Raw genomic sequence first — 133059 nt, forward strand, 5'->3', positions numbered from 1 at the left:
CCAAAATGTGCTATGTATAATTTTGTTCTCTATTTTCATAGTTAAATTTAGTTTTACGTTGATCAAAACTCGTTCTTTTTTCTAAATCAAATTAACATATTATAGTAGTACTATGTTGTCGTTGTTGTTCATATTTGCACACGTTATGATATACATGGCATATCAGTATAATATGAATAATTGGTTCCTTTTTATTTTTTTAAGTATTTTCTTACTCTCTCCGTCCCAGAGAAGATGTCACACTTGAGAAATGGCACGGGATTTTAGGAGATATTATTTTGTGTGTTAAGTGGTGAGAGAAAATATAATTTTATAATTGATGTGAGAAGGAACTTTTTTCAAAAGAGGAAATGTGACATCTTTTGTGGGACAAACTAAAAAGGAAAGTGTGACATCTTTTATGGGACGGAGGGAGTATAATACATTATTGGTTCCTTTTTTTTTAGTATTTTCTTATAATACAGTCCAGCTGTTAATATTTTCTTACAACACAATCCAGTTGTCCGTAAATAAAAATCTCATTTCTTTTTGGCATCGATTTAAGAAATATTAAAAAAAGTTAGTGGAATAAGGATCCGACTTATATACATTAGTTTTAAATGATACTTACACCGTATTAAAATAAAATAGGAACATTTGAAACGGTACGAGTTTTAATGCACAATTGGTTAAGTAATGAGAAGAATTGGTAAAGTAAGCGAGAGAGGAAAGGAAAAATGAGTAAAGTAAGAGAGAAAAATGGGAAAAAATAGTGAAAGTAGAGTTAGTGGACTGTGGGGTCCATGTCCTAAAATAGAATGATTCTAAAATTTTATTTTTAAGGAACGACCCAAAATGGAAATAGTTGCTATTTTTAAAAAATGGAGGGAGTAGATGTTAGTGGAATGGGTTATAGGATGGTGTGACCTCTTTACCATTTATAGTAATTTTGAACTAGACTTTTAATCGCGGACGAATTAAAATGAAAAAATGGGACACTTATTCGCGAATAGAGGGAATAGATGATATTAATATTTACTAGACTAGTACTACACATCAAATAATGGTCCAAATTGAATTTTAATTATTATTTTTTAAAATGTGTTAGTATGTAGTAATGAAAAGAATCTCCATACTCAAACTGTTGGGAGTAATGAAAAATACTTATATGAAATTGAGTTTGGTTAATATCACTGGGACATTATTTTCATACATATTAATTTCTTCATTAATGTGGGGGGATTAGTTGTTGAATTAAACAAATTCGTGTTAAATTGAATTGAATATCATATGATAAACTTGATATTTGTAGAGAGGAGGACGGTTGACCACATTCAATAGAAAATAGTATGGATAAATATCCTATACACAAAATATCAAAAATCCTTATATTAGAGAGATTATATCTCAAAATCATAATCCATAATTTTAATACAGAGAAATAATACAGCTATATAAGAAGATAAGGCAAGTTCAGATAATGAAAGAAGGGGTAAACCGTAAAAGCATAAGAGCATCCGCAATGGCCGGCTAGCGACCGGCTAGCCGATTCGTCGCGTTAGCCGATCGGCTAGCCGAACCATTGCAATCGGCGAGGGCGATTTCGGCGAGCGGATCGGCGTGGGCTGGCCGATTGCTCGTCGCTGGCCGATCGGCTAGCCGACATTGTGGCGGCCCGATCGGCCAGCGATCGGGCAGCGCTGATTTTCGATTTTTTTTTTTTAAATCATATATAAACGCGATTTTCGTTTCATTTTCATTTGCACCACTTGTTTTAACGAGTTTTCTCTCTCTCTAACTTTCTGTACAAGAGCATCATCGAGCGATGGATCACAACAACGAGTCCAGTCCAGCGACGAGTGGATCTCAGACTCCCACGGTATCTGTGGGATCTGGATGGGGGCATATGGGCCCGGGGTTTAACATCCCTTGGAATCAGATGATGGGGATGATGGCTGGTGCGCCGGGGGGGGGGGGGGGGCGGGGGGGGGGGGGGGGGCGGGGGGGGGGGGGGCGGGGGGGTATGCCGTGGGGATGCCGGGTGGGGGGGTATGCCCCAGCTGCAGCAGCAGATGATAGGGATGACTATGGCTGGTGCGCCGGGGGCGGGGGTGGGGGGGGGGGGCGATGGGGGGAACCGGGGGGTATGCCGTGGGGGATGCTGGGCGGCGGGCAGTCAGCGCCAGGGTGGGGGGTATGCCCCAGCTGCAGCAGCAGATGATGCTGCAGCAGATGATGGGGATGATGTGGCCGGGGGGGGATGCCGGTGGGTATGCCGGGCGGCGGGCAGTCAGCGCCCGGGTGGGGGGGTATTCCCCAGCTGCTGATGGGGATGATGTGGCGGGGGGGATGCCGCACGGTATGGATGCCCGGCGGGGTGGGGGGGGGGGGGGGGGTCACCAGGAGGGGACGCGGTATATCGGCCCTCGCTTGATTTTTTGACGGCTTCGTCTCACACGTCGACCCCGGTGGAGACGCAGTTCTCTGGCGATGACCTTCTGTCATTGCATGATATGGGGATCGATCTCGGGGACGATGATACTCCCGTTCCAGCGACGCCGGCCGCGCCGAAGAAGAAGACGAGGGGGAGGGGGAGGGGCAAGGCGGTCGGCGAGTCATCGCAGCCCGCTGCCACTGGCCGGAGGAAGTGGACGGAGGATGAGTACGCCGGGGTGGCCAAGGGGTGGTTGGAGGTGTGCGACGATCCGCTGGTTGCGAACAACCAGCGGGTCGTCAACATGTGGGCGAAGATCAGAGCTGCCTATAAGAGGCACTGCCCGCACGGGAAGGACTTCAGCAACGAGGAGGTCCGGAAGGGGTGGGAGCGCACCAGGGCAGCGGTGGGCCGTTTTGCGAATTTGTACGCCAACGCCCTCCGTCAGCTCAGAAGTGGGCAGACTGAGGACGACGCCCTGAGGATAGCCGCGAGTCAGTTCCCCTTGGAGGGGAAGTATAAGGAGTTCACCTTCTGGGAGTGCTTCTTGTTGTTGAAGGACTCCGAGAAGTTCCGGGCGGGGTGCGACGCTGGGTGGCCAAAGAAGCAGCGACTGAACTATAGCGGCAGCAGCGGCGGATCCCACAACCTCCCCCCGGATGCTGAGGAGTTTCCATCCCCTCCTTCATTTACTGGTCGCCCCCGCCCGGTTGGACAGAAGCGGGCGCAGCGGGCTGCGAGGGGCGGATCCCCCCTATCGCCCCGCGAGGTCCAGTCCTCCGCCCTCCCAGCCGCCCCACTCGAGTACACTCTCCATTCGCGTAACCAAACGCGGGCTCAGATGTTACAGGTCTTCCGAGAGTGGAAGAACGCCACTGACCCCACGGAGAAGAGGTTTCTTTACGAGATGCTCGAGAGCATGCGTGCTGATTTAGAGATCGCAAGGTCACGGCTGGGGGGTTCCGACGTGGGCTCAGATACCACGGGTGGCGGCAGCGGCGGCGGCGGCGGCGACGAGGACGACGGCGACGGTGATGAGGAGTAGAGAGTGGCGGGGCTCGTGTGTTGAAGCCCTTTTTTTTTAAAAAAAAATCATGTACGTTTTTTTTAAAATCTTTGTACTTTTTTTAATGGAATGGATTATTTTTCCCGTATATGTGTCGTAAATTTAATTCCGTATTTTAATCGTAATTTTAATTCCGTAAATGTAGTATATTTTGAATTATTTTTATTGCAGCTGGCCTATGACTAGCCTATGACTGGCCTAAATCTGATGTGGCAGGTGGTTTTTTTAGTGTTGCTGACGTGGCAGGGGAGAGAATGGTTGGCCTAAGCACCATTGCGGATGCTCTAATCTCGTCCGGGAAACAGTAAAAAAAAGAAACAAAAAAAGAGAGAGAGTGCCACGTGTCAACCCCTGATTACTTAATAATCCACAGATTTTTACTGCCCGTCCCTGATTTCTTCTCCACTATAAAATCCCTTATCCATCGCTCACAATCTCTCGTGCACTTTTTCTGCTACTCGAAATCATCAAAATTATATTCAATCAAAAACAGTAATCCCAATTCCTTCAATTTTGAAATCACAGCAATCAATGAATCAAGAGCAGCCTCCTCCTCCTCAGGCGATGGACGAAAGGGATTGGAGTGAGCTGATTCCGGGTCTACCGGAAGAAATCGGGCTGGAGTGCCTGACCCGGATGCACTACTCGGGGCACCGGATGGCTTCCCGCGTGTGCAGACGGTGGCGGCACCTCTTCCAGAGCAAGGATTTCTACTACCACAGGAAGCAGACGGGGTTCACCCACAAGGCGGCGTGCTTGGTGCAGGCCCTCTCGGCGCAATCGGGGTCCAAACCGACGGGCCAGGCCCGGTACGGGATATCGCTATTCGACCCGGCGACGCAGGGGTGGGACCGGGTGGAGGCGGTGCCCAAGTACCCGGAGGGGTTGCCGATGTTCTGCCAGCTGGCGAGCACGGAGGGGAAGCTGGTCCTGATGGGCGGGTGGGACCCGTCGAGGTGGGAGCCCGTGAGGGACGTGTTCGTCTACGAGTTCACGACTCGGAGGTGGACTCAGTGCGCCGACATGCCCTCAACTCGGTCGTTCTTCGCGATGGGGGCGGCGGAGGGGAAGGTGTTTGTGGCGGGGGGCCACGACGAGAGCAAGAACGCGCTGCGGTCGGCGTGGGCGTTGGATGTGAAGGAGGGGGCGTGGTCGGAGTTGAGCGGGATGAGCGAGGAGAGAGACGAGTGCGAGGGGGTGGTGGTGGGGTCGGAGTTCTGGGTGGTGAGCGGGTACGGGACGGAGACGCAGGGGGTGTTCAAGAGCAGCGCGGAGGTGTATGATATGAGGAAGGGGGAGTGGAGGCGGGTGGAGGGGGCGTGGCCGGTCAGCCGCTGCCCGAGGTCGTGTGTGGGGGCGGGGGGGAATTCGCTCATCTGCTGGGCGGAGGCGGAGGTGCCGGTGCCGGTGCAGGTGGGGGTGGACCTTGGGGACTGGACGCTGGTGGCAGGGGCGGCCTATCAGGGGGCGCCGCACGGATTCTATGTCAGGGAGAAAGGGCAAGGGCAAAAGGGTAAATTCACTAAGGTGAGTGTGTGCGATGACTACTCTGGGTATGTGCAATCTGGGTGCTGCGTTGAAGTTTAGTAAAATTAATTAATCAAAGTCAGGTGTGGTGACTTTGATCTGCAACTGCAAGCGATGTGATTTTGAATTTTGAATGTGTATACAAAATCAATACTCCTACTACTCATCCTTTTACCTATCACCGTCTTTTTTGGGGTTTTAGCTTATCCCTTCTCCTATGTTAAAAAAGGTTTGGCAGCTGCGGCATCATCATTTATTAGCATGGCCCCAGCTCTTGACTTTTTCACCTTTATTTTCATGCGTGTTTAGCATTCAAATTCTCCTTTATTACTTGTCTTATTAATCTACATAGCCACTGCTTTGGAGTGATGTTTGATCAGAAAATCATCTCAATGAGAGCTGAGATAATTAGCCAAACCGAATTCCAACTCAACTCTGTGTGAACGTGAATTTTGTTATGGATCCCAAAAGCTAATTTTCTAATAAAAAAGGAGGGAACTGGAAGATTGCCTTGTGCTTCGAGAAATGGCTACCTTGGATATTTTCCTTGATGTAATAAGCAACCATACATTCTTAGCCTCTGCATCCTTTGCGGCAACAGCTACTTGAGTTGCTCTTCAGTTGAAGCCACCATTGTAAGATGTAGTAATGTTTCAGTGCCACTGATCCAAATTCACAAGACAGAAAGAACTATTGTTGCAAGGACCAGTACTTTAATTTCCTCCAGTAGTCCACAATTGGTAAATCAAAATCCATCCATGTTTCTATCTTCTCATTTATATGGGCACCAACACTGGGAATAAGTGTTTGTATATTACTCCAGTGGCCAAAACAGAATGACGTAGGGAATACTACTTATTTATAGTAGTTGGTTACTTAGCGCCGGCCAACTGTGACAGGGGGGCATAAAATACAAACGTAGCTGCTGTCATTCTCTGTGGGCCGGCTGAGCATACGCAACACTCAACCCCCATCATGCATATCTGACATGTTCTATACTAGAACTACATTTTGTAAGCAAGATTCTGTTAGCATGCCTCATTGTGTTGGAGACCGTCATATATCATCTCATTAATCTTCACTCAAATGTACTCCATATTTCATTACTTGGATGAAAAAACAAATCAAATTTTGGAATCTTAATATACAACTGGAACCCTCCTCTATAACGCTTTACAATCTTGTCGAAAGAGCAACTATTACTATGACAAAATTGTACATGCTATGTATGGTATTATACAACAGAGGATGCATCGTTACCCAAATTTGGACCGCGAAGCACCCAAAGATGATCATACGGTGTTGGAAGTGGAAATGGGAGGAATTAGTTTAAGGCATAATGAACTCGCTCAAGCAGGCGAACAACCTGATTAACCATTACTGGAGTGGGAGGTTTATGGCTTAGGTTTGCAGGTAATGCCAAAACACCCTCTTGTTGCATACTTGTAAGCTCTAAGAATTGAGCCAGAATGTCCCCATCCAGTATCTTAGGCACCCCACCCTGTCCGTTTCATTACCAAAATCAAAACAAACTGTTAGATCTCTCTCTCTACACACATACACACGGAGGACACAGCCACAATGTAATCACTATGACAGATTGATAAAAAAAATAACAAATAAGTCATTAAATACTCACCCGACATTCGCGGCTGCGGAACTCATTGTGATCATTTCCCAAGATTGGAGTAGTAAGAGGATCAATGACCAACCTAGCCTGAACGTCTTTTAATAGCTCGTATTCCTCCCTGCAAACATAGATTCCATGCATTCTTACACAACTTTTCAATGCTTAATCTAAGAGAACCCAATTTGAAATAATAGAAAATTGATAATATCATTGGAACACCAACAAAATTAAGCTTCAGAATTTCAATTGATGGGAGCATTCACAACCTAGCAAACTTAGCAGTATATATATTAAGTCATAAACACAGAACTATCTGGCAGGATTATTTACATAAGGCGTGTTATCTCTAGTTCAATCACAAAGGACTAAATAGAAGAAACACGACAGGTGTACCTTGTCATAGGAATGAAGATTATTATGCTTCCCAACAGCGTCGATGCCATGACACAGTTTCTTGACAAATTATTGGTAGTACTACCAGCATCACAGTCCCTTAGCACATCATCTGCTGGAAGTTTGTATGAGAATGATCCCTGGAAGACGATGCATACAAATCAAGCCATTTAAGGAAACTGCTTAAAAAGGTATCCTTGTTAGGAAATTACCTTCCTCATGCTCATGGCAATTTCACCCATATAATACGAACAACTTAGAGTCAAGTTCCGTTCTGGACTAACATTGTCTGTAACACAAGTTGAGCAATCATATTAATGATTATTGCAGGTTAGTAATGAGTTCTTAACAAATGGCTTCATAGTCCAGGTAAATTCACCTTCTAAATGATTTGCAGACGATAAGACAACAACACTCCCCTTCCGGTCTGAAACAAAGGCAGTGTCATCATCCATCAGGACACAATCAGCAACCAGTCTCTGGACAGGATCACAATATATTTGCTCCAATTTTCTGGAATCCTGGACATTAAGTGACAGTGTCTCAATCTTACACCAATGTTATTAACACATCATTAACCTAGTAATAGATTTTTTTCCTTATTTATTGTTCTTTTAATTATTAAATGAATTCATCCCACATCCTGTTTTGCACACACCCATTCACAAGGATAAAGTAAGACAGATAAGGACTATAGTAAGCCCTAAAGCCATCCACTGACCTCATGGTATGAATAGAAAAGAACACCATCTCGGCAATCACCAACAGCTATCCTGGTGAAATGTGCAGTCAGAGTCATTATCGTAAAACGTGTTCTTCCAACTGCCAGCCTTCTCACCCTTTGAGAGTTATCATTCGGAAAACCACACACATAAAACTGAAAAAGAATAATCTCTCTTTAGAAACTCCACAACAATAATCTTAAAAGCAAGCAGTGGCTGTAAGCAGGTGATATTTCACGACTTACAGAATTACCAGCGGAAGCCAAGAAGTAGCGGTCAAGGTAAGGGCAGACAGCGGTAACCAACCCTGGCCAGACAGCTGAATAGGCCAAGCGTAAGTGCCAGGCTTCAGTTTCTTCAAGTTTGACACCATCAGAACTATTATCATCTGGACTGCTGCAGATACTACTGCACGAAAGCTGTTCTGCAGCATGACTACCAATAGGTGAACTTCTCTGGGTCATAGAACCAGTGTCTGAATTTTGCAAGTGTTCAAGGCAAAGAACCACCAAGCGGCCTTTTGTACTGTAAGATTCACAACATACAATTTTTAAATGAATACAAATAATAAATTTTGACCCAAAATCAGACAAATTAGTACACTTTTAAATACAAGGATCAAGCCCATTGCAACTCTAAGACTATTATTTTATTAAAGGCAGCTTTCTACAAATACAAACCTCTCAGCTTCACCACTTGGCATAATAGCTGGTCCAGCAGATGAGCTAGTTCCAATCACCAACACGTTCTCATTCCCAACCTTTACAAACTCCATGCATTTCCCTGTCTCCCCAGGTTCAAATTTGAAAGATGCCAAAACTGAGCCACTCAAAGAATCCACACAACAAACATCTGAGGAGCATGAATCATTATCCAACTCTGTCCTCATGACAAGCAATAGCCTGCTTTCGTTGTGATATAAAACTTTCCTTGGGGTGCCGCCAAGATGAAATTTCTGCACATTAAGCCTCTTACTCGGCACCATTTCCACCTATACAAATTAGAGAAAAAAAAATGTTATGCCAAGTGCTCTTCGCATGAAAGTTATTTCACCTTAATCATACGAGTAACAAGATAAAAGACCCAAAAGCTAATATGCAGCTCTAATTTTGTCAACAAAGAAATGATGGCAGGTAACATACGTGTATAATGCAGTCGATGTAGAACACTAATTTGGCTTAATCATGATTGCCTCTACTTATGTAGTGCTTCAATATATGATACTATATGAAAATGTTATGGACAAGGATAAAAGAATGAAGGGACTTAATATGGATCAACAAATGTAAGAACCGACAACTTACCAAGTGGAGACTATTTTCCGCAACAAACAAGATTCCTCTGGGGCATTCAGTCGAACATACAGGAGTGACATGAGTAGAAGGTTGAAATGATATGGATGTATAAGATAGGCTGTGTCTTGCAGTCTGCAATAGCCAAGGCCTATCACTGAGAGCAATCATATCAGCATCAATGGAATCACTTAATGAAACCAAGAAAACAGGTGTGATACCAATACGGCGTACAGCAATCAGCTGAAGATCAACAGGTAAGTCTCCTTCAGTACTATAGGATGTACTGGACATAGACATTGGTACTTCATTCTTAGAAGAGACCGAGTTTGATGAGACCTGGAAGTCAATTGTAGAGGTACCAACAAAATTCTGCTGAGCAGGTGGCCTAATTGGAAAGGGTGTTGAGGTACTAGGCCACTCAAACCTAAGTAGCATTCCGTTCCTTAATCCCGAAAGAACATACGCGCGGTCAACTATAACAAGCCTCACATCTTGTGGAACACACCCACTAACAGAAGTCCCCATAGTGTTTGTTAGTGATATGGTCCCTGTGGCAAGAACTTGTAGCCCCTTCGCATGTGTAAAGGACACAACTTCTACTGAAGGCTTATGAGTACCAATAACAAATATATTATCAACATGATTTCCAGACAGAGAGGTTGCCACAAGATTATTGACTGAAAAATCCATCAAAACTTTATTCAGATCAGGGTGCTTCTGAGGTATTGAAATACAAGATAACTCATTCTGCAAGTTTACACACTGCATTTGATAAATATTGTAATGATATGCCGACAAAGCTCTAATACCAAGGATGAATAAGAAGGATGGACTGGATGTCGCTACAACTATTATGCTCTGCCCAACAGCTCCGAGACTTATAGTCATATTTTCAGGGAACCATGATGTGCATACTGGAGATGACATAGGAATACCATCAGGAGGCACTGCTGCTCCAACGGGCAAACACAGTCTAACTCCAGATTGGTAAATTTGAATTAATACACCATCAGCCACAACACCACAAGCCAAAGTACAAACATCAGGCCTAAAACCTACCGAGTCAGTTACATCAGAAAAGCTGACACCAACTGAAAGAACTCTGGTCTCTTCCACAAATGACAGTACTAGAAAAGAATGATAAGGATCCGAAACTTTCAATTTAACAGTCCATGTACCAGTTACACCTTGATAAATTGGAGCAGTTTTCAGTAATTTCTCCACACTGATACCACTCCGAATGATCCTTAAGGATCCCTCAGATGCTATCCCAGAGCAGGCAAACATTTGATCATGTTTTTCATCAGGATAATCAACAATACACATGTCCAAGATTGGTGCGATGTTTTGAATTGAACTTCTGTACTGTAGAAATCCCTCTTCAAATTTTAAAATCATCCCATCAGCCATATCAACAATAGCTGCCAGAAATCCACCATCAAGCCATAACAGAGCATTGCATGGTAGACCTTTATAAAGACAATCAGATAAACTTACTCTGGGGCCATCCGACTCAAAAAGGACTTCAATTGCATAGAGATCCCCAGAGTCAGCACTAAATAATATTCTAGGAGCATTAGTTATAATAGGTTCCCAACTCCATGAGCACACATAATTAGAACCAGGTAGTACATTACTATAGTCATCGATATTCATTGGATCATCACTTTTATTTATGTCACCGAGCTCCAGTAAAGCAGAGGCAGCGACACTATAAATACCTTCTTCATCCATAATATCTGGTATTCTAATAATGTTTTTGAATTTCGTTTCCTCCACCGGTGTGAAATTTAAGCTTGTCCTGTAGACACAAGAAGGGCTCTGAACATTCCTGAAATCCATTAGGACAATATCACCGGCCCTAAAGAGGAAGGCAAACCCATGAGATTGAGGGACTTCAACGATATGATAAGCTAATGGTCCAGCTTCTGCAAATTGATATACCACATGTATAGCTTGTTCCGCAATGTCCCATTCTAGCAACATAAGCTCATTCCGATAAAAAGATCCGCGCCTGTAGATCCCGAAGTAGAGCTTTTTAACAATGGGAATAAATTCATAATATTATAGTAATTGCTAAATACAATAGAGCAAAGATCAAGATAGTTGAAGGGGACTTTATAAGTAAAAGGTAAAGTAGCCATTGTTCTCCGTGAACAGGCAGATAGCAACCTATTAAGAAGAATGGCCAGCAAAGGATTCTGTTCTTGTCCAGTTTGATTGTAATCTCGCGAGATGAAGCACATGCTCCATATAGTACCAGAAATATTAGTAAAACCTTTTGCAGATTCCAAGTGTCCATCTTTTCCAGGAGGAACAAAGATTTTCTGAAATGAAAGAACAGTTTCGGCATCCAGTTAACTAGTAAAACTGCAAACAGGAACCAGAGAAGGGTGAAATCACATAAACCTTTGGAGTACTGTACCAGCATGGACTAACCTTCTCAATGATATCACCACTTTCAGACATTGAGACCGAAAAAATAGCCAACTGATCCTCATATGCACTAACAGCAACATAACAACCACTGTAGAGAGCAAAGCAATTAGCTACCTACATGAATAGCCACTCTACAAGCCCTGAGAGGCAGCCACATGACTGTCTACTGATGCACGGGAAGTCTAGAAAGCACAATCTTAAAACAGGAAGCAATTAACCTGGAATCAACCGCCAGCATCCTTCCAACTTGATGCCTTGAATTTCCAGGATCAGAAAGTTGAACATGGCTCAAAGGGAAAAACCTATACCCAGAAAAGGCGGAAAACATAAGGTTTTGGGCTCCAAGCTAGCAAAACTAAAGTCAGTGAGATATAAAGTTACATATTGCAGAAAATGAACCTGTGCATTTCATTGCAAAAGGTCAGAAACGAAAGCTTTCCGGAATCAGAAACCACAAGTAAAATGTCCTTCCCCAGTATCTGGAAAACAATTTTTTTTGTCTCATTAGTGTATAGAAAATAATCAAGCAGGTGACATTCAATTCAATATGAACGCCAAACATGATCTTGCACAAACTAATGAGCAACACAAACCTTAGGATTCTGCACATGAAACTTATTGTTCCAGGGAAGGACTGCTAGATCTTTTATAGTGCCAAACACAGGTTGCTCAGAAATAGATTGAACAATCCCATCTTGATCAATTATCACCAGTTCTATTGATGATTCCTGGAACAAGCATCTACGGTTACGAGATATTTGTATATGTTGTATAAATTACAAGCTATTCGTATCTAAAAGACATACACACAAAGGCAAAAATACGCTAGGAATGGACCATGAAGCTATCTAGTTGAGCTTATACGAAGCAATTGTACGATGAATCGCAAGGAATGGAGCAGCTTTGAAATAATGAACATCTAGATACTACGAAAAGATAAAATTGAGTGTTTTACTGATATAATTTTAAAAAACCTGATATTCAGCAAGAAAAAAAGGAGGTGAGATGGTGCGGCAATTGGTCCTATGTGATCGATGGTAGATGCCCTAAATCATACCTTTCCGAAGACGACGTCGTAGGAAGATGAGGAGCGGAAGTGGCCGGAGACAGCTTGAAGAACAACGCTGCCTCTGAGGACAGTTTTGGCCAAGTAAAATGCATCGGAAGGTGATCGAAGGGTAGATGCATTTGGGCGCGATGACGACGACGATGCAGATTGTTCTTCTGAAACCGCCATAGATTAGGGTTTTAGAATTTAACAGAAGAAGGGAAGAAATCCAATCAGTTGAGTGGAAAAGCTGTGGATTTGAGACGGGGTTATCGAAGCTTTGATTGCGCAGTCATGTGCTGCTGCTGTTGCCTGTTGCCTGTTGCTGCTCCTACTCCATTCCGCTTATTCTATTTCAATCATGCCACACCGATTTCTCACGCACCCCATTCAAATGACAACATTGCCCCAACTCATGTATTATTTGCATATTAAATTTCACTCAACTTTGCCGATTGGTAATGATTTCACATAATTTATCAAATTAAGGTTAAATTGCTGAATTTGAGAGATTGGTTAAATATACATGTTTTTTTTTTGCAACATCTGTTTTTTTCCCAGTAAGAGGCGCACTGCCCGAAGGTGGGCAGCGCGGCGTCCATTGCCGGGAAGGGTGAGTAGAGGTGCCCACGGTTCCGGAACCGGCGGTTCCAATTTTGGAAATTGCCGAACCGGAACCGAACCGCGAGGGTGTTTCGCGGTTACGATTCTGGTTCCAAAACCGCCGGTTTCGATTTCAGTTCCGAACCGGCAGTTTTTTACGGTTTTTCATGATTTCGAACGTCGGATTTTTGCAGTTCCGGCTTGAGTTTCACGGTTCCGGTTTGGAACCCCCCGGAACCGGTTGTTCCAGCATGGTTTCGGTTCGAAAAGTTTTGAACCTGAACTGAACCACAGTTCAAAAATCGACGGTTTCGATTCGGGTAAATTCTCACAGTTTCGGTTCAAACCCGTAAATGCCGGTTACGATTTCGGTTTTAACCGTCGGTTCGATAAACCTTGGGCAGGTCTAGGAGAGGGGAGCGATGTGTGTGGCCAGCTGAGCAGGTATAAGCGTGCGTCGCCAGTTGCATGCGTGTTGCCACACCGCTGATGGGGATGGGTGAGTGAGCAACTTTTTTTGTTTCATATTCAAAACTCTATAAATACAATATAATTTAATTCTATTTCATTTCATTTATTTTCTTAATCTATATTCACATATTCACTTGCTAAAAATGGATTCGAACGGGGGGCGCTTTCCCTTGCAATCAGAATGAGCAACAATAGAGAGATGAGTTTGTCGTTCAAAGGTTTGGGATCCAACGATGGTGGGGACTGAGAAATCCAACTGGATACTACCCCCTTATCCGTTGATAGGGTCGAACGACAATCATTTCCAACTATCGGCGATGAATACTAACGGCTATGAGGTAATCGATACGAAGCCGATAACAAGCCTGGGAATGAGCAAGGGCAATAACCAGCGTATGCATATGGGCTCAAGAGGTACACAATGAAGGAATCGTTACATTTGGCTCGCATCTATGTTCACATGTCGGAAAACCTCATCCTTGACAATAACCAAAAGTTCATGATGTTTTTTTTGGACCGGATTATCGAGAAGTACAACACGAGCCGGCTGAAAGGAACACCTACGTGATTACGATATGCTATGGAAGCATTGGTCTCGGGTGCAAAAGAATGTGACCCACTTTGCTAAGATTATGGTCAATATCTAGGAGACATGGCCTACTAGCCATAGTTTTGTTATTTTTATCGACATTGTCCAGAAATTGAAGGATCTCTTCTTCGGAGGAGAAAAGGATTTTCAAGTTCCATGAATTTTGAGCACTCCTCTAGAGAAGCCCCAAATTCAATGGTAGGCCAGATGCTGAATTTGGCGCGTCAAAGAACCAAAGTCTCAGTCGATGCAAGTACTCCATGAGCGAAGGAGTTTCAACCATCGACCTGAACACGAATGGATACAAACCCGCCAACTACGCCCCTCTCCCAGCACCCAAAGTCGTTCTATGGGGGCTAAAACGACGAATTGGAGGGGTTTGGCGGGTCCGAGCACTAAACCACCCCCATCTGGACCGACCTCGACTCTATATAGGGTTGATTTTGCTATGAGAGCATTTCAACAAACTCTCAAGTTCCGACAGTTGGACAGGTTGATCGAGACACATACGTCATCGACTCTCGATTGGCTCCGGAGGTATACAATTCATGATTATTGAACTCCGCACCAACCTAAAGTCGAAGAAATTCGATGGAATGCAATTTAAATTTTTTAATTTTTGTAGGACTCGTCATTTTCAATTTTTTTACTTAGTGCTTTAATGATTTTTTTAATGAAGCAAATTAGTAGTAGTAATTTATTGTGTTATGTAAGTATTTACTATGAACCATAATAAGGAATCAGACTTGCCAATTGCTAATTGATAAATCATCTTTATGATCTTGTTTAGTATTGACCTTAACTTCATTCTAGTAGTAGTACTTCTTTATTTCCTTAAAAATACTTCATTTGATTATTTTAATACATATACAAAAATGAATTTAGTCTAATCTATAAACACTAACATACAATTTTATTAATCATAGTGCATCAACAGTTTTCATTGCTGGATGAGATTAACAATTAGGAAAATAAACGCCGGGTAGCATGAAATCAATTGTAAAACAATCCATATAAATAGTACTACGAGCCTACAAATCAACCGTTGACGAACGCAGACGGTTAGAAGCAACAGCAATCCATCAGCTCCCAGAGAAGACGCATTCGAGCCAGAACTTTTTTTATCTTAGGTGAAACAATTTCTGCTCAAAATTCCGTGACGTTTTAAAATTCTTTCCGCTTCTTTTTTTTTTTAAATTTTGTGCCGTCACTTTGAGATCGTCAAATGCATTACCAGTTTTATGATTTCATTTCTCCGTAATTCGATAAAATTGGCCTTTTCTTCGTCGGATCTTCCTGCTATTTTGTTCTCTGTTTTTCTCTGATAGAATTGATTAAGGAGAGATTGATGCGATTAGATGGATATATGCAAATGCAGCTTGATTTTCTTTTGTTATTTTCTTTATTGTAACGGTGTACAAATTTTGTTGGGCGTTGGTTCATCACTCTGATTTAGCTAGGTTTATTTGTGATTTACAATCTAGTCAACGTTTTTTTTTTTTTTTTTGTGATTTGATAGGATGCAAGTCTATCTGATAATTCGTATCATTTGTTGTATGTTTGACATCCATTACATCGTATCTTAAACCATCTAATGTTACTCTTCTTTATAGTGATAGGAAGATAGCACAAAAGGTTGATTCGCTTGAAAAAACTATTTTTTGTTACAAATAAGAGATCATGTTTGGCTAGGATTAATTTTATTGAGGAGAAGGAATAGCGATCTAGTGCTGCATTTTTCAGTAGCTGGAGGATTAATTTATTGATTTTGCAGTGGCAGTATCTGATTTGATTTTACAGTTGTCTTCTTAGACATGGATCCACCTACTGAAGGTATTGAGCTTAAACCCGAGAAACTCGAAGAAGAAAAGGAGGGTGGGCCTTTGCTTCATTGTGATTTTTGTGATGCTGACGTAGTTGATAAAATAGCTCAATCATTTCTTCCTGGTTTGGCTTCGGCATGCATTGACAACACTACTGGTGGTGTCTTTAAGACCCTTGCTACTGTGGCTGTTGACATCAGAAAGGAAATGATTGATTACCTTATCCAAAGAAGTGAAAATTTTGTAGCTGAATCAGTTGTCCTAGAAGGTGGTGGGGATGTGGCAGTATCTGCAGACCCTTATGATATTATATCTGATTTTGTTGATGATTTTGTCCATTCAAAAAGAAATTTCTTCAGTCGAGTTTCAGGATGGCTACTTAGTGAGAAAAGAGAAGACTGGATAGACGATCTTGTGCAGGAGATGGAGATAAATGGTTTTTGGTTGCTAAACCGGAGGAGCACAGTTGCACAAACGCTCTTGAAAAATCTTGATTTCAAAAATACATATCATTGCAACATGAACTTCAAGTCTCCGGAAGATTTAGAAAAGCACAAGTTGAACTGCGATTTTAGGACATTGTCCTGTGGAAATGAGGGATGTGATTCTTCATTTAGTGCGGCTCAGATGGACCATCATGATTCTACCTGTCCTTTTAAAATGCTTCCATGCGAGCAGAAGTGCCCAGATATCATAATGAGACGTGAGATGGACAGACATTGCATCACTACATGTCCAATGAAGCTTGTCAAATGCCCTTTTCACTCAGTAGGGTGTCAATCCACTGTTCCTCAGCGCACAATCGAGCAGCACAGGTCTGATAATCTCCCTGTCCACTTGCTCTATATCCTCCAGGTTTCTCACAAGGAAGCATCACCAGAAGCTCTGAAGCAAAGGGTACAAGAACTGGAAAAGGTAAGCTATAAAAACTGGTTGGCATCTGCTAATGTATAACTGCTATATGCAACTTACAAAAAAATTGGAGATGTGAAGAGGTCTAGTGTGTTTTGTAGCTAATGGGGCCTTTAATAAGTTCTAGTAAACTGATGCTGACATATCAGTCTAGTTGAAATACAATAAACATACTATGTAATACCGAATACTATAAATTTAGCATGTTCTGGTAGTTCCTTTGGATGTCTGCAACCTCTTTGGCTTCTCAAGAAAATTATATGGTCGTAATATCTTCCTAAGATTTTCAAAAGTAGATGTGTTTTGTTATACTTGAGAAAACAAAATAGTTCAAGCAAAAATGAGTATTGATTTCTTTCTAACCTGTTTTTATTTTCATGAACAGTTAGCATCTCCTGGACGATTAGCATCAGCTCGTGATGCTAGATCTTTGACGCATGTGGTCAAGGATCTTGAAGCAAAGCTTGGGCCTATAAAGGTAAAGACAGATAAAGGAAGTGATGAAGAGGTTAAAGATTTGATTGATCTACAGGAGGAGAAGGTAGATACAGAGGCTAAGATGAACGTGGCCGCTAAACCAGTGAAGTTTGATGGGGTTCCTGCTGTAAAGGAAGCAACTGCTAACTCACACTCGGAAGTCAGTGATCATGGAAAGAAAGAATCGATGGAGTCATCAGGTGATGCCTCACAGAGAAACGTGGATCAGGTGATAGCATCAGATTCTGTGCCAGAAAAGAAAAAAGATTCATCATCTCAGAGCGAACATTCATCCAAAGAAGTGGCCAACCCCATTAAAGAAGTGGCTTCCACACCAGCCATCCAACATGAGTTATCCCCAAATGAATGAATCAACCATTGTCAACTATGACTCGCCTCGTGGGGAAGTAGATGTAATGTATAGATAAAATACACACAACATTAATTGAGATCGTATAAGTTAAGGCATCAGGACACACAGAGGAGTTGCAGATGAGTTCAGTTTTGTCACTGTACCATTTTTTTCCCACCTCTTGATCATATTTATATCAACTCGTTTCTTTCATTAAAACCAATGGTTCGCAGAGTTATTGGTTTGTTTGCCGATACAGAGTCTATATTGGCATACAAACCAATGGTTCCTGTGAAATATAATTTGAGTGCAGACTATGCAGTGAAGTTTATTTAATAATTGGATTGTTGTATCAACATCTAGTTTTTCTGTGTACTGCATGCAAACATAGATATTCAGATATTAAAAGGTTTGGGAATGAAAGTTGCAAATGATCTGAGTAAAATGCTTTTGATTGGATTGGCATTTGTAGTTTGCTTTGCTACTTTCTGTGGTGGGAATCTATGCAAATAAAGAGGCTGGAAAGGAATTGAAACTATTAGTCAGAAATATATGTGGCTGTTAATTTGGTTTTGTAGTGAGACAAAGAAACTAGTGGTTTAGTTCTTGAAATTGTACTGAAACATCCCCCACCAACTTCAAGCAACTGCTGCACCGAAACTTCCCCCCACTGAAAGCTGTTGTTTTTGATAAAAAAAAAAATGGGGTTATAAGCTAATTTAAGATTATGTACATATGTTTTGGAGTAATTATCAATAAGTGTTGCGATAAAGCTGATTCCCAGCTTTTATAAGAAAAAGAAAAAGAAAAAGTAGTTTGTGTTTGCAAAGAGTATATGCACATGGATCGTGGCTATTTTGAAGAATGGACGATGCTTCCTCATGTGTGCTATACCACATGCACATGTGTTTTGAATTTGGAAAAAGATCTCTAGGTTCCACCCTCCTCATTTCACCTATACTATATATAGATTGTTTTCGTTGCCAGTTGAGGTACAATTTGAGAGAGAGACACACACAAGCAGAGGAAAATCTATGTTTCTGTTTCACTATTTTAAGAAACTATCAGATTAACATTATTACTACAAATACATTATCAGGAGGTCCTCTCTCCGTTTGGTTTTCAGCTTCTATCTCATTGAATCCGTACATCATTTATTTGTATCAATCACATTGCGTTTCTGTTCAAAATTCTTGCATTAATCGGAGGTAACATATCATAAAGATCCCATCTTTTTTTGTTAAAATTTGTTTACCGTTTTCTCTGTTTAAAGAGCACATTGTTTTGGGTTATGGAATCCATGATCATGCATTTCCTTCTTTATTGTATTGTCCATGTTGTATATTGCTTCACATATTATTTATTCAATGCGCAAATCATTTATTCGTTCTCGCCAATAAAAATTGGTAGCCCTAAAAGGGATTGTCTAAGATGGCGATCATATTCTCCGCAGTCTGCTCTACGATACATATATATATCCCGTTGGAATGGGAGTGACTTTTTCGTGCCAATTTGCCGATTTTGACGATTTGGATGCTCAGTTAGAGTGTGTCTTATTTAGCGGCAAGGTTATCCCGGATGCAAAAGCTATTGAATTTGAGACCATTGATTGTGGAAAGGTGATCCTTGAGGGGTCTCTTAGCATTGGAGGAAGGGACTTGGACCCTGTAGTCTCTCCAAAGGAGCATATGATGCCTCAAGCTCTGCCCAAATCTGACGATCTTAGACATGAAGCAGCCTTAAGATTGCAGAAGACGTACAAAAGTTTTAGGACTCGAAGGCAGCTTGCTGACTGTGCAGTCATAGCCGAGCAAAGATGGTACCAATCTGCAGATAATGATTATGTGTTTGTTCTGTTCTGTTCTGAGTACAATTCTTCGGTCTTGTCAAGGTGGAAGCTGTTAGATTTTGCTGAGCTCAAACGTACTTCTGTGTCCTTCTTTGATATTGAGAAACCAGAAACCGCTGTTCAGCGTTGGTCTAGAGCAACGACCAGAGCTGCAAAGGTGTGTAAGAGCATAGGAATGATTCTTTACTGCCATTGGTTATTGGATTTTTAAGTTCAACTTCTTCATTAGGTAGGGAAAGGTCTGTCAAAGGATGAGAAGGCGCGTAAACTTGCCTTGCAGCATTGGCTCGAGGCTGTAAGCTTGCAAATTGTTCTTTCTCCTCGATTTACTAATGGATTTACCTCTAACAGTAATCATCTCCATTCTCGTACGTAGATTGACCCTAGACATCGATATGGTCACAACCTGCAATTCTATTACATTCGTTGGCTCCAATGTGAGAGCAGGCAGCCCTTCTTTTACTGGTAAGGCAAAATTTGCAAGACTCTTAAATCTCAATGATTTAAGAATTTGATGATTGAAGTTTGATTTGCAGGCTAGATGTTGGAGAAGGTTGGAATGTGAATCTAGAGAGATGCCCTAGATCGAAACTTCAACAGCAATGCATAAAGTATCTTGGGCCGGTAAGATCTCAGAGAAATTCGTATGAATATGTAATGGAAGCTTGTGTGATCCTTGGTGGTTGCAGGCAGAGAGAAGCTCGTACGAAGTGATGATATCGGATGGGAAGTTTGTGTACAAGGAGAGCGGGAAGCTTCTAGACACCAAGGAAGCAGGGGAAGATGTGAAATGGATCTTTGTTCTAAGCGCGTTGAAGGTGCTATACGTGGGGAAGAAGAGAAAAGGCGGGTTTCAACATTCCAGTTTCTTGGCTGGTGGAGCTACACTATCAGCTGGACGTTTGGTTGTACAAAATGGTATCCTCAAGGTAAAATGTGTGTTCTTATCACGTTTTATTTATTTATCTTCCTTGCCAAACTGCCCCTTAGCGTTTTTACTGACTGACTGACTTACTGATACTGATACGTAGGCGGTTTGGCCTTACAGTGGACACTATCTCCCAACAGAAGAAAATTTTGAGGCACTAATGACATTTCTTTTGGTACACAATGTTGATCTCAGTGGTGTGCAGGTTAGATTACATATATGTATATGGGAACATCAGCTGTTATGATTGTAAGCAAATTGATTAATTTTTTGGCGCAGAAAGCTCCGGATAATGAAGAGGAAGCAGCTGGTATTCCGCTTCGTAGAATCAAATCGGTACCTGCAGAGGTGGGCAAGCAGGATGACGAGAATATGCGTATATCGAGGTGGTCCCGGAGACTACAGTCCAAAATCAGTCTGCTTAATATTCAGACAAGAACAGAGGAATTCTTCTCTCCAAGATATGTGGAGAGCCCGACGGATGGATACGAGACAGCAGATGACTCTCTATCAGAGTCAGACTCAGACTCAGATACGGAGTTCCTGATCTCAAAGGAGAATCTGTTCGAGGAGGAAAAAGAGGAAGAGAAGGCGGTCTCAGAAGAGAAGATAATGAAGAGGATAAACTCGCATAAAGGGATAAGATCATATGGATTGGCACAGAGCCTGTGCTGCAAATGGACATCGGGAGCGGGTCCTCGGATAGGATGCGTGAGGGATTATCCAGTGGAGCTGCAGCTGCGTGCGCTCCAGGAGATCTGCTTCTCTCCCACTCCCAGACACACTCTCCCTCGCATAACCACTCCAAAAACCTAAAGCTTTTACCTATTCAACTTTGCCAACATCTCAGTACAAGTGTAAAACAGTTAAACAGTAGTGAAATCAAGATTTTTGATTCATGTTTTATGTATATTAAATAGATGAGAACAATCTACATATATTTGTCACCTGTTTTTTACCAATCAAATCTCAACTTATATACAGTTAAAAAGGTGCATGGTGTGGCCGAACAACATACATACATAATGCTGCAAACGAAACAGCTTCCTCTCTTCTACAAACAACATTGCATATTCCCACCGGATGGATGCTCTGCTCTGTCTCATAGAATTGCAACTTCTCTGGCTAGATAAAAGGAAATAAAGCGTACTCCGCATAAAACAGATTCCATATGAACCGGTAAAAATTAGAGATAGCTTCCTGCAAGATTCAACTATTTGAATTAACTTGACATAATTGGTAGAATATGTAGAGTCGAGACATATAAATTATTGCTCAAGTCTTTTCAGAAACTTCCATGTGGATGAGAAATCAGAATCTGCTAGTTACTAGTTACTTCGATAGGAGGCAAAACCAACCTTGGTTTGCTTAAATCATGCCATTCAAACAGTATATAAGCAAAAAATAACACATCCATTAGATTTACCTTTGTGTAGTTTGCCCTTTCCAGTACCCAAGCCTGCAATACACAGCAGTTTCAAATAATTAGTTTACACTAATCATCTCGACACTTTGGAATTTATGCCTTGCGATGTTGCAGAATAATTAGCTGAAATTAAAATTAGTCACGCCTCTAGAGTGGAGAAGATCATGTATTTGAAAAGGAATTCATGGCTCCATACTGGAGTTACAGCTTTGCATGGTAGTGCAGGAACTTTTCTATTTGCAGCTGAAGCTCCATAAAGCAATTTGTTAACCAGAGTGCGATATATGTTCAGATTTGCCATAGTAGTTTTTTATTAACTTGAAGAGGAAATATGTAAAGGCGTCAAGCTAGAGTAACAAAAATCATGAAATAATCTGATCTAAAGAGCAAACTAATTTGGGGATTGTGCATAACGGCATACACAATAATAAAAAAACATACCTGGAAAAGTAAACATAAGGCCAACGTAACATGTGTAGGTATCATCAAGCTTCTCTTGAAGGCCTGCAATATGTTACCATCAAGTGTTACAATTTGAATCGTTTCACAGTGAGTGTATGATAAACTGTGGAGCTACCTGAGGCAAGTAAACTGCTGCTGCTACAGAACCAATGTAATTTATCAACAGGAGCCCAGATCCAAGCAAAGCAATATTTCTCACACCAAGCTTTGTTGCCAAAGTATCAATCTGAAACCTATCAATTTATACTGAAATGTGAGATTTAAGTCATCAGATAAGCCTCTTATATCAGAAAGGACTTAATCTGGAAATTTAAAGCAAGAACAAGAAAAGCAACAGTCTATTACCAGCAAAAGTTGGTTCAGGACTTACTTGCGATCACCTTCAACGTCTGGAAGATCTTTAGTTATGGCAATAACAAGAGCAAATAATGTTACGAATGAGGTGATGAAGGCAACTGGATAGCTGCAGATGGAAACTCGTCATAAAACTTCAATCAGGAAAGCAAGCAGAGAAGCATAATTGGGAATTGGCATAAAAATCTATTTCAAAATTTATTGAGGATTTCAGTTTTTTACCTTCTGTTACTTCTGAGCTATGTGTAGATGAAAGTGAGTAAGATATTGTTCAACAATTTACCTCCATTCAAATGTCAGACCAAGGGCAGCTCTTGTGGCATAGTAGACACCGTAATTTAGGAGGAATCCTCGAACCTGCAAAACAGTTCCATGCACATTAATGTCGAAAATACTAAAATACTCCATAACCTAACTACTGAATTTGATAGGTTAGTTTGACCTTGCAGAAAATCACATACAAGGAGACACAAAAATTGAAATTTAATCGTAGCTACAGCTTCACTAATTAGTGGGTGCTTCTTACAAAAATCTCCATCCTGTTGGTGTTCTGAGGGAGTAATTCATGTTTCTGATATCATTTATTTCAAGACTCTTATTTTATGTTACAGATGTTTCAAAAGCAATTACACCCCAATTTCTTTCTGGGTTGCTGTGTCAATGACACCTTCTGCCAACCATGACAATGGCTACTTGGAAAATTTGATGCTAACAAAGAGCATTAAAAAGAACAAGAGATCATCAACCTAGAAGCTATAGTACAGGTATGCTAAAAAAAATACAGGCATTGAGTAAAATCATACCGTAGCTATTATAAGAAATGCCACAACAGGAAATCTCTTCATCCGAAGTGGGGGCACAGAATATATGGTTCCAAGGAAAAGACCAAAACAATAAAGTTTAGTAATGAAAGGACCAAAGTTGAGCCCAACTAATGCAACACCAGCAGCAGCAAGAAATAACACTAATATCCACGCAGACTGTTCTGAGAGATCTCCTGCAGCTATAGGCAAGTAAGGTTTGTTCACCCTGCAAAAGAGAGTGTAATGTGTAAGACAAACTAAAACCAATATCTGTTTAAAAAATGCAAGCATTCAAACAAAAGTAAAAGTTCGATGCCAACCCTTACTTGTCAATACCAACATCATATATCTGATTTATGCCGACTATATAACCATTTCCGCAAATGAGTGCTAGAAGGCCGGATAATGCTTTCAGCAATAATGACCACCTTATCAGATTTGGGTTCTCGATCAAAGCTCTGGTTACTAAAGAACTGGAAAAGAAAAGACACAAGTTGAGCAGATTAAACCTTAAGTTGAAGACGTTAGGGGGAAAAGAATGGCGATGAATTTCTCACAAAGATCCTAAGGTAGTTCCACGTATCGTATGGGGTCTCAGAAATCTCCAAAATGCATCCCTGAATTGGAGGACTTTATTCAGCTGTGGACCAGTTCCCGCTGCATCAACTTTAGAGCAGGCCTGAGAAATTAAAGCTCCATGTGAACTCCATCACTAACTACTTTCACTTTGACCATTTAAATTAACATGATCTACATATTTTTTTCCCCCTTTTTAATCTCATACAGAGGACATATAGCTTGAACTGAAAAATTCAATCAGCAATTACCAGGAGCAGTTCTGAAATGGCACACTATATCTATAAGTGACTTGGATACTGTCAAATCATTTGACAAATCAAAATGATGAGCCTTCAGCATTATGTGAAGCTTAAGTTTCAGTAAGTGTTAATACGAGTTTCAGTGTGAGCATGTTAATCAAAGTAAGCATTGATGCATTTTGACCAGGCAACAAAGTTGAAATTGAGGAAGCATTGGCATTCAAGGTGGAATTTTGAATATGAGAAAAGGGAAAAGAAAATAAAAGGTCGAATGGAACATACCAAGATGAAATGGCGGCGGCGGCGGATTGCGGCGGAGGGGAATTTGAGAGAGGCGTTGGAGAAGTGGAGGTAGGAAGGGGCAGCGGTGGAAGCGGGAATCTTGAGTCTGCAGCCAGAATTGGATAAGGGGGCAATCTTGAGAGCGGAGCAACATGGAATTGAGAGCTCCATCTCCGTCAGTCACGACAGCTCTGCCAAAATTCTCTCTAAAAGAGATTTGTGGTCGCGACGACGCTGACGTCATTTCCTTCTACCTCAATTGATCTTGGGCTTGTGGAAGAAGCCCAACTTTTAATTCCTGAAAAAAACATAGTTTGGGCTTTTGTGGAAGCCCATCTCCAACAACACTAACAAAAATTGGCATCTTGGTTAGGCTATAATATGTGACGATGGGTTTGATATCTAACCATATACTAAAAGGAAATTAACGCAAAGTTTTACAATGTCATTTTCTCACTTATCCAGTTGCAACAATCTCTACCGATTTTGCTGAATACTGGGGTACTCCATATAAGAGAGAGTTGTATACACCACACCTTTCTCAATCTGTATATAGTTTAATGCGCGATTGGTTGCACTGTTAGGAATGCATAAGATTGCATAGTTTTACACCAATTTGTATGATTTAATTCATATATAAGATTGCATAGTGTATCATAACTGTTGTTTGGTTCACCAAAGGCATGGCCATGTCAGAACTATATTGTCGTTTGGTTTGAGGTGAATAAATTAGCATACATAAATGAACTGCCAAAATTAACCTCAATTCATTTTGGGTATTCCGAAAATATCCCTGGAACCCTATTTTGTGGCGCTTATTTTTCATCCCCTCTCCCGCTCAATTCACTTCATCCTCTAACATCTTTCGCTCTGAAGTTCTGCGACTAAACCCTAGTAATCTCAATCCAAGGAACATCGGCGCTAGCCGATACCCAGGTATGAAACGACTCCTTCATGATTGCTAATTTATAGTAATGTTGGTGTATGATGAGAAATTAGGAAGACGTTTGAAAGACGATAGATCTAAGGTTATGACAGAGTTAAATTCATTCAACCTTCCAATTTTGTTTTATATGTTTTAGTGAATATTCATTCCAGTATACTTACTTCACGATCGTGCTTGTGTGCTGCAAAATATGACATTGCTTACATGGTTGTTGTGGATTCTATTTTACTAATGGCAATACTCCTTATTTCCTTCGATGTTTTCCCATGTTCGGAACTTCATACATTATACACATTTTGTGGTTTAACCCTAATTTTGTGTGGTACTTGCTCGTATCCCTTCTAGTGTTGGCAATGGTCAGTGGACAAGGGAATAGTCATGAGAACGACGACAATGCATACCTAGAGGGTGGTAACTTATTCAACACCGCTGCCATATTTCCCTTTTTTTAATCCCGATTTTTACACACATACTTGCTTCTTAGACAATTGCTACCTTGTTTCAGATGGTACTCCTGTTGGCAACAGACGTGCAGTGAAGGGTGATCGGTCAAGGTGTTGTTGGTCAGCTCGTGAGGAGGCCGCACTTCTCTCTGCATTGAAAGAACTGAATGCGAACAGGTGGAAGGCGGACAATGGCTGCCGAGCAGGGTATTTAACTCGCTTAGCGGAGACGATCCGTCGTGACATACCAACAACTGATATTCTTCCACATCCACATGTTTACTCGAAGCTCTCAACTTGGAAAAGGAATTACTCCTCGCTTGTGGCGATGCTGAATCGAAGTGGCGTTGGTTTCAACGAGCACGGTGACTTCAAGATAGATTGTAGTGATGAACAGTGGGCACATATTGTCGCGGTATAATGCTAATACCATCTGCAATATAGAATGATGTTCTTTGTTTCATCTCACATTTACTTTGGCACACCTTTCATAACAGTATATTATGTGGGGAATAATTGTCTTGATTAATGTTTGCTTTGTTGGGTGAAATCTATTCCACAGAAAGATTCCAATGCTAGATATATGAGGAACAAATCGTGGCATTTGTGGAACGAATGGCAAGAGGTCTTCGGGAAGGATCACGCAGCTGGTGTTCGCGTGTGTGATACCCCAGATGCAGTCAACAAGATCTATGGTAAAACATCTTCATCCAACGCCACTTCTGGACCATCTACGCACATGATATTAGAGGAGTTGTTCCTAGACGAAATGTATGGTGATGGTGTCCTTCCTGAAATGGTCGATGAGAGTCGGCCCACTACTGAAATACCTGCTCTAACTATTGTGAACAAGGTCCTAAAAAAAGAAAGACATAGGATAAGATGAACGGAGTCCTTCGATTGATGAATCAGATTCATGAGGATACCAACGAGCGTCTGAAAGAAATCTCCACTAGAATTGGTTATGAGTTTGATTTAAGTACGAAGCGGACGGAAGTGTTCGACCAGCTGAAAGCTATCCCAGGTATGACTGAAACAACAATTCTACATTTCGAGGAAGCTTGTAAAAGGAACCGGAGCTTATGGACCTGTTTCGGAGTTTACCCGAAGTGTCTCGGCCAGCCTTTGTCCTAGACCTCCTGGAGATTGATCAGATGCTCTGATCAGTAGCGCTTCGTTATCCTCCGGTGTGGTTGCATTTTGTCTTCTATAAACACTCTATTGTTCTGGAGTGCTAGCATATCTATATTTTGATCAACTAAACTCCGCCTATTTGTGCATCTAGCTATGATCTTTTGGGTTGTATTATTTGTTGGAACATATATACTAAAAAACATTTTTCGAGTTTATTTTTGAATTTGATAAATTGCTTGTATATTGTAAACACTCTTCATTTAACGAGAATAATAAATGTTTTCTTCATACTGTGTATTTTACTTTAATGGGTATTGACCGTATTTAATTATATATTAAATTATATAATTAAAACGCCGGAAAGTAAAATCAGTCTAAGTCTTCTACATTGAAGGTTGGGTCGTGGAACAGGTCATCACAGTAGGTGGCCCAACCAGTACCTTGTAGAAGTAAAACTTTTTCGCAACCTAGATAGACTTTGGCTACCTATCGTGAAAGGTTGCAGTGTCCATCCGAAAGTCGTCTTTACCTTGAGAATGACTAGTGACACTGGTGTGGTATAGCATTGAATGGATCTAAAGTATAGACACGTCTTTGTTGCTATCTACTGTAAGACGATGTCTTGGAGATTTAATATTTCCTAATCTTTGTAATAATATAGGACATGCGTTATTTAATCATACGCTACTTTGACTTATCAATAGGTGCGGGTTTTTCGCAACCCAATATTCCTGATATCTTGGGTAGTAGTAATTAATAACTAGTATGGTGTCAGTTTTATTATTACATTGAATCGTGTGCCTGCGTGGTTTGACTATATCCCCAAGAGGTGTTCGAGAGAAGTTTTATTATTCGGAAACCCGGCTGGTTTGGATTTAATCCAAGAATAAATAGAAAAGGAAAAGTATATTTTGATATACACCTCGTACTAGACAAACTCTTGGAAATAAAAGATATTAATTAATTTTAAGTCTATAGCAGACTACAAATTAATTAATGGATATAGAAAGTCTTAGACACGGAAAATAATATATTAAAGAGGTTAACCCGGATTGCTTGTAATCACGGATTGGATGGGCGGTCAATATTTCTTCTATAGTGGCACAAGAAATATTCCATTGGCCTTATATTAAATTATGGATTATAATTTAATTAGTAAAGAAGGTCCAATGGGGGAGGCCCAATCCAAGCCCCATAGATCCCTAACCTAGCCCATCATAAACTCTATAAATAAGAATGTAAGGAGATGAGACAAAATATGTTATCACAAACCCTAGCCTCCACACTTGGCTTTCTTGTCTTCTCCTTTAAGATTCTTATAATTTCTAAGAGATTCCTCCCACAAGGAATTTAGATCTATAGAGTTAAGGGTCATAGGTTAGAAGATCTTTGGTCTTGCATTCACAATCAAGCTTCAAGATCTACACGTGGAGAAGTAGCAAGCCACTTCGATTCTTTGGAGAATCATTGTTGTAAGTATTCAATAACATAATTTAATTTAAATTATGTGATTAATTGCGCAATTATATGTTTCTACATGTTCAAGCATGAAATTGAATCGACCCACATAATCACCTAAATAGATTCTTTTGTGGATTTATTTAATTTGCAATTTCCGCTGCGATTATCCCCAACATTATTTTGTTTGTCATACACTAGCACTTGACAATGTTTATGTGGAAAAAACTTATGTTCTGTGGTTTACAACACATGTGATTTATGATGATGTTATCCCATTATTTTGAACCATTTCCTACATTAGTTAATAATTGGAGTGTTAATAATTTAGCTCAAGAATTTGTTGCTCGCATTGTTGAATCATTTTTGGGGGGCTTGATTACCATCACACAATTATCCCACACACATGCAAATAACAATGAGATCATACATTAGTGCAATAAGGACTAGACCCGATATGTGATCAGAACAAAAAGACATTTGTAGAAACACAAAGTTCAAACCTAAATGCAACCACCATTATTGAAACTTAAACCATAAGCCCTAACTAAAATATTACTAAAGGTGGCAAAACATATGGGGGCTGGCGGGGCAACAACTAGACAGTTAGAGGGCTGCTTTACGCGCTGGTGCAGCCGGACTCCACGACGCACACGATGAGACTTTGGGCGACGAGTACAATGCCATCACCGGGAATCGTTTTGGAGCCTTGCTTCCAACCACTCCACCAGCCATAGTTGGCGACATTGGTTCAGTATAAGTCGACATCTCGTCAAAAAGCTTGCGGCGGATCCGTGTAGATGGATCGAGGAAGGGCGAGTTCACTTCATCCAGGTCAGCTGGTAAAGCAACATGGAACTCATAAGAAGCAGCTTTCGGTACGGGGGAATCCGTTATGACGATCAGCTCCGTTGTGTCGGATATGGTTATCACCTCGAGCGAGGGCTCCACATTCTCAGCCTCATTACCGAACATGGTAGATAAACGGCTATATTCGGGCTCGTCCCGGTAATAGTATGATCCCGCAAGGGGGTTGGTCTAACAAGAAATGGAAACATCTGTTAAACATGATATCAAAAAACTAAGGACTAAAGATGCCACACGACGATGACATACCCGAAAGATAAACTTCCATGTTGCGTCGTCTGCTACGATGATCTTTTCATCAAGGTCCCAACGCACTCCCAGTGTACCCACAACCTCATTGAAAGTCTAGAAGCGAACTCGGAGTAGTTCCAAGCGAATGACAATATCGGCACAAGTAATGTCATTACCCAATCGAAGGTTAATGACCTTACTAGCCTCGTTCAGCGCCACATCAGTCACTGCGTCACCGTTCGAACCTTTCACAGGACGCAACTTGATCAACGTTGAAAGTAGCAACGTATCCATCGCTTCATTCCATTTTCCCCGGTAGAAGAACGTCGCTTGAGTAGGTATTTGTGGGTTCATTGCGTCGATCTGCTGTGAAGTGAGATATAAAGGTTGAACGAGTAGAAATCAACACCCTCGCCTTATATAATGGAAGATAACACAACCACTACTCTAACCTCATAAATGGTTATTGCTTGACCTATTAAATCAAAGTAGATAAAGGTCTAATCTCACAAAATTTTCGTTTCTTCATCCGCCGAGCTCGAACGAGTAGCCTCTTAGCCATCCATCTACCTCATTAATTGAGTTTACCGTTCGATATCATGAAGTATTGGTTATTTGAATATAAAAATCTAAATTAATCTTCACATAAGTAGTAATATTCTAAAAAATATGTTAGTCTTTTTATTTATATCTGTTACTATTTTCTCTATCCTTTATTTTGTTTGCTACAATATTTATATTTTTGCAAAAAATACTCTCCATTGCATATAGTATTTTTTATTTGGCAAATAAATTAGCATTTTCTTAGTAATGTCTTATTTTAAACTTCATTCCAAAAAATACTCTCCATTTTATAGTATTTTTTAGTTGGCAAATACATGTTGCGTGTTCTTAGTAATGTCTTATTTTAATATTCATTCAAAAAATACTCTCCATTGCATTTAGTATTTTTTATTTGGCAAATAAATTAGCATTTTCTTAGTAATGTCTTATTTTTTTAAACACCTAATCCGAAATGTATATATAAAAAATGTTATAAAAAATTACAACCAAATGAGTAGCCTACATTAGTGGAAATTATGTTTTTCCCCAAAGCTATTCCTCATTTTTTAAGTAACCAAAGTCAAAACAATGGGCGGTATTACCGCCTATTCAATATATTTTATTTAACAAAAAAGGTGAGCATTACACATGTCTCAGGAGGTGTTTATCATGTAGACACAATTTCTCATAAATGAGGGAGTCTTTGCGTATGGGTATACTCATCTTCTTTAATGAATGCATCAAATACAAGCCAACCCATACACTTTTTCGCAGCTATCATGCAGGGACAACTCTTGTCAAAATTTAATGGGGTGTTGATAGGGGAAGATGATCAATAAATATCAAGATGGAAGAGCGCTCATTATGTGTACAATCCTAAGAAACATTTCTACGGCGGACGATGATGCGTACGCTGCTTATCATAGGCTTCCATCTTTCATGAAAGTTTTTTCCGGAGCTCGCAACAAAGATGAGATTGTATGATTGTTTTCTGAATACTTTTCACGTTCTCAGCTTGTGTAAATCGAATTGCCTTACTGACTCTATACTGTGCATAGCGACTACCTCCGCAATGGGTTGCAGAGCATGGGGATGACCTGCCCTTCGACTGTCGGCTCATCATGCCAAATGGAAACCGATGGCCAGTTCGTTTGCTAAAAATTGCTAGTGGCTGTCATTTCTGCGTCTGGTGATCTGAATTTCGGCGCGATACTAATCTCTATGACGGTGAGAAACTTTCATTCACCCTCGTCAATGTGGGGATTTTCCATATTAAAAGATACAAGTCGGGTAGCGGCTGCCCACCAAGGGGTGATCTCGAAAGTTAGTCTCTTATGTACTTGACTCCATTGTCGTTGTTTTCAAAAAAAAATATTCAATCGTCTCCTTCCTCTAATATGTGTATAATGTTTATAGTGTTGACTGAGGAATAGGAGGACGAATAGGTCTACACTCCCGACATCGATTCGTCGGACGATTACACCCCATCCGAAGTTGATTCTGAATCGGCGGATGACAGTGATTATGCCGATGATAGGGGTGTGCTTGATGACGATCACTATCCGACGTGGACGTTGAAGCTAACCAAGGAACATATCAAGCCCACCATCGAAATACCGAATGAGTTTTGGCAAAGCCACATCCATGACGTAGCAGTGCAGAACGTAGTGCACTTTCTTGTTGACGGGCAGACATAGCGTATGTTGCTCAAACATAATTCGGGCAGGATTTGGATCAAGCACGGCTTGCGTCGCTTCAAAGATGCCAACGCTTTGTTCCCGGGTGTTCGTTGCCATTTTAAGCTCGTCGATGCTCGAGACATCCAGTTCTACGTATGGTTTGATCGACCCTGGGGATGTTGTGTGTTTGTATGATATCTCTGCCATGTTGTTAGTAGTTTCGTGTTGATTTGTGCGCCGATTTTAACCTTTGTGTAATAATGGTAGCACTTGTGTTTGTTAAGTGAGGATCGGCTTTGGAATACACTTCGAAGTCATCCGTGTTGTGGTTGCATATTCGCACTATCTTTTGATCAATGTTATGGTTCATGGCAGTTTGTGTAAGTGAGATCCATGTGTAGTGTTGCTCTGTCGTTAAACGATCATCATAAAGCAACATAACCAACAAATATAATAATGGCTTACAAGAACTTAAATCAATTACATCTCGGTGGTCATTAAAACGTACATAATAAACTCCACAGTTTAGATAAAACAAAGCACTACACATAGGTCAAATCCTCATTTGCTCGTCCCACATTGCTTGAGATAGGTCGTCCCTCATCTTAATCCATGAAGCAGATGGTTCGATACTGCAAATGTAATCAGTCACCGCATCCTCGGCTTCAACCCCCGTGTCATCACTTGTTTAAGATTCCAATTCCTCCTCAATGGGGTCCACCTCCATTTGACTACGAATGAAATTATGAAGTAAGAAACAAGCGATAATCAACCCTGTTTGAACTTCTATTGGGTAGAAACTGGCACTTTGGAGTATGCCCCACCGCATTTTAAGCACTGTGAATGAACGCTCGATGATATTCATCGCCTTCGTGTGCTTGAGATTAAATAACTCCTTGGGTGATTGCGGGGCTGCATTCCCCGGTCCCCACTCTTTCAAATGGTTTCGAACACCTTTGTACGGTGTCACAAATCCCTCACAATTGGAGTAAGCATTATCACATAGATAATAACAACCTGAATAACATAGCATCAGCAGCCAAAACCTATTGCAATTGATCAATTGTCTGACATAATTGATAAGACTAATTTCATGCATCGGTTATATGGTGAAAAACACTATATTTTACTGGGTCTAACACAGTTTTTAAGCCAGGTGTGTGGCGGAATCACTAGATCCAGGAAGAGCAGGAGGAAATGGACTAGCGAAGGAAAATAAAGGAAAGTGAGCGGAATTGAAGAGAAAGGAATGGCTAGACGAAGGAAGTTAATAGCTGAGGGCAACAAAGACTATTCATACCTCGCTGGACCCACTTCGACGCCCATAAATAAAGGAGCATGCAGCACACGCCAGATATATGATTTTGCTCTGAAGCTCACACACACACACACACACACACTTGGGAAAAAATGGGAATTCTGGGGTAGTAGTAGGTTTCTAGGGGTTCATCTTCAGTGAAAATCAGTCGTAACACCGTCCTTGCGAAGGGCGAAGATACAATCTATTTACATTCTATTTTGCACTTTAATTCCGTCGAACTTCACGTTTTGGAAGTCGATTTGGTTGTTGCTACTTACCGATTTATCTATGCATTGAGTTTCTGTCATGATGGTGTTTATCTTGTTCTGTGTTGTTTGAAGTTTAATTTCGGCAGTTACATGTTAATCTCTATTTTGGACAATTCTGTGCTTGATCTGGGAAATACGGCTGTGGATCTAAATTGTTGTTGCTGATTGGTGGTTGTTTGTTGAATCTGAAGCTATGGATTTACTTTCGGTCGGAGTTTGTGTCGGATGCTTGGATCCGGAGTGGATTTAGCATTCGAGGTTGGATCTGAACAAGGGAATCAAGTTGTGCATGGATTTCGGACTCTTTTGCTCTCTTTGCAGTTTACTCCGTCTAGTAGCCGTAGATCTGTTTAGTTTTTAATTGTTCTTCGTTAAATTGTTTAAATCCAGTCTGTTTCGGTTCCGATTCGTGTTCTATCTCTGTTTCTACTGAGTTTTTTATGCAATTTGATTTGAAGAAGATGATGTCGCTGTTAGTTAGTACTTTAGTTAGTTGTTTTCCAGCTTTTCGTCTGTACTCTGCTTTTTCAGCAAATGGTCCCCACCGTCAGTTTATTTCCCAGGTCTAGGTAATTTAGAATAGTTTCTTAGATCTAGTGATTGTCTTGTTTTCCAGTTTACATGCAAGATTTCTGTTCTCCCTAGATCTAGCTGTTAGCGTAGCAAATTTCAGTTCCAAGTTTAGTTTAATTTCCTCAACCCAAAAATGCGTGGCAGCAACCAACCCAAAAATAGTCCCGAATCCTTGAGCATGTCTAATTTCGCATCCATCTCTGTGGGATCGATCCCTACTTCCCTGTGCTAATTTTAGTATACGTGGTTGAGGGTTTTTGAAGAGGTATTCTGTGTGTCCAACAACTGAGATCTTCCGAGATCCGTGAGTTCCTAGACCCTGTGATCTAGTGAATTTGCTGGACCTAGGAAGCTTGTTATTTCTTACTGTGCACACAGTCTAAACCCAGAAGCTTCAATAATATACAAATATTTCGCAGCAGTTTACACAGTAGAGTCATACCTTTTGGCACTTGTAGCCCAAGTGATCTGGTCACTGCGTCACGTAAAATTCTTGCATCCCCGGCCGATCCTTCCCAGCCCGGCAACAAGTACACGAAACGTAGTCGCTGATCACAGATGGCGAGCGTGTTTGTTGTTATTTGGCCTTTCCTGTTACGGTACCTAGAAATATCTGCAAGGGGGACACAGACATTGATGTGCATCCCATCTAAAGCTCCAAGGCAGCCCTGCAATGTTAAGGAGGTTATCATATTGATGACAAAGAGGTCAATATGTAACAAAACATAAACAGACGTCATCTTAGTAATCATACCTTAAAGTCTTAAACCACTTCCATCTAGAATCGGTACACTCATCATCAATAGGAGTAGGTTGAACTAAAAAATGTTGCGTGCGGGGAGAGCACACCTCGAAGCACAAGATGAATGTATCGTGACACAGTTTGTGAAGAGCTCATAAAATCATAGCCAACAATTCGTGTATTCTTGTGGTGAGATAGAACACATAGAAACATCGCTACTTGCTCCTCTACGGTGATGAATTTTTGGTCAATTAGACCACTCTTATCCCTAAGAACACGACATAATCGACCAAATGTATTTATGTCCATCCGTAAGTTGTCAATACAAGATCGATCGGTGAGACGGACGAGCCTGCAGAGCTCAGATCAACCATTTCACCCGCTAATTCTCTACTCGTCCGTTTTCTTTTACGACCGGTAGTTCCAATTAGTGATAGAATCATTTGTACCAGGAGCATGTTCATTTGATGGTTCCTTAAAATTTCTTCTATCAAAAGCATTATGGTGGTCAATTCTTCCAATTTTCTTGACTGTATGGAGGAAGACGATTTTACAATACCCATTCCATACAAAACAAAACAATTCTAATGTGTGTGGGTGTGTGTGTAGCTTGAATGTTAGCTATCCTCTACAGACCATCCAAAACACTCATGAGAACAATAATATCGTGAACCAATCCAAACAAACTATGCTATCAACGAAATCCAAAATCATACACGATTTACAATTCGAATAATAAGAACGAAAATTTGGTAACATACAACAGCCAAGGTTACAACACAGTAGACATATGAAGCACATAACCTGGCAAACTTTGTCAATAATTCAGAATTTGAAACGCTCTTGTACATAGAAACCTATATGTAGCTGAAATTGTGGAAAACGGCAAATACCTTGCGAATTATGTGTTCGTCGGCCATGGCGATTTCCGTCAATAGTGCAGATATGTTCTGATTCAGATCCCCTTTGGCATCTACCAACAGAGTTGCCCCTTGCTCGATTGATTCTCGGTTGAGGGGAAAAAAACCATTTTAAAAGATGCAAAATATGGGCAATTATGCAATTGAGATCAACACGAGGGCATACCGTATACAGATCTGTGTTTCGACGGCGGTGATAACCCGTCACAGTCGACAAATTGAAGGTCGTCGTCTCCAATTTCTAGCGATTGAAGAGTGATGTAGAGGGGCATAAAGGTCTAATTTGGATGGAGAAGTGTATCGGAGATTTCTCAATTTCTTATGTCGGCCGAATTTTGGGGTATAGCATAATATGGATGGATCGCATTGTTGTATGAGTTTCTACCAGGTCACAATTTTTGTACCGGATCCTAGCTGTAGTCTAACATGGAAACCAAACACCAGGATAGGGGTAGATAAAGCCTTCTATACATGGCTAACGGGCCAATCAAACGTGCCCTTAGGGCTTGATTGATTGGTAGTAATACGTCCGATAGAGATAGTTATATAGGCTTTTCTAGCTGATTGATTGGAATGTTAGTCTACCCACTTGACCCGGGTTTGTTTTCTTGACCCGCTAAAATTTAGTTTATTATCTACTCCCTCCGTTCCATAGTAATAGAGTCATTTTGCCATTTTGGTACGTTCCATAGTAATAGAGTCATTGCCTTTTTTAGTAAAAGTTGACACATTTTCCACACCTACTTTACTCTCTCTTACTTTTTTATTTCTTCATCTCTCTACCTTTTTCATTTTCCACTTTATTCTCGCTTTACTTAACTCACCTAATACAATTTTTCTTAATCTCCGTGCCGAAAAGAAACGCCTCCATTACTATGGAACGGAGGGAGTACAATTCACAGAATAAACAATATCACCAACACCCCTCCAATAGTGTGAAACCCAAATTTCCACATAGAATTTAGGGCACTTTGCAGACCATTTTGCCCTTCAATTCCTCTTCTTCTTCTTCTTCTTCTTCTTCTTCTTCTTCTTCTTCTTCTTCGTTGTGGCCTCACCCCAAATTGAAGTGAGAGCTCCAACACTTGAGTTTCTCCAGCTGTGGCCATAAACGGACGATCAATTTAGAGGAGAAGAGAGTTTGCGTAGAAATGACGGGCGAACAAACTCAGACTAAGGTTTGTCTATTTCCCCTCAATTGGCTTCCCTCTGTTACCCTTTTTGATTGAATTCACAAATCGATCTTGCTGATATGTTTCTGATATGGCGTCGAAGGGTTAGGGTTCCTTTTGTTACCATTTTTTGTCGAATTCAGAAACCGATTTTGCATTTCTGGTTCTGATATTGTGTCGAAGGGTTTGGATTCCCCTCTGTTACCATTTTTGCTCGAATTCACAAATCGATTTTGCATTTACAGTTCTGTTATTGCATTGAAGGGAGAGGGTTCCCTCTGTAACCATTTTCTGTCGAATTTCACAAATGGATTTCGCACTTAGAGCATCTCCAGTGGGCGGATGTCCCCCACGGACATCCACTAAGGACTTCCCAAAAACATTTCTTGCCATGTCACTGGGACTTCCCATCCCACTGCCACATCACTAGGACTTCCCCTGCACAATCCGCCCTTCCCATCGCCCTTCCCGCGCGGATTTCCCGCAATAAAAAAAATCACAATTATTTAATTACGTTACAGAATTAAAATTTTGACACGGAATACGGGGAAATGAAGTTCAACGAGCCGTATATATAGAGTTTAAAAAAAAAATTAAACTCGGACGTCCGCGGTGGACGTCCGACCGACGCCACAATGGCGGACGTCCACCCGCCCGTCGCCAGGATATCCGAGGACGTCTGATGTCCGACTTATTTTGTTCCAATGGCGGACGTCCCGGTCGCCCGTCGCGGAAGTCCGACCGGACGTCCGCCGTTGGAGATGCTCTTAGAGGTTCTGATATTGCATCGAAAGTTAGATATAATGTTTTTTGTTGACCACTTGTTCCACAAATTTCCACTATTATTTCTTTAATTCTAAAGAGTACTTTTCAATAGAAATATTTCTGTAATTTGAATAAATTGATATCCTAATATTCCTGCAGTTTGGATTGAGCATCTTAGAACCTATGTTGATACCAAAATTCTACATTTTATTTCAGCGAATGACATAAATTACCAACTATGTATATATATTCTGGATGAAGAAACAACAGACATATGAAATCAATCAAGCTCGCCACATAATGTCATGAATAAAAACTTGATGAGTAATTCCCCGATTGAGAGCCAACACAAATCAACTGCCCCAAATTTGTAGAAAAAGAAAGGTACAGATAAAGCATAGCAAATTAACAAACATATAGTGAGCACAATACAGACTGCAGTCGACGATTTACAAAACAAAAATATGCTGTTCTAAAACCAGAAACCCTTCAACATAGACTAAGTTCCGGGAATTATCATAACATTATAGAGAGTAAATACGTGAATCGAAACCATGTCTGATTATACGCAGTGGAGCGTCGAGCGTCAATCTACGCCTCTTCCCCCATCCACAAGCCACCGAGAGTCTCTCTCAATTGAGGTATGTATATGATTTCTAAAAGGCAATGCTGAAATTGGAAGGAAGAAAATTTCAAAAAAATTTGATTCCCGCTAAGCTAAAAAACAAGGGTAATTTGGGGAATGCAAATTGGGAACAATGACTGCTATATCACCTATCAAACACCAGTTAGTCAAACCTAAGTTAACAATGTCGATAATCAAATACTGATATGGGATTACAAACTCTGCCCCAAAATTATGGAAAAGCATATTACTAACTTATCTGAGATTTTCCTTTTCTCGACAATCAATCGAACCCTTAGTTTTTCAATTGGCAAATTAAAATAATGAAATTTAAAGCGTTAGAAAAGTATGGATTTATATAGTAAGATACAATAGAGGCGTGAAAGTCCAAAAACCATTTAAGTAATGACGAATGAGAAGGTTTGGGAGAAGAAAAAAAATTGTGTGCGCTTACGCATATGAATGGCGACTCCTCCTTGTTTCTCCCTCTCGCAGCCACCAATGACGTAAAATATTCTTCCAAACCAATAATGATAAGCACGCCTTCTCATATAGCGGAGTATATTATGTTTCACAAGTCAAAAGTAGTCGAATACTGCCAAATGAGCTCTTTTTGGGATAGAAAGGGACAACTAACCTCAATTAGCATCTTGCTTAGCCTTATTCTTAGATGCTCATTTCCCATTAAACCCACTATAAATTATTACAACCCCTTTTTATCAAAATTAAAATCAATATGAGAATCAAGAACATATCTTCCACAATTAGTGTCTAATTAATGAAGAGAAGAAAAGATGTAGACTTATATAAATTGATTGTATTTTTCGTATAAGGATGTGTTCTATAAATAGTTGATGTAGCAGAGGCAGAAGAAGACCCCTTTTTGTTTTCGCCATACTTCAGTTTCTATCACTTCCAGCTTTTATCGGTCACCAAATAAGAGCATCTGCTTTTCATACTCAAATCAAACTAATTGAACAAGCAGCAGTAGCATAGACTGCATAGTACTACTAATAAATTAATACTAGTTTTGTTGTTGGTTTGTAATTATGAATAGTAATTAGTCTTTGGAGGAGGAGGGTGTCTAGTTTTGCTCCAAGTGGCAAGCTCTCGTGCATCGGGACTAGAAGACAAACATACCCAGCCAAACAACAAATAACCAAATACCCCTCTAAGAAATTGTAATAATAATTCTTTGTTGACCCGGCCCGCCCCACACAACATCTTTTATATTACCATTCCTCTCCTAACGTTGTTGCTTTACAAGTAAAACGTATGTCGCCTTCATCTACTAATTAAAATAGCTATAAATAGGTGCTACACAAACAAATGATGGCATAAACAAAGTGTTAACCTTGTCAATTCCAATGGAAATTAAGTTCCAACAGCAACAGCAGGAGAAAGTGAAGCTCCCCCCAACCAAAACCACCAAAATGAAAGCAGGCAGCCGCAGAAACAGCAACAAATTCATCGGAGTTAGACAAAGGCCTTCCGGGAGATGGGTGGCAGAGATCAAAGACACAACGCAGAAGATAAGAATGTGGCTGGGAACCTTCGAGAGCGCTGAAGAAGCTGCTCGTGCCTACGACGAGGCCGCCTGCCTCCTCCGCGGCTCCAACACTCGCACCAATTTCGTCACTCAGGTTTCCTCCAACTCCCCTCTTGCATCCCGCATCAACATGCTTCTCAACAACAACAAAATCAATAGCGCAAATGCAAATGCAAATCCAAATCCAAAACCAAAGAAGAAGCACCTGCAGCCTCAGCCAACGTCTAGTCAAGACGTGGAATCATCGACGAGCACTAGTCCCTTGTTTGAAGATGATGTCTATAAGCCTGATTTGGGTCAATTAGTCGATGATGCAGCGGAGGGATGGGGTTTTGGTAGAGGTTTTCTGTTGCCTCAGGCTCAGGAGATGATGATGTTGGAGCTGCCAGATGAGAATTCGGAGCTGTTCGAATTCGAGCGCATCAAAGTTGAGAGGCAGATTTCAGCTTCGCTTTATGCCATAAATGGTCTTCACGACTATATGGAGACTGTCTACGATCCAAGCGATGCTTTCTGGGATCTTCCTCCTCTATCTAATCTAAATCTCCCTTCTTAACCTCATTATTTCCTCAGTCTTAACTTACTTTTCTAGCTCTATCAACAAACCACCACAATATTCAATCTGTGATGCCGATTGCAAGAAATCCTCTGTAACTTCTTTTGTGCTCTATTGATAAAAGGCAGAGAGCTGGAACAATACTAGCTCCGCCTAATATATAGATATATAGAGCTTACACCAATTCCATGTAATACATTGTAATTCGATTTTGCAGTATTACCATCATTCAAGAAGCCAATAAATAATCAGACAACGGATCTAGGTTGTTGGGAACGTTTCTCTCAATAAGACGTAAGTGCATGTTTAAAACAAAATATTTGACTTATACATGAAAATCCAAATCATGTGGATTAGTTGAACATCAACATTGAAACCGTATCACCTCTCTCTTAGTTTAGGAGAGCCTCTCAAGCAGAAGCATTCTTCCAGTATGAGTAGGGCAATTCCTATCCTCTCAACCATGTGTTTCGATATGAGGAGTTGTCACGTAGTGAAGCATCGTGGGGCTTGTATTCCATCACATAGCTGTGGGGAAGCTTTAGATGCCGCTTGATCGAGTCCCTCAGAGCCATCACAGCCTGATCGTACCAAAAAAAAGAAAACATGTTCACCATACAAGGAAAGACGAGGATTATAAGAATACGTTTGTATTACAAGAAAAGCACCCAACCTGATGATCAGATGCATTGCGGTTCCAAACACTCAATATATCCTCATTAAAACGGATACTCAGTACTGCACCACAAATATTATCGCCATAATCAAGTTGATCTCCTACCAACGCTAGAACCTGGAGGTCAACAGCTATGCAACAATTAGTAGGTAGCTTTTCAGATTAAAAATCAGTGCATATTATAAGTAGCTTACATAATTAAATAAGATACATGCACCAACACACACACATATAAAAAAAACAATCCACCTAGTAATCACAAGACCAGATTAATATACTACTTAGCTCCGATAGATGATATCTGTTCAGAAAGTACTATATTATCAAAGCCAACTGAACATAGACAAGGACACCAGAAAGGTTGCTAAAATGACAGCTCTGCAAGTTGTTTTAAATTACACCATGGGTGTGTGGACTTATATAGGTGGGGGTTAAGATTAAGATATTTACTCCAGCAGGAAAAAGAGGATCGTTTTTATTGGGTAGTTAGTTTCCATACCAGGTCCTCCCAGAAACGGCCTGACACAGCCTTCTTAAGTCGGATAATCCATTTCCCACCATTGCGGTTAGCAAAATCCTGATAAAAGAATATAAACTTGAGAGATTACAATCCATGAAAATAAAAGAAGCAAAAATTTAAAAGCTACTGGAATAACCCTATGTACCTCCCATAGCGGACGGATACCGTCCTTGAATAGATGCAAATCTGTTGGGCTTGGCAAAGTTGAAGGGCGGGCTAGGTGACAATAGCATACCCAAAAGGCTTCAACCTGAACCAGTCATGATGGATTCGAGAATACAAACTTTAGTTGAGGTGAAGGCCAAATCTTCACTGCCTCCAAAAATCATTCATGCAGCAAAAGAACTTACCGTACTGAAATCCACTATCTTCTTAATATTATCCTCGTACGATGTTTGAGTTCTGACTCCAGGAGTTCGACGAGTGTACCAAAATACAAATTTGTTCTGAAGGTGATATATTTTGCATAGATTAGAACCAGGAGAGTGGATTTGTAGCAATACATTAGCAATAGTTTATTCATTATGCAACTTCCATCTAGCTAGCTTCGGTCTCAAGGAATAATGTACTATCAATGAAAAACATATAACCATGCTTCGATCGAACGGATTCTGGAATGGTCTATACTAATAAACCCACTGGTGGTAATCTAAATTGGAGATGGAAGAGTTTTAAAATTGGAGAATTATATATTAGTGAAGAAGACACTAATCTAATCCACCCTCATTTAGAATCGAATGAAATGAGACATGACTATGTAGATATAAGATTTCATCACTGTACCACTGCTCACTACATATGTCATGATTTTCAAACTGAACTTCCAAACATGAATATATGTCAAAATGTAAGTAACCGAATCAGTCTTGTTTGTTAATTGGATCTTTTAGCCTTGTCAAGATATAGTATTGGCTCATTTAATCAAATCGAAATAACGTTCGGAATTGATTGTGCAAGGCATCCCCGATTGATTTAGGGGAAATGGTCCATGAACACAATAGACCAAAAACAAAAATGAAATAAGTGAAAATAAAGTAAGAGGGCAAAGAAAAACAACCGAGGGTTGTTTCAATTCGATGGTGAATTTGTTGGTTAGCAAACAAGCGCTTGCCACGAGAAAGATTAATGCTTGAATAGCATAACAGGAAAAGCGGAATATTGCAGTAAGAAAATAAAGATGATGTAAAACTGAGAAAAAAGGGGGGAAACGAACTCTGAGGGGATGCAGACCGGCCTTGAGATCGAGGACAAGGCGTTCTCTATCTTCGTCGGAGGATGTCTGGTTGTTATTGTTGGCGTCGTTTTCGTTTTTCACCGATACCGATTCCATTTTTAATCCCTAACTCTCTCTCTCTCTCTGATAAACCTAAGTCGGAAATTGATTTTATTTACAGTCGTTGAATGAGGAAACAGGAAAGGTGCTTATGTGTCGTAACTTTATACCTGATATTTGGGCTTGTTTGTTGTGGGCTTATTTGACGACCCATTTAGCTGGGCTGAAACCATATATACCACCATATAAGTGGGCACCCTAATGAAAGTTAATACTATCATCTAAATTTTTAAAAATGGAATTGCTTCTAAAATTAATCGAATAGTATGACATTTTAGACTCATTGATTATTTAATTACCCCGAGTTAATTGATTCACTATTTATTTTGCAAAATCATATGCAAAAAACGTATAGATTCATATGCAACAAAATTTTCTGCTCGATTTTTCATCCTACTTCACTTTCTAATTCACATAATCATACGAGTAAGCTCTCCCCTCCTTCTCTCTCTTTCTAAGTATGCTTGTATATATACACGTGCGAGGGTGTGTTTGTATTTGTGTTGTGCGTGAAGTAGAGCATTGATAAAATTCTTAAATTTGGTGTGTTTGAAAAATGGTGTCCACAAATGAGGCACTTTTTTTAATAAGATAAAAAAAAAAGGAGTATATGAAAAAGATTAAGGAGATTTGTCCAAACCGTGATTAGCCTGAATTTTATGCATTTAAGTTATAATATTATAGTTTGGACTGGGTTGTCAAAATAAATATCGGATATAAGATACTCAATATCTGATATTGTTTGTGTTAAAATGACAACACCTCCTAAAGTAACACCATACCACCATTTTTAGTCAATCATTTATATACATGGACGAATAATCAACTGTCATGTGACAATCATAAAAAATGTTCAAGGGCAAATTTTCACAGGCTGCAATATCCAATACGCTAGACTACAATTTTTTCCACTTGCAATATCCAATAGGTTGGACTGCAATCTATAGATTGCAGTCTAGATTGCAGTCTAGTGTATTGGATAGGTTGCAATCTAGCTAGTGTATTGGATATTGCAATGTAGCATTTATAATATTGCAGTGTAGCATGGTGTCACGGTGTCATTTTAAGAGGTGTTGTCATTTTAACGCAACCCTACCTGCTATAAAGAAACAGAAACCATATTTGTTATAGTTTTGAATAAAAAAATCTCATATTTTCTCCTCCTATAATCCTTATTCTTTGATACAATTTCATATTGTTTAGTTTCCTTTGTTGCTAACCATGGAGGATGAATCCCTTCGGGCACATTCGATAAAATTGGAACGAAACTATGGAGGATGATGAGAATAATATATTCTCTGATTCCCCAAATTTCTATCCTTCCCAAAATTCAGAAATGTACAACAATGATGAGGGTGTTGGCATACGGGACAACAGCCAACTTACACGACGAATATTTGAGAATGAGCGTACAACTTATTCGCAAATCTCTCATCAAGTTCGTTGAAGGTGTAATTTCTAACTTTGGCGACGAGTACTTGCGAAGGTCCACCGGGAATGGAAGAATTGTCCCACTTCATGGGCCGGACAATATGCTGAAAGAAGCAAGAATCCGACAATCATCTTAGAAGCAGTAGCATCTTAAGATCCATGGATCTGACACGCTTTTTTTTTTGGAACTCCGAGTTCGAGAAATGATATTAATGTGCTTGACCAATCTCTTGTTTTTGATGATATTTTGGAAGGTCAAGTACTGAAGGTCATGATATAGTAAATGGTCACGAAAAAAATATGAGATATTATATCACTGAAGACATATATCCTTAATGGTCGGCATTTGTCAAATCTATTCCAAGTCCACAAATGATGAAGTACAAGTTGTTTACCACCAAGTGCCCGCGCGAAAAAATATTGATCAAGCTTTTAGTGATATTATGGAAAAAATAATGATTGTTTTTATCAAATGTCCATTGTGATATTAGAGGAAAATAATAATTGTTTGCATAATCTTGCACAATATGATAGTGGAAGACAGAAGAAACATGTAGCTGAACTATTGTTATCCTGCAGAGTTCATTCAAGATAAACTTGGACAAAGCAGTCGTGAAAATGAAGATGAAGACGAGAATAATGATTTCATACAAACTACGAATGAGATTGCAAGTCTAGCTTCTTATATGAAAAATAAAGCACGACTTCTTAATAGAGAAGCTCACAAAGCTCAGTCTAAACGATTTGGTTGAGGACAAAATTTACCGAATCACAACTTAATGTCTAATTTTCATCTTATGTTTTAAGCATCAATTATGTATTTTCAATTATCGTAATTTATGTTTTTGTTTGTTGTTTTCATAATTTTTAGTTTGTTATTTAATTGTGTTTTTTATAAATTTTATTGTGTAATATTAAAAAAATTATATAATAATATTATTAAAAAATAATAATATAAATAATAAATATACAATAGCGTAGTTGGATGGTCAGGAATCTGAACAAATGAAAACTTTAAATATTGTACAAACTCAAAACTATAATCTAAATCATTGAAAAATATAACAGATCACAAAAAAACATTTAACAAGAAAATGTTAAAATTTCAACGGTAGTCAATGATTGATGTTGTGTTGATATTGTGTGTTGAGAAGTTTTGAATTTGTATAATATAGAAATTTGAATTTTATCACTACCCTGTATGGTCATTGATAAATCTAGAAAATGCGTCATTGGAATTGGACTTGAATGAATATTGATAATGTGAAAAATGACATAAAAAAATACTATAAATTAACTAAATATTGTTAAAGTGGATAATTGAGTTGGATGGTAGCTAAACATAATTTATAGTAGAACAATTATAATTAAGCTTTCGGGTCAGGGGTCGACCACCCCTTATCCCTGAATCCGCCCACTGAAGTGAGAGATTAGTATATATAGGAATTGATAAATTCAAGATATAATTTGAACCTGAAAACTTGAAATAAAAATGAGACAGGGCATCAGTTTTAAAAAGCTCGATTTTGCAGCTTCACGGTTTGATAAGCACAAAATACAAATAACTCATCATCTGCCCAGAAAAATCAAAATGCGTACATATACAACAGTAGGCCAAAGAAAAGAATCAAGCAAACCTAAATCGATACGATTCTTCATAAACAATTGGCACCAGTAAATAATTTGTCACCGTTTGACACGAGTTAAAACAATGGTAATGGAGTAGTACAAACTACAAACCAATAACTTTTCAACATCGAAATCAAATAGCGACGTGTATGAAGCAGAATAAGGAACAAGACAAAAGGTGTGATGTTCCTAGCACTCAATTACTGTTTCAACTCATTATGCGCCTCCGTCTGAACCTAAATGGTAACTAATTTGCACATTTCACGCACCACCAATAGATTATTCAAGAGGCAGTGCATCAAATTTTCCTAAATACGTAAAAAAATGATTCCTAATTTACAAGTGGAAGATAGAAGATGTCAAAGGATTATTTATGTAGCTAAAATCACAGTAGCCTGTCATAAAAGGCCTAAATTTTAGTGTTGGCCTCCTAACTAAACCAAAACTGAGACGAGTCAATACGATTAATCGTAGATCCTCAACAGGAAACTCAAAGAGGCACAAAAGAATCACAAAATTTATAAACGGAAGGAGAGTAACAGTTTGAGTTTATAGCAGCAGATCTAGGGTTTTCATATTTCTCTCTCTAAGTGGGCCGTGCAAAAATATGTTTACTGTTGGGCTCAGATTTATATTCAAATACTATCAACATTTACTTTTGGATCTTCGTAAATCGGAGCGGATTCGCTCATTCATATAATACACCATTTTATACTACACTAATAAAATAATGACACGTGGATATTTTTTAAATTAATAAAATAAAATACTAAATGATTAGTTATCATCATACGTTTAATCATACACCAATATAATAGCTCACGTATTCTTCAAAAAGGAAATAACAAACTAAAACCTAAAATCTAAACCCTAGACATTTCATTTATTCAATTCCCATTAAAAATCATAAAAAGAGCTTAGCGCCGAAAAGTGTCTGCATTCTTATTCTAAGTTCAAATAAAGAAGATTTCCAAGTTTTCATTTATTCTAAGTTTCTTCCTTCTAATTCTCTAAGTTAAGTGCAAACAGAGAAATCTAGTCTCAGAGTTAGCTCGTAGCGTTTTGGCACTGCAAAATGTGGAGGTCTTGATTGCCCTTCAAATTGCCAGATTGATTCCTCTTGAATTTCCATTTTAGCACTATCTGCTGTCAATTCTTTTGATTCTTTGTGTTTTTATATGAATTAATTGACTTTAAATGGGTGGATTAGCTGTAGTGGTTGGCTAGATATTCCATTAATGTGAAAAATATCCATTACTTAAACAAATCAAGGAGCAATAGAAAATGGGGAAAAAACAAAAGAATGATAAATAACAAAGTGAAGTGGAATTTCAAGAAGTGGTGTTTGTGTTCTGGTTGATCAGAAAATGAGCAGCTCGAAAATTTGCATCCATGACTTGTAGTAAAATGGTGTTTCTCCTCCAACAAAATGGAATTGGAAGTGTGATTATCTGTTTATTAATTGGTTTGATTAAATAAAATGTTGGTGTATGATTACACGTATGATGATAACTAATCATTTAGTCTATTATTTTATTAACTTAAAAAATATCCATGTGTCATTATTTTATTAGTGTAGTATAAAATGATGTATTATATGAATGAGCAGATTCGCTCCGTTTTTCGATATAGTTCATAGCACTTTTTAGTTTTTTACTAATCTATTTTGAAAATCATTAATAGCAAGTGTACGTTAGTTGGCAAAACGGTAGAAAGATTAATATTAAAAGTCAAGCAGATGTACCGCGGCCTTTAAAATTTAAATTCATTTACATATAAAAAAGGAGAAGAGTAATAGTATTTATATGTGTGAGATGGTCAAACAGTAAAAACTAATGCCTTAGACAAAAGATATAGGGTTCTTGTCATTGGTGACATGACCTTTAAATTTAAGCTCATTTACCAATAAAAAAGGAAATCATTAATAACTATTTATTCCTTATATTCTCCCAAAAAAAAACATGTTTAAACTTTAAAGTCGTTCTTTTTGGAAATGGAATAGAACAAAGCCACATACTACATACGACTTGAAGCTAAATAAACCATAGAACAAAATTACATACTACATACGACTTGAAGCAAAATAAGCCCTAACAAATCAATTGCATTGATCTTACAATTGAACACATGTATAAAAGAAATCAGCATATGTAGTTATATTGTCGGACTATTCAATTAGGAGATATTCAGGTTGAAAGTTAATCCAACAAGTCAATTTGTCTTAAAACTTTCGAGTTTTGAGTTAACTCAACGAGTCAATTAAGCTAAAAGTTTACGAATAAACTAAGTTATATACTTTCTTTGTAACAGCCCGACATTTTAGGGTATAATAAATACGACGACTGCTACCTAGGCGCACTTAAATGCAACAAGAGCGTAGGCTAGGGTTTCATTTAAAGAGATTTGACCAGAGTAATCAATTAACTATTTAAGCAATAAGACAACGGCTTAATCAAGAAAAACCAATGAAGGATAGAATACCACAATCAATGCTCAAAATGACAAAGGTTTGATAAATTCCAAAACGCATCATGTCTCGATATTCTAAACAATAATGAAATAGTTCAATTCAAACAAACGGAAAGAGTTCATGTTTTCAGCGAAGCAACCAAGAGAAAAGTAAAGTCATGTATGAAGACACAACCCCACTCAATGTTTCAAAACGATCATATTATCATTCAATTTATTTGCTCAACACCGCAAACCGCTCGTCGCTGCTCAACCTGCACATATGGAAAACACATGCAGGGCTGAGTATTTTAAACATACTCAGCGAACTCATGCCAAAACATCTTAATAGATATGTCATCCTTACCATAGTGAACTCGAGTTTGCATTTATAAAAGTATATCATCGAGTATCACAAAATAATTTCATAGACTGGCCAGTCAAACAATTCCTCTCATTTTCTCAACAACCAACAATTCCATAGTGCGACGAAAGTGTGGCCACACTATTCGCCCACGAGACCGGCCGACTAGCAAGGACGGCTCCCGATCTCAACTGTGTACACTAGTCTGATAGGGTTTGCGGCCCTACTCAGACCCGAATTCGTTTTTATAGCCTATAGCCTAATGGAGCGGACTCACAAACTAGGCATCAGACACACAACATAATCAAAACAATCACAGGCATGTCATAACATTTTAATCCACCCTTATAACACCATAATCATTATTTTGGTAATAAAAGAGTTTAGTGAATAAAGCCCACATCGATTCCTTAGATGATCACAAGTATGTTCTTCCTCTTGCTATCACACCGAGAGCGCGAGTTAACACCTTTAATTTATGTGTATCACAAGTAAGTCTCAATCATTGATTCAAAATCATGCATGTTCCTAACGTTTCCCTTTCTCCCGTCGATTAGTTTTATATTACCACTCGAAAATCAAGATATTATTATCCTATTACTTTCTATTCACACCACAACAACTCCAGATCTATCATCAAAACGTGCCACACATGAGTGTTTTTCAACACACATCACACGCACACACACAACACACATGCACGCACACCGAGGCATGCACATGCACACACACACACGATTCACACACACACACATGCATCTCATATTCATCAATTGTTTCCCCTTTCACTCAATCTATATGCATGAGGGTTCAAGAACTCCGATTAATCGGTTAGATGAAGAAAGATTAATATAAAAATACCTTTTCTTGATAGAACGAAAGGTAGAAACAAAGTAATAGCCTTGATTCTTCAAAGATTCCTGAGTTTCAACTTCAATTCTTCTCAAAAGATGAAGAAATATTGAAGAATAGTAGAAGAAAAATTGAGAGAGAGAGGGGAGACGTGATTTTGGGGGAGTGGGGGCGGTTTTTCTTTGATTTAGGTTTAGGGTTTTCACTCTTATTTATAGAGTTCAAGAATATAATCCCACAATTAAATAAATAAAGATTTGGAAAGATATGGGGGAGTGATTGACGTTAATATTGGTGAGAAATAAGGGGATTTCGATTTCTTAGGCTATTTAATTAGCCTATGATTTAATTTAGATATTTCACGGAGTAGAATAAAATATCACGGAGCAGAATAAAATAATAATTCTCCCACTAAGAATATGAAATAGGCGTTAATATTGATTCCTCCATAAGGAATCAATTTTTAAATACTCCCTCCGTCCCAAGGAAGATGACCCCTTTCTTGGATGGCACGGGATTTTATGCAACTTTATTTTGTGTGTTAAGTGGAGAGAGTAAAGTAAGAGAGAGGGAATAAAGTAGAGATAAATGGGTTTCCATTTTAAGCAATGGGTCATCTTGATTGGGACAAATCAAAACGGAAAGTGGGTCATCTTCAATGGGACGGAGGAAGTATTAATTAAAATAAGATATGGCAAGATCTCCTTAGATATGGTAAGATATGTTAGGATATTTGAATTTATTATATGTATAACTGGATTATTATTTGCATAGTTGCATAATTAGGTTTGTCATAAATAATTTTTAGGATTTTCATAAATGACAAAAATAAACTATCAAAGGTTCGGGGTGGAACCGGTCATGTATTGTCAATATCATGTATATGTGTATTACTGCATAACATGATAATTGTGAAGGACCTATAACAACTATTTGGGGAGAAGAAGCTGAACCGAGCTCGGGAGAAGCTCGTGCTCACGACATCCCATGCCATGGAGCGCGGCCAAAATTCCAGAAGTATATTGCCCAACAACATATCATTCACAAGGCTCGGGCTATAGCCAACTCCAAAAAGATCTAGTAAGTGAAATTGGTAACACTCGAGTCGATGTAGTACTTTTGGTACTTTTCAATATTTTTCTGTTTTTTTCGGTATTGCTTGGTATTTATTATTTGTATTTTTTGTCTTTGGAATTAATACATTTTCCTATTAATTTCTCATTTAATATCTAATGTAATTATAATTCAACTATTTAAATGCTGAAAAGTTAGGGCTGTAGTTGGGGCTGATTACATTGGGGTTTTGGAGCTGGAATTTTAAAAAGAGTGAACTATATAAATGGTACCTGATCTTTCACTTTCGCACGCAAATGGTACATGATCTTTATTTTATATCGTTTTTGATACCTAGTAACAAAAATAACCCTAGGTACCAAACTTGTGATTATTTTGTTGTGGAGGATATTTTTGGAAATTTTCATTAAATAGTATACCAAACATGTGATTATGTTTTTCCTCATTTCTTATTTCTTTTTTTCTTCTTTAGTTTCCCATTCTTTCTTTTTTTCTTCTTTAGTTTCTCCTTCTTTCTTTTTTCTTCATTTTCTTCTTTCTTTTTAGTATTTTATCTTCCTTTCTTCTTTCTTTTTCTCATTATTATATGTTTCCTCTTTTTTCTTTTCTCTTCTTTTTCTTCTTTCTTTTTAGTGTTTTATTTATACGTACATCTAATTGCATTCATAATATAAATCAAGAACAAAACACTTAATTAAATTAATTATTTAAAATATTTAAATCAATTAAATATTTTGTATTGAATTGTTTTATACTCATTTTATGGTTGAAACACCTAACTAAAAATATTCAACTCTTAATATCATTATGGATATAATTCACAATTTTAAATTTTTATTAAAATTATATTGATTATTTATTAGTATAATGTAAAATATTAATAATAATAATAATAATAATAATAATAATTGTTTTTATATAATATTATGTGATTCATAATTTAAATAATTATATTATTATTTATTTATTACAACTAGTTTTTAGTTTTTAGTATTATGACAATAATATTACTACAATAATTAAATATAATTATAACTATAACAATAATTAAGTATATTTGAATGATATTAAAAAATAAATTAATTATTAATTTATAATATCAAAATAATAAGTTTAATATTGATTAATAATAATACTATAAGAGTGAGAAGAATGAGTGAAGAAATTATAATATCACTTTTGGTACTTAGTTTTGTATGCCCAAAATAACCTTAATGATACAAATGGAAATATGTATTTGTTTAGAGGGGCATTTTGGGGTCAAAATTGCATCAGGTACCAAAAATGTGATTTATAGGTACCAAAAACGATATAAAATAAAGATCAGGTACCATTTATGTAGTTTACTATTTTAAAGAAACTGATGTGGGAGTTGAAAAAGGAGTTTGTGGCTGAATTTTAAAAACCTGCACTATAGAGTCTAAGGTGATGACCACATTCACATTTATATGATTATTTGTTTCTCTCTTCATCTCAAAAGCTAAGAGCATCTCCAATGCCGGCTAGCCAACTGACTAGCCGATTCGCGTCGCTAGCCGGTCGGCTAGCCGAACCATTGGAGGCGGCCAGCGGAAAATCGGCCAAATTTTCGGCGTGGGCTAGCCGAAGCGCTGGCCGCCATTGTGGCGGCCCGATCGGCCAGGGACGATTTTTGATTTTTTTTTTAAACCTATATAAACGCGATTTTAGTTTCATTTTCATTTGCACCACTTGTTTTAACGAATTTTCTCTCACTCTAACTTTCTATACAAGAGCATCATCGAGCGATGGATCACAACAACGAGTCTAGTCCAGCGACGAGTGGATCTCAGACTCCCACGGTACCCGTGGGATCTGGATGGGCCAGATGGGCGGGCAGATGGGTCCAGGGTTTAACGTCCCTTGGAATCAGCTGATGGGGATGATGGCCGGAGCGCCAGGGGGTGGGAACATGCCGTGGGGTATGCCGGCGGACAGGCTATCGGCGGGCAGGGGTGGGGAGGTATGCACCAGATGCAGCAGCAGATGATGCAACAGATGATGGGTATGCATCCCGAGATGCAGGGGTCACCCGGGGGGGACACGGTCTATCGTCCCTCTCTGGATTTTTTGACGGCTCCGTCTCACATGTCGACTCAGTGGAGACGCAGTTCACTGGCGATGACCTTTTGTCATTGCATGACATGGGGATCGATCTCGGCGATCCGGACACTCCCGTTCCAGCGGGGCGGGCCACAACGAAGAAGAAGAAGACGAGGAGGAAGGCCAAGGCGGTCGGCGAGTCGTTGCAGCCCGTTGGTGACGACACCCCCGACCTGAGGAAGTGGGCGGAGGATGAGTACGCCGGGGTGGCCAGGGGGTGGTTGGAGGTGTGCGACGATCCGCTGGTTGCGAACAACCAGCGGGTCGTCAACATGTGGGCGAAGATTAGAGTTGCCTACAGGAGGCACTGCCCGCACAGGAAGGACTTCAGCGGGGAGGAGGTCCGAAAGGGGTGGGAACGCATCAGGGCTGCGGTCGGCCGTTTTTCGGCGCTGTACGCCAACGCCCTCCGTCAGCTCACTAGTGGGCAGAATGAGGAGGACGCCCGGGGGATAGCCGAGAGTCAGTTCCCCTTGGCGGGGAAGTACAAGGATTTCCACTTCTGGGAATGCTTTGAGTTGCTGAAGGACTCCGAGAAGTTCCGTGCGGGGTGCGACGCTGGGTGGCCGAAGAAGCAGAGGCTGAACTATACCGGCGACTACAGCGGCAGCAGCGGCGGATCCCACGACCTCCCCCCGGATGCTGAGGAGTTTCCATCCCCTCCTTCATTTGCTGGTCGCCCTTGCCCGGTTGGACAGAAGCGGGCGCAACGGGCTGCGAGGGGAGGATCCCCCCTATCGCCCCATGAGGTCCAGTCCGCCGCCCTCCCACCCGCCCCACTCGAGTACACTCTCTATTCGCGTAACAAAACGCGGGAGCAGATGTACAAGTTCTTCCAAGATTGGAAGAACGCCACTGACCCCACGGAGAAGATGTTTCTTCACTCGATGCTCGAGAGCATGCGGGTTGATTTGGATACCGCGAGGGCACAGATGGGGGGTTCCGACGTGGGGTCAGATACCCCGGGTAGCGGCAGCGGCGGTGGCGACGGCGGCGACGGCGGCGACGGCGACGAGGAGTAGAAAGTGGCGGGGCTCGTGTGTGGAAGCCCTTTTTTTAAAAAAAAATCTTTGTACTTTTTTGAATGAAATGAATTAATTTTCCCGTATCTGTGTCGTAAATTTAATCCGTAATTTAATCGTAATTTTAATTCCGTAAATATAGTATATTTTGAATTATTTTTATTGCGGCTAACCTATGGCTGGCCTAAATCTGATGTAGCAGATGGATTTTTAGTACTACAGACATAGCAGAGAGAGAGTGACTGAACTATGGCTGGCCTATTTGCATTGGAGATGCTCTAACAGTGAAAGAATAATTCATATCGACGATAATTGTACTACTTGCACATTTTGAAAGACTGTACTCTGTCCTATCAATTTTATAGTATCATCTATCTATAATAAGGCGGTGATCACATTTATAAGATTATTAGTTTCATCTATCTATAATTAGGCGGTGACCACATTTATAAAATTATTAGTTTTTATCTCAAAGTTGACAATAATTCAAAGCGTGCTTCTCTTTATGTAATACACTCCCCGTCCCGCTTTAGCAGTCTCATTAACTTTTCTGCCCTTTTTTTTGTAAAAATGATAAAAAATAGTTAAAATGGAGAAATGATAAAGTAAAAGAGACAATAATGTAGATAAGACTCTTCTCTATATTATTCTCTCTCTTAATTTACCATTTCTCTTCTTTAACTATTTTTTATCATTTTTACAAAAAGATGGCAGAAAAGTCAATGAGACTGCTAAAGCGGGACGGAGGGAGTATAAGAGTAATAATCTTACTTTTTCCTGTAAGAAAGAAAGAATAATTCAAATTGACGATAATTGTACTACTTTCACATCTTTATTATTTTGTAAAGTACGTATTTAGTTTTTCAAACTTTGGTTCTTGCAATTTTCAACCTGTTTTTATCATTTGAAATTTCTATCAAATTTATTAGAATAAATTACAACCAGTTTTTGTATGTATTAAAAGCTGACAAAATAGAAGAAAATGAAACTTTTGTTGTTGCAATTTTCAACCTGTTTTCATCATTTACATAATTTGTGGAGTGGTGGAAAATCTTTGTCGGCTGGGTGTGGACCATGAGCCCATGTGCCGCTGATCCAGCGCAACCTCATTCTCCTCGCACTTGTGTGTGCGTTTTTTTTGGTCTCAATCCTCCTCCATTAACTAACTATTCCGCAGATTAATTTTAAATGCCAGAATTGGTATTCAAGTTTAGCATTGCCAGAATTGGTGATGATCTTTAGTTTGCCAATCATGTTCATATTTAGCAGTCATTTCAATCCATATACAAATGACGAAATTGAATAGATAAAAAACAATAGATTAATATAAATTGAATCGAAACAGATGTTCCGTACAATATGATGAGAAGAAAGAATATGGAAAAAAGGTAAAAGAAGAAGAAGCCTCAAGCGGCGGCTCCTGTATGTAGAGAAGAAATTAAAGAGTCGGAAACAACTGTATACAAAATAATATAATGAAGAAGCAAATGGGCATTTAGATAAAGAGTTGGAGTGCGAGAGCGGCCACGGAAGCCAAGGCAGCTGGTAAGAAAGCTGCGGCGTCGGATGCAGGGCTCGGGGCCGGGGCCTCCTGCGCTGCCACGCTCGACACACCGATCAATGCCACGGCGGTGGCCACCAACATCATCTTCTTCATCATCGCTGTTGAGTGAGAGAGAGGTGGGCTGCTGTGTGAAATGAGAATGAGATGGAGTGAAGGGGAGAGATGGGAGTGCTTTATATTTGAGGCGGGCAGAAGAGACCGTTGGCCTAACGGCAACATAACGTGGGGGCCAGCCCTCTTTCTCTGTTTTAAATTTTTAAAATACCCTGCCCGGGCTGCCCGTCTTGGTGCCATACAGCTGTCATCATTAGTGGAGCACCTGCAACACACACATTTTTCCTTTGCCTGTTTTACCCCCATATTTTCCATGTTCTGCGGTCATTTTCTTACTTATTCTAGACTATACTCGACATTTCACTTAGATACTTTTTCAGCTGAATATTAGAGGACAATACTCAGTATTTTCATGATTTACAAGTGCGGGAACATTTAATCTAACATAGGTTATTCATTCATGTCTTTAAAGTTTAAAGGTTGCGAGTGACAAGAATTTCATTTGAAATAATCGAGCACATTGGTCTAAGAACTCCATATGCAAAACCATTTCACTCAAATTTCAATCATACCATATACCATAACATCTGTGTTGAATATTGTGTGGATTATTTGTGTTTTGGACCTGTATATTAATTGTGTTGGGCTTGCTCATTTAATTAATATGTGGCCCAATACTGATAATAAGTCCAGCCCGATTTTGCAGGCCTGTTACTTATTTGATGGCACATATGCATGCCACGTAGCAGCTCCACAAGGATCGTGCTTCTGAGCCGTTGGATTAATGTGTGTGTTTGTTGTGAGTCTACTGACTCTTCGGTTACACCATTCATTCAAACCAGAACTCTCTCTCTCTCTTGTGCCTTTGCTCTGCCTTCTCTCTAACCTCTCTCTTGATTCCGGCCTTGTTCGCCGGCTATCTTTTCCAGTCTTTTGTTCTATACTTGGTTCTAAAGCTGTTCATCGGTTCAGATCTTGAGTGAAGTGAGACTCAGTGTATTCCTTCTCAGATCTAGGGTTTCGTCCAACTTCTGTGTTGGATTTGGTGGTGACTGAAGGTTTCTTCGAGGTTCTTGTGTTGCTGAGTTGTGATTCAAGAGTTTGGTGTTGATCCTTGTGTGAGGAGGCTACGTCGGTTGTGTACTCAGTGAAACTGAGGTTTCTGGTCCCTGAGTTCTTTCGACTAATTCTCTCTTTGTGACTTGTGGTAGAAGTGAGTGGGGAGGTCCTTGGCCTAGTGAAGTCACCGTTGTGACCTGAGCCATATTCCTACTGTTTCTTTCTTAGTTTCTTAGTTCCGTTCTGAATATTAGATCCTACGGGATCGTTTCTTGTGTTACTAATAACTCTACTTAAGTATGCAGGATTATTGAAGAAGATGAAGACTCAAGTTCTGTGTGATACTTGAACTTAGTCTAGGGTTCTTCCAATTGTAACTTCTTGTACTAGTGTAGAGTGTAACCTCAGTATCACTCTTGTACTGGCTTGTATCTCTGAGATTAGCCATCTCGGACTCAATCAATAAAAGAGGTCCCGGTAATTAGCAAATCCCGAGTGGTCTGATCCCTACAATATGCAATTGATACCCTATTTTATACACCAAATCATACCATACTTTTTTTTGTTAATTCTAAAATAAAAATAAATAGCTTTAATATTAAACATATTTAATTAGAATTCCTAACATTACAGTAAATTTTATAATTGCATAATTAAATTTCTAAATCACTATAATTTAAAAACACAATTCAAAACCCTATTATACTTTAGAAATACTGTAGTTTGTTTGCAACTACTCATTTATAAATATTTGGTCTCTCATTTTGTCCAATATATCAAAGTACTCAACGGGCTGAGTGTCTAAGGCGAATTCAGTGTTCAGAGAGTCAAAGTGCCATATCCTTTTTTTCTTCCGCCAGGGCATTTAGATCGATGGACTCTTTGCCCATGCTCGTAGTGTATGAAGGGAAATGTTGATGAGAAACACTCCAACATTAGAAATTATTCCATTATATTGTAGAGATAATTGATTTGGAATTAAATAAAAGAAATTATATTCGCTAGATGCACAATTAACAAGCCATAAAAGAGATCATAAACTAAGTGATGTAGGTATGTTTGTAATGTGCCGATGGCTAGCACATTCAATTTGAGTCCGTTCCTTTTATTCAACCTTTGATCTTCAAACTTATTCTGGAATATATTACTTTGATCCTTGTGTGGACAAACGCTAACAAAGTAAAGTAAAAGAGAAGAAGTGGAGAAGTACTTGCAAAACAGAACTAAAATGTGGATTTTTACTTTGGAAAACTAAAGCATGTGCAATCTTCTCTCACGAAAGCCAAATACATTTCAAGAATAACATGACATCTAATTTTATGGTGGGAATAAGTGGTTCAAAACTGCCACTTTCACCCCTCTCAACCCCCCTCCAGCACACCGCCGAACCTCGCCTTTCACACTGCTGTGCCAATCCAGACGTAGCCTCCTGCCCTTTCCGGTCTCCGCCAATGATGCAGGACATGACTGCATCACCATTCCACGCGGTCCAGTCCCAATTCCTGTGCTTAGTGATGCTTTAATGCTAACACAATTAAATGCATCAAATCCGGTTGAGTTTTGGAATCAAACTAAACTTGCAAATGAGGATTAGGCTTAAAGTTGGAAGAATGTAACAAGATTGAATGAGTTATTCTTAGGCCTCCTCCAACTGAATTTCCAGTGTTAAATTCAACTCCGAGTTTAATGGTAAAGACATAAGACAAGATGATCAACTTATAAGCCGAAATGTCAACCAAACCCCTGACCAGATGAGAAATGATGAAGTTAAAGAGAGTAAAAACTCTCTTTCTTTACAACATAATTAAGTTCACAAAATAGGACTAATAAATCAATATTACTATAAAAGGTTTGTCTCAATTGATCTGTTGTTTGGCTGCTTGCAGCATTTCTATAATAAGAGTCTTCACGTCCCTACAAAATGTCATTACAAAGAATCAGAGTGGTGAACAATAACACTTGCCAAAATTATTTTGCAGAAGATGCACTAAGCCACCCCATCTCTCTTAAAATTGTGGAAGCATATGTGACACCAAAATCTACTTTCACTGCCTCAAGGTCTAACAGAAAATCCTATTTATGGATGAATTCATGAGATAATTTTCTAGCTTATTTAGACCAATGCAAGTAAATAACAGCAGAATTACTCACTTTCTCTCTGTTGCACGCCTAGTAAAAGGGATTCGAAGCTTGAATGTTTTGCCTTCATAGCCAGCCTAAAGAGAAAATGGGCAGAGCAGAAGAAATTATACCAAGTTATATTACAAAGCCAAACACCTAGAAAAAACTAGCTTGAAACTGAAGACATATAAAGTAGACAAGTCAAGCTTCATGGAAGTGAAAGATACAAGAAACATGAGAATTCAGATGTTGATTCAACCTTCACAGTGAAACCAAGACTGTCTACGTCCAACATGGTTGCAAATTCCACCTGAAAAAAAGTAATTTCAGAATTCTTCAATGCAAGTTTGATTGTCAGCTTATTGTAAAAGAGATGGCAACTCCCTTTGATTGAATAAGTATGTATGCAAATCATAAAGAGAATAACAAACATGGATATTACAACATGCTCGTGGATAATGTATATAAGCTATGATGTAAAAAGGAATTACAAAAACATATTTTAATTCTCTTTCTTGCTTGCAACTACTGAAACATTTTTCACATGTGAGTTAAAAGCAAGCTTGCATTCTCTTTTTTGTTCTCACTACTTACAAAAACAATCTATGTCTACTCAGTGAACACGTTAGAACAGCCAACATTTCCCATGTCAGAATGGAGCATGATACTCAAATACAAAAATGAACAACAAATACCGGTATGGACGTAGAGTGCTGCACAATCAGCTTTGTGTCATCTGCATGATCCTTATTCATGTGAGACTGGAAGCAAAACAAGATTAACATAGTTTAGAGGTGATAACCACCAAGAACAGTATATATCTATCTATAAATAGCAAATTACTGATATGCAGTAGACCATACTGTTATAGGCTTTGAAAATTGATATATAGGATCCACTTTTGCAGTTCTAAACTCCTCGTTGCTGAATTCTGAAAGCATGGGAAGAGACAAAGGAAATTAAAAAAAAAAAATCATTTTGCAATCATCACGAAATGAAGAGACTGAATGGATCTTTCCATCATAAACATTACGTCGTAAAGGAATACAAACCTCCAGATGCTTGTGAAACTGTCGCGACACCTGCGACATATTGTACAACTTTAGGTTCAATGCGCAAGAACTGGAAGTCGCTGAAGTCCACCTTCAAAGTAGTTAGTTATCTCAGCATACATGACAAAATATTACTATCACATAGGGCACAATAAACACAAGAGATAATCGAGCTAAAAGTTACCCAGAATGCATCTGGATGCTTAGTCATGTATGCAGTCCGAATAGCTTCCATATTGCTGTGATCAACCTATGTGATTTATATGGAGGGTGTCAGCCTGAACTGTCTTAAGAGATTGACTGCCAAGCTATAGTTTGACGTATTCGGCCAAATAAAGAAAATTGTAGTGAAAGGAATGAATCTTACTGGGAGAGCATCTCCCTGAATCGTAACAATAAGGTCAGACCTGTCATCGGGATCTTTTGCCACAAGCAATGAGCATTTTGGATTGGCTACAAGGTTCTGAACCAATAATAGAAGTTTGAATTCCTCCAAGTAGAAGTTATTAAGTGACTCTCAAACTACAAAAAACAGAGAACGGTGCTCTACCTTTGTATGAGCTGCTAAGTTACTAACAGCAACTATGGGAGATCCGTAAGCATCACAAGCAAAGTCAACCATGGACCCGAATGGATAACCATGGTGCTCCTGCATAAGATAATGCCAATCAATAACACAAACTTAGACACGCACAGCTGAAGAGGTATTGGAATAACGCCCTTGGAAGCTGAGAGCAACAGTAAATATGGTCAATTTTATAGTACCTGAGACAAGGAGGAGAGAAATCCCCGGACACTGTGATGAAGGAGTGTCCTAACCTCCTCGATAGGGGGAAGCCTGGTTGCCTTTAACTGAGGAAAAATAACAAAAGATCAACAACATCTGGCAACTACTAGAAATACAGGTATAGCCTCAACGCGTACCTGATGATCATGGAAGAGTTGAGAAAGATTGACTTCTTCGTTATGATGCGAAACCTGTGAAGAATTAGTAAAAGGGGATGCAAACTATGAGTGATCAACCCCACAATTCATAACGAGGATCATGGAAAGAAAGAGGTGTAAGAAAATTAAACAAGAAAAGATGGGAGTGTTACCTGGGATTGGTCGGCCATGGCGATGGTGCCAATGAGAGATTGATGAGGGGTGAAGGTAGAGGAAAAGAGGGTGGGTGAGTGAGTGATTAATCTAGAACACTCTTCTTCCCATATATTGACTTAGTTAGATTAATTAAATGAAATTGATGATGTGTTGAAAAAGCAAGGCTTCGCTGCCCTCCTCTGTCAGTTATTGATTGATTAATAATCATAGCGATTCTAGTAGTAAAAACCAGGCTATTTTTCTCTACAGTATTTCCAGTTATGTATTTGCATTTCTCTTAATCAACTCAGTCATTCAGCAACACAATTTTACCATCTTTGAAAGTGGGATTGAACCTAAGGAATGACAATCACAAGCTACAAGCAGCAAATTTCATTTACATCCGACATCACAAAATGGCCCAACTCCATTATCTAGGTATGGGAATTATGGAGCTTTAAAAAAGGGAACTCCACTCCACATGGTTGCTGATGAATGTTCACAACAGAGTCCCATTTCAATTAAGTACTAACAACAGACGGTATAAATATAAATTGAGTAACATATAATTTGATCAAGGATTACAAAATGTGAATTCAGTGGTTCTAATAAACACCAGTGCGTGTTAATCATATCATTATCATTGTTATTGCCAGACGCCACATCTCCAACACCAAATTTATACAATTATCACAACAGAGTGGCCAAAATACAATCTTGATTGTCAAATTTCAAATATTAGCAATAGCAACATCCATCCATCAACGCAAATTATATATTTCGAAGAAGAAAATTTCTAACTTTACATAGTCTCCTATATAGATCGAGTAAATACAACAAAAGGACGAATGACCTTTTTTCTGTTATTCTACTAGTTTTCGCCCTCTCCTTTTTGAGCAGATCATGAGAATTCAATCGGAGTGTAGATCGGGGTCAAGATCGGATTGGGAAGAGGAGGAAGAAGAAGAAGAGGAGAGATAAGGGTTGGTGGGAAGGGGGAAGCAGAAGAAGGTCCAGATGCAGAAGGCGAGGCGGCGGAGGTGGCGAAAGGGAAAGCAGAAGAGGAGATTGAGCACTTGATCGGCGCTGAGCCGCTCCGGATTGCACGCTATGTATTGGCACGCATTCGCCGACAGCTTGGCCACCGCTACGATTGCAGGGCTGTTGAACACCATTTCGATCCGATTTTTCAGTGGATGATTATGTTTTTCCTTTTTCTTTTCTTTTTTGTTCTCGATGGGGATGCCAAATCTGGGGTGAAGCGCCTGATTCAACTCTCTCTACCTATCACATTAATTTGTAATCTAACTAATCCACTTAATTTGCGTAGTTATGTATTCATTAGCACACGGTCAAACAATTACCTTATTGTACTACTACTATGGAAAAATAATCTTTATTCTAAATTACGTACTACTTTGTTTGATTTTTCACCTAACAATAAACGGAAATAAAATCATGAAAATAAGGAAATCTATGCAATTTTCCAAAAACATACTTCCATAATTTGGTTTTTTCGTAATTTTAAAATTCTTACATATTTAAATATTTAATTAAGGATCATACATAATTTATGGATCATACTCTATATTGTAATATTATTATTAATTTAAAATCATAAAAAATTTCCAGATATTTTTAAAAGATAAATGTACATGTACATAATGCCTTATATTTTAAATTATATTGGATTATATTTTTATATATTAATTTATTATTAACTATACCATTTTTAGCAATAAAATATAGACTAATGAAAATTTTATGAAAAAATCTAGTATGTAATTTTGAGGTTGATTTGAAAATAATTACTACCATGTAATATCTAAAAAGGTACTAGTAATATTTATTTAAATATGTAAATTTAATTTAAAAAGTTATTCTTTACTAAATTATTGCAGATGGTTAATAGTAGTACTCCATGAGATATTAATTTATTTTTTAATAAATTAATATAGTGAAGTACCTAAAAAGTTAAAATCTTTTTTTTTTAAATATATAATTTGTCACACTTCATATTCTTAGAGCATTCCCAATGGTGCTTTTGGGGAAGTACGCCGTCAGTGCCGACGGCACGGCACCCTGCTGTTCACCCCTGTGCTCTTGCCGATGGTACGACTCTGCTCTTTGCATAGAGCACGAGTAGCCGACGTGGCATGCTCTGATTGATCGTTGGTTTATCTTTTTTTATTATTATTCCCTCTGTCCACAAAATATAGAGTACATTTACCATTTTTGGTCGTTCACAAAAAATAGAGCATATTCATTTATGAAAAGTTTTCAACAAATAATAATCCCTCCACTACCACTACTTCTCACTTACTTTTTCTCCTTCTCTCTTACTTTATTTCCTTCTCTCTTACTTTACCAATTCTACATTAAAACTCGTGCCATACACCAATTGCTCTATTTTTTTTGGATAGAGGGAGTATTATTTTTAAAAAATTCAAAAAAAATCTGAAAAATTCAAATTTAATAAAAAAAATATTTTCCCACTTCCTAATAAACTATATCCGTTTTTTTCACACTTTAAATTTATTTTTTCATCATTTTCATCCCAAATTTCATACTTTCATCTATAAATACTCCCATTTCAAAAAAAAAATGACACTATACCAAACAACTCTCTCAATCTTAAATTTTACGATTTTAATTTTGTAATTTTTATGATTTTAATTATGTAATTTTTATTTTTCTTGTAATTTGTAATAGTATTCCGGATATTTTTAATACATTTTAATATTGTAAAAATATTTTTATTTAAATTGAATAATAGAATGGTGAGACCATTGAGCATGTCCTTGCAGAGCATGGATGTGAGTGTTGAGCTCTTGGAGAAGAGCAGAGAGTAAAAAATGAATAAAAGTGGATCCGGGCCACTTCCATGCTCTTTTCCAGATAAATAATTGCTATGTAATCATACAAATTGTTTTTTGTAATAAGATTGTGAAGTAATCAGAATACAGAATTGCGTAGATACAGATATACTAATGTAGAGAAGACATAAATTGGTAATGAAAAAATTAATGATGTACAAGTAGAAGAATAAAAGAAAAGGGGAGCTAGGTTGCATTGCTTGGGTTTACTATACTAGCCTTAGCCTAGGTGAGTTGGTTGATCTTTCTCCACAAGTATCGGCCAGTGGCCATGTCTGTGAAGACCGACAGGGCATCCATCACCCGAAATTCGGAAGGGCGGCGGCGCTGCTGCTCAGATTCATTGGCCTTCCATGCCAGGACCACCGCCAAGATCGCCGAGATGAACACCAAAATGAATCGCATCGGGCACATCTTCAATCAAACTTATACAAATAGCAAGTTCTAGTTGTGATTGATTACAAATTTACAATCACAAGGCCAAATTTATAGCATAGAGAAAGGAACGCAAACGCGTTTGGACTTTGGATTAGTTGCGCTTAGTCTGACCTGGCAATCTATCCTCTTTCTCTGACTTTTCTTATTTCACAATTACTTAGTCAAATTTGTTTACTTCTACTCCTCCTTACAAAGTCAAATGTGTTTTCACTTGGTCTCCAGTTCTCCATATCCGACAATGATTTGAGGCCCAATATTTCTATTATTTTAGATTGGGCCAAGAATACAATTCTCATCGCCCCAAAATCCATATTTGGACCTTTTGTTAGGCCTAACAACTGAAATTACAGTGCCTTTTCCGTTTAAAAAGCCCTTCGAATATTAATATTCTATTCCCTCCGTTCCCGATTACTTGTCACTCTTTGACCGGACATGAATTTTAAGAAATGTAAAGAAAAGTTGGTTGAAAAAGTTGGAATATGAAATCCACTTTTTTATATTGGTTTTATAATAAAATGTGGGTGAAGTGAGTTAATGAAATGTGAGACATTTTTACCATTTATCGTAAAGTGAAGTAGATAATTATTGAGGGGCGGATCAAAATAGAAAAGAGTGATAATTAATCGGGGATGGAGGGAGTAGTTATTTTTCAGTTTTTGTCCCACTGTTTAAAAATAAAGAAGAACGAAAATGAAAAATACGTGTAAATGTGATGAGTCTTGTGTCATAAGAATATGAGAATATGAAAGGATGATGTAGGGGTAGCTCTTTTCTTTTCACTTTAGGTATTTATATTGCATCATATGCTTAGGCAATGCATGTATCAATTTCCACCTATCATATTTAAAAAGGCATGTCCATTACTTTTACTCAATTCTATAATAAAAAGTAAACTTGCTAAATTCTTCTATCTACCACGTTAACTACTCCATTACTGATCTTCTTTAAAAAAAATATATATTTTTCTTTAGAGTGAACTACACAAATGGTCCCTGGACTATGGGTTTATCTCGCCCATAGTCCCTGGACTTTAAAAATATCGCCAGTAGTCCCTGGACTAAGGATTTATCTCGAAATTGGTCCTTTTGGCTTTTTTTGTTACGAAAATACCCTTTGATATTATTTTGGGGGGTTTGGGCAATTTGGTCTTTTTACACTTTTAACATTTTAAATCTGATATTATTTTAGTTATGTACTAACTTTGATATTATTTCAAAATTATCATTCTTCTTCCATTTTGTTATCCTTCACTGAATTTGTTTTTTTAATTTCAATATTAGATTTAATTTTACAAAATTTTAAATTTTATTTTTTAAATATCAATAAATTTTTTTAATTATAAAAATTATTAAATAGCAAAAGTTAATAGTTATAATCAATATTTGATAGTGTATAGTACTATGTAATCAATAAGGTATGACAACGGCTTAGTTTTAATCAATATTTAAATAGCTTTAATCATAAATAGATTATATAACACAATTTATTCTGAAATAAATATGCATCTAATGTAAGACTATAATTTTTGTTTATTAATTTGAAAACAATCAAAATTTACTAGAAAATTTTAACAAAAATACTCCTATATAAAAATTTTAAGTAGGATCAAATTTTTAGTCAACTTCATAATATTTAATCACAAGCAATTATAACAACCGAACGGAGGCTAAATAGAATAACTCTTATTTTTCCATCGTGATTAATATTATTTTTCTGTACTTCTTCAATTCAATTTAATATTATATTAAATAACAAAAATTAATAGTTTTAATCAATATTTATAGTGTCCATGAATTAATAGTTTTCATTAAAAAATTTATTGATATTTAAAAATCTAAATATTAAATTTAATTTTATAAAATTAAATCTAATATTGAAATAAAAAAAAATTCAGTGAAGGATAACAAAATGAAAGAAGAATGATAATTTTGAAATAATATCAAAGTTAGTACATAACTAAAATAATATCAGATTTAAAATGTTAAAAGTGTAAAAAGACCAAATTGCCCAAACCCCCCAAAATAATATCAAAGGGTATTTTCGTACCAAAAAAAGCCAAAAGGACCAATTTCGAGATAAACCCTTAGTCCAGGGACTACTGGCGATATTTTTAAAGTCCAGGGACTATGGGCGAGATAAATCCATAGTCCAGGGACCATTTTTGTAGTTCACTCTTTTCTTTATTATAAAAGTTTCTTCTAAATTATAGGAAAATATAGGAGTAAAATATTATACACGCATAAATTATATACAATAAACAACTATACAATAAAGATATAAGATCATCAACAACACAAGTAATCACACACGTCTGACGTGGGTACACCACAGAGGGCACCCCCGTTGGAGGACTCTAATTCAGTCGCTCGTGACATCTGAAGGTGTGGGACGGTCCATGCACCACTTTCATGTGTATTTGATGGAACACGTTGTTCATAGTGTCATTCTTCAAAAAATATATTTTTTCCTAATTATTTTAGCCTTTTTTACTGTTTGAAATTTATATTTATATGATAATTTTTTTTATTTTAATTATGTTTTTTAATTATAACTAATATACTATTTTTTTTTTGGGTTATTCACATATAAATTTAAATTAAATACTTATATAAATATACAATTGAAAATTAAGATAAAAATTTGTATTAATAAAATAGATATAGAGACGTGAATACATGTGAATGGAGTGCAATTTTAGGACTCTGGAGACGTGAATGTTGGGAATAGGGCAAAATGAATTAGTTGTTGATGCCTATTGTATATTTAAAAGAAAAGAATTCGAGTGAAAACTTAATAAAGGAAAATATCTTTGATGGTTGCAATGTTGGATTCCCATAGATTCTGAGTTGGATTCCATATTAGTAAAGATTCTGTAGAGTAACACTCATTATCGCAATATTTGGGGATAATGTTTGATTGCCGGTGACTGTGTGCAGGCCAACATTTTAATTGTTTATTAGGCTTTTAATAAATTCACGCAATTAAATAAGTTTGAATTGTGGCCCAAAAAAACAGTTTGAGAGTTGAGAATCCCAACTTCATCAAGTCAATGAGTATATTCGGGTTAATTTCATCAAATATATGTATAATTATTGAACATAAAATACCAGTAGTATTTGTTACCCATCATCTGTAGCAACATGCTAAATTCAACTCATAAAAAACATTTATTCGGCATGTAATGTATAGTGCTGGAGATTCTAATTCCTTTATATATTGACCTTTCCTCGATGACATATTCAGTTCATTATAAAGATTATAAGTGCGATATTGTGTGTGGGTGTGATTAAGCAAATTTCAATTAAACATCTTGTCAATAGTGGAAAGGTTACGTAATTGATTCGATGGTTGCATAATTAAAATAACAAGAGGATATCTACTGCTGTCACTATATAAACTCACAAAGTCACGAGTGATGTAGGAGGAGAAAATATTTGGTCATGGTATATATGGCAATCTGATTTGATACTCGGTTCATTCCAAGTTACTATAAAATAGGGAGTAGTTAATTTTTTTTTCACCCGTTTCAAAAGAAAAAGACAATAAGATTAGTTAAAGTGGAGACACAGTAATATAAGGAAATAGTTCATATTCTTTGGGGACGAAGGGAGCATTATTTTTCTCTTAATTTTAACTATTTATTATTAATATGATTATCATTTTTTCGAAACGAGTGCAGAAAATAAAAGACTCAATTACTTTGGGATGAAAGGAGTATATTGTATTAATACATTTTGATATGTAGAAATATGTAAAATTCCAATTTCAACTAGAAACATAAATTACCAACAATATTAAATTTTTCCAAATAAAAGAAGTATTAAAATAAATAATGGAAAGTATGCCAAATTTATTGGCAATCACACACATACTCCCTCTGTCCTAAACAATATGAACAATTAGTTCGGCACATGTTTAATACATAATTGGTAAAGTAAGAGAAAGATAGAAATAAAAAGTTTTTAAAGTATTGTCATTAGAGAAAATAGAGTTTCCAAAATTAGAAATTCCATAGATTTTTCAGGGACGAACTAAAAATGAAAGAGTTCATACTTTTCAGAGATGGAGGGAGTAATATTTATAAATATATATATACACACAAGATCTTAAAGTGAATATTAAATATATATATATATATATATATTAAAAATTTGATTGGAGTACTACATAAATTAAATGAACTCCAAAATTTTCATGTTATATAAATAAGATTTAATGAAATAAAATTATTTTCTAGATAATCTTATTATGAAAACCGTAATCATATTTTCCAAACTCATTCTCTATTAACAATGCTATAAACCTTTTTCTATTTATCTCTTACTTTACCAATTATGCATTAAAATCCGTGTCAAACCAAATGTTCATACTTTTCAGAGACGAATCATTTATACATCAAATTTAACTCATAATGTTCACTATTAACAAAATTTAACTAATAATCCAAAAAATGGAAAAGAAATCCTATCAAATTTATGATAGCTCCCGTAATATGATCACTAATTTTATTATTCCTTTTAAGACTTGTGTAATATTTTTATAAATATTATGTGTACGTGATTGCCAATAAATTTGGCATACTTTCCGTTATTTATTTTAATACTTCATTTTTTCAAAAAAATTAAATATATTTTCATAATTTATGCAATATATTTTCATATGTCAAAAACGTATTAATAGGATATATCAAATTAGATTGCCACCGGTATACCATCAACACTAATATTTTCTCAAGGATCTCTATTCAGCTTCAATTGCAAGTTAGGAAAAGGGTATCGGAATAATTAAGTAATTCGAATCAATGCATAAGAAAATAGAATCAAATCCTGAAACAGACAGATGGCCATATATATATAGGAATATTTCTAATAATATAACATAGGAAATTAGGCATATTATTATAAATTTGGACACTAGTATACAAGATCCGGAAATTAATCGGTGGAGATCGCGTCAGAATGCCTTACAAAATAATGAGAGACAAAGAGTCAGGGAATCCACGTCATCTTTTTTTAAAATTTGAAGTCACTATAGAATTAATCATGGAAGGAAAATGAGCTAATTAAGACAAAGTTGCCTTATCAACTAAAGCTAATTTGGGGGAGCAAAGCAAGCACTCACAGAATGAGAATCATATTCAATTCTTCCTATGCTATTGCCTATGTATATATTCTCCTGCCTCCTTGAATTGCATAATACATCATCGACACAATTTGATTACTGGCATATTAGCATCATCGTACTACTATTGTTTTCACCAAGCATTCCTTCTACTATATATATTGGCCTCCCAAGTGTTTGGATTGCCCACAACTAATATCGCCTCATTCTCATCTCCCTTTCACTTTCCTTTACTCAAACACACTAATTTCGATTAAGGTATGCTTGTATCTACTCACACTTGTTTCAATTACTTTACCTTTCTTTTTTGTTATCGCATTAATTGAGCCTGTGTTGGATTGGGTTGGGTTGGGTGTATAACTGTATATAGACCATCCAACTTTAACCCATACTCGTTTTCTTTTCTTTTTTCTAATTGGATCCATTAAGCAAATTGCTGTATTTTGGCATCTTTTATGTGATTTGTCGAGTGTTTACAGAATTTGAAAAACACAAATAAATAAGACTGCGAGAAAATGTATCATGACCGTAGATTTGAATCTGGTTTATCCGTTATGTCTGATTTTCTAGTTTCTTTATTTTTTTTGGACAATAATTGTGGCATTAATTAATTCGAGAAGCACGGCGAGGAACATGCAGGCTAGTTATAATTGTTTATACAATTGTTTAGGCCAAGATTCGTTTTACTTCAACCATGATTTATTATTAGAGAAAAGATAATATTATATAATTTGTATATACACGCCCTTAATTTGGTTCTATTTTTTTTTAGTTATAATTTCATGACTAATTTGTTCTTAGTATAAAATTTTGAATGTTTTTAACACAAATATTTCAGGAAAAAATCATTGATATAAATTACTCCATTCATCCCACTCAAGATGTCCACCTTTCATTTTTAGTTCATTTAATCATTTTATAGTTTAATATCTAGCTTTTTCTTTGTTGAATATTCTGAAACAAATCATCAATGCAGTAATACATATGTTCATTATATACCTTATCATTAATTCACTTTCGTAGATGAGTATTTTATATATTAAGAAAATATTAATTATGACTTCTTCCTTAATTAACATGTTAAAGTAAATATATTGGCTTCATAGTGGTGTGTTTTATGCCTTGAATGAGGGTATGTAGGAATTAGGATGTACTATGAATGAGACACTCATATATACACTAAATTTAAACATTGGAAACTCATACTGTCATACACTTACTAATTATGTGCCGTGTTACCTTAGAAATAGGTAATTAAATCCAGTATGGATGAGACCTCCAGACTTGACCATTCAAACAACCCATTGGAATTCGGATTTTCAAATCAATTAGCCCTATATAGCTGGTTGACCATGTGAACCTCATGTCTCGATAACATTAACCCTATTTTAATGTTGTTTTTTTGGATAAGACGATGCGTAGGCGATGACGAGTTGTCGCATATCCGAGTTTTACCTGTGGATCCACCAAGGGCCAACTACTATTTATATGCCACATTATCCTCTAATTAATCCATCCTTCCTTCCTTCTTCCTCTTCTTCTTTTACAGACAAGAATCATGAATGCATTAGCAGCAACCAACAGAAACTTCAAGCTAGCGGCTCGGCTGCTTGGGCTCGACTCGAAGCTGGAACAGAGTCTACTCATCCCTTTCAGAGAAATCAAGGTAGAAATTAATGTGCAATTCATAATTTTAGTACTAATTTAGATGTTAATTCGATGAAAATGCTGATAGAATTAATGATGACTAGGTGGAATGCACGATCCCAAAAGACGACGGAAGTTTAGCCTCATTCGTTGGCTTCCGGGTGCAGCACGACAACGCCCGGGGCCCAATGAAAGGCGGCATCCGCTACCATCCCGAGGTGGAGCCGGATGAGGTCAACGCCCTCGCCCAGCTCATGACGTGGAAGACCGCCGTGGCCAACATCCCCTACGGCGGCGCCAAGGGCGGCATCGGCTGCAACCCCTCCGACCTCTCCATCTCCGAGCTCGAGCGCCTCACCCGCGTCTTCACTCAGAAGATCCACGACCTGATCGGCGTCCACACCGACGTCCCCGCCCCGGACATGGGCACCGGCCCCCAGACCATGGCCTGGATACTCGACGAGTACTCCAAGTTCCACGGCTACTCCCCCGCGGTCGTCACTGGGAAGCCCATCGACCTCGGGGGATCCCTGGGGAGGGACGCCGCCACCGGGCGCGGCGTCCTCTTCGCCACCGAAGCCCTGCTCAACGACCACGGCCAGAGCATCGCTGGCCAGAAGGTCGTGGTGCAGGGCTTCGGCAATGTGGGGTCGTGGGCCGCTCAGCTCATAAGCCAGCGAGGCGGGATCGTCGTTGCCGTGAGCGACATCACCGGAGCGATCAAAAACAGCAAGGGGCTCGACGTGGCCAGTCTGGTCAAACACGTGGCGGAGCATCGCGGTGTGAAGGGATTCAGCGGCGGCGATGAGATACATCCGGATTCAATCTTGACAGAGGATTGCGACATTCTGATCCCGGCGGCGTTGGGGGGAGTGATAAACAAGGAGAATGCGAGGGAGATAAAAGCCAAGTTTATAATAGAGGCGGCGAATCACCCGACGGATCCGGAGGCGGACGAGATACTGGCGAAGAAGGGAGTGATAGTGCTGCCGGATATATACTCGAACTCGGGGGGAGTGACGGTGAGCTACTTTGAGTGGGTGCAGAACATACAGGGATTCATGTGGGATGAGGAGAAAGTGAACGCGGAGTTGAAAACGTACATGAACAGGGGATTTAAGGATGTGAAGGAGATGTGCAAGACTCATAGCTGCGACCTTAGAATGGGGGCATTCAGCTTGGGAGTCAACCGAGTTGCAAGAGCCACGCTCCTCAGAGGATGGGAAGCCTGATCACTCATCCCCATTTCAATTACTACTATAACTCAAATAAACCTTACTATTTTTTTTTTTTTGTGTTTTTAATTCATTGCCATCTATCTTTGGATTTCTAGTCACTCCTATGTAAGGTTTGTTTTCATTCTATTATTGGAGGTTTAAAATTACTCCACTATACTATCATGCTTTTTTTTAATGGATACTATCATGCTTTTAGAATTGCCCATTTCGCACTGTGTATAGTGTGGGCTTATTGGGAAACTGGATTGAGAGTCTAAATTGGGCCTTGGTTGTGTTAAGCTTTCAAAAAAACGGAGGACATGTTTCAGGATATCTACCTTAGCCCAACTACGTTATTTTAATTTGACCTTTTTAGATTCACAAATTTATAAAGTGCATTAGTTTTTTCTAAACCGAATTCTATTATCCTTTCCTGATATTTTTACAATGTTAGTTCGTTCTCACTTCACTTTATCTTTACTAGTCGGAATAGAGTGGTGCACTTATTTTTACTACTCTGTATTTAGTTTTCAATAGATAGGTGTGCTTAAATTTACTACTCAGTCTTATTTCGATCCATCCCATAATAAGAGTCACATTTCACTTTTGTCATTTTGTCTTATTTCGATCTATCCCATAATAAGAGTCACATTTCACTTTTACCATAAATGACAAGTAGGTTACATTTCACTAACTTACTTCACTCGTTCTTTAGGCGCCTATTATTTGCTCCAATGCCCGAGCGGGCGAACTCTCTAAGACTCTAACTTAGCTCGTTCACTCCATTTGCTCGTTTAAACTTGTTTGCACTTCAAAACTTTGACAAACTCATTAATTCTCCTACCTAATGCATAAATGGGTGAAAAGTGAAAACATATACTCCTTTTTAGTTTGTCCCATGAAAGATGTCACATTTCCATTTTTATAAAAAATTCTTTCTCATATGAATATAAAAATTATATTTTCTTTATCCATTTAACACACAAAATAAAACTTCCTAAAATCCCGTGCCGTCCCACAAGTATGACATCTTTTGTAGGACGGAGAGAGTACTAAACACCTTAAATCAGCAAAATCATGTGTTAATCACCCATAAAACCATCCTAAACTATGAGTTTATCAGTGGTCGGGGAATGGTTACTCAACCATTTCATTTTTCAATTTTATAGTATCCCCCTGTTCCATAGATGTAGAGACATTTTTTTTTCTGCACGAAGATTAAGAAAAACATGTGTAATGTATTAAATAAAAAGATAATAAAGCATATGAGAGGAAAAACTAGAGAGAATAAAGTAAGAGAGAGACAAAAGTAAGTGAGAAGAAATGTGTTTACTTTTTACTAAAAAGGGAAATTGACTTCACTAATATGGAACATAACAAAATGACAAAATGATTCCACTACTATGGAACGGAGGAGTACATATTTTTAAAATTGACGGACTTTGTGTCATGTAGTTACGGTTCGATCTCTATCATTGCCGAGAAGTGGGTTTTGGCTTCCATATATTGGACTTAAATAGAGAACTTAGGAGCATCATTTAAAACAAGATATTGAGACGACATATCTATTGAGCATTTAATACATGCATGGGATGATAGAGTTTTTGAAGATCAATAAATAAAACTTCTTGCTTATTTAGGAACTGAAGGTGCAAAAGTATATACTCCTATTTAATATCTCCATATAATAATCATTTCATTTCATTTAAGCTGTAAATTTTACTTAAAGCCTTGCTACTTCCAATTAGAATACAAGTAAGAAAAACCAAAACGTCCTTAACGAAGTAGTAATAAACTATTGAGATGAAGTAATTAACAACTAGAATGAAGTAATAAACTATCCCTTCGTTCAACAATAGGAGTCATTCTTATTGTGGGCACGAATTTTAAGAAATATAAATAATAGTGAGTTGAAAAAATTAGTGGAATATGGGACACATTTTTTTATATTGGTTTTATAATAAAATGTGAGTGAAGTGAGTTAGTAGAATGTGAGACTTACTTATCATTTATGGTAAAAATGAAGTGTGACTCTTATCAATGACGGACCCAGAAAATAGAAATCGTGGGGTCGGATAAAAGAATTAGTAATATATACTTACTAATTTAATTATTATTATTTAATATATATATATTTTAAAGGGAAATTGGTCTTTAAAACCATGAATTTTGCTTAAAATTTGGTATTTCCCATGAACTTTGAAATTGATATATAATATCACGAACTTTGCATTTTGTTTGGTATTTCCCACGGCATGTTTATTGCTATATTTGACTAACTTACGAGGTTTTTTTTATCATACTTGGCACAATTAAATCAACGTAGTTTTCAACGTGACTTTTTATGCTACATGTTATGAACTTAAAAAGTGGTTTCAAATATTATAAAGCATATCAAGGTTGCCTATATTAAATAAGATTTTGATGAAAATATCTTATTTGAGTGAGTTTGGGAAATACCAAACAAAATGCAAAGTTTGTGATATTATATACCAATTTCAAAGTTCATGGGAAATACCAAATTTTAGGCAAAGTTCATGATTTTAGAGACCAATTTTCCTATTTTAAATAATTATTAAAAAAATTTAAAAATTAAAATTTATTTTTATTTTGTTATGCACTAGTTAATTTTAAAATGCAAGGATACATCATAGTACAAGTATACAACTACAATTTACTCATAAACTACTATAGCTAAATGAATTACACATAGATTAAACTAGCATATAAGTATTACTCAAATGGAGTATATTAATTAGTTATAACACAAATTAAATTTTAAAAAAATAATAGTAATAATACAATGGCGCCTCTCAGCTTCTTCCACAATTCTCTTTTCTTGATTCTGCAACTTTTTCTCATCAAGCTCCTTCAATTCAAATTTCTCCTCAAGTTCATTCTTTTTCTTTACTTCCACAATAACACTTTCTCTGTATTTCTCTCCTCTCCTTTCTATTTTTCTATAATTTTCCCGTTATTCTCTTCCTCATTTCTCTTCAATAGAGATGAAGGTATACCTTTTGTGGGGTTGGAGGGTAGAGTTTCCCTCATTGGCTGTCGATTATGGAGCTTCATGGCAGCATTCACTGACCTGCGGTGGGGTCGGCCGACCCCGCGTGACCCCATCTAGGTCCGTTATTGACTCTTATTGTGGGGCGGATCAAAATGACAAAGTGTAATTCTTATTATGAGACGAGGAAGTATGAATATAATTTGAAAAAATAATCCTCAGTTAATAAAGGACAAGAATTTTACTACATCTTATCTTATACACTAAGGAGTAGTGCATCTGCCTATAATAGAACTGATGGGGGCTAATATTTAAAATGGTGGACTAAAATTAAATTAAATTAATTCGGTTCTATAGGTTAAACGGCTAATCAATCAATTGTAATCGATCGGTTAATTGATTAATCAACCTCATTCCGGTATCGTCTTCGTTTATCATTTTCAAGCACAGTCCGGTTTTGTTATTAACCAAATCAACCGAATGCTCGTGCCTAAATTAGATCATTAGTAGAGTATCATTATTCTTTTAGGGAACATCTTTTTAGGTTAACGAACTTTATCAAAGTATCATTTTAGGTCCGTGAACTTTGAAAATATCATTTGAGGTCTGCCAACTATGTGTTAATATCAATTGAAGTACTTTTTTACTATTTCCAAATTTTTCTGGACGAAAATACCCTCAATATCTTTAAGGGTATATATTTTTAATAAACTTATCATATACTCATATTTTTTTATAAATATCTTTACTATATATTTTTGATGAATTTTCTAAATTGATTTTGACCTTCAATATTATTACTTAATTTTGTGACATGCAAGAAAAGATTCTTATTCATTTTTTTATTATTAAAGAAAAATTCTTTATTCAATTTTAAAATTCTTTAATATAAAAAATTGTAGAAGCAATTTTACTTGCATGTCACAAAATTAAGTGATAATATCGAAGGTCAAATTGTATTTAGAAAATTCGTCAAAAATATATTATGAAGATATTTATAAAAAATATGAGTATATGATAAGTTTATTAAAAATATATTCCCTTTAAGGTATTGACTATTGAGGGTATTTTCGTCCAGAAAAGCTTGGAAATAGTAAAATAGTACTCCCTCCGTCCCAGAGAAGTTGACACACTTTCCTTTTTAGTTTGTCCCACAAAAGATGTCACATTTCCCTTTTTGGAAAAAGTTCTCTCTCACATGAATATAAAAATTATATTTTCTCTCTCCATTTAACACACAAAACAAAACCTTCTAAAATCCCGTGCCATTTTCAAAGTATGCCAACTTCTCTGGGACGGAGGGAGTACTTATTTCATATGATATTAACCCATATTTGATGGACCTCAAATGATATTTTCAAAGTTCACGGACCTAAAATGATACTACCAACGTCCACGAAAATTCGTCCCACTTTTCCATTTCCGTCTGTCCCCCAAAATTTGTCTCATTTCACTTTTACCATTTTTGGTACTGGACCTCATATTCCACTAACTCATTCCTACTCACATTCTAATATAAAACTAATATATAAAAGTAGGACCCACAATCCACTAACTTTTTCAACTCACTTTCCATTACATTTCTTAAAACCCGTGCCCGGTCAAACCGGGACGAATTTTCGTGGACGGAGGTAGTACTTTGGCAAAGTTCATGGAAAAAAAAAGATGTTCCCTCTTATTCTTTACTGAAAGTCAGAAAATATCATGACCACCCTAGTTTGTAAAAATATAGTTTTATGATTATTTTTTAATTAGCAGATGTTATATAGGAGTAAGATATTCTAGCCTTCTGATTAAGTTGTTACTATTGTCCATGCATATCAAAATATGCCAGGAGAATTTTATTTATATTGATTTATTTTAAAATACTTAGTTATTAGACAATTTATTTATTTATTTTAATGATACCGTAAAAATTATATTTTCAATTAATACTGAAATGAATTTGGTCTATGTACTGTGTATATATATTCTATATCTTTGAACATAGTTATATAGGACTTGTTGTTAAATTCGATTTCATTAGGTAATGATATATTGATAGGTACTCTCTTCGTCTCATAAATTTTGTAACACTTTGATCGGGCACAAGTTTTAAAAAATGTAATGAAAAATAAGTTGAAAAAGTTAGTGGAATGTGAATTTTATTTTTATATAATAGTTTTAATAAAATATGAGTGTGAATGGGTTAGTGGAATATGAGATCCGCTATTAAAAAAAAAGAAAGGAAAATGTGATAATTTTGTTGGACAAATGGAAATAGAAAAATGTGATAAACTTTTTGGGACGGAGGAGTACATTACGTGTGTATTTCCTTAAGTAACATTAACCTGAACCTGACATCTAGCAAAATCGATATTCCGTATATTATTCTTATGAAATATATTGATAGACATAGTTGTCTAGATTGTAAGGATGGCCTATTTTTTTTTCTTAGGGTTGACCGCAAAATACTATGACTGTCACTCAAATCTGCAAAATTCTAGGAGTATATATTTATATTCCTCAGTGAATGTAAAAGAAGCCTTATTCCTTTTAAATTCGCCATTAGTTCTCAACGCACACATCACAACCCAGCCGCTCTTAACAATACAATATTAAAAATCCCATCAAATTAATCCCTTCTACTGTTCTATATCATCATTACGTTATCAACAACTTCGGTGGTTGTCAACATAATTTATACTAGTACTAACCAACACTTCAATAACATACATGATTAGTTTATTCCCTTAAGTACTCGTCAAAAATTAAAAAAAAGAACTAATGCAAATTATGCTATGGATTATAATTAAACAACAATCCTGCTGTAAGGCTTAGATGTCCGTTGTTGCTACAAAAACTATATTTTAAACCAATGATAGAAAGAAATCCTAATCCTAAATATAATGGATGGTCCTAATCCTAAATATAAATGTAGTAATAGTAAACTAAAAGTCCATTAATTTAATGGATGGTCCTAGCTCCTCTCCCGACACAAATAATTAACGTTTGGTATACGGCCAAACTACAAGCTTAATTAATATGAGGAGTGGGAGATTAGATTGGATATTAAAATTCCATTAATCCAAAGAATATATTAATTAAAGGTGCGAGATTATTCTGTCCTATCTTTAAAGCCACACCAAATAAGATGATAATAGTATATAACAAATCTAATAGGACTAGTAGTTAAAAGTGGAAGGCCATGATTAGGAATTTCATTTAGGGTGGGTGGGTGGAATTCATTAATTAATTGTATTGTTTTGGGCCATAGCCATAGGGGGGGAATTGAATTCATAATATGAACACCCACCTACTGCCTAATTTATTAAATTAACTGCTCATGTCCCTACTTAGCCAAGCAAAAATATCCCCTCTTTTGATTTTCCAATTATTTTAAATCTATATTAGAATGCATGCATCATGTTGTTGGATGCAAATTAATCGGGTGGAATTTATATATAATATTGAAATAATTTTCGTCGGTGATTCATCCATTCCCTCTCTCTCTACACATATATATGTATGGTATATAAATTATATGGACCATGCTCCGGATTTAGTTGTCGTTTTCCCATCCCCATATATATTCAGACACGCTTAAAACTCTTACCTGCCGCTAAAAGTTGTAAATTCCACCCATCATCGTATGTTTGATTTGTTGCACGTGTGGATATTCATGAGAAATACTACTAAATCTCTCTACATTTGACGTTTATTTCAACTTTGACAACTTTACTTTTTTAATACAAAATTTTGCAATCGGCAAAGAGAGGGCACCCACTTTCAAATGTCATGCGGCAGCGATAAAATTTTGACTATCACGGATTGCCATATTAATGGAGTATAATTAATGATACTTATGATCCTAAAAAAAAACACAATCAATAATGATGATGTGAAATGAGTTACTGCTTGCGACGAAGCCAAGCTATGGTGGTGGGGGGCCTCGTGCGCCACTCTCGGTCCGAATATTTTTATACTAGTACTATAATATTTTGTGAAAAATGAGATGGATGTCTATATTAGTACAATAAAAAACAATTTAGCAAAGGAGTACATTCTAAATGGAAATAGATTAAACATGTAGTAGTATAAATTATTGATATTAATATATGTATTTGGTACAACTATAAAGCAATAGATTTTATGATGATATGGAGAAGATGATCCTTACGTGTGGAGAATAGGCCATATGTATTTGTAAATTGGAATAGACATATGAATAAATTATATAAAATTGAATTAAAGAAGTGGGTCTAGTAAATTTAAAGCTTGTGGGAGTCCCCTCCCCTCCCCAAATGCTAGACGTACGATCCAGAGCCAACGAGGGTTGGGTATGTACTGCAAAAATATCCAGTCAAGGCATTTATGGCATGCAATTAATATTGTGCCACGGTTCCTATTTTTTTTCCTCTTATTTTATTTGAAGATAGACCCAAAATGATTAATTTAATATGGTTAATACTAAAAAACATGAACTTTACATGTCTGTAAAATTATCCACGTAAGTATTCCGTAGGTAATATCACAGAGAGATTGCAATGTACAGTTAGAGCATCCACAATGGTTCACAAATTAGGTGGACACAGCGTTACTCGTCCTCGTCCGTGATCGTCCGCCCATTGCAAATGGATGGATGATCGAGCGGACGAAAGTACGGTCGCAGTCGAGGACGCGCCCGACAACCTCGTCCACCCATTGCGCGGGGGGAGGGGGCGGACGAGAACGATCTGGACGCGTTTACATTTTTTTTTGTTAAAATTTTCAATCTATAAGAACACCTCATTTTGCTTGTTCTTTAATTTAATATTTAATTTTGCTATTTATAATGTGTGAAAACATAAAAAAAAAATATTAAAAATTAAATGAAAATGGGTAATTGATACGGCAGACACTAGGGCGGAACTACGGCAGAAAGAAGGATCGGACTAAGAAATGTTGATGTGACAATCACTAGGGTAGACATTAGGGCGGATGATCATACGACCATTATGGATGCTATTAGTAATGCAGTCGGTAAATAACCGTCTTTTATTTAAAGATATATCCATAATGATTAATCTAGTTATGTACAAGTAGATAGAGGGAAGAGGGACTTTAACAGAAGAAATTAACCGTATACATCTTTAATTTGAATGACCTCCATCACAAAATCAAAAGCACAATCTTTAAGTAGAGCTGGTAGCTTTTGTGGATTCTATATTTTGAAATGTTTTTGGTATAGAAGACATGAAATATCTATCTGAAAGATCATCCAAATATTGATGTTTGTTTAGATGCAAAAAGAAGGTATGCATAGAATGAAATAGAAAGTCGGCAGAGTGAGAGAGGGTAGGCAAAGCATCATCGCATCGATCTTATCGGACGGGCCATGCATGATCTTCCCACTTAGGCCCTACTTGGATTTTCAATTGACCACTTTTACTTTCACCATCAGCTAAACTAATTACCCCCACTCAAAATCACTAATTGTTACACTGTGGCTAGCCGTAAAAGGTAATTTTTGTAAATTTTAATAAAAAAAATTACTCTCATTAACGTTTAAATTTATTTGTAATACTACCACTTTCAAATTTCTACTTATTCTATGAAGAGACTATTATTTGACCCAGAAAAAGGGTATAATTAGTACAGTAGTTAGTATGCTTTAGGTAAAGTAAACGTCTTACCAAATCACTATTCACTAGTAAATAAACGATTTTTATTTGAACTGGAATGATGATAAGTGATGATTAAAAAATATAGTTACATATCGTTGTGTTCATAATTAAGTAGCAGTGCTTAATGTCGGAGAATTACTTAGTTAGTTTGGCATGCGTAATTGGCAGAAATAGTAGTAATTAGTGCTACTAATTCCCCGCAGTTAGTGTTGCACTTGCAGGTGTACTGTGGGATTGATTGATTATTCCCCTACGCTAAAGCGTAAAGTAATTACTACTAGTGTTGATAAATTGGTTTGCCACCACCACCTCTACTTTTTCCAATTTTTAAAGAGATAAAGAATAGAATAGTATATTGAGTTTTGATAACGGCGTGGACACTTAGTTATAAGTTGAAATATTTACCCGCGCGGCGCGAATGGTGGTCCTTCTCCTCTGCCTAGTATTATATTCCAACCTACTGTAACAAACCTTATATCATAATATTAAAAGGAAACATAATGCAAAGTTATGTCCCTTCCATCCAAAAAATTAAATATTAAACAATGTCCCCACTCCTCTTTCCTTCCCTCCTTCCACATATTTTAATTTAAAGGCATAACAGCACCCCCATTATATTTTCATATAGTAGTACTACTATATATTAGCCACTTCCACATCCTCTCTTCTCATTCAATTCACTCACTTCTTAGCTCAATACCAATTTCTCCTCCTCCTTTTCCAATCTTATTATATTAAATCAATATTCTTATTGTACATTGACATCAATTATGGCAGCGGTTTACCCAAACATGCTCCAAGACAAGCTCACCAACGAAATATTCTCCATTCTGGAGAACAAATTCCTCTTCGGCAGCACCAACACTTTGACTAACAACGACAACGGAAAGGTGAGGATCCTGAGCATGGACGCGGGCGACGCTATCCTGGCCGCGAACGCCCTCGTCCATCTCCAGTCCATCCTCCGTGCCAAATCCGGCAACCCCGCCGCCCACATTGCCGACTTCTTCGACGTGGTGGCGGGGTCCGGCGCGGGGGGAGTCCTGGCGGCGCTCCTCTTCACCCGCGGCAAGGACGGCGCCCCCCTCATGACGGCCGACCAGTCCCTCACCTTCCTCCTCGACCACCACCGCACCTTAACCCCCCGCCGCCGCCGCCAGCTGTTCGGGCGGAGGAGCGCCTCCAAGCTGCTGAAGAAGGTGTTCGGCGAATTGACGCTCAAGGACACGCTGAGGAAAGGGGTGCTGATCCCCTGCTACGACCTGAAGAGCGGGGCGCCGTTCCTGTTCTCGCGCGCGGACGCGCTGGAGATGGACGGCTGCGATTTCCGGATCGCGGGGCTGTGCGAGGCCACGCTGGCAGACGCGGCGGTGGAGCTGAGGTCGGTGGACGGGAGGAGCAGGATTGCGGCGGTTGGGGGGAGGGTCGGGATGAGCAATCCGACGGCGGCGGCGATCACGCACGTGCTCAACAACAAGCACGAGTTCCCGCTGTGCGCCTCCATCCGGGATATCCTCGTGGTGTCGCTGGGAGGGGCAGCTGACGTGGCGGCGCAGGGGTTTTCGGAGATGGTGGATCAGGCGGTGGCGATGGCGTTTGGGGAGGAGAGGAGGAGTAATTATGTGAGGATTCAGGGGGTGGTGAATGGGGAGAAGAAGAGGGCGGTGGCGGAGAGGATTTTGGGGGAGAAGAATGTGGAGTCGGTGTTGTTTAAAGGGAAGAAAATGGTGGAGGCGACGAATATGGAGAGGATGGAGATGTTGGGAGGGGAGCTGATTAAAGAGCAGGAGAGGAGGAAGAATGCTATTTTGCCGACGGTGCTGCTCACTTCGCCAAGATCTTCATCGGCTTCTACACTCTCATCCAATTAGATTATTATTATTCTTTTTTATTTCTTGGTTACAAATTGGTTATTGATTTTTGGTGTTTGTTTGTAAGTAGAGAGTAGAGACTGCCAGTCGGTAGACATCCGAGTTAGTGCAGAGGTGGGTCACAAAGCATCCCATCGCCGAGTGTTTGATTTATGTCCACATATGTATATGTAGTAATTTCCATCGTGTGTGTGGCTGTGTCTCTGCTGGCTCTTCTTGACTAGCTATTTATTAGCTACTGTGTATCAGTATCACTTGATCAATGATCATGGAAGAAATATAGTATATAATTCTGCTGGTTGAATTCAGTTCTCGTCTTTGAATACACCTTTCAACTACACGTAATATTCTCTACAATCATAAATATATGCATCACCTTGATTTCGGTCCATATTAATCAAGCAAAAGAGTTTGAACAACTCAAAATTATTATTTGGACATTGTATGTTTGAAATGACACCAACACCCACCCAAGCAAAATTGGTGCTGCTCTCCTGGGATTGAGCTTCCAAATCCAAAACTTGTAACTTGTAGATGTTGTAAATATCCCTTCATCATATATCCCATTGACTCGTTGAGAAGAGCTTGGAACAGCCAGCTCTGAGTATATGAGGTTGACCTTGAGATAAGCAGAAACCCAACCTTTTATTTCTCTAACGGGCAGTGGTCGCGTTTCCTTGAGATTTCAGGTGCCGCAACACCAATCGTCTTTTTTTCACTAATATTCTCTCATTGTTTGGATTGACGAAGCTTAGCTGAGGCCCAACTAGAAAATCTTGCTCCTCCAATGTTAACAGAGTATTTATTAGAGCATATCTAAGAGGATAGGTAAATGGAGAAATAAAGTTATATAACTACTCCCTCTCTGTTCCAGTTAAGAGCATCCACAGTGGTGCTGATGTTCCGGTGGACATCCAAAAACACCTCTGTCACGTCATAAGCACATCTCACTGCACAATGGTGGACATCCCCCGCGGACATCCACAATAATTTTTTTTTTTACAAATTTATCAATTAAACAATTTACGGAATTAAAAAATTTACGAGCCGTATATATAGAGTTTTTTTTTAAAAAAATTAAATTTAAAAATCGGGACGTCCGTCGGTCCGACGCAATGGTGGACGTCGCGCGGATATCCGGGAACACCGCGGATATCCGATGTCCTCACCTCACGTCTGTGTCCGCCCCTCCGTCGCCTAGTGGCGGACGTCCCAAGTGGACATCCGGCACGCCGGTCGGACGTCTGCCAGGATATCTGCCATAGCGGATGCTCTAAGATGACCCTGTTTTTTCGCCCTTGTTTTTGGAAAAATGACTATAAATAGTTAAAATGGAAAGAACTTCAAGTAAAACAAATAATACTGTAATATAGAAGAGACTCTCCTCTATATTATTCTCTATTTTACTTTACTTTCTCTCCATTTTAACTATTTATATATATCATTTTTCCTAAAGCACGTGCGAAGAAGAAATGAGTCATCTTTATTGGGACGGAGGGAGTACCATATTTATCTTTTTTTTTTCATAAAAAATCATTATCCAAGATGAGAGATTTTTGGAAAGGTATTATATATTTTCCCATTTTGAAGAGGTATCTTCTAACTACTATATTTGTCTTCTTTTCATGAAAAATCATTCTACAAAGGGAAAGGTATTTGATAAGATATACAATTTTAAGTTTTTGATGCATTTTGTAGTATTATTTTATTTTTTCAAAAAATAAATATTTTTAAAACACTAATAAAAGTAGAACACGTACACGTGATATAGGTATAGCCTAAAGGTAGGGGACTAAAATTTGCAAATTCTACTATTATTATTAATTTAATTAGCCTTATTTATCTCATCTTCTTCTTGAAACAGCAACAACCATTTTTTTAAAACCTCCTGCAAGTTCAAGTTTTAGCCCTCCTTCTTATTCAGTCTTTTACATTTTAGACTTAGATACAGTAGTTTGGTGAGGACTAAAGACATTTTTTCATACATTTTGAATTTTTTTGAAGTACAAAATATATAAAAAAAAATTTATTTGGGGAGGGCTTAAGCCCTTCCTCCCTTGGCTGTGTGTCCGCCACTGGGGGGAGAGGTAAATGGAGAAGTAAAGTTATATAACTACCATATTTATCTTTTTTTCATGAAAAACCATTTTTCAATAGGAGAGGTATTTGAGAAAGTATTATACTTTTTCTCATTTTGAAGAGCTATCTTTACCTCTCCATCAATGGCGAGGATGGAGATATAAAATCTTATAAGTACCATATTTGTCTTCTTTTCATGAAACATTATTCTCCAAGGGGAAGGTTTTTGAGAAGGTATTACACTTTATGTATTTTAATGCATTTTGTACTACTACATAGTACTCCCCCCGTCCCACATTTAGAGTCACTTATTGTTATGGCTCGAGTTTTAAGAAAGAGTTGAAATGTGTAATAAATGAAGTAAGATGGTAGAGTGTGTAATAAATGAAGTGAGATGGTGCAGTTGGTGGAAGGTGGGTCCCTTTTGACTTTTGATTTTTGTTTTGATTTATTTTAATGTAGATAATGACATTTTTATGTAATTTTGATGAAGAATGGGGTAAAATTGTATGACCAAATATGGAAAATTCTAAAAGTGACTCTTAAACTGAGACGAACTTTTATGGCAAAAAGTGACTCTTAATCTGGGACGGAGGGAGTATTATTTTATTTTTTTAAAATAATTTTCTTTTCTATATACCTTTTTCCTTTGGAATGTGTTGTATTTTGGTATGGTATATTTCACTTTTTGAGAAGGTAAATAGAAGATATACATCTTTCATTGGAGATGCTCTTAAGAAGGTTAATACTACATGATATGCCATTTATATATATATATCTTCCCTCATTGGAGATGCTCTTAGAGCATCCACATCGTTGTTTCAATGCGGGCTCGGGCTCGTCTGGGCGAGACGAGCCAACATCGAGACGGCGATGCAGCCCTTCGTGCTGTCCCACGGCCCTCCGCATCGAGGAAGCTGGCGAGCTCTGGCGCGAGGCGTGACGCCCACTTGCCGGTCCGCGAGTGGGCGTAGTCATGCTGACGCAATAAATAATTTAAAAAAAAAAAAACGATTTTCTAAAAAAAAAATTAAAAATTAAAATTTTTAAACGGTAATTTTTTTTTTCTTTTTTTATTCTATAAATACTCCCATTACCTCTTTCATTTTACACACAAACACACATCTCTCATCTTTTTTTCTTCTCATCACTATCATATCATCTCCATTTTCTCTCCAATTTCTGCAAAAATGTCTGGTGACGGAAACTCCGGCGGTGAGGACGGCTTTGACTTGAACGCGTTTGTCAACCGGGGGGCATGTACAATGTTTTGGGTGCTTCTGGTTCGTCGCTGGGCACCCAAGGCTCGTCAACGTCGGTGTACCAAACACCATCTTTTCCAGTTTAGGGAGGAGACGGAAGAGGACGAGCCAGCATAGGAGGAGGACAAGGCGGTGGAAGCTCCGCCAGTCGCGGATTCGGAAACGAGGACGAGGACGAGGACCTAGGCCGTCATCCATACAGCTCCGCGGAGACGATGACACTGTTCGACACTTGGATCAACGCGTCGTACGATCCCATCGTCGTGAATCAACAAACCCGCAAGTGTTTTTGGGATAAGGTCATCGACGTATACAACAAGTAAAAGCCGAAGGGGGCCCGCCGCTGCAACTTGAAGATGCTTCGCAGTCATTTTGAGCGAGCCGACAGAGATATCAAACTATTTTGTGTGATATACAAGCATGAAGCGGAGAATTACCAAAGCGGAGCCAATGAAGCCGACATTCTGTGAGCGGCTTTGCGAGTCTTTATAGCCGACACCAAAAAAGATTTCAATTATGCCGATGTTTGGCAGTCGGTCAAAGAGTTTGATAGGTGGGCTGGCGGTGTCCAGTCCAGTCGAGCACGGGCTCGAGCTCGAGCTCGAAACGCACGAAGCACACGGCGGGTAGCCAATACTCATCTAATGAGGGCGGGGAAGGCAACGCCTCACAAGAGGTTGAGTTCCCGACATCCGATGCAGGGGCTCCTCCGGTACACTACGTCGGCCGCAAGGGAACAAAGCGGCGAAGACGGCTAGAGCTCGCGCAGGGAGGGTCCGAGGCGTATCAAGCCAGGCGAGCTCCCAAGGGTAGCCGACCTCGCTAATGTCCATGTACTTCACCGCACGATGGCTAACACTTCCCGCATGACGCCTGACCAATATCAAGCCCATCTTGCCGGCATTGCGTATCTGGTAAGAGAACTTGGTATTCCCCCTCCATCTAGCTTAGGTGCACTGCCACCGCCTTCGGGGGTTGAGTCGGCGGTGGAGTAGTTTTTATCATTTAAGTGTGCAATTTTTAATTTCTAGTATTTTAAATTATGTCTTTTTTATTTTATTTTTTTAGATTTTAATTATGTATTTTTTTATTTTTTAGGATTTTAAATTGTACTAATTTTCTTTTATTTAATGAAGTGTGTTTTTATTAATTGAATTAGTTGAAAAATAAAAGTATAAAATGAAATTGAATGAATAGTTAAGGGATGAGATGGTTAAGAGATGAGGGTTGCAGGTGTTGTCTCTTAGTTAAGAGATAGGGCAAAAAGTGCAGTGGGGCCCATGAATAGTGAATGGATGAAACGGTATTGAGGCATGAATGTGGATGACCTTAGTGTTACTAGGACTTTTTTTTAAAGCAATTGTTGGTATTGGCGGTAAAACAGACTACAATAAAGAGATTTATGGGGATTGCGAGGAAAAAATAGAGGATGAGTGGTAGAAACTAGAGATACATACATCAGTACTGGGTTGTTAGATGTAGAACCGACCTAAAGAATTAGGAGCATTAGAAGTTGAAGTGATTATTGATTACGTCAACAATAAAGCTGCAAAAAAGAGATACTCCATCCGTCCGCAAATAGGAGTTCCGTTTTTTCATTTTAATCCGTTCGCGAATAGGAGTCCCGGTTCGCTTTTACCATAAATGGTAATAGGGTCTCACCTTCCATTATCTCATTCCACTCATATTTAATTTAAAACTAATATATACAAGTGAGACCCTTATTCCACTATTTTTTTTTCACCAACTTTTCTTAACATTTTTTAAAACTCGTGCCGCCCATAAATGGAACTCCTAATGATGGACGGAGGAAGTACTAAATATATTGAGAAATTACGTGAGATAGAGTGACAAAAGAAATATACTCTGTGAAGGCCCAAAAAGCATTTGAGGTATTCTCGAGTGAAAAGGAGAATTAAGTAGGATACGAACAAATTTTAATTTAAAGAAAAATAAATTTTGTTGATATAATGCAGTGTTTATGTGTATAATATAGGAGAGAGATAAAATTAATAGTATGATAAACTGAAATCCAATTATATGATTACTGGAATTTGTGAATAATGTATGATTAAATAGTTATTAAAATGCAAAAAATAGAAAAAAAAAATCTAAGCTTCCTTTATAATCTATCATGCCTTATCAATTATGATTCTAAATTAAACGAATGTCAAGTTGTAGCAAATATAATTTAGTTATAAGATAGAGTGGATTACTTTCACCACAGTTTCTGTTATTTGGGTCATAGAGTATCGATAGTAGGGGGAGTAAATACATAGTCGTGGTGTGAACTCTTTTTAGTGAATGTTGAAGAATAGTGGTATGGTAGGGGGGCTTATTAATGAGAGAATAGGCTACAATAAAGAATTCATAATATGATGATCAATCACAATCGCAATCACACTCCAAATCTTAGCGTTGTGTTGGAAAGCCATTTAGCCTCTGATGGCTTTTACATAAGCACACAACCAACTTCCTTACTCCTTCCCCCATTGCACATCCTCAACACCTTCTGCTTCAATGGCGGCGTCTTTCCATTACACGGAAACTCAGCATGTCGCATTTTTAGCTTGCCCTCCTCATCCCAATTAGTACATATTTTACATCAGCTTTAGCAAACTGTACGGCCATAACATATCGACGCAATGTAGAGATTCTTCGACCACTTCTCCTGTAAATCAAAATGCAAATCAGTTCATACCCTTCATTAAACCAAGCTTAATCCAATTCTAAGATAAAGTTAGTACCTTTACATGGGTGCTTGGGAATGCAGATGTACGAAGAGTCTCCTGAGTCTCGTCCATCATTTTGCGTCTGGGTATGCTAAGTATGAATGCTGCCTGATCGGTGGTAGCAGCCATCGATGTTATTCTATACCCATTTTCCCATCGCCGGTGTATTCCTTCACTTGGATAAAGAAAATCAAGTTCAACCACCTGAGAACAAATCAGCCATTAGTATTATGTCATGTAACAGCCAAACATCCATTTTCCGATATTTCCAGCTTGGTTGTATTGGCTTATTGTGTGGAAATGATTGGTAAAGACGAGTTATTCATCCACAGTAATTTGCATAAATCAAAGGTTGGAAATGGCCCATATGGTCTTGGGCTTATAAACTCATCATAGGGAGGGGGAGGGGGAGGGGGAGGTAAAGTTCATTATATACCTATTCCCACTACCTTAGAAAATGACATTGTCTTAATAGTTGGATGTGAAGAATAAGATTGTTGTAGATGCGAATTAATGATAAAAGTGTTCAAAAGAATTATAGCACCCTTACTATAAATAGAGCATTGGTATTCTGAGTGAATTTAAAAAAGAATTACAAGTAGTGAAAATGGAAAGATGCTTTTACCTGTTCAGAATACCCAGAATTTCTGGACATCACGACACCCCAGCGGCTGCCAGCAGTTGTCATAGACGTGACATGGAATCCTTCTTTCCACTTCTTATTGATCCACTTGAAAGGAAAGGATTCACTAACTTTATATGATTGTTGGGTATAAGGTGTTCCTGAAGGATAGACGAGTTAAGAGGAATAAGATCAATCTTAGCTAAAGGATATGATGAAGATGAAACCTTACCATAAGTAAAATTTTCAGAGAATTCGTAAAAATTTTAACAATGAAGGAAAACACAAGGGGGTGGTGAACTGTGAAATTGAGAGATATACATGATACAGCAGCCAGATAAGAGCTTACCTTTAGACATAACCACCAGAGAACTTCCATTAGCTGCACCAGCTATAGAACTGATGTAATAGTTTTTTTCCCATTGTTCCATAATCCAATCCTGCAGAGAACAAATAAAATATTATTGCATTGGGCATGTACACCCAGCTAGAATGGAGAAAACATCAAAAAAGTAAAACACAATAATGAGGTTTTCTACCTTATGAAGAAAAACTGCTGAAAGCTCATACACCTGTGAAGTAAACCCTGTTCCAGCATCCATGATCAAGGCCCACAGACTTGATGCTGAAGCCACGCAGCTAATATATAAGCCATCTTCGTTACCCTTCTCTACATGTTGATGGAGTCTTGAATCCGCAACATTGTAGTGGTATCTACACGAAGGATAATTTCACAAAAAATATAGTGAGAGGTATGTGCAATAAAATTTGAAACACAATCCATGTCAATTGAAACGATGCATGATGAATTCATTATTTACAGAGAGAAAATTCAACCAATTCACAATAAGTTATCATAGTATTCAAAAATAAATTATTAAAATACTGAGTCAAAATTGCAGGTTTATCCACGTTGAACACAGTAAAGATTAAATAACACCAGCACAATCACAAATATACCAATCTGAATATGTGCAAATGTATGACATACAACAAGCCTAGAGTAGAATGTATTGTATGAGGCAGCATTAAAATATGTATTTAGAAATGGACAAGTAAAAATGAGAAAACAGAAAAAAATACTACTCCGTATATAATTATTGCAAAAACTGGCATAAGGCAGCACCAGAAACTACCAAGAAAACCTGGCGAACTAGCGATAACAATATACAAAAAATTTACCACATTAATCCCAGTAATGTCTGAAATGACTTAGGACCTAAATATATCATTTAAGGCTGTGCGGGGCTAGGTAGATTCCAACTAAAGCGAGAACGTGTAAAGATAACATTAAGTAATCATTATGAAACAACTGGTTGACATCAAATATTTGCTAATTCTCACATTTGCAGTGTAATTTTTTAAATAATGTACAAATAAATATAAGAGAAATTTAAAATGCAAGCACCAATTGCCCAAATAAATATTCAATATCAGCAGTCACCTCTGTTTCATTGGGCGTCGTGCATTGTACACTGAGATCCACTGAGTGGCAGGACTGCCCAGTCGTACTTTCTTCTTTGGTTGCTCATCCTCTTCCAAGTTAATGAGTAACCTGCCACGCTTTTGCCCAACCTGTTCGAACAAACATAATAAAGATAAACTAAAATATGCATATCCATAGCAAAGTTGTTAAGTTTGTCTGGCGGGAATCTTTTGTGCTTAATGAGAAGTGAGAGTCTTCAAGGCACCATCATTTATTATGTGATGGTTCTAATTTCAAAAGAAGTCAATTAACATGTTATATTTCAGCACACTAAACTTGGTCAAACAAACTGATTTGTTGCTACCTTAAGAGCTCCATCTATCCTTATCGGTCTCAACGATGTGCATGGTTCAATCAGACTATCAAAAAGGGAGATCAGCTTGGAATAATTTGGCTCTTCATCAAACTTCATATTAGTAACAGCCTCAAGGAACTGTTTAAATGGAGCAGGGCAGAAGCAACACATCAGTTCTGGAGAGGTCGCCATTTTCTTTTTAGAGACTAGAAAGCTCTTGTTATCACCCTGCCACATCACCATCAAATAAGGGGTAGGGTCAGCCAAATCTGATAAGAAAATCGTCAGAGTTAACTAAGTGTTAGTGTCAGTCACCTGATACCCTTGCCATGGCAACCTTCCTTTTATAAGAAATATCAGGGTGTATGCCAGTGACTCAAGATCATCTCTCCTACTTCCTGTACGGCCCAAGTGTGCATGCACACTTGCATACCTTATAGTGCCCCTGTGGATAGATAACTAGAGTTTATTGGTCTGAACTAAGCCAGTATAGCAACAAATCTACATAAACTCCACTGACCTAAATATATCCGGCCTCTGATCGTACTCAACATGCTGACCAGATGAAGCATCTTTCCATCTGGAAGCTGCAAGCCAAATTTGTTCAGAACAGCAGAAGATAATACATAAGGTGGAAGTGGGAAAAATGGCAGCAATATCACAAATACTAAGGACAAACAAGAAATGGTGTGTGTTCATTCAATGTTTCATGCTATCAACCAATTAATACTCCCTCCGTCCCACTCTAAGTGGAACATTTTTTATCCAACACAAGGTTTTATGCAATATTGTTTTGTGAGTTAAGTGGAGAGAGAATAAAGTAGAAAGAGTGATGTTTCTATATTAAGAAATGGGTCATTTAGAGTGGGATATCCCAAAAAAAGGAAAATTTGTCACTCCGAGTTAGACAGGGGGAGTACAAGGTAGCAAAGGTACATGCAAACAGATCATGAATTTATCATACCCAAACCAAGATCAATAAGATACAGCTTTTTCTCCTCTGCTGTTCCAGGCTGACCGAGTAAAAAGTTCTCTGGCTTCACATCACCATGCACAAATCTAGATTACCGGCAGAAATAAAGGAGATTGAATTAATAGCAATTTTAGTGAACAGAAGCACAAAAAAAAAAAAAAAAAAAACCACCTCCATTTTCTAGACAGTGGTGGTCAGAAAACAAAGAATTAATTTGGAAGTGTTTGGTAGGTTTTACCCCTTCATGTGAAGCTTTTCAAGAATTGATATAGCCTCAACTGCTATGCAAGCTGCCATACTTGGCGACATCCTGTTTCAGGTGCTCAAGGTCAATGGCAACGTGAACATAAAAACAGGATTAAATGGAGCATGCATCACAGAGAAAGAGAGAGAGATGATCTTACGACTGGCCCAAAGAATTCCAAACATCCCAAAGACTAGGCCCAAGTATGTCCATGACCTGAAACAATAGTCATTAGAAACAAGATAGAAATGTCGAAGCCAAATGAATAATATACCAAAACCCACCAGAATGTAGAAATCTCCTTGGCGGCCCTTGTAGTGAACCCATGGAACCCCATAACATCCATTCAGGGAGCTTACAGAAAAATTACACAGCAATTATGAAAAATAAACATCCATAAAAAGAAGGAAAGTACAAAAAAAGAGAGCAAGAAAAAGATTTCGCGAACATTTCAAAGTATGAATAAAAAACTTACTTGTAGACCTGCCATTCATAAGGAGGGCCATAATTGCAACCCTTGCTATTTCGGTGTTCAAACTTCAATGCTACCTACAGAAAGAAAAATAATTTTACTAGACAGCATCAAGATCGATTTGGTAATCAGTTTTAGCAATTATCCGTGCTAGATGATACCTCAATAGCATCAGGTCCCATTCTTTCACTGCCACCAGTTACCCTTCGACCAACATAAACTTGGCCAAATCCACCCTTACCTAATTTTCTTTCTGTCTTATACATTGGTGAGTTGCCAACTTGGACCTGCATTAAATAACATTGGACTAACTACCCAGAAAATAAAATGCAAATTCGAAAATGGTTGAGATGCAATGTGAATGGTGCCTGCAATCTCAATAAGTTGAATGAGCCACAATATTCCCAGAGGAAATGCAGAAATGAGAAGAATGGGCAAGGAATTACCCTGTCAGGGACTGGAGTGGAACTTGGTTCTTCTTCAACTCCCATTACTTTATCAGCACTTCCACCTTCCATGGGGATTTCCTTATTTGCTACACCCTCTATTTTATTACAAGCCGGATCCCCTGCCCCAACACCAGCTTGAGGAAGAATCTCACGAGGTGGATTTGGGTCCAAATCTATCAACCTAACCCCTCTGCCTCTACCAGCAGCAGTTGGCCTTGCGGGTGTTGCTGCAGAAGGCCCTTTAGCTACACCAGCTGCATTCCCTCTCCCTCTTCCCCTCCTTCTGGTTCTATTCTGAGCAGGTGCAAGAAAATTCTCTTCTTGATTAGCAGGTTGAGAGGCAGGCTGGAGATCACCAAGCCGTTTTGATCTCCGTGCTCCGCTACGCAATTCTGGCATCGTCACCCATGCAAATCAGCTCCTGCTCACTTCCCACCTTCCGTGCAACCTTCAGAGAGGTAAAAGGCCAAGTCTTTAACCAGCATATCATGATTGGAATTCCAAGTTATAATCAAAATGAGCAAAAATTCTAAACGACAGCAAATTTTCCCCAATGGCTGAATAATAGATCCTACTTTTTAGAACTAGTTAAGTTATATATCCGCACAATAGCCAGTGGAACCTATTTGTATGGGTTCAGGATTTCCCCATAGTAGAAGCAAAATGCAGCCCAATTATCGCATAGATAGGATAGGAAACAGATAAAGTAGGCATCCAATCCAACATTATTTATACCTTAAAAATCATGGTGCAAAAACGTTGTAAAACAACAACAGCAGAGACATTAATAGCCAAGTAATCCCAGGATTATCAACTAAGCTTATGGGAACCATAATATACGGAGAGAGAGAAAAACACTAAATCAGTCATATCACCGCTAATGAAGGAATATTAAACAGTTGGCTATCATCGTACATTGAAATGAAATCAGTAATAAAAGCAGCGACAGATCGAACCTCAGAAACAGTAAAAACTGGAGGATCGGAGATGAAATACGGGAAATCGACTACAAAATCAATTTATTAAACGATCAAAATCAGATCTTCAGCAGAAATAGAAATACCCAGGTCATATACAAAAGTAATTATCCTTTTGAAATTGGAAAAAGAAGAAGAAGATATAGATGTATTGTTAAGAATCAGAGGATTTAAAGAGTGAAGGATGGGTGTGGATATCGAAGAAAGAAAAATTAGGGAAAATCGTTGTGTATTGTAATGTATCGGTGTATAGATTTTTCTATGGCTGTCCAGCTTATCTCTCTCCCTACACACAACATCTACTGCTTGTCAGCCTCCTCTTCTCTCTCTTCTCTATGAATTTATGTATATATATGGTGTGAGTTGTGTAGGTCATTCCTTTTCTTCTCTTTTTTTATTTTCAGCCTTTTAATCATTTAATTTAACCCCTCATTCATTTGCGTTTGGTAACACCATACGTTGATCACGAATTATATTCGAATTGGTACTGTATATACTATGATATGATATTTTGTGAAATGAGGTGGGGGATTTAGGACGGCAGAACTACTTAAGTAAATCAATTTAATTATAAAAGGCACCTTTTTTATTGAATAGTATTAGTATTTTTTTTTATGTATTTCCTACAATAATTAAAAATGAAAGCATTCCCCCAACGCAACAAATTCTCTCAAGTAAATTTTTTTTATCGAGTTTGATATTGTTGGTGAAATACTTGGTTAAGATTTTGGAGGAATTGAGAATGAGAAGCGGTGAGTGTGAGAAATAAGAGGATGTCAATTCATAATTGGCTTTGAGTAGCTAGAAAACAATAAGAGAATGTACAATATTCAAATCCCCCTTTGAATATTTTTTTTCAATGGGTAGATAATCTTTGTAGGCCTGTTAACGAGGCATGGTATTCGAGTGAAAAACGCTGAGGTCAGTGTTGAGTGCTTGAATTTTGACTACTTGTTGCATATCTATCAAAGTTGAAAAGGAATTGGCTGTGCTTTTCTGGAAATAGCTTGTTTATTGTTCATTGCAACGTACAAAGATGCATAGTTATTGTTTACTTTTTTTTTCTTGAATTTGTCACACAAACTCTAATGCCCTGTATCTGATGAACATAATGATAATTTTAGCAATATGGACATCTTTCATGATTTGTTTGTACCCTTGGCAGTACAGCTGAGAGAGGAATCTGTTGATGGTAGTATGGAAAAAAGTGGAGGTGGGTTGAGGCTCTCATCGCTGAGAGGGAGTCGGGGGCAGAGCAAGGGTCCGCTACCAAGCAACAGCACCTAGGCTTAATTGCGCGACTCAAGTGAAAAATAAGGAAAAATACTCCTCCCATTAAGCTTGTTTCACTAGTTTATGGCATAAGCATTAATTGTGAAGTGAAGAAGAAGGTGGGTGGGGATATCTCGATGGGCTATGTGTGATGTTCATCTTACAATTCATTTATATTGTAAGATGATAATGCATTTGCTTTAATGGACCACCACAAATGGTTTATGGAAGATGAATGTTTTAATTAGATTAGTAAGCAAATCACTCTGTTGAGTGTTGAGTAAGGGGAAAGATCTTTCTTGAAAGTTACGAATACCCTTCTATCTTTGGAATTTTAAGTTTTAACAAATGCATCATTTCTAAAGGCATTGCCAGATACCAAGATTTCAAAATCATGTGACCGCTTAGCCAATACTGCAATGATACCAAGTTTCAAGGAAACCATAAAAAGCAAGTCTTGACCAATATCATGAAGCGAAAAATCAAAATTAGCTGTTTCTTGGAAATCATCAACTCCAACTTGTTTTTTTCTTCAAGAAGATGGTGGTTATTGCCAAATTTGATCCTGATGTCTTTTTTCAGATCTCAAGTACTATAAATTTACTGTTTGGTTGGTTTTTTTTTTACATCATTTTAAAATTTACTAGTAGTACTCGTTATTTGAAGAATATAATTATGATATAAAATTCAAAGGTGAAGTTTTGGGGGTATCAATGAAAACAAAAACAATACTAGCTAGTAGAAATATGTAGTAGTGGAAGAGGCGAAGGTGGGTCTATCCAAAAATTGAGGGGATGGAAAGTTGTAAATATTTGCTGGTGGAGAGTGTTCCTTAGAGTTGAGTGAGAATGGCTTCTCTCCTATCCTTCTCTCCCCTAAAATCTGCTAAAGCTTGTGCAGCTACTACGACAGAGAGTCTCGACCAGAAATTTGGACGCAAAGGCATCAAATTTTCGGAGTCGGGGACGGTAGAGCTGAGCGTGAGAAATGGTAGCTCGGTGAAGCTTGAGATTGCAAACGCCCACATTACTTCATACAAGCCCAAGGTTTACTGGAAGGATGATGGCTATGAGGAGGTGCTTCATACTCTCCCACCTTCATCTTCCTCTTCTTCCTCCCGAGGCGGCATCGCTTTGGTGGTGGACGACCTCTCCTCCCCACCCAATCCCAAGGCTACTGCTGCTGCTTCTGAATGGACTGTAATGGATGCTGATTCCGACTCCATCGACGCTGTGCAGGTACGTACACACATTCATTGTATGCATATGTTGATCAATCGTAACGTGGTGTGTGCCTCAAACAGGTTGAGTTGGGGTGTGTTCGTGGCTGTTTGGATATCAGGTACGTTGTATCACTCTATCCTCTCAGCATGGCGGCTGCTGTGATAGTCAAGAACACGGGGCGAAAGCCGGTCGATTTAGCCACTGCTATTTTGAGTCATTTGAAGGTGAAGAAGAGAGGTGGGAGTGGTGTGCAAGGATTGAAAGGCTGCTCTTACTGCACTCACCCTCCTCTTTCTTCTCCTTTCCAAATCTTATCCCCCTCCGAAGCTACCAAGACCGAGGAACCGGGCTTCTTCTCGTTCGGATGGGAGCCTGAAAACAAGCCCGGGGTGTGGAGTGTGCAGGATGCCCCCATTACCGTCTTGAGACATAAGCTCAGTAGAGTGTACGCTGCTCCACCACCGCAACGCTCCGACCCTTTCCACACCACCGCCCCCTCCAAGTACGAGACCATCGACCAGGTGCATATCCATATCCGTATCAGTATCACTCAATTAGCTTATTACCATAACTAACACTAGTACATGTGCAGGGGCGTGAGCTTTTCTTCCGAGTGATAAGAATGGGATTCGAGGAAATATATCTGTCCAGTCCGGGCTCATTTGCGGACAAGTATGGCAATGGCTACTTTATATGTACAGGCCCCACTTCAATGTTGGTTCCGGTCACAGTGAACCCCGGTGAAGAATGGAGAGGGGCGCAGGTCATAGAGCATGATAATTTGTGATTCGAGGCATTTTTTTGCTAATCTTTACTTGTAATCATACAGATTGAGAATGGAAATATAAATGCTTTGCTTCGTTTTGATTATACATTCTGACATTATTATCTTGTATGGACTGGAGTGATGTGATGAAGATAACTTGACGTTATCTCTCAACTTTTAATGACAACCAACCAATATTAAGATACAAACCATCATCTTCTCAAAGAAAATGGGATAGGGACCATTTTACAATATGGCCACCCTTTTTAACAGCGCTCTCCCTTCTCCGAGGAACATCTCTCCACGCACTTCATGCTCCTACTCCGTCAAAACATTTCCAGACTCCGACTATCTGGAGAGATGTGGCGTGAGCTTTACAGGTATTGGCGATGACTGTGTGGTAAAGATGGAACTCGGGAATGGAACCGCTGCCAAGGTGATGCTCCCGACTGGTTTGGTCACTTCATACAAGCCTCAGATGTGGCATGGCGGCACAATGGAGTTGCTGCAAACCTCTGTCTCTCAGAGCGAGAATGGTACTGCTCTCATTCGAGGAGGATTGTCGTTAGCCCTTGCCTGCCAGAATGATGCCGGATTTTCATGGTCTCCACGTGCCTGGGATCTTCATCAAGTCACTGGAACTCCTCGAGAATCAATTCGGGTTAGTATTGTTGCTTCATCTAGTCATCTTCTACACACTTGTCTCATACACTCAACTGCATACATATTATATATGCAGGTGGAGTTGTCGAGCACGAGTGAACATGGCAACATCGGCATAAAGCATATTATAACTCTTGAACAAGATAGCTTCAACTCAGAGATTGTAGTCTCTAACTCATCTGCTTCAACTATCCGTCTAGCTGGATCAACCGTGTGCCATCTGGCAGTGAGCACTCCCGATGCAGCTTATGCAATAGGACTACAAGGCTCCGATTACTTTGATATGCCACCGTTTCAGGGAAATTTCAGCATCGTCCCTCCAATGATTAACAAGTCTCCTAATAAATTCTGGCCATTCAACAAACTATTTCCCAAAGGGGAGGAAAACATAAACAGACAGGCGGAGTCGGGTGAAGAAGACGATGACTGCAAGCACTTGGCAGAAATATTAAGCAGGATTTATACAAGCACACCTCGAAGTTTAACCATCATGGACCGTGTAAGTCATCTGTTATCTATATAATCACTATCTCAACTTGATAGCTAGAGTATTTGCCTTGAAAAAGTTAACCACGTCATCATCTCGTGTGAACAGGGAAGGAGAAATTCGGTGACAATGAGAAGACAAGGTTTTAGTGAAGTGTACATAATGAGCCCTGGATCAGAACACGAGTGGTATAGCAAGTATTCATACATCTGCATCGGCCATGCTGCACAGCTTGAACCAGTAATCATAGATTCTCAGAGCGAATGGAGTGGAGGCGTGCAATTGATCAATCCTAATTACTAAATTGGGATTTCACGTGTTGTTTCTTTATTGTGGATTAAGATAATATCAGGGAGTACGAAGATATTCGAAACAGAGAACATAACTGGTTCTCTTGTGTCCAAGTCCTAGCTAGCTATCTAGAGATACCCTCGATTTACTTGCTATTTCACATTCCTGTATGATCATCCAACCAAAACATCCAAGTCTGCACTAGATACATGGAAACAGTCAAATATCCCATCAAGTGTTATAATAAAGTAACAATTTTTATTTGTAGGCATTCTTAAACATTTGCCTTACTAGCAACTTCATGTGAGTTAAACAGCAGATTTCTACACTTCCAAAATAAGAATAAACAAATGTAAACGAAACCTGTTTTAACAACAAATATTTGTCCAACAACTTTAAATAGTCAAATATTCCTAAACGCCAAACAATGCCACAGTGTGGCATACATAAATCGAGTGCTAGGTTGGGACCATAACATGATGATTATCTTGATCACCTATCACCAACAAGAATACAAGTACTGCAAATAAACCAACAAAAAGAGCAAAAATAACTTTTCTAGCTGAGTTGTGATGAGGTTTATCTACTGGAATCATTTCAGCAAGATTAGACACATCTTCTGTGGAGGAAACTGATTCTGCATTTGCATGAAATTGTTCATCACCGGATGCTAATTCATCTTTGTTCTCACAGTCCATGCCGTTAGGAAGACCAAGTTGTCCAAGCAATGAAACTGGTCTCATTGGGCTTCTGAACCTTCTGGGCTGTTTCTCTGATAAGCCTACATCAGAATTGTCAAGATCCTGAAGCGAGCGAATGAGTCTTCTCGGGGTACTGAAAATCTTCACATCATCAACCTTAATGTGAGCCTTCGACTGCTGAAAAACACAGATAGAGGTCCAATTAGTGAAATGTTGTCTTGGATTTAATCAAAGCTCTTCAAAGAGATTAGCCATGTGTCATGAATACTAGTTCTGTATATCTCCTGCTAGATACTTGTCAGATTTGCAAATAAAACATTACAAAAACTGAAATCAATCCAAGTGGAAATTGCCAAGCTCCTCGAAGAACTTAGCCAACATAAAAATACATATTTTTGCAAAAGACTTCTCCAAGAAAATATTAAAACAAACACAAAGGATATGAGACGAAGACTTACCTGGGGACTAGGGGCATTGCTTTCAATAACTTCCTCTTTTGCACTTTCTCGAACAAAAGCTGCAAAATTTTCACAATACTCTCCATGGTTGCCAGAAATCTCATCATACTCAGATTCTTCTCGAGCTATATCTGAAAATATGCCATCTTTAAGAGATACATCCAGGAAGCCATTCTCACACCTTCTCCAAAGTCTACGATTCACACCCTTAGAACTAAAGTCCTGATCTTGAGGGCCATGATTTATTGAGTTTGGTGATTCCATCAAATAATCATACCCAACAAATGAATCAACAGTTTGTGATTCAGGTGATGCAGTTAAGGCTTCAGAACTACAAACTCTCCTCATTCTCATGTTCTCTCTTCTGCCAAAGTTTGACCCGGTAGCTGAACCATATTCCCTCTCTGATTTTGAGCATCTCTCATTGCATATTTTCTTTGCATTTTGTAGTACTTCAAAAGCAGCACCACTAACAAATGGCATTCTGTCATACTGGCAATTCTCCATTTCCTTGATTACCAACTCCAGTTCAGATGCTATACTTTTCGGATCCAAATATCTCAATAGAGAGCTCACCATATGTATGGCTGACTTTCGTTTCTGAGAATTTTCTTCCACAAAACCGGCTTCAAGAATTCGCAGTCCAGACTGTATCAACAGCCTACCATAGGCTTCAACAACGAGGCTGTTATGTTTAGCCAAAGCCGTAACTAAGGCCATATGTGAATTGGTCTGTGAATGCTTCTCTAATGCCCCAGCAACTCTCTGACAGACCTCATTTATCATTTCATTTGAGGCAAACCGCCAATTATCAGATTCAATAAGTGATTGAAGACAAAGTGCAGCTCCAGAAGACAAATTCTCCAAGCTACCCAAGAGACAATCAGAAAGAGGCTTACAAAGAGAATGAATGACATGTCTCTTCCTTTCCTCTGCTGTTGTCGGCTCGATTGCATACCTTGCTATGGCTGGAACCACCTTTGAGCAAGCCTGATGAAGAGCAAAAGCTCCTGCACTCAATGACAGGGTTTTGACAATGGTGTTCATGATGTTATCAATCTGCGGCACAATTTTTGGTCCATGGACTCGAGCAAGAACCTCGTATAGAGAAATTGTGTGCTCCCCTGATGACATGCCAGTTTCTTTGGTTTCAGAAACTTGAGCTAGAAAGATGGGGATGGCCTTGGAATCCAAGTCTTTCACATACAATTTCAATGCTTTCATAGCCGATTTTCTGCTATCAGCGTCCTTGTCAAGATTCTCCAACTCCCGGCGCAGTACTGGACTTAGACTTCTTCCCATATTACTACAAGGTAAGACACAAAATAGATTTAAAAGTTAGTTTGCATTCCATTAACACTACAAGCTGATATTGGTGTAACTGCCTAAATATTATTAAGCCAAATGATTTCGAGATTAACATATATCTGAAAGAAAGAGTAGTGAATTGAACTCCCCCGCCACACACCACACAGCACGCAACAAAACCACCATAGAAATCTGTTATCCGAAATTCCCATAAAGAATTCAATTAAATGTTTGAGAAGTTGAAGTAATTAAGCGGTACATGTACACAGCAAAATGTGTCACCAATTTTAACAGTAGAATTTCAGCTATATCAATTAGATCCACGAAATCCCGAATCTTTCCTAGCTTAAAAAACTAAACAAGAAGGGATTTAGTGATGGTGACGATCTTTCTTCTTCAGTTTGGAAAATAGAACACGAGGCGAAGCTGAAATTGAACAAGTATGGAAATAATTGCGTTTCCCCATAAAAACGATACCTTGAAATGAGCCAGACCTAGCCGCTACTACTTCTTCCTTTTGGAGCTTCAAGAATCTTATATTGAGCTATTACTATGACTGCAGATGGATGATTCGGGCAGAAATTGATTCAATTCAATTTCAATAGAATGGGGGGAGATTTTTGAGACAGCGGCTCAGCTAGTATACCGCTTTTTGTGCGCACTTGTCTGAAAACTTTTCATTTGAAATTGAAATCACTCTATTTCCCCCGCATTCGCCCTATATTTTCTTACACTTATGGGCCTTCCCTTCACCTCGGCCCAATTTAAGTGGATTGCCGTCGACTTTGGGCTGTGTTTTTTCAAACAAAAAAAGTTGGTTTCCTAATATTTTCATTTCTCTAATATATGGAAAAAAAATGAAATAGAATTCATGCCATCCGTCCAACAAAAATAGAATTATAGAACCACTATAAAACCACATATTTATATTTTTTATTTGACTGTAATTAATTGTATTTACGAAATGCGCATATTGTGTCTGAATTTAAAGGTATGATTAATAGTATCGTTCATAAATAATTATGTTATTTTATAATTTCACAAACACATATTTTTAATATAACATACAATATAAATTAAAGTAATAAAATAATTATTGAACTGAGTATATTATGGGCCTCACGTGGGTTTGGGCAGCCTAGGTTCTAAAAAAGTCGAAAACCAAACTGTCTTAATTTCACTAAAATAATGCATATACAACGAAAATATTAAAAAAAAAAAAAAAAAAAGAGGTTGAGGTGCTCCAGGTCAATTTTATTTGGATTTGTAGGTATATTGAATTATTGCTTTGTGATATTTTCTATTGCGCTTGGTGTTGACGAGCATGAAACGGGATGTAATGATGACAGGCTAATGGTGATTGTGGAGTGGTTTGGTTAAAATTTTTCCCAAGTGGGAATATTACATTAGCAGTCTAAAATTCATTGTTAATTATGTTTAATTATGTAAATTTAATATTTTTATTTTACTGTATTCTAAAATGATGTAATTAGTAATTCAACACGGTGTGAAAAATGAAAATGTGTGAAATCTAGTTAAATTATACTAGTGATTAGTCTATTACACATATGAAATTAGTAAAATTGTACTACTATTTAAGATGAAAGAGTAGAATCTGGATATATTATTTTCCTAAAGTTAAATATGTGAAATCTAGTTAAATTATACATGAAAATTGAAATTCAAATCTATTTTTGAACTGCTCAAAAAAATGAAAATGGTTGGATCGATCAGCTATTTATAGTGAAAACCGTCGATTTTTTGGTTTGTTTCGTCTCAGAAATCTGCCAATTTTAACATGGGAATCGGACTAGATCAAACACTAATTTACAGCTATCTCGCTTGATTTTCAATTGTTAAAATGGTTTTTAATCTTTTGATTTTCCGCTTGTGTTCTTCATCATGTCAACTCAATGACGTTTAGTGATTATATGAGTCAAACCTTAATCAGCGGTAGACTTAACATGTTTATTATTATGCAGTTGACTGAGGTCTAAATCCACTAATCCCACTATGCCATAAAAAGTTTATGCTGGAATATTGTTGCGTTAAGCTTTGTGTGTTTAGTCAAACAATATCTTATTCAGCATAAATATATAGGTCTAATTAAGTAGAGGCATCCACGTTGATGGCCGAAAAAGAAAAGAAAAAAGAAGAAGTTATAGTAATACTCCTACATTAGTTTAACAGATCGAGCGATTCGATGGAAAATTGGTACTACTAAAAACTAAAGAAAATGCGAAATATTTTGAGTTTGTATTAATGGATTTGTCTTCTATAGTTTATTTTGTTTATTTACTAGGAGTATTTCATTTTTAAAAAATTATTAATGAGACTGAGGAAGGAAGGGGAAATTAGCAAATGATCCGCCGCCACCGACGCTTATTAAGTTTGGTGGCAACGGTGGTGTAGGTGACACACATCGTGATGGAGGTAAAAAAAAAATTCACATCGTGATGGAGGTAGTCTACAGTTATTGTGTATTGGTACTTTTCTTTTTCTCTAGTCTTCTGCATAGAAATTTTCATTTTTATAGAGAAGTAATTCCAATGAATTTTCATATATTTATTTTTATTGTAAGCAATTACTGCGTTAGGCAATTTTATAACTAAGATGTAGGTTTAGAACTTTAAATATTATTGCAATTGTTTTAAGCTAGACCAAGCCAACGGTGATTAAGTTTAAGCATCTATAAAAGACAAAAAAAGAAAATTTAAGTTTCCGTAAAAAATTGGATCAAGTTAGAATATGTAAAAAAAAATTAACTTTTTTAATATATAAAGTGCGAGTGACATTAATATAGTTGTTGGTAGTTAGATCCTCGATTTCTTTTTATTAATAAGAAAAGGTTTGAGTTAGCACGTGGTGAGCAAAAGTTTGAAACAAGCGGTTAAAAGTCAAATAACAAAAACCAAAATAAAAAATACAACAACAAGACAATATCCTAGCAAAAAAATAACAAAAGACGAAACAAAGTCAGCCAACTACACATAGTCTAAAAAACACACCCAATAACAAAAACACGAGCAAAGGCCAAAGCGCAAAGTTGGGAACCTGGGACACAAACCAAGGTCCATGAATAAGTCTTCACACCAAAATCTAACACTGTTCACTTAATCGATAAACAACTCCATAGTGGAAACTCATTTTATTTAGATATATATGCTATTAAATATAGAGATCTATACATTCTTATCAAACTTTTGGAGAGGGGTGTCCAACCAAGAGAGGAAACACGCCATCGGGTCCTTGGGGAGGCACATGGATGTGTTTCATCTATCACAACAATAATAGCACAATTGACTTGAGATTTTGCAGTTTAAAATAAAATGCTCCAGAGACTCCACTCCTCATTACAAAAAATATATCGATCATCCTCAATTCCTGCTTAGCAATATCTTATCAATCCTCGTGAACCCATTTTTCATATAGATATCTCTTACCCCTAGTCCACCTTGATTCTTTAGTTTCTTAATGAGATTTCATTGAATTAGTGACCACCTTTTTCTCTTTCTTAGCCCAAAAGAATCTTCTATGTACTTGGATGATGTGTTGCACCATCTTCTTGGGCATTTTGAAGAGACTGGGATAATACATGAATATGTTATTGAGGACCATCTTAATGAGAACAAGTCTTCCGACCTTAGAGAGGGCTCTCGCTTTCCACATGGCAAGTCTCTTCTCACTTTTATTAACGACTGGCTGTCATGTTTTCACCTAAACAGGATGCCTAGATATGAAATTAGCAAGTTGATAATTCTTCACTTTAAGTATTGCACAAATTCTTGGATCCACTCCTTGTCTCCTTCGCACTCCATGGGAATAAGCATGAACTTTTGGTAGTTAGTTTTGAGATTTGGAATAGGCTCAAAACATTGCAGAAGCTCTTATAGTTCCCGATAATCCTGATGTCTGCGGGAGTACAAATAATAGTGTCATCGGCAAATTTAACTAGATCCTCGATGTCATGAACGTTAGTCTCTAAGGGTGTCCACTATAGTTGGTCGTGCCAAGCCACAAAACTTGGCCGGGCCACCAAAAAACTTGTTTTCCACTATGGTGGACATGCCCAAGCCACACAATAATTTATTTTTTTTCATTTTGTTTATATTTTAATTAAGAAAATGGGGAAAAATGGGTATATTTATAGAAGTAAAAAAAAATTAATAGGGAGAGCCACGACTCGTGGCCGCTGCAATAGGGGAGCCGCGGCCCCCGCCCAAGAGCCGCGGCCAGGCCGCGCGAGTGGCGCTCTCGTGGGCACTCCCCCCCGCCACCCACGCCCATGTTTGTCAGTATAGGGAGCCGCGGCTGGGCCACGAAAGAGCCACGAGCCGCGGTTCTCCTATAGTGGAGGCTCTAAGCCTGTGTAATCTACACTTTTTTTACTATACCACATCCACTATCAATCAACATTAGATTCAGTTTAGAATAATTAACATTTGGTTAGAATTTAAACTAATTCTTATAAGTCACCCTAAAGAGCACAGTGATACTATTGCTCTTACCGAAACATATTTTATTATATTTAGTTTTAACTCTAAATCTAAATGTTCATGTTTTGAGCATGGTCCATCGCACTAAAAACTAATACTCCAAAAGGAATTTATACTTACAACATAATACTTCCTCTGTCTCGTAAAAAAATGAAATGTTTTTTTTTTCTCATTAAAAATAAAATATTTCCTAAAATGGAAACAACACAATTTCTATATTTTACTCTTTCTTATTTTACACTCTCTTCATTAACTCACAAAACAGCACTGCACAAAATCTCATGGTGAAAATCAAATATTTCATATTTATTGAGACGAAGAGAGTATATACTAAATAATTCAGTGTCTAAAATATTTTTTTTAAATCAAGTAGGATGCATGATCGTTATACAATGGGAAAAATTATCTATATTTATATATTGTAAAATATTTAATTGGGAGAATTTTGAAATACATGCTTCAACTCAAACACGATTAAATACTAATCTAGGGTGAAAATAAAAAAAAACTTATAGTACTACCTTTTTTTGTGTGAGTTAACCTAACCTAGTGGAAATGTGATTAACGTTCAAAGCCAAGAGTTTTGGATTCGAGTCCATTGTGATTTGGGTTTTAAATTTTTATTTATTTTCCAATCAAAGAGAAATTATGGCATTTGTATATATTGAGTACTTAGGGTTTTCAATTTTTATTTATTTTCCAATCAAAGACAAATTATGGCATTTGATATATATTGAGTACTTAGCATACATGAATAAGTAGTTATGATTGATATTGACACGCTAAAAGACCTAAATTAAATTTTTTTAAATTAAAATAAAATATTACTCCATATTTCAATACATTTTTAACCATATTTCAAGAGTCGGAATATTTAAGTTTAGTAAATTCAAATAGTATTTTATAATCTTATTTTTTATTATTGTATTAATATAAAAAAAATCCAATATTTGAATGCATATTAGTGATTTGTTTTATTTTATTTATATTTGACTATTTATTTTATCAAAAATCAACATAAAAATATCGAATCAATTGTTGAACAAGACATCAATCTATCGGATTGGCCCGAGTTGCGGGTTAATCGAGTTACAATTTTACCGGATTAAATCTTAATTTATAGTGACACTATAGTTATTCAGATCAATCCCTTAATTGAAATTTATAACGGTAATGATATATTCTGAATTAATACGAAAACGATATTTATGATTTTTCAAGAAAAGGCGAATACTCATCTCATCTCCCATGATGATTAATTAGACGCAGCAACAAAATTTTAGGTTTAACCCCTGGGCGTAACGTGGTTAGGCAATATGAAATATAGAAGACCACAATCATTTCCATACGTAATTTGGCTTTTCGCGCTTATTCATACTTTCTCCCTCTTTCCTGCCATTATAAAACCACTCACGCATTTCACCAATCCAATATCCATACTCATGATTTCCATCTTCTCTGCACTCACACACACACATTAACTGTGATATGTACATGCATATACCTCTATACACATTCTTCTCAACGAATTTGCATTAGAGATCAACAAACTACACGATATTTTTCTCCAAATCGCATCAATGGCGATTTCTCTGAAAATCATCCAGCTTTCAGCATTTCTCACTCTGCTGTTGCTTGCCAATGCAATTGCCCACGCAGATAGGTACAATTTCGATCGATTACACATTTTAATTTTGCAGTTTTGATCGATTCTATGCTCTGTTACTCGAACTTCCTCTGTTCCTCCTCGAATCTCACCATTTCTCAATTTAGATTGCGTAATCTGTGTTTTTTGTGGATTTATTTATAGCGTTGAAGAAATTCGGAAGCTGAAAAGCATCAGAAACTCAACAATGGCGGAAAGGTTTGACTCCTGCTTTCTGTATTCAGTGCTTCAACTTTTGCTGTTTTAGTGCATCCAGAATTGCTCTACACCGTAGATAGTACTAATGCGCATGATATCAGCAGCAATCCAAGCAATTATGTACATACTATTATCACTGGATCTAAAAAATCTGGGATTTTAAATCTGTTGATGTCACTCTTTCTCATTGCTTCACTCCTAGCCATAAAATTTAATTATTGTTATTCGTCAGAGTGTTTCCAATGATGTATTCAATTAAATTCGATTGATGCAGGAGTATATAATAAAATTAGAGATCTTCGTTTCCCATAAGAATTGTCCTGTTATGATAAAGTATTTGCATCTTAATGAAATAGTATTATTTTATATTTGGCCTAAAAATGATGGATTTTATTGAGATCACGTGATTAAACAGAATTTAACTTAATGTTTGACAATTGGTGGAAATTGCAGGTTGGAGGAATTTAAGCACGACGACGCTGTAGACGATCCAGAAGCTGTCGCGGCCATGGTTAATATGTAAGTCCGTATTTCCTCAACAATTCTATAGCATATGACTTGCATTAAAGCATGATTTAATTATAATAGAGACCAGACATTAGAATCTCTAATAAATGAGGTTCATTCTTTTCTGTTAATTTATCATCTAAATTATCTTTCATGACTTCTGAGAGACAGAGTGAGAGGTGTCACATGATCCGTACGGCAGTCTTTATTGTGAATCTGGCAATTCCCACCTACCCCAAATTTACGAGAGTTGATCACCTTAATTACTTTCAGCTTCACTTTCTCATATGTCTCTTTCCGTATTTTTCATCTACTGTTATGATAAGTAATTATATGTTGCCACATAGCATGAATCTACCTATGTACTACCCCCTCTCCATCTAAAAACATGAAAACTTAATTTTTTGTCATTTTGATAAGTTTCATAAATAATCTTTATTATTCATTTTTTTACACCACCAATCTTTTATCATTATTTTATTAATTTATTCACAATACTAACATTTATGGCGCATCAATACAACACTATACTGTAACAACTAACAGAGTGTATACATTGGAATATTTATTGCCTAACAACTTTTCTTAAAACTCATGCCATCAAATGTGACAAAGCTAATTATAAATTATGCAACGTTAACTCTGTCGAAGCGAAAATTAAAAGATGTATCTATACGTATATCCCGCCTATTTTATTTTATTTTTGGGGGGAATTTTCATGGAGTTGGAATTTGGCTAAACATTTGGGTTGGCAGTTCAAGCACGTGCCCATGTTGTGAGATCTATGTATGTGTGTATTTTTATCTGTTTTTGTGTCAATTTCCTCTTTATATGTCACATACGTTGTTTGTTCTATTATGGATTGCATTTCCTATTATTTATAATAAGATATCTATCCATCTTTCCCAGTTTTGTAAATATAGATCATTAGGTTTTTCTGCTGCCTTCCTTTTTAAAAGTACGGAGTAATAATCTAGTGTAGTAGAACGGTTGTTAGAGAAGATCCTACTTAGTTCCCTCCTTTTTTCTCAATATGATTACCTCTAATAGTGAAATTTTAGGAGAGAAATGCAGGCAACAATTAGCAAGTCAGAGCTCATGACTCATTTTGCAGCCATTTCTCTATTCCTAAACACTGTCCATTTTCAGGCCTGTACTATTTAACTCATAAATCCATGATCTTCATTCTAGGTAATCGACTCCTAGGTATCAGACAGGGTAGTCTCTCATTAGAAGTCAAGAAATACTACTACTACTACTAATAATAATAATAAAAATTCAATTATAGATAATAAGCATATTGTACAGTGTATAACACATACCGTACAATAGTAATGGAGTAATAAACACACCTTGTATAGTGTATAACAGATATCGTGATTTACCGTTTCCATGAAATTGTATACAGAAAATTATTGAGAATTGGATAAAAGTAGTGATGGTGGGGTAGGGGCACATAACTATTTTGTAGTTACCTGAACACATGCTGGAAGAGATCTACAGCAGCTGCATTTATTAGTGATAATAACTACCATTCTCCCATTAAATGAGTTCACTGTCCTGCCTCCACCGACGCCTTCCACTAGTTAAATTCACCACCTCTCCTCTTGCATTTATTTCTTGCACTTTCCGTATCAACCGTATTGCCTTGTTCGTTTTCCTACTAAAATAAATGAAAAATAATAATCTCTGTCTCGATTCAATTATAAGTATTATTCATCGAACGGTTTTACTTTTCTGTAATAAATTATATTTGCACATAAATTCTAGTTTGGCTTATGATATTTGTACTAAAAATCTAAAACGGAAAGGCATATCAACTATTCCTTTGCAGGCTGAGTGCTAATAGTTAACTATTTCCACCGGTTGTCGTATTTTAGATACTTCTGTTTTAAAAGGACATCCCTGAGAACAATTGCTGAAGAGAACACAGAGTTAAGATCCATTATAAGAAAAGCAATCTTTTATTTTCCATGCCCAATTTGCATATATAGACTAAGACTACTACTACTACTACTACTATTTTTCCCTTTACTTTTAAATTACAGAAACAATGTAAATTTAGTCCCCACTATAAATTAACCTACTCTCCCACAATGCCCTCTGGCCTCTGCCACTGCCTCTGATTGGAGCAATTGTAAGCGTCTGCATAAATAAGTAAACTAGTCAGTTGGCACGTTCCATGCATAAATAAGTACTAAAAATTTAACAATATATTGTATATATATTCATGTTAAAATAAATACACTATCATAATTTAAGAATTTCTTCTAAATGATTTTTACCTTACTATCAAATTAGCTAAGTATTTCAAAACTTATACTACTAAAGTACTAGTACATATCTATAATAGTTAAACTAATCTTCCTTACGAAAAAGATTGACTAATGGATGTTTTTTTGGAATGTGTGATTTCTTCGTGAAATGCGAGACTATACTTTTTATTAAACCTAAAATGATAGACTTATTAAAAAGATCCTTCTGTTGATCATCCTCTCGTGATTTAGATTTTAGATTGAATTTACATAAATAAATGTGCTTACAAGATTATCAGGTGTGTGAGTAGAGAGAAATTTTTATGGCTCTGTATTCCTGAATACCCGTGTAACTAAAGATGTAATTATTGTAGGGCTACCCGAAACAGCACCGAGCGAAGGAAGCTAGGATTCTTCTCGTGCGGAACGGGTAACCCGATGGACGACTGCTGGCGGTGCGACCGCAACTGGATGCGCAACCGCCGCCGCCTGGCTGACTGCGCCATCGGGTTTGGCCGCAACGCAGTGGGCGGGCGCGACGGGCGCTACTACGTGGTGTCCAACCCCGGCGACGACGACCCGGTGAACCCTCGGCCGGGAACCCTCCGGCACGCTGTGATCCAGGACCGGCCTCTCTGGATCGTGTTCAAGCGCGACATGGTGATCACTCTCAAGCAAGAGCTCATCATGAACAGCTTCAAGACCATCGACGGCCGCGGCGCCAACGTCCACATCGCCAACGGCGCCTGCATCACCATTCAGTTCGTCACCAACATCATTATCCACGGCCTCCACATCCACGACTGCAAGCGCACCGGCAACGCCATGGTCCGCAGCTCGCCCACCCATTACGGCTGGCGGACCATGGCCGACGGCGATGGCATCTCCATTTTTGGGTCGAGCCATATTTGGATCGATCATAATTCCTTGTCTAGCTGCACTGATGGCCTCATTGATGCCATCATGGGATCCACTGCCATCACCATTTCCAACAACTATTTCACTCATCATAATGAGGTTGTTTCCCGTTTGGATTTTCAACTCCCTTTTGTTCTTTGCTAAATTTGTTGAGCTGATTTTGTGGGATTTTTGAGCAGGTGATGTTGTTAGGCCATAGCGATTCGTATGTTCGGGACAGAGTTATGCAAGTGACCATTGCCTACAACCACTTCGGAATCGGCCTCATCCAGAGGATGCCCAGGTAAAAGCCATGCTACTTTGTGCTTTTCTACCAACGAAAAAATGGGATGAAGTATCTTAATTGAGTGGGGTTGTACAGCAACTTATATGACAAGATTGTTGATGTTTCCTTCAGGTGCAGACATGGATATTTTCATGTTGTGAACAATGACTACACATCTTGGGAGATGTATGCGATAGGTGGGAGTGCTGATCCCACCATCAACAGCCAGGGCAACAGATATTTAGCCCCAGCCAATCCTTTTGCCAAAGAGGTTCATTTCTTGCTCACACTCACTACTACATCGATCATATAGAGCAACTACTGATGCATCATGCAGGTTACCAAGAGAGTAACCAACTTAGGCAGCAACAGATGGAGGCATTGGAACTGGCGATCGGAGGGCGATCTCATGCTCAACGGAGCATATTTCAGGCCTTCCGGGCGTGGTGCTGCAGCCAGCTACGCCAGGGCTTCCAGCCTGGCAGCCAAGTCGTCGTCCCTGGTTGCCACACTGACCTCCACGGCCGGTGCACTTCGCTGTCGGAGGGGCATGGCGTGCTGATATGTGTGCCCATTTTGCTCATTTGGAAATTGAACAGTTCCCACATAACAACACATCTCCATCCAAATGAAATTAATTTCTTCTGGTAATAAGTATAATATATGAGCTATAGCTTATCCCTCTCTTCCTCTCCCTCTTCGAAACCTTACCATACATCTCTTGCGCTAAGCGTATCTTTCAAAATCTGATGATCAACCAACCCCTGCTCCGGCCTGTTTCTTCAACTTTGGTATGTTTCGAGGTATTTTTGCAGAAGCGTTGGTTCTCGCCATTTTTAGTGTGAAATGTCTTGATCACACACTCTTCTGAATCTTGTTATATACACGTTTCAGGCAGAAAGGAGAAGAATAAATATTTCAAAAAATGTTGCATCACCAGTGTAATTATGCTTCATATTTATCTATAATTGAGAGTTTGTATATCGAATCCATTTTGTTCCTGCTACTGTGATCCTCTTTCTCTAGTGCAGCATGTATCACGCAACACAATGGAGGCTATTTAATGCATTAGTGATGGAGATTGAAAATTTATTTCCATTGTTAAATTAAATGAGAGGAGCATAGGATACCCCGAAAGCATCTTCTTCAATCTTCATTTCATTTTCACCATGCATCCAATAATGATTGCAACTACTGCTGGTTTTAATATTAAGATTGAGGGCAGTATGATTGTCAATCATCAGCTAAAATCTAGAGAGGCCCCTAAATCTATGATCCTTTCCAATTTCACTCAACTTTCCAAAAGTTGTTAAATCCATCAATATTTCACAGCAAAAATTCATTACATCAATACATTTTCTACATGCAAGCCATTTCAGTTTACTAACCATTTTGCACTAATAAATTATCCAAATTGAGTACTGACGGCCTATATTGTAACACTTACAGATAACAGATACCACTTTCATTAACTAGAAACAAAAGCTAAAACCAACATATAAAAACCATTTAAGAAAGTCATTGCAATTTACCTCCTCAAGAAACTAAAACAAAACAACTTACAAAGATTATGATTCATAATTGACCATGAAAAGAATCCTCAAAAGGGAGTAACACTTCCACTCCTAGTTTCAGCTGGGCTATACAGAGCAGACCTATTTCTTGGCCTATTCTCCTCCAACTGCCTCACAACCTCGTCCATCGTAGGCCTAACTGATGCCACCGGGGCGCAGCATCCCATTGCAAGTTTCAGTGCCTGAACTAGTCCTTCTTCCATGGGATTTCTTATACCTTTCAAAATCTCCACATCAAAGACCTCCATTGTTGTTTCCTCCAGAACGGCCACCTTCACTAACGAAGGAAGGTCGACAAACTCACCGTTTCTTCCAGATTTTGTGGGTTTTTTCCCTAACAGAATCTCCAGCAGTACTATCCCAAATGCATAAACATCAGTCCTTGAACTGACTTTCTTCATCTTCTGAAGCTCCGGTGCTTTGTAGCCGTCGGATTTAGCAAGAGCTACTATCTCATCTGCCACAGCTTCGACCATTATCTTGTCCAGTCCAAACTCGTTAAGCCTTGCCACAAAGAAGTCGTCTACGAGAACAGTCTTCGATCTCACGTTCCCGTGTGTTATTGGTGTTTCAAGACCATGGAGATATGCTAGTCCTCTTGCAATGCCTAAAGCGATCTTGTGTCTCCTTGCCCAACTCAGCACCGGCTTTCCCACTCTTGATTCTGTGCACAAACATGACACAGAGAAACAGTTATTGCATTAGGCATCCATCCATATCATATATCAATTTCAAGCTCATAAGAGAGGGAAAGCTCATGCAAACACAAAACTAACTCATAGCTTCTTATCAAATAGATGCTGCCCTTTACCTTCTTAAGGACTGGGTTAATGCATACAGTCATTTCATCATCAAAAATTGATTGAATACAAAGGTAGTAAGTATATGTTATATATTGCCACCTGAACCTATGTCTCATGATATTAGACGCAATCAACCTAATACTAACTTCAAGGTTTGGTTCCATCTCTTAACCTGTGATTTTTTCTAGTGCAACATATAGGTTCTTCTTTGCTTTCCAAGAACTATCTTATAAATTATAATTAGTACTAGTTACATGAAAACGAACATAATCTGTGTAAAACATGACAGAACATCACCGCAACAGAAAAGCTTCATCTAGGCAGAAAAAAAAGGACTATTACCATGTAAGATATCATGTAGGGTCTTGTTAGGTAGATAGTCATAGATGAGAAGCTTCTCTCCTCTCTTCCCTTGATAGAAAGCTCTCAATGGGATCAAATTCTCATGTCGAATGCGCCCCAACTGCTTGATGACAGGCAAGCATGAGTTCCTATCTTTGCAAGAACCTTCTCTCAACAACCTCAACGCAATTGTACCTCCATCAGCTAGCTTCGCCTTATACACAGTCCCATAACTAGTCTTCTCCAGAACCTGCCCAGTCGCATTCAAAACATCCTCTGAGCTCAAATGCTCACCTCCTTGAAACAAAACCAGTTTCCCATCACCACCACCACCACCAATGCCTGCCTCCTCATCATATTCCTCCTCAAACTCATCCTCCCCATCTTCCTCCACATTCTTCTTCCTCTTCCCTTGGTAATACCCAATCATCAACGAGACCAACACCACTGTCCCAGTCATCAAACCAATAACAAGCCCAGCTATGGCACCAGAACTCAATCCAGAGCTGCCGCCACCGCAAGCCCGGAGAGGCGGCCCGCAAAGGCCCGGATTGTTCCCTTCAAAGACCTCCCCACCAAACTTGGATTCACCAAATTTCGGCAAAACGCCAGTAAAGTTATTATGAGAAAGATTCAATTTTTCCAATTTTAATCCGGTTATGGCCTCTGGAATGGGACCAGAAAACTGATTATCACCAAGATCGAGCTGCTGTAGCGCATGAAACTCAAGTACAAACTCAGGAAAACTCCCAGAAAACACATTTCCTCCAAAATCAAGAAACTGCAAATTCTTGCAAGTAGCATCAGGCAATGCCGGATCAGGTATGGAACCGGAAAGAGCGTTACCGTGGAGGCGGAGCGAGACGAGGCGGTCGCAGAGGTTCCAAACAGAAGCTGGCAACGAAGCCTTGAGCAAATTGTGACTCAAATCCAAATCAGAGAGAGAAGTGCTGTATCCGAGCTCCAGAGGAATCGGGCCGGACAAAGCATTGGTGCTCAAATACAGGCTGCGGAGATTGGCCAGCTGCCCAATCTCCCTCGGAAGAGTGCCGGAAAGATTCGCAGATGGGAGCTGAAGTGAGATGAGCTGCAAAAAGGGATCTTTATGGAGAGTAACGGAGGTCCACTGCGGCGAGGAGAGATCAGTGCAGAGGAGCGCGGAGCCATTGGTGAAGGCCCATTTAAGGCCTCTCCATTGACAGAGTGGAACGGTGGTGTTCCATGTGAGTAGCAGCAAGTTCTCTGAGGTTCCTTGCAATGCAGGCTTGATCTTCTGGAGGAGCAGCTCGACGTCTGAAGCGGAGTGGGCTGGAGAGAGAAGGAGAGGAATGCAGAGAGAGAGGTAGAAAAGAGGGAGGAGTTTCGGAGCCGCCATGGGTGAGGTGAGGTGAGGTGAGGTGAGGCTCAAGGGGGAGAGAGAGTTAAGAATGAGAGAGGAGAGAGAGACTTGTTTGAGGTTTTTCTTTTGGGGAAAGCTGACATAGTGTTGACTGCGAGTGAATCAAACAGTAGGCTTTCGAGTTGATTGCTGTTTGCTCCTACTTTAAAAAGTGTGTTTGGTAATGCTATAAAAAATCTTACTTAGACATCTTTAATGATGCTCCGTTTAATCATAGTTTCAAAGCGCTCCCACCTCTCTTCTTGCTTTTCTGCTTTTGCCTCATTTTCTTTGTTTAATAGTACTACTTCCTTATAATAAAAAAAGAAACATCTAGATCAGACGTCGGAGCTCCCCAATAATGTTCAAACTTCAAACAAACTTGTTTCTTTTTCAAGGTGGAATTTTGCTGGTGTGTCGTTACATGTTTCAGAATACTGATGGAAATTTTTTGTTTCTATAAAAATGCTACGGAGTACTAAAAGTTTGAATATCAGCGTGTCACTTACATTTAAATTTTTCCAAAAATAGATGGATGGGATCGAGTGGGGAAATTACCACAATTCGTAAAAATTTCAGTTTTACCGATCACTTTTAAAATTTTGCAAAATAAAATTAATATGGAGAATGAAAACATAGTAGAAAATATTTGGTTTGAAGAGTTTAAACAGAGACATGCCATTCACATGAAGCAAAAATCTAAAAATTTGTCTAGGAAATATTTGCGGAATGACAATTAGATAAAGAAATGGAAAATGAAGAGACATAAAGTGGGAAGTGGGTGTCCATTTGCATATAACTTTACACATTTGATGTGTGCACGCTTACCTTTGGAATTCCCATATCCCAGATTGTCCGCTATCTTTTTGTTTCAACCTTACTGGATCTTCTTTCTATTATGCCTCTAGTTTTTTTTTTTTTTTTTGGTTTGATTGAGAAAACAAAATGCTCAAATGCTAAGTACATAGAGCGGCGACCAGGATAGTTCTATACGAAGCCAACACCGACAACAAACAATAAATAACGCACAAGAGCAAGGTGATCCGCAACAAAGCCACAAGACAACCCCAACTCCACATGAAAACCAACAAGACGACAAGCAAGACACCAAGACAAGAAAGTAAAACCAACTTAGTAAGGAAGATCAATCATTGATGGACACTTGATTAAAGAATATTAGTATTTAGTCATTTGGCTCGGTGGCAATGAGAACTTGACCAACTATTATGCCTCTAGTTTTAAACAATAATAACAAAAATCATACTCCCTTCGTTACGGAATAGGAGTCCTATTTAGTTATGACACGAGTTTTAAGAAACGTGAAGAAAAATGGGTTAAATAAGTTAGTGGAATATAAGTCTCACTTATATATATATTAGTTTTATAACATATAATATGAGTGAAAGAAGTTGGTTGAACGTAGTGGTAGAGTCTACTTACCATTTATGATAAAAGTGAAATATGACTCTTACCATTTCTGATAAAAGTGAAATATGATTGTTATTGTGCGGACGGACCGAAATGGCAAAACAAGACTTTTATTCTGAGATTGAGGCAGTAGTATTTTGGTTATTACTTACTTTGTCCAATATGTATTGTTTGTACCGTCAAGAGACTTTAGTGTAGTTTTAATATTTGAAATGCATGACCAAACCTATAAATATTACTTCACCAATCTCTTGCCATGACCAAATGTCGCAATATTAGTTATAGTAGTAGTATAATTTAGAGATATAAGGAGAATCTCCGATAATAAATTTTGAGCATGACCTTAGAACTTACCTTTACCACATGAAATTTGGTTTTTGGCGTCTTTTTGTGGTAGGGGTCCCTTTTGAGGTTTCAATATTTCTACAAATAATAACAGCTACTACTACTATAGATTCAGAAAAACAGTATTCTGCACTGCACGCACATGTTGTAAATAATTTAACCAAGTTGAACAACATTATTTTAGATAAAAGTTGTATTCTATTTTCATCGATCTTCAAATTTATTTGATAGTCAAACTATCAACTTTAATGGAGGAGTATCTCTTTCGATACACTGATGACCAAACTTATCAACTTTAATCTTTCTTTCGATATCATGCATTTATTAAACTAGATAAGTGGAGTTGGTAGTTGAATTTCATTTTGTCAATGTATTGATCACCAAACTTATCAACTGTAGTCTTTCTTTCTATACACAAAATAGATTCATGCATTCATAAAACTAGTTAAGTGGAATTGATAGTTGAATTTCAATATATGGATCACCACTACCACTTAGAGCATACAACTCCATACTCAAGTAAGCACCAAGAGTGTCTCCAAGGGAATGTATCAAGGGAAGGTAAATTGAATGGTAAAAGTAAATAATTATTATATTTACCTCTTCTTTACACAAAAGGTAAAAGTTGATTTTGTTTGTCTTTTAATTGATCTTCTTCAATTCGAGTTCATTACTTTTTTAAGAAGATATAGTTACCTTTTTTAGACGATAATGGAAAATACTACATTTTCAATTTACCTTTCCCTCTTTGGAGATGCTCTTAGTATGCTCATACAGAAACATTGAGTCAATCACATAGGGCCACTGAGTCAATCACATAGGGCCACTCGATGTGTGCTATAATTTTTTTATTTTAAAATTAGGATAACTTATCGATAAATATGTCAATTTTATCACTTCATTCATTCTTCACACCATCACATACTACTTTTGTTTTCTCTCACATAATTTTTATTTTAATTCTTACTTCATTTCTTCATTTTTTTATTAAAAAATTCACCTTTTAAGTCAAGTGTCATTTTCCGAACTAAATAGATATGAAGTCATTGAAGCCAATGAACAATCACGACCATATTTAAGCTTCAACAACTTCGTGTCTAGGTGGTCGGACAATATCACCGAATTCAGGCATATCAGTATATGTCTTATTGAGACATTTACTAAAATGTGTTTATGTTTTCCATTTTAATTTTACAATGGTTAAATTATATTTTGTTACAAATTAATATTCATCAAAATCTATTCTTATATTGTACATTTAATGACTCAAAATTTATCAAATATTATTCTTATCCAGTATCATATTTTATCAGTATATGAATTGTATTGAGTTTATGTTTGTCATATGATTAACATCTAAATTTGTGTATATATTTATATATGGGGAGTGATCAATTGTTAACTCATCCCTTAATTGCTAACTATAACTAATTTAAGACCATAAGATTTTAGAAATCTTGTGGTCTACAATTTGCCATGTGTAATTTCATTTTTCATTTTTTAATATTAAAAAGATAATAACAACTATCAAATTTAGGGTTTAGAAATACAATGTCAATACAGTGTATGAAATACATCAACACGAAGACATAATAATGTCAACACAATTTCATATTGACATTTTACAAGCATAATGTTGACATATTATGTAAGGTGTATTGACATAAATCTGTTCGTAAAAAATACGAAAATTCAAAAAAAAAATTCAATTTTTTTTTTAAATTTTGACGTCGAAACATATGCATGTAGTATATCGTTGGAATCCTTATAAAATTATCTTTAATTTGATATATGTTATATGAATTTAAAGTTTTGGGATTTCTTTTAAAAGTTAGTTATAACTAACTTGACATTAATACCCCTATTGATTTTTATTGGAATTGATCCTATAGTCTTATTGACGTTTTTTGTTGATTGTATTGACATTTTGTGGTTAATGATCTAGGCCTTTAATTTGAATATTTAATGGCTATTATTGAATTGTAGTTAGCAATTAAGCATTGAGTTAGCAAGATAACACTCCCCATTTATATATATTACAAAAGTAAAATTTTTAGGAATAAAAATACACATATTGATTATAATATTTGGTTATATCTTGATTAGTCCACTAAGGTAGTCCGAAACCTAAACTATTAGAATTGGATTCTAAATTTCTAACACGATAAAATTGTAACTCGCATAGTCCACACCTAATTAACTTGTAACCCAAACATAACTAACCTGAAACTTGATGAGCTAGCCCGATAAACATGCCTAATATTCATACAGGGGAGCATTAAGGTCCTATTGCCCCCTTAGTGTTAAGTTCCAACTTAATATCAACCATTGGATTAAGATGTTGGACGGATTAGATTAGAAAGAGATGTGATAGTCCGTGTTGCATTATTAGTTCATTTTTGTGCATTACTGGGGTAGAATAGGAAACACAAGATTTTATACATGCGTTTCAAAACAGCAAAATCCGAGATTTCAGCAGAATTAAATCATTCCAATTTTGAGAGACCATTGACCTTCCACTCTCTCACCATTACTTCATCTCTCTCTTCTCCCTCAATTCCCCTCTCTTCCAAAACCCTAACTGCCTCTAAAATCATCCAAAAAATATAAATCGGGATCGATTGACGCGGTAAATAGATAGAAAATCGACCCAAATCAGATGTCCCTCTAGTTCTCATCAATCGGCAGTGGTCTATCATGTTTTGGCGCAACCAGGCATCTGTGGAATTCAAACTCTCTGTGCTTGGTGATGGTTTCGTTGGTGAGTGTGTACTACAACCTTGCCCCATGGATTGCTGAACCCAAAGGGTATGGATTCAACTCTCATCAAACATTAAATACTTACACATGTACATTAAAGGTCACTTGTCGTACATTATTTAGTTCTACTTAGCCTATACATTATTCCCTGAAACACGTACATAATTCAAAATTGAATACTGATGTATGAGTTGGTAATATACCCTAGCCGTATGGATTGCTAAACCCTATGAGAATGAATCTAACTACCTTCCCGTAGTCAAGGTTTTGTTAGTGAATCGGTACTATACCCTAGCCCCATGGATTGCTAAACCATTTGGGGAATGGATTTAACTTCTGTCACACATTAAACTCATTATAATGTACATTATTCAAATATGGCATGTACATTATACAACTATAATCGTACATTATTACAATCTACATTATACACTTAATATAGTACATTACTTATAAAAAATTTACAAGCTGTAACTTACAAAAAGAAAACACGAAAATCTGTAAGCAATGGATGATTTCATGAAAATAAAACAACAATTGATGCAAAATAAATCTACATAGAAGAATGAACTGATCACAAACAAATACATAAACCATAGATGTCAATTACATGACTAATACAATAATTTTCTACCAAAATTGGTGAATAATTCTCGAAATCAATGAATACTGCCAGAAATCGGGTTTAGGCGAGAAACTACACCACCAGACGTGTTCAATGTAGAAAACCAATGAAGGAATACTAAACTAACTTCTCGAAAAAGAACTTCAAGATTGTCTCGAAGAATCGTTGAAGAATGTTGATAAATTGCAGAAGAATTATAGAAGAATTGCAGAAGGAATACATTTATCGTAAAAGAAGAAGAGAGAAAAAAATTAATTAAGGAAAATAAATCAAATTATATATTTACCGAACTAGAAGGAGAGAATTAAGGAATGAAATAAACCGCTGCAAATCTGAGCTCCCCAATCTGCCCTTTTCGATTTTTTAATGTATTTTAATTAAATATAAGTGGCACTATTTTAGGCCATTAGATCTTCAAATTGTGGGCTGAGATTTAAGAAGAAGGTTGAACAATAATTAGAAAAAGGATATGAATACATCTCTATTCATATATATACATATAGGGATGTGATCATATCATAACCCATATTTATGGTGATAACCTAATAACCCTCATTTTATGGATGAAAAATATTGTTTTATGGAACAAAGTATCATTTTATGGAATAAAAGTATCATTTTATGCATGCTGAAAAAATATCATTTTATCGTGTATAAATATCATTTTTGGTAAAAATGATACTTTTGACCCATAAAATGATAGGGTTATTAGGTTATCACATAAATATGAGTTATGATATGATCGCACATATATATATAGGATTGTGATCAATTGAGATTTTTTATGCTAATTGAGAAATTGAGATTTTAAATGATTGGTCCAGATTTTTCCACATGGAAAATATCTTTAGATTAATTAATTATGAAAGGGCAGAATGGTTATATCATAGTAAATTTTATTCAATAAATATTTTTTTAATTTTTAATTTTAATTTTTTATTAATTTTTTATAAAATTTTTAAAATTATTTTTTAAAAAAAAATTAATTAATTTATTTTATTTTATTTTTTATTTTTATTTTTTTACTTTTTAAATTTTAATTTTTCAACTACATATACCATTCATGTCAACTACACACATATAATGTCAACTATGTGTACAATCCATGTCAACCACACACACAATTCATGTCAACTACACAATATAATGTCAATTACATATACAATTCATGTCAAATAGTATTTATTGAATAAAGTTGTTGACATTTGATGTGTAGTTGACATGAATTGTATATGTAGTTGAAAAAAAAAATTTAAAAAAATAAAAAATAAAAAAAAAACGAAAAAAAAAGTTTAAAAAAAAATTAAAAAAAAATAAAAAAATTAAAAAAATAAATAAATAAATAAAATTACAATTATGCCCCTCTGTTGACATAAACTACATGCTTTTGACATTTCACAAATATTCTGGATGAGTGGCTAATATTGTATCTCAATTCTCAATTAGGTTGATAAATCTTAACCTAACAAGATCATATATATATATATAGGGGAGTGATCAATTGCTAACTTTCTCAAGTTGCTAACTTGCTAACTCATCAACGCATTGTATTAAAAATGTCAACACGATGACATGAAAATGTCAACACATAATTTTGTTGAACTTCAATATAATATGTTGATATTATGTGTTGACATTTTGATGTCACTGTGTTGACATTTTTAATATACTGTATTGATGAGTTAGCAGAGTTAGCAATTTAAATAGTTAGCAATATAACACATCCATATATATATATATATATATATATTCATGTTTAGTACCAGTATTTGTTCTTATTACTAATAAATGTGAATATACCGTTTGAATATAACTCGCCCCTAAGGTGAAAAGGTCTTTCATTAATTTGACCGAGTGGAGACTCTATGGTATCATAGAATTGGGCCTGCGGGATTGTAATTCAAGCCTTCAATTTATTTGATACTGCAAAATATTTAAATTTGGAATTGAATTCTAATTCTAATTTTTTTTAAATTCTATAATTTGAATTTCATATCAAAAGTATATAATTGGAATTCCAAATATTATAAAATTGGGCACCTTTACACTCTACACACACTACACACAATTCATATCAATCATATCATTTTTATCGAACAAATGATTAAGAATTGAATTATAATTTAATTCATTCCAATTCAATTCCATAGAATTCTAATTCCAATTCAATTTCAATTCCATGTACCGAATGTACCCTACGCATTCGACAAGAATGAATTTGTGTAGGAACTACCCGCTAGTGCAGAAATTAAGAAATTCTCATAATTTAATTGTTTGAAAATATTATTATTATGATAAAAAAAACATACTATAATGAAAAAAATATGTCTTTGCAATAATGGTAAATTGGAGTATTACAAGTACAGCATTGCTTGCTGTTGTGAATCTTATGAGAGCCATATATGAATGAAAGATCAATAATCCAAATTTATAACTAATTCCTATTAGTAGTATAAGTTGTACTCCCGATCTAAAACATGGAGTACTAGTATTTTTGACGAAATCGAATTTTGACTAATAGAGAATTAATATCGAATCAAATATCGCATAGTTTGAGTAAATTTTCAACTCTACCATTCTATTCTTAATCACAGTTCATAATTTTCATGTACAAATGGAATTCTGTTTGTACTGTTTATGGTAAATAACTGGCTGGAAAAAGTTTAAAACAAGTAGCATGCGAAGATATGATTCGGTTTTACGACATATAAAAAGATATTCCCACTACTATTTTCCTAAATCTGATTTCTGACATGAGAATCATACATAGTTGATTTTAAGGCATGCCGTGTCTTTTTTTTCATTGCACGATTAAGCTTATCATTTTATACAGATTTCGAAAAAAATGCCAAACTAGAAGGGGACATCAAGATCCCCAAATATTATATACACGACTTTTCTCTACATTATATTCGATTGTCCATTTTTTATTTAATTACATGTATCATTTTCATTTCCTCACAGATTCTTTTAATTGAATTCTAGTACTACTTACTAATTTAAATTGTAATCTTGTATATTTAATTGAATTTTAGTAGTACTACTTATTATCAATTCTTCATTGCTCTAATTTAGAATATACGTTCTTTAGAATTTATTGTTGCTTTTATTAGAAAAAAAATATTACTATTAGATTTGATAAATCCAAAAGTAGAATATATAAAAATTTGCAAACTTTTAATTTTCTCAAATAAGTACTCCCTCCATCCACGAATAAGAGCCCCGTTCACTTTTTTGCACTTGTTTTGTAAAAATGATAATAAATAGTTAATGTGGAGAAATGATAAAGTAAGATAAGGAATAATGTAGACAAGCCTCTTATTTACATTATTCTTTATCTTACTTTATCATTTCTCCACTTTAACTATTTATAATCATTTTCACATAACAAGTGCAAAAAAGTGAACGAGACTCTTATTCGTGGACGGAGGGAGTAGTGATTATGATTATAAAAACATATTTAAAAATAAATATTATTGAAGTGGTTAATTTAAGAATTCAAACGCACAGTGATCCTTATTAAAACTTGGTTGGTAAAACATTTAAAAAGGCAGTACATCACTTATAGCATAAATTTACTGCGGGGTACATATAGAGGGAGTAGTTATTAAAAAAGGCAACAACCCAAACTTTACATACCACACCAAACGGTTTAAAACGAGTCTTTTCATCACTCGTAAAGTTATCCTCCATGTCCATTTACAATCAGATTTAAAATACTATCACGATAATGTGTGATAAAGGTTAACGGCAACTCGGTTATATTTTGTGTGATATAGGTGAACCACCAATCTTGTGTGACATGATCGGTGTCCAACCAACACAAGCTTATATTCTTACTTAACACAACATCACAACATGAGATGTAAAATGGTTAAGTTTATTTACGTGCTCAAAATATTACCAACCACCATAAAATCAATGGATATCTTAACTCCACAACTTTAAGAGGATAGACTATTTTTAATCAAAACACAGACAACCATATGAATATCATGTTCAATGCATAACTTATTTCTACACCAAACCAAAGGGGCTGAAATTTATTCCAAAGAACACCTGTCTGATCAAATGAATTTTATTTCAACTAATTAAAGAGGATTGCTGAAATAACTGTTCAGAAACAAGAAATGTTCGAAAATTCTATTTACATTTCATGGTATTGTCAGTCTCAATATCCACATAATTTCAATATGATAAAGAAAAAAACAAGATTTGGACCTATTTTATTTATACTTATCCATAATTTTCCTGGCTTCTTCAAGACTGTCGTCTACAGAAGTGGTTTCTCCTCCACCTCCTTTTGGGGCTTCATCTTTGTTCAAGGCTATAAATGTAAAATAGCACAGCCCCATCACAGCCTGCACATTAACATTAGGGTTCATTGCCAAATTTAGCACATCATTTCACCAAATTTCCCAGTTACAACATGACTAGTAATATGTTCCAATTTCACCACAATCTTTCATGTTTTTTGCAATTATAACACCAGTTTGTTTAGACAAGTAAAATTCACAAAACATCATCATTTGATGAGTTGTTGATATTCACTGTTATGCGACGTCATTTGACTCAACATGCTAGTGAAAACATGGACTTTGTATGTGGACTTTACACCAATAGGCATGCTTTAAATCAAAAAAATTGAAAGATTGTGGCATAATTACAATATGTTAAAAGTCATGACAGAACTGTAAATTCGGCAATGAATTAGTAAGACATAAGATATTACTCCCTCCATCCCATTAATAAGGTTTCGCATCCATTTTGTTCCATATTCCATGTTTTAAAACATGATGACCGGTACTAGAAATATAAACAATTCATTTGCATTTGTAATGTTTTATCTAAGCAAGACTGTTTTAATGAATCTACTATTTTTATTAGCCATTCTGGGTGTGTGACATGGATGAATCACAATTAGAGCATGCTATTCACTAAAAACACAAACTATAAGATACTCATTGAATGATACAAAAGCCACTTCTATTTATAAAGAGTTCAGAGATTCAACGATTCGACTTTCTGTTGTACATCATGAACTTTGTGGAGCAACGACCATGAATGCAAGATGGCAAAGGGAATTCACACTGTAATATTATAGTATTATTAAAAGTTCAAAACCAACATAAGCACTACGAATATCACCAGGCATTGAAGGATAAATAGGGAGGTAAATGTACCAGAGCAAAAACGGCTGTAGAGATGAACGACTTCAGTACAAAGAGTACCAACGAGACAGCAACAGCAGTCACTGAAATCCTTGCTAATGGTCTTGGAACAGCATCCTTGCAAAAGGAAGGAAAAAGATGGGATCACTATAAGAATGAAGAAATTAATGTAAATGTAACAAGACACCATATCATAATACTTACTGGCACAAAGCTAGTTCCTGCTTCAACACCATCCTTCCCAACCTTCCATATGGTTAGAATGGCTACAGGAGAATATATTCCAATTAAAACTCAAAAGGCCTAAGCAAATCACATCTAAGGATAGTTGAATCAATGAAAGTGATGCATTTGTAGGGCGCCAATATTCTCGCAAAAATTGCAAGAATCAAGGACAATCAGTGGCCTCAATTTAAGTTGACAAAAAGATGTACTAGTTGCCAAATGATACCATACATAAGACCAATAGTTACTGTGCGAAAGCCTAAATGTGTCACAGTAAGAGTTTTCACTGCTCTTGCTGATGAGACTGTTATTTATAGAAACTAGATATAAATAATGGAGTAGTACTTTCTTCATAGATTCATGGAAGATGTGATTTATATGCTTTCACCAGAGTTTTATGACTTCTCAAAGCCAGAGCAGGTCTATAGACATAAACAAGGTCTGTATGGGTCAAAGCAAGCAGCCAAGCACCCTCGGCCAGAATGGCAACCTTAACCGAGAGTTAACAACATGCTTTTGGGTTTTTACTCAGCCAGCTTATGATGACTGTCTAAGTCAAAGGAGCATGTATTGGAGAATGTAGAAGTCGATGATACTTTGACCATGGAACCTTATTTCAAGCAATCAATGATCTCACACATTATTTGGACTCAAAGCTTTCAGGGATGCAAAGTTTTTTAAGGCTGAGATATATCTTGCAAGCAAGAAGAGATTTATCTTAATAAGTGAAAATACATTCTGGACCTACTGCAAGGTGTTGGATTACCAGGATGACTCTATTCCTTTTCCAAAGGGTCTACGATTGGCATCTCATTCAAGAATCAGACCTATATCACCAATTAGTAAGTCAGACTATTCTATTAGAACCTAACTCGGCCAGACATCACGTACATCCAAATATTTGCTGATGCAGGATACTTCCAGACTTCTCTTCATAGTTCATACTCCCATCAATTTGTGTGTGAAAATGTTCCTATGAAGCTTCAGCTTGCTGATACCTCATGATGTTCACCAGCTCTAACTTATGAGGGGATGAAACCTATTCCAACCAGTCAGCTCGACGGACAATCCACATGCCTGACTCATTAGTTTACAAATGCTATAAATATAAACATTCTGAATCTGAATCTGCATTTGTGACTGTGATAAGATTTCTCTTCTCTCTTAGATAACATCTCTCACTACACGATTTCCACTATCGCTATTGCATATTGCAAGATGTAACTAAACATGATCCCATGGTTTTCCCCCATTGGTTACAAAGTATTTGAGTTCAGATTTCAGTTTTGCGTCCTAATTATTTTCATGATAGTTTTGGTTCCAGCAGCCAGAATTTAGATTTTAGGCACCCAAAACAATTAATCAGATGCAAATTTGCTTCAAAAATACGATAAACATCAGATTGCATAACATAATAACCTCAAGCTCATGCAACGGACGCCCCAAAATCCATGAATTGTTTTCATAGAGAAAGTATATAAGCAGACAAATTTCACAAGTGAGGCATCAAGCTTAATCTGGTCAATGAAGAATAAACATTCCTTCACTTCCTGGACCAAAAATCAGAAGAGTACCTTTGAACAAATTGGATTGCGCAGCAGATATAGCTGGAAGTCTGTGATTCTTGAGGTGCTTGATTTGTACGGACGGAAGTCGGATTTGATTCTTCTTCAGCACTAAAAGCGAATTCGAGGAAAGAAATTGGGAGGTTTTGAGAGAAGAAACGTGATTTTTGCAGAATTTAGGCGAGGTCCTGTGTAACAACACCATATCCATGGAAGCCATACTTGAATATTTATTCTGTTGATAATTCTTTATATTTCATCCATTTATGTTTTTATGAAAATTTTTAGCGGTCTATTATCAATCCAATAAAAGAGAAGATGAAATTTGTTGGGCCTATCACTTCATCGAATTGGGCCTATCACTTTTTATACACAGAACTTCTCCAATATGAGTAACACATTCTTAATTAAGATTTAATAAATCCTAATCCAAACACGTAAATCACATACTATAAATCCTAATCCAAACACGTAAATCACATACTATAAATCCTAATCCAAACCCGTAAATCACATACTATTAACTTGTATTAGAGCATCCGCATCGCGCAGCGATGCGGTCTTGATCTCGTCTCGACGAGACGAGACTACATCGAGACAGCGATGCCGAATCCGTCTCGTCGAGCTATCTCGACGCAGGACGCGTCTCGGCGAGGCCGGCCTCGAGCTGGTGAGACACGCGCTCGGCGCCACGTAGCGCGCGCGGGCGTCTGGCGTGACACCTACTCGTCGACCCGCGAGTGGGCGTCGGAATTATGACGTCATAATTCAAATTTTTTTAAAAGAAAATCAATTTTTTGAAAAAAAAATTTAAAAAAAAACGGTAATATGACCGTTCAACGGTCATATTTTAATTTTTTTTTTTTTAATATTCTATATATACTCTTCTCCATTCTCCATTTTACACACAAACACACATCTATTCTCTCATCTCTCTTTCTTTCCTCTCCAATCACTTCTATAAAATCATTCATTTATTTTTTTCTTCTCCCAAATTTAATCCATTATGGATCCATTTGAGCAAATGCATCGAATAATGGAAGAATCGCTAGAAGAAGATCGACGTAGGGAGGAGGAAGTCGCCGCGCCTCGTCAAAGGCGACCCCGAACTTACATCCATCGTAACCGGGAGAAAGCCAGCGCAAGGTTGGAACGTGATTACTTCAGTCCGAATCCGGTATGGGGAGATATCTACTTCAGTCGCCGTTTTCGTATGTCACGCGCGCTATTTTTGCATATCGCGAATACATTGGCGGGACAGGAAGAGTACTTCAGAGAAGGGTTCGACGCTGTTGGCCGTCCTAGCCACACGACGCTTCAGAAATTTACTGCGGCTATCCGTCAGCTTGCTACTGGACAAACGACGAATTCGTTCGACGAATACCTGCACGTCGGAGAATCCACTGGGAAACTTTGTTTGTTGAACTTCTGCAAAGGCGTCCGGGCAGCCTTCACCGACGAATTTCTGAAGAAGCCAACCACCGCAGATTGTCAGTTTCTGCTCCGACTTCACGAACAAGTGCACGGATTCCCCGGGATGCTCGGGAGTGTCGATTGCATGAATTGGCAATGGAAGAATTGCCCTGTGGCGCTGAGGGGGTCATACACGAGCGGCCACAAAGACACCCACCCCACCGTTATACTCGAGGCCGTCGCCGACTACCGGCTATACATTTGGCATGCGTATTTCGGGGTCCCCGGCTCGAACAACGACGTCAACGTGCTCAACAACTCCGACCTCTTCGCTGAAGTTCTGAATGGTAAAGCGCCGGCCATCAACTTCATTGCTAACAATCGCCAGTATAAAATGGGGTACTATCTTGCCGATGACATCTATCCGAAGTGGCCAACCTTCGTGAAGACGTTCAACAGGCCTGCGAACGAAAAACAGTCTCTTTTTGCGCAGAAGCAAGAGGCTGCTTGCAAGGATGTGGAGAGAGCGTTCGGGGTTCTCCAAGGTCGATTCAACATTATCAAAGCCCCGGCTCGACAGTGGTTTATGGAGAATATGGTCGACATCATGTATACGTGCATAATCTTGCACAACATGATTGTCGCCGACGAAGGACCTGAGGCGGGAAATTGGTTCGACCCTGAAACCCCGGGAAGCTCAACCGCAAGTAGTCCGCCTCGAACGGGAGTGCATCCGTCTTTGCAAGAGCGGTTGTCTATTCGGGCAAGGACACGTGATTCTACCGTCCACGCCCAACTCTAGGAGGATCTAATGGAGCACATTTGGGCAAAATTTGGCAACCGTTAGATGATCGTCACTAGAGAACTCCTTCTTCTGCTTCTTTGCCTCCATTTTTTTTATTTGAGTTTAAGTGTGCAATTTGTAATTTCTAGTTTTTTAAATTATGTCCTTTTTATTTTTTTAGGTATTTAAATTGTAATTTTATTTTATTTAATGAAGTGTGTTTTTATTAATTGAATTTGTTGGAATTAAAAATAAAAAATGAAATTGAATGAATAGTTAAGAGATGGTTAAGAGATGGAGGGATGCAGGTATTGTCTCTTAGTTAAGAGATGAGCTGAAAAGTACAGTGGAGCGCATAAATAGTGAAGAGATGAAACCGTTAAGAGACGGATAAAAGACAGGAATATGGATGCCTTAGTTGCATAGTTAATTACCCTATGCTAACACTACCAACTAAAAACCATAACTCTAAAAAAATAGAGCTGCCCAATAAATAGGGAGTACATTAATATTTATCCAAACAAACTAGTACTCTCTTAGTTCCATGTTAATAGGATTTTTTTTTTGAAAGTTTCAATTGAGTCATATTTATTTTTAAAAAAAAGTTTTATCTGTCTTGCTTTATTCACTCTTTCTTTTTTTAAATTACTTTATCTTATTTTATTTACCTCGCACTTAATATACTATCATTAATCTCCATACTGAAAAAATGCATCAGTTAACAAGAAACAGAGGAAGTACTTTGTAAAATACTACTCCCTCCGTCCCACTCAAGATGACAACATTCTTGAGTGGCACAGGATTTTAGGAAGAGTTGTTAGGTGGAATAAAATAGAGAGGAAAAAAATGTAGTTGAATATTTTAATAAGGAGAGAGAATGTTATTTACAAAACTGAAAAGTGATGATCTTGATTGGGACAAAAAGAAAAAAGTAAAGGTGATCATCTTAAATGGGACGGAAGGAGTACTTGCTAATAAGAAAAATAGTACTACTATGATATATTTTAAATGAATTATAAAAAAAAAATACTGAGCAAATTAAACGTTAATAGATTCCATATGTGGAGTACTAGTTCCCAACGCCGTTTCCTAGAATTATGGGTTTGGAGTTGGCGTGCACCTCCTATCTTTTTAATAAGTCCACCTCCCTTTTTAAAAAAAAATAGGAGTAGTAAGTATTTTTTATATCCTAATTAATGGGCTAGTAGTCAATCATATTATATTTTATACGATTCTCTGATTTTACTTGTTGTTACATTTAAAATAATATAATTGGTCAGTAAACAAATTATAAACATATTATAAAGAAACAGTTGTTGGTTTCAAATTTCAATTGTCGGTCTGGTGATATGAAAAAATGAATTAAGAATTTAAAAAGTTATTGTTAGATATGGCCCTCTATGTAAAGGAATTTCGTTAATCATGCATGTGCCTAAAAATCTGAAATTCTTGAGCAACGCTAATTAACCTTTTTCTTTTGACGAAAATCAATATTTTAAAGATGATGCGTATCCATCACAAGCTGACGGGGGTAATAATATAGTGGACTCACTTAGGAGTATTAATAAGTCAAAATTAAGAACTTGAAAGATACCAAGGAAAAAAGAACAAGTCAAATTTAGAATAAAAAACCAGACATTTATAATTAGTTTCGATAGTCTGGTGTTATCATTCGTTCATTTAAGGTAAAACTAGGAGTCTTTGTATCGAACTAAAATAAAGAATAATTAGGTCATGCATTTGACAATTTTTGCCACATTAGTGATTAAAGCAAGGCCTAGTTATATAGTGAAAACTACTAATAAAAGAGAAATTGATGTTATTTTAAAAAGAGGTTAAAAAAGTGAGACCTAATTTAGATGACTGAGATAGACATCATAAAATTTTCATTATTGAAAACTCTTACAATCTTTTACACGGGGGAGTGTTATATTGCTAATCCAATGTTTAATTGCTAACTACAACTCAATAATAGCCATTAGATATTCAAATTAAAGGTCTAGATCATTAACCATAAAATGTCAATACGATCAACAAAAAACGTTAATAAGACTATAGGATTAATTCCAATAAAAATCAATAGGGGTATTAATGTCAAGTTAGTTATAACTAACTTTTAAAAGAAATCTCAAAACTTTAAATTCATATAACATATATCAAATTAAAGATAATTTTATGAGGATTCCAACGATATACTACATGCATATGTTCCGACATCAAAATTTGAAAAAAAAAATCTAGAATTTTCGTATTTTTCGTACACAGGCTAATGTCAATACAACTAAGATAATATGTCAATATAAAACATATACAATGTCAATCCTAAATTTGTGTTGACATTCTCAAAGCATTGTGTTGATATTTTCGAAACACTATATTGACATTTTCATCCAAAACCCTAATTTGGCATTTTTTTTTAATTTTTTTAGATTTAATTAATAAAAACGAAAATTACACGTGGCAAATTGTAGACCATACGTTTTTTAAAATCATATGGCCTTAAATTAATTGTAGTTAGCAATTAAATGATGAGTTAGCAATTGATCACTTCCCCTTTTACACATGTGTAATGATAACGGCCTTGTTTTAGGAATGTGCAAAATATTCCAAGAATCCAATCCAAATTAAATCTTAATTTCAAATTAAGTTCGAATTTTCAATTCACATAGTACGTATCGTATATAAAATTCGAAGTAATCCAAAATTCAAAATATATTTATATAACCTAATAAATACAAATATTTATGTTAGAAAAGTTCTAATACCAGTATTTGATATTATTAGATTTTTTGGTTTGGTTTTTAAATTTTTAGAATTTTGTATTGGTTTTTAATCTTTTAGATCGGATTAGATTTTTGAATTTTGATTTTTGAATTTTGATTTTTGAATTTTTATATGTAAT

General features: G+C 37.4%; 17 protein-coding genes, 1 long non-coding RNA gene, 1 other non-coding gene and 1 pseudogene across 24 annotated transcripts; 11 read left to right on the forward strand and 9 right to left on the reverse strand.

Moving 5' to 3' along the window:
- The first annotated feature begins 3913 nt into the window (after positions 1 to 3913).
- On the forward strand, positions 3914 to 5333 carry LOC125206061 (F-box/kelch-repeat protein At2g44130-like). Its single transcript, XM_048105346.2, has one exon. The coding sequence runs from the start codon at positions 4011 to 4013 to the stop codon at positions 5064 to 5066; it is 1056 nt and encodes a 351-aa protein (XP_047961303.2). The 5' UTR covers positions 3914 to 4010; the 3' UTR covers positions 5067 to 5333.
- A 750-nt stretch (positions 5334 to 6083) lies between these two features.
- On the reverse strand, positions 6084 to 12926 carry LOC125206060 (Cleavage and polyadenylation specificity factor (CPSF) A subunit protein). The gene is made up of 15 exons (XM_048105345.2): positions 12543 to 12926; positions 12079 to 12213; positions 11885 to 11964; positions 11704 to 11787; positions 11486 to 11573; positions 11219 to 11373; positions 9056 to 11060; positions 8432 to 8742; positions 7997 to 8276; positions 7751 to 7906; positions 7409 to 7550; positions 7242 to 7318; positions 7030 to 7169; positions 6646 to 6754; positions 6084 to 6507 (listed from the first exon to the last, which is right to left on the reverse strand). The coding sequence occupies exons 1-15, from the start codon at positions 12720 to 12722 to the stop codon at positions 6331 to 6333; spliced, it is 4119 nt and encodes a 1372-aa protein (XP_047961302.2). The 5' UTR covers positions 12723 to 12926; the 3' UTR covers positions 6084 to 6330.
- Positions 12927 to 15147: 2221 nt separating this feature from the next.
- LOC125204033 (TRAF-like superfamily protein) lies at positions 15148 to 17954 on the forward strand. Of its 3 annotated transcripts, none has more exons than XM_048102572.2 (3): positions 15148 to 15326; positions 15971 to 16934; positions 17317 to 17954. In XM_048102572.2, exons 2-3 carry the CDS (start codon positions 16011 to 16013, stop codon positions 17776 to 17778), a joined length of 1386 nt encoding a protein of 461 aa, XP_047958529.1. In that variant the 5' UTR covers positions 15148 to 15326; positions 15971 to 16010; the 3' UTR covers positions 17779 to 17954. The 3 variants fall into 3 exon arrangements, with proteins under 3 accessions (XP_047958529.1, XP_047958527.1, XP_047958530.1); XM_048102570.2 differs by having other exon boundaries at positions 15997 to 16934; XM_048102573.2 differs by having other exon boundaries at positions 16009 to 16934.
- Positions 17955 to 18522: 568 nt separating this feature from the next.
- On the forward strand, positions 18523 to 21353 carry LOC125207416 (IQ domain-containing protein IQM6-like). Of its 2 annotated transcripts, XM_089061228.1 has the most exons (9): positions 18523 to 18968; positions 19214 to 19579; positions 19652 to 19766; positions 19839 to 19904; positions 19986 to 20074; positions 20146 to 20233; positions 20299 to 20538; positions 20641 to 20742; positions 20817 to 21353. In XM_089061228.1, the coding sequence occupies exons 1-9, from the start codon at positions 18625 to 18627 to the stop codon at positions 21351 to 21353; spliced, it is 1947 nt and encodes a 648-aa protein (XP_088917354.1). In that variant the 5' UTR covers positions 18523 to 18624. The 2 variants fall into 2 exon arrangements, with proteins under 2 accessions (XP_088917354.1, XP_047962702.2); XM_048106745.2 differs by having other exon boundaries at positions 19214 to 19766.
- A 58-nt stretch (positions 21354 to 21411) lies between these two features.
- Positions 21412 to 24885, reverse strand: LOC125207417 (homogentisate prenyltransferase). The gene is made up of 10 exons (XM_048106746.2): positions 24683 to 24885; positions 24140 to 24261; positions 23909 to 24055; positions 23583 to 23808; positions 23063 to 23136; positions 22796 to 22888; positions 22541 to 22658; positions 22405 to 22467; positions 21964 to 21996; positions 21412 to 21737 (listed from the first exon to the last, which is right to left on the reverse strand). Exons 1-10 carry the CDS (start codon positions 24851 to 24853, stop codon positions 21663 to 21665), a joined length of 1122 nt encoding a protein of 373 aa, XP_047962703.2. The 5' UTR covers positions 24854 to 24885; the 3' UTR covers positions 21412 to 21662.
- A 1757-nt stretch (positions 24886 to 26642) lies between these two features.
- Positions 26643 to 27234, forward strand: LOC148923299 (uncharacterized; annotated as a pseudogene).
- Positions 27235 to 31049: 3815 nt separating this feature from the next.
- On the forward strand, positions 31050 to 32289 carry LOC125208646 (uncharacterized). The gene is made up of 2 exons (XR_007174153.2): positions 31050 to 31282; positions 31363 to 32289. It is a non-coding gene; the product is annotated as an uncharacterized LOC125208646 (long non-coding RNA).
- Positions 32290 to 39703: 7414 nt separating this feature from the next.
- On the forward strand, positions 39704 to 40628 carry LOC125208207 (ethylene-responsive transcription factor ERN1-like). Its single transcript, XM_048107790.2, has one exon. The coding sequence runs from the start codon at positions 39717 to 39719 to the stop codon at positions 40452 to 40454; it is 738 nt and encodes a 245-aa protein (XP_047963747.1). The 5' UTR covers positions 39704 to 39716; the 3' UTR covers positions 40455 to 40628.
- Positions 40629 to 40716: 88 nt separating this feature from the next.
- On the reverse strand, positions 40717 to 43054 carry LOC125208208 (eukaryotic translation initiation factor NCBP-like). Its single transcript, XM_048107791.2, has 6 exons — positions 42864 to 43054; positions 42001 to 42096; positions 41796 to 41900; positions 41630 to 41707; positions 41128 to 41247; positions 40717 to 41035 (listed from the first exon to the last, which is right to left on the reverse strand). The coding sequence occupies exons 1-6, from the start codon at positions 42978 to 42980 to the stop codon at positions 40904 to 40906; spliced, it is 648 nt and encodes a 215-aa protein (XP_047963748.1). The 5' UTR covers positions 42981 to 43054; the 3' UTR covers positions 40717 to 40903.
- Positions 43055 to 45913: 2859 nt separating this feature from the next.
- Positions 45914 to 45993, reverse strand: LOC125208734 (small nucleolar RNA SNORD36). Its single transcript, XR_007174213.1, has one exon. It is a non-coding gene; the product is annotated as a small nucleolar RNA SNORD36 (small nucleolar RNA).
- A 12324-nt stretch (positions 45994 to 58317) lies between these two features.
- LOC125207424 (non-canonical heme oxygenase HOZ, chloroplastic-like) lies at positions 58318 to 62152 on the reverse strand. The gene is made up of 12 exons (XM_048106757.2): positions 60872 to 62152; positions 60699 to 60752; positions 60540 to 60626; positions 60325 to 60423; positions 60142 to 60237; positions 59959 to 60024; positions 59775 to 59865; positions 59586 to 59653; positions 59418 to 59483; positions 58982 to 59032; positions 58753 to 58817; positions 58318 to 58515 (listed from the first exon to the last, which is right to left on the reverse strand). Exons 1-12 carry the CDS (start codon positions 60887 to 60889, stop codon positions 58458 to 58460), a joined length of 819 nt encoding a protein of 272 aa, XP_047962714.2. The 5' UTR covers positions 60890 to 62152; the 3' UTR covers positions 58318 to 58457.
- A 7197-nt stretch (positions 62153 to 69349) lies between these two features.
- LOC125207151 (glutamate dehydrogenase B) lies at positions 69350 to 72349 on the forward strand. Its single transcript, XM_048106372.2, has 3 exons — positions 69350 to 69547; positions 70839 to 70955; positions 71041 to 72349. The coding sequence occupies exons 2-3, from the start codon at positions 70848 to 70850 to the stop codon at positions 72166 to 72168; spliced, it is 1236 nt and encodes a 411-aa protein (XP_047962329.1). The 5' UTR covers positions 69350 to 69547; positions 70839 to 70847; the 3' UTR covers positions 72169 to 72349.
- A 9093-nt stretch (positions 72350 to 81442) lies between these two features.
- On the forward strand, positions 81443 to 82987 carry LOC125208298 (patatin-like protein 3). Its single transcript, XM_048107880.2, has one exon. It carries the CDS (start codon positions 81579 to 81581, stop codon positions 82677 to 82679), a length of 1101 nt encoding a protein of 366 aa, XP_047963837.1. The 5' UTR covers positions 81443 to 81578; the 3' UTR covers positions 82680 to 82987.
- A 5388-nt stretch (positions 82988 to 88375) lies between these two features.
- Positions 88376 to 94598, reverse strand: LOC125205410 (casein kinase 1-like protein HD16). 2 transcript variants are annotated; one of them, XM_089060892.1, is made up of 17 exons: positions 94250 to 94598; positions 93291 to 93741; positions 93006 to 93131; positions 92848 to 92921; positions 92657 to 92726; positions 92533 to 92588; positions 92367 to 92438; positions 92120 to 92214; positions 91676 to 91742; positions 91471 to 91600; positions 91165 to 91383; positions 90819 to 90949; positions 89914 to 90088; positions 89724 to 89814; positions 89378 to 89535; positions 88774 to 88956; positions 88376 to 88691 (listed from the first exon to the last, which is right to left on the reverse strand). In XM_089060892.1, exons 2-17 carry the CDS (start codon positions 93690 to 93692, stop codon positions 88632 to 88634), a joined length of 2109 nt encoding a protein of 702 aa, XP_088917018.1. In that variant the 5' UTR covers positions 93693 to 93741; positions 94250 to 94598; the 3' UTR covers positions 88376 to 88631. The 2 variants fall into 2 exon arrangements, with proteins under 2 accessions (XP_088917018.1, XP_047960274.1); XM_048104317.2 differs by having other exon boundaries at positions 88768 to 88956.
- A 1714-nt stretch (positions 94599 to 96312) lies between these two features.
- Positions 96313 to 97637, forward strand: PNSB2 (NDH-dependent cyclic electron flow 1). The gene is made up of 3 exons (XM_048105023.2): positions 96313 to 96780; positions 96846 to 97286; positions 97358 to 97637. The coding sequence occupies exons 1-3, from the start codon at positions 96391 to 96393 to the stop codon at positions 97550 to 97552; spliced, it is 1026 nt and encodes a 341-aa protein (XP_047960980.1). The 5' UTR covers positions 96313 to 96390; the 3' UTR covers positions 97553 to 97637.
- NDF5 (NDH-dependent cyclic electron flow 5) lies at positions 97627 to 99235 on the forward strand. Its single transcript, XM_048105024.2, has 3 exons — positions 97627 to 98192; positions 98271 to 98693; positions 98790 to 99235. The coding sequence occupies exons 1-3, from the start codon at positions 97785 to 97787 to the stop codon at positions 98982 to 98984; spliced, it is 1026 nt and encodes a 341-aa protein (XP_047960981.1). The 5' UTR covers positions 97627 to 97784; the 3' UTR covers positions 98985 to 99235.
- Positions 99236 to 99325: 90 nt separating this feature from the next.
- LOC125205859 (protein SINE1-like) lies at positions 99326 to 102109 on the reverse strand. 2 transcript variants are annotated; one of them, XM_048105021.2, is made up of 3 exons: positions 101917 to 102109; positions 100132 to 101437; positions 99326 to 99847 (listed from the first exon to the last, which is right to left on the reverse strand). In XM_048105021.2, exons 2-3 carry the CDS (start codon positions 101431 to 101433, stop codon positions 99431 to 99433), a joined length of 1719 nt encoding a protein of 572 aa, XP_047960978.1. In that variant the 5' UTR covers positions 101434 to 101437; positions 101917 to 102109; the 3' UTR covers positions 99326 to 99430. The 2 variants fall into 2 exon arrangements, with proteins under 2 accessions (XP_047960978.1, XP_047960976.1); XM_048105019.2 differs by having other exon boundaries at positions 99326 to 99850.
- Positions 102110 to 107290: 5181 nt separating this feature from the next.
- On the forward strand, positions 107291 to 112732 carry LOC125205860 (putative pectate lyase 8). The gene is made up of 7 exons (XM_048105022.2): positions 107291 to 107598; positions 107746 to 107799; positions 108253 to 108318; positions 110936 to 111578; positions 111659 to 111762; positions 111877 to 112015; positions 112082 to 112732. Exons 1-7 carry the CDS (start codon positions 107516 to 107518, stop codon positions 112304 to 112306), a joined length of 1314 nt encoding a protein of 437 aa, XP_047960979.1. The 5' UTR covers positions 107291 to 107515; the 3' UTR covers positions 112307 to 112732.
- A 455-nt stretch (positions 112733 to 113187) lies between these two features.
- On the reverse strand, positions 113188 to 116012 carry TMKL1 (transmembrane kinase-like 1). Its single transcript, XM_048105018.2, has 2 exons — positions 114464 to 116012; positions 113188 to 113982 (listed from the first exon to the last, which is right to left on the reverse strand). Exons 1-2 carry the CDS (start codon positions 115836 to 115838, stop codon positions 113345 to 113347), a joined length of 2013 nt encoding a protein of 670 aa, XP_047960975.1. The 5' UTR covers positions 115839 to 116012; the 3' UTR covers positions 113188 to 113344.
- Positions 116013 to 125063: 9051 nt separating this feature from the next.
- Positions 125064 to 128214, reverse strand: LOC125204555 (uncharacterized). The gene is made up of 4 exons (XM_048103246.2): positions 127970 to 128214; positions 126375 to 126436; positions 126183 to 126287; positions 125064 to 125360 (listed from the first exon to the last, which is right to left on the reverse strand). The coding sequence occupies exons 1-4, from the start codon at positions 128178 to 128180 to the stop codon at positions 125226 to 125228; spliced, it is 513 nt and encodes a 170-aa protein (XP_047959203.1). The 5' UTR covers positions 128181 to 128214; the 3' UTR covers positions 125064 to 125225.
- Between the last annotated feature and the right edge of the window lie 4845 nt (positions 128215 to 133059).

Source organism: Salvia hispanica, chromosome 6, assembly GCF_029641045.1.
Source record: "Salvia hispanica isolate PSC_SH4W2 chromosome 6, Shi_PSC_v1, whole genome shotgun sequence".
NCBI lineage: Eukaryota > Viridiplantae > Streptophyta > Magnoliopsida > Lamiales > Lamiaceae > Salvia > Salvia hispanica.

Coding starts and splice junctions, on each gene's coding strand:
- LOC125205859 (XM_048105019.2), bottom strand. CDS start 101,433: ATGGGAAGAAGTCTAAGTCCAGTACTGCGCCGGGAGTTGGAGAATCTT. Junction 99,851..100,131: donor GCAATGCCCCTAGTCCCCAG/GTAAGTCTTCGT, acceptor TGTGTTTTTCAG/CAGTCGAAGGCTCACATTAA.
- LOC125206060 (XM_048105345.2), bottom strand. CDS start 12,722: ATGGCGGTTTCAGAAGAACAATCTGCATCGTCGTCGTCATCGCGCCCA. Junction 12,214..12,542: donor ACGACGTCGTCTTCGGAAAG/GTATGATTTAGG, acceptor TGCTTGTTCCAG/GAATCATCAATAGAACTGGT. Junction 11,574..11,703: donor ATGCTGGCGGTTGATTCCAG/GTTAATTGCTTC, acceptor TGCTCTCTACAG/TGGTTGTTATGTTGCTGTTA.
- LOC125204555 (XM_048103246.2), bottom strand. CDS start 128,180: ATGGCTTCCATGGATATGGTGTTGTTACACAGGACCTCGCCTAAATTC. Junction 126,288..126,374: donor CAGGAACTAGCTTTGTGCCA/GTAAGTATTATG, acceptor TCCTTTTGCAAG/GATGCTGTTCCAAGACCATT. Junction 125,361..126,182: donor CTACAGCCGTTTTTGCTCTG/GTACATTTACCT, acceptor GTTAATGTGCAG/GCTGTGATGGGGCTGTGCTA.
- LOC125207416 (XM_048106745.2), top strand. CDS start 18,625: ATGGACGATGCTTCCTCATGTGTGCTATACCACATGCACATGTGTTTT. Junction 20,539..20,640: donor TACAAAATGGTATCCTCAAG/GTAAAATGTGTG, acceptor ACTGATACGTAG/GCGGTTTGGCCTTACAGTGG. Junction 20,743..20,816: donor TTGATCTCAGTGGTGTGCAG/GTTAGATTACAT, acceptor TTTTTGGCGCAG/AAAGCTCCGGATAATGAAGA.
- LOC125206061 (XM_048105346.2), top strand. CDS start 4,011: ATGAATCAAGAGCAGCCTCCTCCTCCTCAGGCGATGGACGAAAGGGAT.
- NDF5 (XM_048105024.2), top strand. CDS start 97,785: ATGGCCACCCTTTTTAACAGCGCTCTCCCTTCTCCGAGGAACATCTCT. Junction 98,193..98,270: donor CTCCTCGAGAATCAATTCGG/GTTAGTATTGTT, acceptor TTATATATGCAG/GTGGAGTTGTCGAGCACGAG. Junction 98,694..98,789: donor GTTTAACCATCATGGACCGT/GTAAGTCATCTG, acceptor TCGTGTGAACAG/GGAAGGAGAAATTCGGTGAC.
- LOC125208207 (XM_048107790.2), top strand. CDS start 39,717: ATGGAAATTAAGTTCCAACAGCAACAGCAGGAGAAAGTGAAGCTCCCC.
- LOC125204033 (XM_048102572.2), top strand. CDS start 16,011: ATGGATCCACCTACTGAAGGTATTGAGCTTAAACCCGAGAAACTCGAA. Junction 16,935..17,316: donor GGGTACAAGAACTGGAAAAG/GTAAGCTATAAA, acceptor TTTCATGAACAG/TTAGCATCTCCTGGACGATT.
- LOC125207424 (XM_048106757.2), bottom strand. Junction 60,627..60,698: donor AACTCTTCCATGATCATCAG/GTACGCGTTGAG, acceptor ATTTTTCCTCAG/TTAAAGGCAACCAGGCTTCC. Junction 60,424..60,539: donor TTCTCTCCTCCTTGTCTCAG/GTACTATAAAAT, acceptor TATCTTATGCAG/GAGCACCATGGTTATCCATT.
- LOC125205410 (XM_048104317.2), bottom strand. CDS start 93,692: ATGCCAGAATTGCGTAGCGGAGCACGGAGATCAAAACGGCTTGGTGAT. Junction 93,132..93,290: donor CCACTCCAGTCCCTGACAGG/GTAATTCCTTGC, acceptor TATTTAATGCAG/GTCCAAGTTGGCAACTCACC. Junction 91,601..91,675: donor CAGAGGCCGGATATATTTAG/GTCAGTGGAGTT, acceptor ATCTATCCACAG/GGGCACTATAAGGTATGCAA.
- TMKL1 (XM_048105018.2), bottom strand. CDS start 115,838: ATGGCGGCTCCGAAACTCCTCCCTCTTTTCTACCTCTCTCTCTGCATT. Junction 113,983..114,463: donor CCTACATGATATCTTACATG/GTAATAGTCCTT, acceptor GTTTGTGCACAG/AATCAAGAGTGGGAAAGCCG.
- LOC125208208 (XM_048107791.2), bottom strand. CDS start 42,980: ATGGAATCGGTATCGGTGAAAAACGAAAACGACGCCAACAATAACAAC. Junction 41,901..42,000: donor AGATAGTGGATTTCAGTACG/GTAAGTTCTTTT, acceptor TGACTGGTTCAG/GTTGAAGCCTTTTGGGTATG. Junction 41,708..41,795: donor GTATCCGTCCGCTATGGGAG/GTACATAGGGTT, acceptor TTCTTTTATCAG/GATTTTGCTAACCGCAATGG.
- LOC125207417 (XM_048106746.2), bottom strand. CDS start 24,853: ATGGAGCTCTCAATTCCATGTTGCTCCGCTCTCAAGATTGCCCCCTTA. Junction 24,056..24,139: donor GGAACTACCTTAGGATCTTT/GTGAGAAATTCA, acceptor TTTCTTTTCCAG/TTCTTTAGTAACCAGAGCTT. Junction 23,809..23,908: donor TATGATGTTGGTATTGACAA/GTAAGGGTTGGC, acceptor TCTCTTTTGCAG/GGTGAACAAACCTTACTTGC.
- LOC125208298 (XM_048107880.2), top strand. CDS start 81,579: ATGGCAGCGGTTTACCCAAACATGCTCCAAGACAAGCTCACCAACGAA.
- PNSB2 (XM_048105023.2), top strand. CDS start 96,391: ATGGCTTCTCTCCTATCCTTCTCTCCCCTAAAATCTGCTAAAGCTTGT. Junction 96,781..96,845: donor ACTCCATCGACGCTGTGCAG/GTACGTACACAC, acceptor TGCCTCAAACAG/GTTGAGTTGGGGTGTGTTCG. Junction 97,287..97,357: donor AGTACGAGACCATCGACCAG/GTGCATATCCAT, acceptor GTACATGTGCAG/GGGCGTGAGCTTTTCTTCCG.
- LOC125205860 (XM_048105022.2), top strand. CDS start 107,516: ATGGCGATTTCTCTGAAAATCATCCAGCTTTCAGCATTTCTCACTCTG. Junction 111,763..111,876: donor CTCATCCAGAGGATGCCCAG/GTAAAAGCCATG, acceptor TGTTTCCTTCAG/GTGCAGACATGGATATTTTC. Junction 112,016..112,081: donor CCAATCCTTTTGCCAAAGAG/GTTCATTTCTTG, acceptor TGCATCATGCAG/GTTACCAAGAGAGTAACCAA.
- LOC125207151 (XM_048106372.2), top strand. CDS start 70,848: ATGAATGCATTAGCAGCAACCAACAGAAACTTCAAGCTAGCGGCTCGG. Junction 70,956..71,040: donor TCCCTTTCAGAGAAATCAAG/GTAGAAATTAAT, acceptor AATGATGACTAG/GTGGAATGCACGATCCCAAA.